This window comes from Trachurus trachurus, assembly GCF_905171665.1.
Source record: "Trachurus trachurus genome assembly, chromosome: 17".
NCBI classification, from domain to species: Eukaryota; Metazoa; Chordata; class Actinopteri; order Carangiformes; family Carangidae; genus Trachurus; species Trachurus trachurus.
The window spans coordinates 16,933,278-17,065,786 of NC_139900.1; the positions used below are offsets into that span (position 1 = coordinate 16,933,278).

The following is a 132,509-nucleotide window of genomic DNA, read 5'->3' on the forward strand; positions in this document are numbered from 1 at the left end:
GTGTGTGTGTGTGTGTGTGTGTGTGTGTGTGTGTGTGTGTGTGTGTGTGTGTGTGTGTTGCGGGAATGAGAGTGGATGCAGGGTGTGTGCACTGTGTCTTGAGGAAAGGCTACAGTGGGGCTGTTCTTGACAGGAGCTGTTCTTCCACTGTGGTGCTGAAACACAAAGCAAAACATACAAGATAGTTACTTACTTTCAAATTGACAGTGAGACCTCATGCTTACAGTTTTATTCTGATGACTGTGCAGACAAAAATGTTGTACTTTCTGCTGAATAAACTTAAGATTCTCACTAGATCTGTCCTGCTTTTCTATTCAAAGTTTCCTCAACTTTAAAAGTATTTAGTAGGTGTTAAAAATTTGTGGCAGAAGTCATTTGTTGTGTTAATCAAACACATATATAGAGAAGAGGCAAGGCAAGGCAAGGCAATTCTTCGTCTTGTATTTATCGTTGATCTTCTTTTATTCTGTGTTCAAATAAAGTTCCATTCATTCATCTTCTGCCCTTAGACCCTCACATCGATTGAGGAAAAACTCCCAAAAAAACCTTTTTAACAGGGAAATATTTGGGAGAAACCGCAGGATGAGCAACAAAGAGGGATCCCTCACCCAGGACGGGCAGACGTGCATGTGCCTGTGATGCAGGCGGCGGTTGGTGCACAGGGATGGAGCTCTGGAGAGATCTGTGGAAACACAGAGAGAGTGTGAGACACCAAGGCCAAGGTGCAACAGATAATGATAATGACTGTTCAAAATGTGCAGGAGGAGAGTGCTTCATATACCCTCATGTGTCCCCCAGCAGTCAAACAGCGTATAAAATGGTTCAGCCCTAACTAAAAGCTTTGTCATAGTGGAAGGTTTTCAGCCTGGACTTCAATGTAGATAGAGTGTCTGCCTCTCTCTCTCCCATGGAGAGAGCTGGTTACAAAGTAAAGGAGCCCGGTAACTGAAGGCTCTACCTCCCAGTCTGTTTTTAGAGATACTGGGAGTCACTAACAGACCTGCATTCTGGGAGCGGAGTGCTCTGGTGGGACAGTATGGAATGATGAGGCCGGTGGAGCTTTGTCATTAAGAGCCTTATAAGTCAGAAGGATTTTGAAGTCTATTCTATCCTACAGGAAGCCAATGGAGAGAAGCTAAAGTGGGAGAGATGTGCTCTCTCTTACTAACTCCTCTCAAAACCCTAGCTGCAGCGTTCTGGACTAGCTGGAGACTCTTTAGAGAGTTTTTTGGACATCCTGACAAGAGAGAGTTACATTAGTCCAGCCTAGAAGTGATAAATGCATGGACCGCAGCATCACTTTGAGAGAGGATATTCCTAATCTTAGCTATACTGCGCAGGTGAAAGAAGGCAGTCCGAGTCACATGCTTTATGTGGGAGCTGAATGAAAGGTCCTGGTCAAAAATGACTCCAAGGTTCCTTGCAGTTTGTTCAGGGTGATGCCATCCAGAGTAGCAATCTGATTAGAAAAAGTATAACTGAGACGTTTAGGTCCAAACAAAATGACCTCTGTTTTTTCTGGATTCAGTAGCAAGAAGTTAGAGGACATCCAGGATTTGATCAAGAAAAAGCCTATTGCGCACGTAGATGCACTCTGAATGAATGAAGCTATTATTTTTGCCACCATGCATACTTTACTAATTTCCACTTTTAGGCTCACGTGCCTGCTGATCACATGCTGTACCAAGTTACATTACGGGTAGCAAAAGGCAGATGATATTTTGCAGAGAGGCATCAATATTTAATGAGTGACCCACAGATCAATAGTTGTGTCCTGAGCATCTGACTTGTTATTGTGCCTGTTATTTGATTATACTGCAGTAGGATTCTGACAGACTTTGTGTACAGTAGAAAGACAGTGCATTCAGAATGAGCTGGCTGTTTCCGTGCAAAAAAAAAAAGAAAAAGAAAAGCTCTTGAGGAACTCGCTTGTGTTGTGTAACCAAATTGTGTCAATGTGAACTGCCAGGGCAAATATGCACGCAGAGGTACAGTGCGTGGAAAAGAATGTGTCACTCTAACATTTATTCAAGTGCCCCTCTTATTCTGTAATTATTTATTTATTTTACCCCAAATGAAACAACAAGTAAAACAATTAAACAAAACACCTTTTTCATAACAGACCCACTGGTATTCATTTAGGAGTGAGAGGTTGGTGTTGTCATACTGTGCACTATCCTCTGGTATTTCGGGTAAAATAAACATCAGGCCTTTGCAAAGATCCAAAATCCCACTCAGTGTCAACTTTATATAGCATGATTGAGTAAATCAGCTTCTGACTGCTGAATACCACAATCACAGCCCAGCCAGAGTCTCAAAATCTATGTGAGGAGGAAAAAAAAAACAGAAAACAAGTGACAGTGTGATATTATCTAACTGCTCCATTGATCAGTGTCTTAGAAAACTCTCTGTCAGCACTATGATGGGACGCTATGTTAACAGCTAGAGTTTCCTCTGCTGGTATAAAAAGACTGTACTGCTGGTATAAGATGTTTCTAGCCTTTGGGTTGAAATAGAAGCCTCAAGGCCAAACGGTGTTCAGCTTCATGCATTCGCCTGTGGATCCAAATCACATAACAAATATACATTTAAACAGAACAGAGATGCTTTATTGTTCTTTTTGCCTGTACATATTTGTTGGAGTTCGAATAGTGGCCCTAAATGGATGACAAGTAAGTTGTTCTGATTTCAGGTGTCACACTTCCTGTCACATGACCCCAGGCCCTGCGTGCCCTGTTGCCGACACAGGCGAATCCTGGCTGGCGTCGTTTCGCAGCAAATCGATTAGAGGACCTGAAAGAGGACACCTCTGCTGGGAGAAAATGCACTGCATTGATCAGAAAGCAACCCAAAGTCCTCTACAGATTCACAGAGAGATAAATGTGTGTGCTGCACAGTACAGTTGCAGCACAGTAACTCAGCTATTTAGCCAGAATCAGAATCCAAATCACAAATAGCTTTTTACCTGAGTTAACTCTGGCTGCCACTCATTTATTTATGATTCTCACCCTCTTTTTTATCTACTCTCCTCCCTCCCTCCCCTCTTCTCTTGCCCTCCCCACCCTGCCTCTGTCCCATGCTTACTCCTATCACTGTCATCCCTCCCTTCCATCCTATCCTCTCTTCCTCTATCCTCCATCCTCCTCCTCTCCCACACCTCCCTGTCCTCCTCTGCCCCAGACCTGCACCCATAGGATATCATCTAACCTGGCAGTATGTCCTTGGATCTGTACAGTGACAAAGGCATATTGGTCTCCTTCCTTTGTACATTGCATCTTTGCCCTGAAACATCAACACCCCCACTTGTCTGTATGACTATATAATTTTTTTTCTGCAGAAATTAGATTGTGTTATAATGCCCCCATGGGATGCAGTAGATCCTGCTCCTTTCATTTTGTCCCAGCTCCATAACAGCATTTCTGTGTGCAATATTGTCCACAGCTAAAGTAGCCCAGGGAGTCAAGTGCAGATATTGCATTGGAGGAGAGCCCTAGTTACTCTGCAGACACTGCAGTGCAGCCTGCTCATGGTAGATTCTTCCTTCTTCGCCTATTTCTGGAGTCACTGGCAGGGCTGTGAGAAGTTTGTGGAACTTGTCCAGATGCCAATAGCAATACCAAGTGCCATTAATATTGTTTAGCTATTGTATATAGTCTGAGACCTCCAAGTTTATCTTTTGTTTTCATGAAATCAAACTTCAGTGTGCTCACAAACAAAATAAGAGTCACTCGTGGCATTTAATAGTTTTGCTATTCTGAGAAATTTTGTTCCACAGTGTGCTACCTCGTATTTTCTATAGCATTTGCATCAATTTCTCTCTTTTTTTTTGATTTGGGAAATTGGAAGGTGGATGCAAAATAAATAATTCAACAATGGAAAAAAACAATGGTTTTATTTTTTTTAAAGTGTTATAACGCGTTTCAAGTATCAAAAGGTAAATGTATTATTGATGCACTAATTTGTAATTAAAAGAGCTTTATGCAGTTTGGTGATTTTTTAGCAATAGGTCTTTTCACGGTATGGTATGTTCGGCTTGTCAGTGAAGGAAAAACACAGCTATTACTAATAATATGAACAATGTCTCTAATCTATTTAAATGTCCTAGTGGAGAAATAATGAAAGAGCCAAGTAAATTAAAACTGCAACTAAGTTTAGTACTGTAGGCTACTCTCCACCACTGTCTTGTCTGAAAACATGTAATTCTGTAGGTTACTTTAATTCACCACTAGAGGGGAGCAAAATGCTATTGGAAAAATAAAACGTAGGCTAGTTGTTTCACAAAGGCCTACACTCTCAGGTGCGTTCAAGTACTCTAATCTATTCTGTCAGAATTTGAACCCATTGTACGAATTTGAATCATTTTTTGTAATGTGGTAGCCTTTAGAGACCTACACACATTAATTGAACAACAACATATGAACAGAGGTTATTTACAGATAAATGTTCTCAAAATAAACTGTGTAGGCCTACAGGGTTAGAAAAAGAAAAAGCTTGTGCGGTAGCGCAGTGAATGCTGACATAAAAAGTTGTAATCATTTTAAGTTAGCCTCAATCATTTTGTAGTCAGTTACTTTAAATAAACATACCGTATGTATAGCCTACATTAAATCATATAGCCTACAGTTTGCTTAGGCGACAATCAATCGTTTAAGTTCTTGTGTTGCTTAAACTAGCCTACTAGACGAAACTAATAATTTTTTTAATGCAAATATTCTGGCTGTATACTATTGTTGTTGTTGGTGAGTTCAGTATGTTATATGGACATTATTCCTGAGTCTGAGTCTCTTTCTTACACAATTGTACCTACATAGGCCTACACTGGACCCTAAAATGTTGCCATTCAGGGGTTGTATTTCATTTGTCGGAGCTTTTAGACGAGCCCTTGAACGCAACATTAGCCCCAGTCTGGGAGGGGCTTAAACGGGAGGTCATCACAAACATGGCGTGGAGAGGATGTGTGGGGAAATGGGCCAAAACAGAGTTTATCAGCTCTCCACACACAGCTCCACGAAGCTGCAGGTGAGCAAATATGACACGGTTCAGGTCTGAGGGTCGGTCCGGACAGGTTAACACTGACAGGAAGTGTGTGTGTGTCTAGACTAGCTGTGTGGTTACCTAACCGTTCCCACTGTCATTGTAATGAGATCCACGGGGCTGAGGACAGCTCTGTGTTTCTTGTGTGTAAAAAATATTACAACACTGTAACCGTGTTCATTATGATGTGTCGTTTAAAATTGTATCGGTATATCACACTCTGCCCACTGCTTATTGTGTACCCCTATCGATATAGCTTCATGAATGAGTAGCTGGTGCTTCAAGTGAATTATCAGGGGAAACAAAAGCGTTTGGTCATAGTAACAAGCACTACTGTATCATTTAATGTAACACTATTTCTACATACCTTTATCTATGTATGTAAATGCATAGAGCACTAATTAACCACGTACAGACTGATTAATGGATGGAAAAATTGACTGGTTTCACGTACTCAGCTGTGTTCTGTTGTTTTCATTGTAATAAATAATGAAGACATCATTAGGAAAACTGAAATGCATGTTTCACTATTTCTTACCAGCAGCTGTAAAAACTGCATGGTTGTTAATTCTGCATGGCTTCATATCATATCATGTTTTTTTCTGTGTGTTAAAGCTCTCTGTCTGTCACCAGTTTTAACACTTCTCCATCTGTCTTCAAATTATTTGCAGACTCAACTTCTACAACCAACAGAGGTGTAGTTTCCGTCGGGAAGCCAAAAGGCCGGACACAAAGAAGGGCAATGTCAGCGGAGAAACAAACCCCTCACCCCATGAAGCTGGCACACCAGGACCCCCGCCACCTCCCAGGGCCCCCAGACCTAGACTCTTCAAACCGCTAATGTTCACAGTAGGGGTAAGGTGGTCTCATTTTTCTCCCAGAATGCTTTACCTTGTTATTGCCATGGTGAGAGGTGTGCGACAGTGCGATGGTGCTGGATGTTGTCTGACTCCTTGGCAGTTTACAGGCTGCTCCTTTGGTGCGGCTGCCATTCTGCAATATGAGACCCTGAAGTTAAGAGTTCAGACTGCAAAAAGTGAAGAGGAGGCAGACAAATTCTCACAGGTAAGGTTTTAATAATACAAACTGCTCTCTCTCTCTCTCTTCACTGCTGCACATTAATATTGCCACTAAAATTGACTGCTTTTCACTCACATATTACCAGGGGTCCCAGGACATGGCACACTGGCACGAATGGTGGAACCAGCTGTCAGGCTTCCAGCGGCAGCTCATCCTCTTGATGTCCATGGCGGACGACTTCTGGAGCAGCCTCACAGAGGGGCAGAGGACTGTCACGGGTAGCTCATTTTATTCCTGTGTAGGATCAACATATTTGCATGTGCTTAATATAATCCTACATGTCTAATGAGGAGCTTTTGTTGTTGTTGTTGATGTTTTCCAGGTATAATTGCAGTAAACGCTGTGGTGCTGTGTTTGTGGCGAGTTCCTTCAATGCAGAGACGCATGATTAAGTACTTCACATCCAACCCAGCCTCCAGTGAGTATCCCTGTTGGACCAAGTGCATTAGTCTTTTTGCAAATGTCTCAGGCTTGATCTAAGCATGCATTTATTGTTTGTGTCCGTTTCTCTCACCTCCACCAGAAACACGCTGCGTTCCCATGATCCTGTCTTCCTTCAGCCACTACTCCATCATCCACATGGTGGCCAACATGTATGTCCTGTGGACATTCTCCTCAGGAATCGTCTCTCTCTTAGGGAGGGAGCAGTTTCTTGCGGTTTACCTGTCTGCTGGTGAGTTAAGGCATGAACTGACAAAATTCAATCAAGTTATCGAATCATAACTGAGTCTCCTGAATCTAAATAGTTTAATTTATTGCAGGTGCTTTTTAGTGCAAAAAAAGATTTGTTGTACTTAGAATAAATATGGGTATTTTACCAAAGTAGAAGCAGATGGTAGACTGCATTAGGACTGAGAAGAGGAAAATAACGTGATTCAATGCTTTTTGTGACGGGAGGAAATGTGCAAATCATTGTGTGTGTATTTCCAGGTGTCATTTCCACTATGGTTAGCTACATGTGTAAAACAGCCTCTGGACGTCTCTATCCATCCTTAGGAGCGGTAAGAGGTTTACTGAAACCTTGATTCAGCTTTACAAAGAATTTCAATAATTCTAGTGTTCTTGATTTGCCTTTTTTTTTTCTTTCTCGTCTCTAGTCAGGTGCTGTCATGGCAGTCCTGGCCGCAGTCTGTGCGAAGGTTCCTGAGGCCAAACTAGGCATAATCTTCCTCCCCATGGTGACTTTCACTGCAGGAAACGTAAGTGAGGCAGAGAATGTGCACATATCTAATAAGTGTGTGAGTGTGAGTGTGTATGTGTGTTTGTGTGCACTCATAGCTATGGGTGTGCACTATGTTAGATTTTGGAGAAATAAAAACAATCTTTCATGTAAGATGCAACACTCCTCTTCAGTCTAACCTAAAATATGTGATGTGTTGAACAGGTTGTTGATGTTCCCGTGTTGTGTTTCCACTGCAGGCAAGAGATGTAAATCTGTGCATGAACAAAACGGACAAAGTCCCATGTATGAATGAGTGAATGTGTAAGTATGCATGTCTGAATGCATGATAGAGAATAGCTGTTTAGTATAATAGATAGCTGTACTCTACTTGTTTTTTTTTTTACATTGTATTTAACTTTAGGTTCCTTTTCATGGTCTCTTTAGGCTCTGAAAGCGCTTGTTGCCATAGATACAGCAGGACTCATACTGGGATGGCGGATCTTTGACCATGCAGCTCACCTTGGTGGAGCCCTTTTTGGAGTGTGAGTGGCACAGTATTCATTATTATACAGTGTTTATCTCTTGCCTTTTTGTTTTTTCGGCAGAGACAACAAATTCAATTCCATTTTTATAGGGATATTAAAATGTTCTTAGGTCTATTTTTATCCTCTACCCAAAATGTCATGGTCACATAATAAGACGTATAGTGAAAGAGTAGGCTGACAAAGTTACTTACATTCAAACACATCATCATCGACCATGCTCTATTCTTAAGCCCAAATTATCCATTAAAAAATACATTTCAGGTTTTATGTTATGGTGTTATTGGACTTTAAGTATGATTTGGCAGAATAACTTGCTGTCATTAACTGTTTTGAATGTCTTATCTTACAGATGGTATGTGGCATACGGTCACAAACTCATTTGGAGGAAGAGGGAGCCCCTTGTGAAGCTGTGGCATGACATGCGCTCTCGAGGGGCCGGTGGATCCAGGCCTGGAGGCGGCCCCGGGGTCGATGGTGGCACTGGACGTCCTTGACCACATTAAAACTTCTCTTTTCCATAGTTACCTCAGAATATGCAAGGACACTTTTATTCACTGAGAGGGAACGGGATGTTATTGACCATGCATAAATATAGTTTAGTAATGAACATAAGCTGATTTAATGGGACGGACAGGTCAGACCTCACATTTGGTGTCTGGATGTTTACTACGTGGACTGATAAGATCTGCTGCCCCACAAGAATATTATCTCTCTCATACCTCTTAATAATCTGAAGATGTTTAACCCTCAGCCTTCATGTCAGTATTTTCCTGGCCATGTAACTGAGGGAAACTGTATCAGCTTGGACAGAAGCGTTGATCCAATCCAAGGATAAAATCAGTTAAATGTAATATACAGTCCTGTGGGCTGGTTCTATGTTGCTATTAAAACTGGAATTTCAAAGATCAGACTTTATTATGCATTTATATTTTACATAAAAAGAAGTTGGGGATTAATTAAAGCAGAAGTGAGTGATATATTTGTGTTAATATAAGTCTTAAATAGTTATATCTTCCGACAGCAATCACTTACATAGAGTGTTTGGTCTGAATCACGGGTCTGTCAGTCACTCTGCTCTGCTCTGAGTCGAGGAGAAAACATTTATCGTATCCTACAGTTTTTATCCAATGAGGAGAGAGAACGGCATGCAGGGCTGTGTGTGCAGCCAAGGAACGCCGTGAATGTGGCGACGTAGGGACGAGGACTGTTATGGTGCGTTCAAGGAAACTCGTTTTTTTCCGACCTGTGACGTCGTACCAGTTCGATCTGGTACATAGACTGTACAAAAAGACGTACTGGTACGATTTCACGGGTCGGAAGTTACGAGTGGCCGTTATAGTGACTTTCACCGGTAAAACAGGTCGGAAAAACACGAGTGGGTTGCCTGGAACGCTACAAAGTCGTAAGTTGTGACTTGAAGCTGTAATTTATGATTTCAAAAGCCTGCCTGGAACGCAGCATTAGCGAAAACGACCGGACCACTCACTTCTGCTTTAAGAATGTCATACTTTTTGACAAGTGGAAACTAATTTTACACTGGGTTGAGTGTTTGTGTATTTACTGAGTAAATATCCACCTTGTTGCTTTAAGTTAGCCTGAAGTCCTAAAGCTGGGTTGCCTGTAGAGGCTTGGGAATATTTAAGGACAAAGGACAGATTTAGAGACCACTGGACTTATGTTTACATACCAAAAGCCAATTTTAGGGCTGGAACAAATAATATATTAATATTTATCCTTTATCCAAACAATCTTCTTAATAAATCAGCTGCTTTGCCCCAGGATTTGTTTACTATAGTGTGCAGGGTAACCTCTACACACGCATGCTTAATTAACTATAAAGCTGTTGAATATTTGTTTGGAAGCTTTGAAGCCTCAGTTGGCTTCCGCAAAACTTTAAAACAACTCTTGAATTTGACTTTATGACTTGACTTTTTGATCTCTTAGTTCATTGCAGGATCTTCACCTGTTGACAGACTTAAAGCAGAAGTAAGTGATATATTTGTGTTAATATAAGTCTTAAATAGTTATATCTTCTGACAGCAATCACTTACATAGAGTGTTTGGTCTGAATCACGGGTCTGTCAGTCACTCTGCTCTGAGTCGAGGAGAAAACATTTATCGTATCCTACAGTTTTTATCCAATGAGGAGAGAGAACGGCATGCAGGGCTGTGTGTGCAGCCAAGGGACGCCGTGAATGTGGCGACGTAGGGACGAGGACTGTTATGGTGCGTTCAAGGAAACTCGTTTTTTTCCGACCTGTGAAGTCGTACCAGTTCGATCTGGTACATAGACTGTACAAAAAGACGTACTGGTACGATTTCACGGGTCGGAAGTTACGAGTGGCCGTTATAGTGACTTTCACCGGTAAAACAGGTCGGAAAAACACGAGTGGGTTGCCTGGAACGCTACAAAGTCGTAAGTTGTGACTTGAAGCTGTAATTTATGATTTCAAAAGCCTACCTGGAACGCAGCATTAGCGAAAACGACCGGATCACTCACTTCTGCTTTAACTCCTATTAACTGATATCATCAATGTACATTCATCCCCAAATTCTGTTCAAAGGAATAGTGTTGGATTTTTATTTAACTGAATGACATGACACAGTTCTTCAAATGTTGACATTGTGCACTAATTAAAAAAAATGACTGCCCATTGCACACACAGTACTGTTCATACTGATTATGTTTAAATGTACATACTGTAGGACTACTAGAATAAGTCTATTTTCATCTTTCTTTGGTGAAGCGTTTTGGCAAAAACAAAAAAAACATTTGAGTGTATGTAAGTAACTGTATACAAGCAAGTGTAGGTAAGAGCACTGAGAGAGCTGCACATGATTAAAGGAAGGCAGCTTTCGCGTCAGTATAGATTACGATGACATCAACAGACTAAGTTGGGTGTAAAATATTCTTTAACAAACCTTCCACTGAATAAAGGAGTCTATCATTGTCCTGCTGAGAGCCATAGAGAAAGAGTCCATGACATACAGCAAAAAGCAAAACACTAAGCAGACAAGTCAAATATTCTTATCAAAACTCTATCCAAAGTGCAAACCATGAATATAAAACATTTGTAGGTAGATTTGGTAACTGAATATCAGCATGACACCAGGTGACTAACCTGACCCTGAGCTCAGACAAGTGATGTATTATCAACTAAACACTGACTTCCCAGTCTTCTACTACTACTAGTGTCTCATATGTCAATGCAAAACAGTCAGCAATCTGGCATGTCCTCAGCCTCTACTCTTGTGGTTGGCATAGCTAGGGAAGCCAAACTGGGAGATCATCAGGTTGGAGAAACAGAGTGGCATGAAGCCATAGATCTGTGTCAGTCTGTTCAGACAGTAGGACCTCTGAAGAAGGTGTTCAGGACGATGCCACATACCCTGGTATCCGCTGCTGGCATCCTTCTCCAGGTTGCGAAGGTCCACGGGTTTGACAAAGACCCCAGAGGGTTTGTTAATACTTCCTACAGACTTGAAGTGTTTCCTCAGATACTGCGCCACGGCAAAGTTCATGGCAATATCATCGCAGTTCTGTGTCTCGTCAACTAGTGCATGTACCGCTTGTGGTTGGTCCTGGAAGAGCTGCAGGTAGCGGTGGTGAAAAAAAGCAGCTCCAACTAACACCATGGAATACCTACAGTGAGAGGATGGAGATAAAATAATATAAAGATGAGTAGTGAAAAAGGTATTATATGATGATGGAGAAGAATAAAAGGCACAACTTACTTGTCACCACCTGCTGTTTCTGGATCTTGGAGTTCAAAGCTGCCATAACTGTACACTCCTCCCGGTGTTGAGACATGTTTTCGGGGTACAAAGCCAACAATCTGGTCTGGAAATTGCTGTGGAGCCAAACATCAAAGTATCATATTGCAGGTGCATTTTTATTATAAGACATAATCAGTTGAAAATCAGTTAAACCAAAATGAAGTTAATCCTCTTTATCTATATTGACCTTTACCTTCCAGACTGAGAACGCAAAGCTGATGTCAGGAACGCTGACCAGAGTGTCATCATCCAGCATCAACACAGCTAAAGATCAGACAAGAAAAGACAAAAACAGAACAATCAATCTGCACTGAAAAAATGGTTGAAACACACAAAACACGTAAAACTATAGATAAACTGACCATCAGTGTCAATCTCAGGGAATGGTTGTAGTCTGTTGCGCATTAGATTCCTGGTCTGCTCCTTGAAGACCACAGGGACCGGATGAGGCCCCAAGGAGTTCCATAACTTTAGGGGTGTCTGCTCCCCAATGTTATTCCAGACTATGATAATCCGCTGAAGATGAGGCACTCCCTGGTAATGGTTGAGCAGTTTGAGCAGAATGTCTGTGCGATTGTACGTTTGAATGATGATAGTAAACTTATCCTCCCCCTCTGTGCTGCCGACACGTCGACCCTGTGCAGCACTTTGTGAAGTTGCCCGGCGTAGCACTTCCAGGACATCAAGGCCTCCATCATGGTCTTCTGCAGGGGGTAACAGAGCTGTCAAAGCTGCACCAACCAGGAGGATCAGCAAGATTGGCCACACCAAATAGCTTCGCCGCAGCCCCATGCAGCAGCGGAGGACCCTGCACAAAAAGATGCATGCACTTCAGAGTTATTTTCTCTTTCTCCCATTACTCCCACACCACCAGCATTTGATCTGGTCATGCAGGTCACATGCTGAGAGGCCTGTCTATACTGGACTGTGGTGCAACTGAAACTAATTTTGGTGGAAACACTTGGATTTAACTTTACCTCCATGTCAGACTTTGGGCCTGTCAGAAATAATCACATGACAACATTCTGCTTAGTGTTTACACTAACATTGCAAAATGCTGGTTAAGACAGCTAGAAAAGGCTCAAAATTCAGTAGCTTTACGAGGTCTCTGCAAGCACTGAGTCTGCCCTGCAAACAAAAAACCTCTCACATGATTGTATGAAAACAATATTTTGTGCACAACACAAACCAAGCTAGTGCCCACATTGTTTCTTTATATAAACGCCACACCTCACTCCTGATAGAGCAGCTTCTGAACTATTGACCACTCATTTAAAATTGTACTACATTTGTTTCTTTACTCAGAACTCACCTCATTTTGTTGGCACTGCAAACAACCCGTTCACTTTACATGGTCGCCATGTTGGCTGACTTCAACCAAAGAGCCTGAAAGGAGGAAGATGTGCCAGGCTAACGTTAGCCTCATTGCGATGCGATGTGGATGGAGGTGACAGCTGGAGTATTGTTAAACAAAAAATGGAAATTGACACAACACTTTAAACTATGCTTCAGTTGTGTCCATGTATTTAATTTCCTTCACTACAGTGCCGCATATTCAGTTTATTTATTCACTTGAGCATTTTCCCGTAAACTTTAGAAACCGACGCCATCTTTGTTGGACCAAACCAAATCATCACACCCTTTGATTTTCCGACAGAGATTTATCTCCGCCGTCCTCAGAGATGCTAACCCCGTGCGATAGGAAAGAAAACAAACCACACAACTTTAATGTCCACACTTCTCTCAACAAAGCTCAGGTATGTGTTAGTGTAGCCAGCTTCAGTCGCTTTAATGTAGTGTAACATTAAGATATGTGGAAATAACGTTTTATTTTAGTTGCAAAGTAACGTTACCTAGCGCATTCTTAACATGTAAAACACATGTTCTTTATTAACTTGACCGTAAAGTGATACAAACTAAGGATAAAACGTCTTTGTAATTCAGGTGTGTAATTCACCACTGCTTGATAAGAGGAACAAAAAGGAACATGTCCTTTGAAACGGTGCTGACTTGTCCCACAGTCCCACTTTCCAATGGTTTACAGATACCGATTCTTGGATTAGGTGCGTTTTACTTCCTAATTCTTGGCTCTATGATTGCAGATACTAAGCACATTACACAAAAATATTATTGCATGATGTTCTACAGATTTGTAATTTTTTTGTATAGATTTTTTTTTTCAAAGGCCATTTTGGGGGAGGAGATCCTCCAGAGATTAGGCTATATAACTTTCAGCAAGGGGTGTCATTCACATGAGCAATGCTGATCAACATTAGGCCTAAGATTAACAATTGATAATAAAAATGATTGATGTCCATTGATAACTCACAAATATTGTCCTCTCTTGACTGCAAAAATTAAGTTTAATCTAGATTGCAAACTCATTCCTCACTTTCTTGTCTAAACTACTCAATATCACATGACATTATTTTGTCTCTCTCAACAATTTTCTGAATTAACCCTAAAGTTATGTCGATGTCTTCAGTGAAAAAGGAATCACACTCAGTTGATATTGCTTTTGAATGCCTACATGTTTTCTCTATGCCAGGCACATCACATGATGGTGGATTCTCCCATGATGCCATTATATACGCACTCACTGAGTGTGGTGTGCGGCACATTGACACAGCAAGGCGCTATGGCTGTGAGGAGAAACTGGGTAAAGCTATTCAAGAAAGTGGAGTTCAACGCAGTGATCTATGGCTCACTAATAAACTGTGGCCAGCAGACTACTCACACACAGCCGCAAAGAAGGCCTGCCTGGACTCCTGCTCACGGATGGGGGTGGAATACTTTGGTATGCACTGCTATGGATTAAACATCATGTGTGGGCAGTTTTTTTATCTTAAAATCTCTAATTCAATCACATGTGTTTACTGTTTACAGATCTGTACCTCATGCACTGGCCAGAGCCATTTCAATCCAATTGTTCAAACAGGGAGATGAGAGCTGAGACCTGGAGAGCATTGGAGGAACTTTATAAAGAAGGTGCAGAAAAGGGACAGAAGAACATGACAGAGAGGATTTGGACATTAAATAAATAGAAAAAAAGCAACCACAGCACATGTTGTTTTGATTGAGTAGTGACAGAGGGAAGTATATGATTTATCTAAACTATGTCTGCCACTGTAGGGGTGTGCCGTGCTATTGGGGTGAGCAACTTTATGATCCACCACCTGGAGCAGTTGAAAGAAGACTGTAGTGTGATACCACATGTTAACCAGGTAGGGTTTTTAGTCTTCAATTAGATTAAATGTGTCGATTTAAAAAACAATGTCATAAAAGTGTATTTTTCTTGTTGAAAGAGCAGTGGAAGGTCTTTCAACACAACTACAGTGACTTGCCTATGACTCACCAGGTGGAGTACCATCCTTTCCAGCAGCCCAATCCCCTCATGGAGTACTGTCGACAGGAGGGGATCATGTTCGAGGGGTACAGCCCACTGGCCAAGGGTCAAGTCCTCAGCAATCCCACTGTTCTCCAGATGGCAGAAAAGTACGGACGCACACCAGCTCAGATCGCCGTCCGCTGGAGTATTCAGGTAGTCCCACTGGTTGGATGTTTCTTCCACTAAGCTGAATCGGTCCAATGCACTCACTGTTCCTCTGTGGATGCCTCTCAACTGACATTTATTCCTGAATTCCCCTCAGAATGGAGTTGTCACGATACCAAAATCCACCAAAAAGAAGAGGATACAAGAAAACTGTCAAGTGAGTTAAAGGTCATTGTGTTGTGTCCAAGTGTTCCAAATTAAGAAATGTTAACATTTTCATAAAAAGCCTAAATAACAGAAAAAACATGGAATAAGTATGTTTTTACGATTGAGAAGGGGTTTAACCCTGTGTTGACTGGGCACATGGTCTCTATATTCTTTTGTTGTGTTTTGTAGAAATGATGCCACTAGAGGTCATTGTACCAAACTCAGTTTAATGAGTTTCATTGTAAGGTTTTAGTTATTTTCTTATGGTTAAATGTTGTTTTATGATACAATTTGTAACAAAGTATTAATGAACAATATTTTTGTGAATATTTGTGGAAACTCTTGATCACTTTCAGAAGACTATTTCTGCCCTCTGTCTCTGCATATGTAGGTGTTTGGGTTCCAGCTGGAGGCGGCTGACATGGCTCCATTAGGAAGACTGCATGATGGAAGACATGTTACTTGGGATCCAACAAATGTGGAGTAAAAATATGTGGGAAAACACACGGTTTGCTTGCTCTGGAGAAGCCATCTGAAGAACTAATCGTGAGATTGTAGGAAGGTTTTAATTTGTTGCCTGAGGATTAGACTTGATGGTTCTCAAATGCTGAATAGAATTCCTACTTTCAATATTAAGGAACAAGAACAAAGGTAAAATAGTGATGTCTTTATGATAACTTTTGTAAAAAATAAATAAATATTTGCCTTTGCAGAAAAATGGTTTGTGTTTTTACTTTATACTATGAGCTTATGGCTGTGTTACATGATTGGTGTCAGTGAATATGTACACGTATGCACATGTGTGTCGTCAATAAGAACAAAAGATGGAGTCTAGTATCTGTACAGTATGTTACACTTGTCCTCAAGAATGCACATTTGAAAACTATGTTAAAGAGTATCTGCCATTACTCAGCTTAGCCTACTTTATAGCTAATCAAAAACTACTTAGCTCTCTAGGTATTAGAGAGACTGTGTGATGGTCCATACTGTTGGTGGTCCACCAAACTCTGAGGAAAAAGGAAAACAACAGGACAGTACAAGCATGCCACACATACCCAAATAGTGAAAAGGTTGACAGTGTTGACGTGGCTATAAAAATGTTCATAAATGTTTCTTTGATCTAAGATGGTGGTTTAGTATTGGTGAAAGAAATTTGGTGTTTGTGTACATTGTATCCAAGTACTAACACAAAAGTTCTGATGATATGACAAAGCCAACAGCTCAAGGTCTTTATAAGACTTTTTAAGTTGAGCCAACATTGACAAGAGGTGAGAATCTTGTTTGAACACCTACAGTTCCTTAATAAACTTGGAGTATGAAGTATACTCCATCTGCTGGTGAAGACAGTGAAATACAGTCAAAAGAAGGTTAAATGATTCAAAAAAAGGTGCTGATTCAATCGTGTAGAAATTGCTAGAAAGTGTGCACAAGACAGAAAAGGATCGTTTCTCTGACCTCTTTGGCTGCACATGCAACCACCCTCCACATTATGTCGAAACGTACTGACCACATCTTGCTCTGGAAGAGGTCAGAAAAAAACGATGTCCTGCTTCTGTTCAAAATAAAACCATGAAACAATTCAGAGTTAGCAATATCATTTAATCTTTCCCCCTCAGCTTAGAATCACTGTTGTACATAAGTTACATTTTGTTTTTCTCAATTTCACAGGTTCATTTCATTTTTTTTTCCTCTTCAAACTTCCAGTTTGACCTCCCTCTCGTATCAAACAAAAAAAACAAAAGAAAAAAAAAAGCAGATTGTATTATACAAAAATGCAAACCAATTTTCACACAGTGAATTCTCTTACAAAGTCATAAAATGGCGTAATAATGGCTACATCCACATTGGAGGAAGATAATTCTAGACATTCCTTAATGGAGTATAATATACATATAAAAACTTCTTTTTTCTTGCTGAAATCAAACCTGTACCTTAATTTAAGAGATATTTTACAAGGGAGTAATTATATAAAAAAGCCATTTGCGAATTTCCCCAGAAAGTCAGGGAATAAAATGTGAGCCTCAAACAGCAGTAACAGAGTTCAGTGGTCAAGGGTGGGAGTCGAGGGGTTAACTGGTTATGTAAACGAGGGCTAGAGGCAGCAGTTCCACTCAGAAACAAAAAACACACAGGAGATTGAAATTAACATTTTTGCTACTTAATATATAGTAAACCACCCCATAAGTCATCGTGTGTAAGTTCTGCTAAGCTAAAGGCATTTTAGGGCTCATCCAGACTTGCACAGACGCATCAGGTAGAATCAGCTTTGTGATAAGATTTGGTTGACTTGCACTGAAGAGAGAATGATAAACACCATATTGAATTAACACCATTAAACGTTGCCAATTTGTAGCCGAAACTGCTTTTCCTCTTTTCTTTAAAGTCAATCTTCTTCTTATGGTTTACAACAGTCGATTAAAGCTTGGTTGCTAAATTTGTGTGAATAGATGTCAAAGAGGAGCAAAAACTAGTGCGTGACTGTCCCTCGAATACTCTTGTATCTCACTCGCTGTTGACTACACATCAGGTCCGATGATGCGTTCAAGACAGTAAGACTTGCGGGTCAGTGTGAATTACTCGACTATTGCAGAAACAAACAAAAAGAGAAAGAAAAAGAAAAAACTACAAACCCAGCTAGATCGACAACATTTCCATAGAAAAAAAACATAAAATTACACATTTTGTTTCAAACCATAAGAGATTTGGGTTATTGCATTGCTGCCTATTTTGTATACATTTTCCAAAAGGGGGTGGAGGGTGGGGGGCCGGGGGCTCCTAGAGTCTATCAATGTGACTCTAAATCATGCCAATTCAGTGTTAGTAATTTCTGAGGTCATCTCATGCTCCTAAAGCAGACAAGGTAAAGGAGCACTGCAAGAGGATTTAAGGCCAACCTTTCATTGGAGACTTCCTGAACATCCTTGGGGGGTGGGGGGGTGGGGAAAAACCCCAACACTTTTCTAATACCTCAACACTATCACCCAGTACAGCACACTTTGAGGGGAGGAAGAAAAAAAAAACTTAGTCAGGGTACATTTTCTACAATACAATCTAGCACACACAAAACTTCTCCATAAATTTTCCAAAGTTACAGAATTTTTGTCTTCTTTGGAAGCATAGTCTATAAAGAACATCTTTGTTTGAACACAAACGATTAAGTGAACACACATCAATGCGCACAGAAGTCCTTCGTCTGGGAAAGGATAAAGTCTGTGTTGGCAACCAGTGGACAGAAAACAAATCAAACAACAAAAGAAAAAAAAAAAAAAACATTTTGCTGATTCTAAGTAGAGATCATTTAATATAAATGCTGAGCGAGTAGAATAAGAGGTGGCACGTTAATAGTGCTTTAGTATATTAATGTATGTATACATACTTATATGTATAAGTGAGCTGTGTACCTAAACAATAAATGTAGCAAGAAAAACCAGAGGCTTTGAAGTGTGGTAGGAAAAACTGAAAAAAAAGAAAGAAAATCCCAAACATCCGCTATCAAGGCGCTAACAAATTGGAAGAGATGCCCGTCAAGCAACCCAGATGACGATGACAGACACAAAATCATTTGTGTCTCCATTTTAATTGGCTCGTCAGTTATCAGGGATTTGTCAAACTCTGTCAGTTTCTCAGTACCCCTCGTCCGACAACAACAGAGGCTCAACTTTCAACTGAAACGACTTGACCCCAGGCGTCTCCTCTATCCTTCAACCGTTCAAGCACAAGGGCTCACTGGCTCTCGGCAGAGCTGTAAACCTGTTGTCAATCATGCTAATTGTTTACAGAAGGCAAAGAGCTCCGTGTCGAGCGTCGGCAGTAAACAATTCACATGATGGAGAAAGAGCAACGATAGCGGTTTAATGGTGGTGGTGATGACAGCGAGTCAGCGAGAGAATGTGACAAGTTGAACAGACGATTGTGCTACTCACCGGTTAGGTGCTTAAATGGACTTAACATAGCTGAAAAGGAGACTTTGTTTACACTACAATAAACAAGAACTATTATCCGTTATTCTCAGCTGTAAACATGATTTCAAATGTACTAAAAACACTACGACTGTCAGTTACATTTGTGAGTGCAAATGATAAAGTCTGGGTTTTTTTTTTTTAGCTCTGGGTGTCTTCACTAGGTAAGCGTCACTCCCCCCAAAATCGTAACAACGTAAAGCATGAAAAAATTAAACAAAATTCAACAAAAAGACACAAGGGAAGGCAACTTCATAGAAGTTAGGAGAACAAATGACAAGATAATCCCAATGGGGAGGCCTTTTGTGTGGCCAGACGAGAGGCTCTGAGGAGGGAAATCATTTATCCATTTACCCTGACGTAAGAAAGTCAAGTTGACACTAGTTCACCTGACTCCTGAAGCAGAAAGATGTACTCTCAAAAAGTCAGATTGTGTGTGTTCACCACAGAATTCCCCTCTACACCCCCCCCAAAAAACAAACAAAATAAAAAACGAATTTTGCGCATACCGTGAAAAATGCCACAACATAAATCTACAAAAGGCTGATTGCAGCCCTTTGGGAGCACAGGCGAAAGGCATCGTAACCAAACCACGTCAGGTCACATCATAACCAAGAGAAGCACTAGTAGATTCCCTTATAGAAAACTTGTGGAAAGCTCCTTATCAAAAAGACTTGTTGCAATCTTTAAAACAGAATGCCTCAGTTTAAGTATAGAATACACTGCTTTCAAGTATGAAACAGACATTTGATGAGTTCATAACATGCACAAAAAAAAAAAAAAAATCATACTTCACGTGGCAGGTGAGAAAGTGCATGCGGTGCAAAAGTGGAGTCTAAAACACCTTGCATCTCCATTTTGGCTGAATACTGGTGGAACATTGTGCTGCGTTTCCCTCCTCAGACCATCTAGATCTGGGCAACCACTTTTTTTTTTTTTTTTTTACGATTCTGGGGGCGAGTACCCAGTGACACACCTCTGCTGTTTCCTACAATACTGTTACACATTATGCGATTATAACGAAGAGGTTCCCCAGAGCGGATGTGATGTGATCCTCTGTATCTAACCGTTCATTTACGTGTATGCTAGGACAACTAACGCAAATCTTATATGGGGAGGATAAATGAAATATGTGACCATGTTTTTGTGTTCATTAAGGGTGGAATATGCCTATCCTCTCTGAAAGAAGCTAGAATTACACTGTCAACATCACCACCATGTTCTCTTCCTGGTATATCTATTGTGAGCCTTGTTAATCTATTATCCCAGTACAAAACAAAAAAAGAAAAAAGAAAACACACACAAGAAATGTTATCATATGCCCTGGTTTCCAGGCAAGGAAAGTCATTAAAAAAAGCTCATTCACAGAACAAAAAGAAAGAAAATTCATATCACGGCAGATACTGCTCATCTTCTAAATAGAATGGGTGTATGTGTGCCTGTGCATGCTTTTCAATCGAGCATCTTGGGTGTGTGTGTGTGTTTATGTGTGTGTGTGTATGTATGTGTCTGTGTGTGTAAGTGTGTGCACTGCCTAAGAGCATGAATGGACAACGCCATTCTTCTGCATCTCTGAACCAGTGGCACCTGGATCAGAGCACAGGCTCATCGCAGACGTCTTATTGGTCAGTGACAGCATGGACCCGCCCACTGCACTTTCTTGCAGGCTGCTGGAGCCGTTTGACACCTCTCTGAAAGGAGACAAAGGGACCCATGTGAGAAGTGGGAGGAGGACAGGCTAATAATTGGGATGCATGCACATTCAGGAGATGTGTATTCAGTGTGTGTTGTGCACTCACCCACGAGCCACGAGGGAGATCTCTTCCAGCTGAGTCTTGTGCTCCTGTCCATTCTCTGCAGGTTTCATCTTGTACTGCTGAACATCATGAGCTACTTGGTTTTCCTGTTTTGGAAATGGGAAAAATGGGTCCAGCTAGTGTTACTATAGTGGCTGAATCGACTTCTTTCTCCATTCATGGATAGAGCGCTGCACCCAGCCCACCACTTACCATAGCCATCTCCCGGGTCCTCTTGCCGATCTCTCTCTCCACCTGATGGAGCTCCAGGCTTAGCTGTTCGCTGGAGACAGCTGCTGCACTTGCTCCCCCTGCTGGCCACTTGGGCTGTTGTTGCTGTTGGGCAGCTGCTGCTGTTTGGCCCTGGCTGGACTGCACAGACTGACCTGCCATTGCACTGGCCTCCCTCTGCAACAGTAAAGAGTTACTGGCAGCCTGTAATAGTGAAACAGGAAGTGAAGGGCATGAGTTTGCAATTTAAAAAATTATGGCAATAACCAGATGAAATGCAGCATAAAAAAGAGAAAACACGTTTTTTGGGGGGCAATGGATGCTTTCGTTATCAATGGTATTCCGGCATGACTGCCAACTGTTGAAAGGATAGCAACACTATAATTGCATAAAATATAAAGTCATTTTCTCTGGACTTTTTAAAACTTTTGAAAATGCAGACTTTATCCAGTCATTTTCTGTACTTTCTTCATAGCTCTTGCTGTTTCTTGTGAGAAAATACACACCTCCATGCTGTGCATCTGGGTCTGCTGGTTGATCTGCTGGTTGACCTGCTGCAGCTCGATTTTTAACTGTTCTCTATCTGGGGCTGCCATAGGTAGGCTGTGAGGATGACATAGGATAAGACATGTTTTTAAGTTTAAATTTCATACATGTATCTGTGTTATATTCCTGTGAGCATGTAAGCAAAATAAAAATACCACAGAAAAAACAATAGCGGGCCTCACCGCTCACTGAAGTGTCCCTGAGAGGAGGTGGCAGTCTGGTGGGAGGGGTATGAACTTCCACCCCATCCTCCACGGCTTCCATATGTGTATTCTGCTGGAGGCAAGGGGGTAAAAAATGGCTGTCAGAAATGTTTTCATGACAAACTGACACATACAGAGTTGGACAGGTAGGTGTGATCAGTGTGGACGGAACTGAAACGGAATTTGTCAATATCAACAGTTTACAAGTTTTATCACAAAAATCACATGGTACAACGGTATAGTTATGAATTGAACTCAGAAAAAAGACGTATGAAACTTTTAGAGAGTTCATGGGGAATACAATGAATTATCGCCCATCCCCAGTAAGCAGTATCCTACTCTACCTGAGTATATAGTTAGGAATGCAGCAAGACAAATGCCTCCGAGTCAGCTGAATTCCAGAAATTATATGGGGATTAGAGTACTGCACAGGCCGCATATTTCTGTCCAAACTAGACCCAAGCCAGAGAGTAGTAACCGATCAACGACCCAAGCCTGACACCGAAGCACTGAGTTAATGTTTCCCTCTCACACTATTGGAATCCTTAAACGACCATCAAAGGGATTGTTTCATAAAGGCTAAAGGTTACACAAGCACCTCGTGCCTCAATGTTGTGTCATAAAGAGTTTGAATGTTTGTTACAACTTTTGTGAGTATGATGCAGAACTATCCCAGCCACAAAAGGAGAACAAAACAACAGTGAATTGCTGGAACAGCAATAAGGTATAAACTTGTATTCTCTACTCTCCAAATTTCATATCAACAAATTATGACTTAGCTCTTGCTATGTTTGCCAACAGGCATCAGTGTTTATAAACTGCAGCTTTGAAAAAAAAAATCACCACATTGCATGTGAACAAACATTGATTGTTTTCCTACCTGGCATGGCCATATGTTTAGAGTTTGGGTTCTGGGGAGTGGAGGCCATGGCCTGCACAGGGCCGGTGGTCTGGTAGCCAGTCTTTGAGGTGCGGGAGATGGCACCAAAACGTGATACAGTGGGCTGGGGGCCAAATGGGATAATAGGGTCATCGTCCTTGACTTCTGCACCCCTCCGAGGAGCCTCCAGCGATGGTTCCCTCAGACCCTTAGCCTCCACGTTCTGACAGGAAGGGGTAAAGAGAGAAGAAGTTATGGTGTGAAGATGAACAAAAACACATTTGTCGGGTCTGGTTGAATAATCATGGAAAAAAGGAAGATAAAATAGCGCAATAGCTTCCACATTACCAGCTACTACCTTGATCACTAAATGTATGCCTCAATGCTCTGTCCCCCCCCCACCCCCCCACCCCACCCCCATAGAATCACAGTACATACAAGAATCTTACATTTTCCCACCCCTTCTACCAACTAACATCACTAAGTTATCCATCTGAACTCACCATCATCTCCATGGCACCAGGAGCCATAACATCTTTGGGTTTGGCGTCCTTTGAGCCAATGTAGGAGCCAATAGTTTCACAAGACCAGGGGGAGTATTGCCCTGTGTAGTCGGGCTCTCTGCATTTCCCCATGTTTTTGGGGTTCTCCTCAACGTACTGCAGACACAACATATTCAGAGAGGAAGTGCTGTCATTAATACTTAGTTCCATTCACAGTTGATACTTATTTTTAAAGGTGCCATATGTAAGAATGTGGCCAAAAACGGTTACAGTCAAATTCAAAACACAGCGATCTTGTTTTTTCTCCCAGCCGTAGCGGCAGCTCAGTGAAAGCAGACCGGAGGCTGAAATGCCACTGACGCCGCCGTGACTGGGAGAGAGGGCTAGGTGGCGCAACATGCCAACACGTAAATTCAAAACATAAACATGATTTGCAGTCTGCAAAAAAAGATTTTTAATGCGAATACTCTGGCTGTACTATTGTTGTTGGTGAGTTCATCATGTTATATGAACATTATTCCTGAGTCTCTGTGACATATTAGAAGGATTTTACGGCCAGTTGCTTTAGATTTCTTACATACTGTACCTTTAACCATTATACCACACCATGTTACATGTACATCTGTCAGATCTGAATTAGTCTCAAAGATAATGTGAAATCCACTCTGTACTGACCTCAGGAGAGTAGTCGCTGGGGAAGGGATGGGAAAGAGTCGGGGAAACAGCGAACGGTGGAGGGGAGATGACCTTCCTTTCCTCCAACTGGGATAACAGCTCCAGACGACGTTGGTGCAGATAGTCCAGGCTGGGCTGTGGACCACTGTAAGGCCCCTATGACACAAACAGACACAAACACACAGAAATATTGATGCTGCTGCTGAACTACTGATCGTTATCTTCGTGTTTTGAAACCAGCTACGACAAAACTAGTCAAAACGAAAGTGATCTAGATGAAATTCTCAAATCTCAACTCTCACTCACCCTGATGTAAGCCCTCATGGGTGGAGCCTGGGCACCTTGCTGATAGTAGCCATCTGGTGGGTATCTATCCCGGGCACTGGGCTCCTGGTGGTACAGCGAGTTGCCCTGTCCTGCTGATGGTGGAGGGACGTCCAGAGGCGCGGGACTCATCCTGACCAGGTTGTCTCTCTGAGATGGATAAGGCTGTGGGGGAGGGGGTGGACCGCTGTAGTTTCCGTGGCGACCCCGGTCATAGTGTGGAGGGTGGGGGTAAGAGAAGGTGGGTGCGGAGTGAGGGGCCTGGTAAGAGCGCTCTGGAGGGCCATAGCCAGGGTAGGGGTCCTGGTAAGGAGGTCCTGACTCACTGGGGGGAGGGGCATTACGGATGTAATCCCGAGGAACATACTGCGGTGGCTGCTGGTAGGGGTACCCTGAGAAATAAAAGGCGGTCTATTTGCATCACTTTCGTAATTTGATTTACAAGTATTTCCAACGGTCTCACAAATATAAACTTGACTTTTACCTGTGGCATACTGAGGGGAGTCATACTGAGAAGCAGAAGGTGGCGGACGTGTGTCGTAGCACATCTCAGGGAGCTGTGGCTGGGGGTACACTGGAGAACTTCTAGGTACCACAGGCATGTGCTTCACCCCAGAGAGGTGGTCACCTTGCATCCGTGGGTGGGTCATGGTATGAGGTGGCAGAGGCATACCAGGTTTGGGCATAGTGTCCATGCTACAGGAATGGATATTTAGGATTCATGACTATAATGTTCCAAAATTTCTAAGACAAAAAAAATCTTCCAGGCCATTTTATTCAGAAATTTGAACTAAGACAAAATACACAGCAATAAGTTGATGAATGGTCTTTAGTTGCTAACAAAATTAACATAGTAGAGTCCGAATACTCACACATCAGGTGGTGAACCTGGGGCGCTGGGACTCCCTCCGTCCATCTTGACAGGTTTACGCAATAGCTCATATGGGACTGCGTCTGTGCCACGAGCAATAAGCTGGGGCAAAGATGGTGCGACACTGCCGTTGGGGAGGGGAGAAGGCTTCCGGGTCACTGCTACATCAAGAGGAAGGCCCTCATCTGGCATCAGCCCTCCGGGGCCGGGGAGGCGAGCCGCCAGACGCTTGTTCATTTTACGATACCTGACGAGCATTAAACACAGTATGAAGTGAATAAGAAATGCTGTGGTGCCTCGGGATAAAGCAGAGAAGGAAGTGGCTTCAAACTATGCAATGTAATATTTGATTAAAAAAATATATATAGTTATAGATACTTCATTTTAAATTTTGTAGCACTCACTTCTCCAGTTCTTCCTGAGAGTGCGCAAAGGTGCAACTGGCGCCACGAGGACATCCCCCTTTCTGCTTCATGTCACGACACATGTATGTCTTGTACTTGCTGTGCTGAGGAGGCTATGAAGAGACATGACATGTTAATAAAAAGACACAGCACTCAACTTTTTTTCTGTCATGGTAAAATCCCCTCATTAATGGAAAGTTTACAACTACGGCTGATACTGACAAAATGAATTTTCACTGCATTGTTCACCAAACACCTAAAAATTGATTGATGCGTTACAAAAAGAAAAACATCACATGTTTAACTAGCACCCATGTAAGGGGGGGGGGGGGCACTGTCAATCTAATTCTGTCTCATACTGGACAGATGAACACTGTTCCTATTCTGAGCTTTTTAAAAGTTCAAACAGGAAAAACTAACTTGTTGGGGGTCAGCTCCTTTCTTGCTGTGGTTCTGGATGAAGTCTACCAGGCCATGCACCACTGTCTTCACTGCTACCAGCCCCTTCTCAAGTTGCTCCCATGTAGGAGGGGGGGCATCTGGGAAAACAAACAGAGATAAGGTGAAAATCAATTTCATCAATTGAACTGCAAACAATCAAGCAAACTGGTAGGTAATCTACTCATCTACAAAAAGAGTTTACCGCTAAGAATATTTCCAATTTTTCCTATTATGCAATCCTATGAAGATTAATATGTTGACGGACTATTGATGTTTGCAGGCAGGGTGTGATTTGTGGGGGAAAAAAATCTTGTTTCTTACCAGGACTGGGATCAATGTTGGCCAGTAGTTCCAAGTGGGGCCGCAGCCTGTTGAGGTTGGCTGGGTCACCGGTCCTCTGCAGCGCAATTGTCAGTTCCTGAACGCTCTGAGCAAAAGATGCCGGGGTCTGCAGCTAAACCACGGACACAAAGATTGACATTAATGTTAATGGCTGCCAGGCTCCATATACATCTCATGCCACAGCATGCTTTGATACATATAGTAGCAGAATTCATAAAGCATTCTTTGTGGATGAGAAAACAAATGAGAGTGAGAATACCAAAACAAACATTTGCTTTTGTTACCTTATCAATGATCGACTGCATGTGTGACTTGTGAGACTGATCTCCATATAACAGAGAAGACCACTGGTCAGGTGCGATGCGCAGCCCTCCCTCCATGGCAATCTGAACAATCTGAGAGTCGTGCTCGCGCCGCAGAGCCTCGTAAGTACGAAACTCCTCTTTCAGCTGCATCAGGGATGAATCTTCATCACGTTTGGTCACCTGGTTAGACACAGGAGAAGTTGTTAGTTGATTTTATTCCCTCTGTTAGCATCCACTACAGGCATTTATTTTTCATTTTTAATGTTTTATACTGATAACAGTGTTGAATTAATAATGATTTTAGCAAAACAACATTTCTCACAGAACTTTAATGAAATTTCTGTTGGTTCCCAGCCAGAGACATACCTTGAAGCAGGAGGCCCTGTAGAGGAGCTGCACCACATGACCTATACTAGTCTTAGAGGCCTGCGGGAAGCGTGGTTCAAGCCTCTGGACTACAAAGAGTACTAACACCTTCCTGGAAAGAGCAGAACCATCCTCTAGAGCAAGAAGAACCAATTTTAGAGCTTCCTCCTGCATGGCTGGGGGAGAAGAAAAAAAAACACAAACATAAAAATCACAAGGAACAGTTGGCATTTCCTGAGGACATATGGACTGTTTCCATGCTGGTTTCATTTTGCAGGTCATGGAAACCATTTTTTACCTGGGCCGAGAAACTGACATCCTCGTGCACGGACAGCAGCCCACAGATTGGAGGAGAGCTGCTGTGGATTCTGGTGCTGCAAGATGAGCTCGGTGACGGTTCGCTCGCCCAGAGAGCGGGCGGCTCTCATGGCTCGAACGCGGCCCTCCTCCTCCACCAGCTGACAGTGGACCAGAGTTACCAGTTTCCTCTGCATAGGTCGGCTCAGAATGCTCTGGGCCGTGCTGCTCAGACCCACACCTGGTGTGAAATTAGACAGGGCCATGTGTGAACCAAGGGTATAAACACAAAAACATATCCTTAAATTCTTACACACCAGTATACCACACTCATCAATGTGGAAAGGTTAATCATCAGAGGCATCCTCCCAGTATAAAGCAGTACTACAATTAAACCACAAAGTAAAGTCTTGATAAAACTGAATGAATACCTCACAGCGTTTGGATCAGGCAACAATATGTTTTTGTAGTTAAAGTTATGCTTTAAAACTATCATTATTTAAATGCTTACAATATAAATTGTTGTTACTAACTTTCAATGCTTCATCAACCGTTCAATTCTTCACAATCTACACCACAGAATCAATCAAGCAATAATATTTAATTGTTAATCATTAATCTGATCACTGATAAAGAGGATGGTTTACAACGTGAACATCTAATGTCCATACTACATTTTACATACTGTCTGGTACCACCACAAACAATTACAAACGCATGTCTTTACTGCTGTATATAAAAGGGTGTGGTAATATCACACTAGTCAAATGCATTTCCCCTAAGAATAAAGGGTTCCTTATTGTTATTTTGTTGATTTACTTCTGGGTTGACCCCATGTGTCACTCTCTAAACATCCATAAATCAAAACTTGCCTTGAAATATCACACTTCTGCTTTTCTATTTTTAAACTAGGTTACATGATAAATAGATACAGTAAATGATTTGAACATTAGCCACAGGATTCTTAACTTTAGAAGTCCTCTTTTGGTTTGCAGAGCTATCCTCTGTTAATCCTACATATTACAATGTCACAAATAACATCAGTAATTACATTAGTAGTATTATACAATTCTAATACTAGTTCATTCAGGTTCTGGTTAAAGGCAGCATCAAATACTGACACACCTGACGTATCCTTAAGTGTAATTTACAAGGTCCTTAGGATGTGTTGAATTGAACAAAGATTACAAGAAAAGTCAATTTAACAATATGTGACATGACATTCATAACTATGTAAAGTGGAAATTTCCAGGCAGCTCAAAGTTCATGAGGTGTAACATGTACTGTTCTTAAAAAATCTAGGTCCAATTGTAACTCTGATTACTTTAACTGTTTCTTGGTCTTTCATTTTCCCTGCATGACATTAACATGCAGAAAACAAATTCTCATATGGTAAAACAAAAAAGGAACAAGTCATGTCATTACCAGTCACCTATCAACGGTGCTTTAACCCCTTAAACCACTTGACCATTAAGATTATTGTTTACTTGCAGACTTCCCATACTGAAAACAATCTCCAGAACTGAATTCGAAAGGTTGCAAGAGTGTCAATAGGTCATGTAAAAGTAAGAACAGACAATTAGGGTAATGTGCATGCATTTGTTTGATAAGTACCTCGGGTGTTGCTGAGGGGCTTGAGGTAGAGGGCCAGCTCCTCCACACACTGCCTGGCCTCCTCATAATGTTGCGAGTCTTCTGGACTGGTAATCAAGGCAACTGGCTGAGCCTTAGGAACCTGCAGCAGAACACAATGGAGAAAACAATTAGGACAATCCACACCTTTAGTATAATTACGCCTCAGCAATGTTTTATAGCATGTATTAGAACACACCTCACTCTCGATTTTTTTATACTCCTCTTTAACATGCCATGTAGCTAACCCATGTTGGCATAAGGTATTTATATAGAAATCAATTATCTTAAGAGAGCTATTTGGTGACGTTACAGAGATGCATTCTAGAGTATGCTCCACTAATTACTTTGTTTTCCCTGGGCCATACTTACACTTCTCTCAGAGCCAGAAAAAAATGACAAAAAATGAAAATGACTTATGGCTTGTTCAACTGCACCAATCCTTGTTGGCAATCTTAATAAATACCATTTTAAATATCTAAACTATAACAAAAGGCATCCACACTTTTGATTCAGTTTGCAGTGATCAAAACATGGTACAGAACTATAACAAAAACTTCCCTTTCTGTCAGGGAGTATTAATCTGAATGGACATTGCTAACCTGTATAAGCATAAATATGCAAAGCAGCCTGCTGAGAGATGAGTCTTCAGGATCCAGACTACATCAGATACAAAACTGAGTCATAGTTGTGTGACTCCACTGTGTTTTCTATCATAGTACAGGATATACCTGGAAACTTCGCCATCACAGCCAAAAGACCATTAACTGTGCCTCACCCTCTTGGTCAAACACTGACTCAGAGAGATATGGTTTTACTGACTGCTCTCAGTAAACCAATAGAATTAAAGTTATTGCTCAATGACTGGAGCGTGACTCATAAAAGGAATCTCCAAGCTATGTGCAAATCATGTAATGGCCCGTGTACAACGCTGTAATACAGCTCATGGACGGTTATTACAGAAAACATTATACCGTCAAGGTCGGAAGTGTATCTTGAAAGTTCCACTGCGCAAAACACAAAACACATCCCTACACTATTATCTGTAACGATTAGCTGGCATCAACAATAGCTCTGCATTAGTGTTGCTGTCAACTTAGATCTCTGTTATAAACTGGCAAGCATAATTCAAAATACACAGACACACACGGTCTTACCTGGCCTCCCACCAGCTGCAACAGGGCCGTGTTGACAGGTAGCTGCTCGATGTCTGTGCTGATGGCTGTCTGGTCAAAGGGACAGGCCTTACGGTGCAACTTGTTCAGGCACATCTTGCAGACCGTGTGTCCACAGCCCAAACTGATGGGCCTGCGAACAGTCTCCTCAAATGTCTGTGTGCAGATTGGGCACAGCAGGAACTCTGTCCATTGTGGTGCTTGCACTGGCATGGTTATATATTGATGGGATGAGTGTGTGTAAATATATGTAACTTTTACACAGAGAAAAAATATATAATAATAATAATAATAATATATATATATGGAAGATTCCACTGGAATCAAGATTTTTTTCTTCCGAACTCAATCGTTCTTAAATGTCCTCACACATTGTGGATTTTGGATCACATCGCGTGATGAATACTGTAAAAGAGAGGAAAAAAAGAAAGAAAAAAGACAACGTTAGTTCAATTTGTGCAATCCACATTCTCCAATTTGCATGTAAGTCAACTTGCACCTTTATATTCCTATTTATCTTATATCGCTCTCTGTGCATTAACAAAACATGGGAATGTTTGGTACAAAAGCATCTGTAGTTACGGAATATATTACAAGCAGTAAGGTTGCAAAGTAGGTTTCTCGAGGAACTGCTAATACCGGGGGGAAAAAATTAACATTTCTAATTTTAAGCCTATTTGGCTTCGACTATCTACCGGTATGCGTTCGTCAACCGTGACACTTAAACAAATTAAAAACAAATCAGATGTGACACAGCACATAATTCGACAATACAGATGAAATAAGCGACGGAAAAGAATCAAAACAATTGCTGTATGGCCTACTTACAAGACCTGGTTAACACTATGACTATGGACAAAGGGTCTTGAAGAGGCTAACAACCAAGTCTCTGCGCTAACTTGTTGTGAAGCTAACGTTTGCTAATAGGGTTTGCTATCATTATTTTTTTTTACTACAACGCTTAACAAGTAAAATACGACGTTCATTTACGTGAACGTGTTTTCTAATGTGCATGTACTCTCCCGTCGATTAGTTATAAACCCATAATCGATTTAACTACTATGGTCTATGGCTAATTGTAGATAACGTTAGCTTGCCTTTAGCCGAGCTAGGCTAAGGGTGGCTAGTTAGCTATGCTGGCTGGCGAGCAGACGTCATTTGATACAAAAAAAAAAGAAAAGGAAACCGCTAAACAGTCTGAAACCTATCATTTGTGGAGGAAGACGCCATCGTTATTCTGAATAAAAAGCTGTGATAGTGAACTAATTACACCGCCAAAGACAATTTGTTTCCATCTCGCGTATTTTGCTCAAGGAAGCGATAGCCTGAGACGATTCACAGTGACACTGGAAAGTGTAGCCATTTGACTTGCAACAGCAGCGAGATTATGTAACGGCAGCATCCGAAACTACCAAACAACCCAACTGCCTTTATATATTTATCTCCACCGGGGCATAATCAATTCAACGCTGTGTTTATAAGATGCTCATTCTCGTGTTAAAATTGCGTTTTAGTCCTAACTGTGACAGGCAGCTCAGACAAATACTCTTCGTTGGACTGAGCACAGAAGGCTAACAGGCTAAGTAATGAAGACACCGTACTCCTCCCTGTGGCACTGGTTAGCCTGTTAGCCTATCGTGTTAGCAACTACTAACCATAGCTATGCGTCATTAATGTAACTAAAACAAAAAATATGCAACTTCTACCGTCGGTTTCCATCGGGATAAAATACATCATACTACTCACTCATTCCAAAAGACTTGGAAGATTTTCATCCATTTTCAGAAAATTGTTGCGATATTTTCTTGCCATGTCGACTGTGCAGCTTAGCTGCTGCCGAGGTTTGGGGAGGGTGTCAACTCGACAACAGAACAGCCTCGCTAGCCGGTTACAGCTAGCTGGGCAAGTGTGTGTGTGTGTGTGTGTGCGCGTGCCTGTGTGTGTGTCTGTGTGGCGCCATCTACTGACGTTGAACCGCACACACAGCAACAGCACAAAACTGAGCAGCATCTGCCAGAGTCTGATCACATCTGGGGATTGTGACAACTGGTTTGCAGAACATTGTCCCAATTAAGATGTGCACGAGCGTGCGCGCGCGTGTACACCCCCACGTCTATGAAAACAGAAAGAGAGACAGCAGGAGAGAGAGAGAGAGAGAGAGAGAGAGAGAGAGAGAGAGAGAGAGAGAGAGAGAGAGAGAGAGAGAGAGAGAGAGAGAGAGAGAGAGAGAGAGAGAGAGTGATGGGATGAAATGGGATAGAGGGAGGGATCAGCTGTAGCCTACTGACAAATAAGAAACAGTCGCCAGTTGTTTATACGTTGCATTATTTGGCCTATATTCTCTTAAACACATAATCGCCTATTACCTTTATACTGGGAACATCGAAATATTACAGGGATGCCAGCATCCCGGGGATGCCTCCATTCAGGCTGAATATCATTGAGACATTAGAGTGAGTTTTATTTATTTTTCTCTCCTTCTCATTGGCTCGTTACAGTGCGCAGGGAGTCAGTGTGTGGGCTCTGTACTTACGCAACAGGGAGCTTCACTCGAGGCAAGGACGAAATTAAAGCAGGCATTTTTGTATTCCATTTTTGTCTAATCCCACTGATTTCTGAAGGGATTACCGGACCAATCATGATTGAGAGACCGCTGGCTCGGCTGGCAGTGGCTCTGAGGGAGCCGTGCAGACAGTGAGAGGAGGCTGGTCATCAGGTTCTGGAGAAATCTCTGGAGATCTGCGAGATCTTCAGCTACTTGGGGTTTCTTTTCTTTTTTTTCAGCCGGAGGGGAAAGTTGCTCCGTCTTTTTTCGCTTACGCTGCCAGCCGACCTGAGAATGCACGCTGCAATACCAGCACGTTTGCTGCATGTTTTAGTGAGGATGGTAACTTAAATTGAGCCTATAACGCTGTGGCACTAGAATTTATGGCAACTTTTTCACGATGGGCAGCGCTGGAATCCCGTTTTAAAGGACACCGTCTCCTCCAAATAGCCTGTCCTGTCCAGGTAGGATACTTCATTGTCAAACTGAATAACTAAGTCTTGAGTGTAATGTTATGTGAAGTAGGACTTTGTGTTGATTTTATTTGTTCAATTGTCTTTTATTTGTGAAATACTGTGCATATTTACAATTACAATATGCTATAGGATAGGAGTCTGAATTGAATCTCATTCCTCAGGTTGAAGAGTTAATGAGCCATCTTTTTTGTGCATATTTATTGAAGTGGTGACTTATTCATAGAAAAAGTTTCTGGATATTGTTGATTTTTCATGACTAAAAACATAATTGTTTATTCAAGCAGGGGCTCAGTTGCAGGCAGCAGTTGCTTATTCTCATTCTGAAGGATTATCCTGTGCAGTGCAAAGTAATCAGTGGATAAGGCAACGTGACTGAATCCACATTACATATCTCTTCACTTGGCAGATCAGATAGATAGTAGCCGGTAACAAAGATGTAGAACAGATGTGAGAGACATGGTTTTATCTGCATGTACAGGCCTATATAAATAAAACCTGTGTTCTTGTATCTGTAGGATCTGTCTGGATTTCTCTGCGAATGACCAGCCAATGGAGGAAGAGAAGGCGGTTGATAGTGTCCAAGCAAAATCCAGTTCCCCCGTCCCCACTGGGCTTCCCATTAACTGGGGGCTCATCACTGGCCCTGTCCCGGAGCCGGTTTTCCCTGCACCGTCTTTTAGCACCCAACTCCCCCCTCCTCAGAGTTCAGCTGTGCACGCACTGCAGACCAAAGTGAAGACAATCACACAGAGAAGAACAAGAGGGAGAGACAGAGAGAGGGAAAGAGAAAGGTTCGACACGGACGTCCTTGTGAGCAGTCCCACAGGGCAGCTGTCATCTGAGGTCTGTCTCAGACAGAGACCCAGAGCAAAGGGCCCGGTACCTCTGCCTGCTCTCTCTTGGCGGTCAGGCGCTGCAAAGAACTTGAGCAGTAGTGATGAAGAGGAGGAGGTAGAGGTTCAGGTCAGGTTGCAGATCCACAGCCCTCCAGCTGGAGCACGAAGGGAGCGGATCTTCCACGTGGGAGATGAGCCTGAAGAAGAGAAGCCAGAGGAAACTGAAGGCCAGGTCAGTTTTGTGACAGGTCAGTCTTGTGGGCTCAGGGAGGGCACCAGCCTCGAGAGTCTTCTGTCTGATAACTCTAGCAGTAGTAAGGATGACCCATCTCCTCTTCCTCCTCTACCTGTGCTCTCCTGTTCTGCCACCACTTCTGCTCCAACAACAGCACCCTCTTCTTCCTCCACATCTACCACCTCAACCAGACACTGGGCGCCACCCAAAGGCTTCTGGAGAGTGGCACGCCCCGAAACGTTGCTTCTAAATGGCGTTGGCCCTCACAACATCCCCTCAACATTACCTCTGAAGGACTATACTCAGATGGAAGCGGTGGCAGAGCCTCAGAGTAAATCCAAAACAGCCGAGCGGGACGTTGAAGGAGGTGTGGGGGACGATAGCGATGTAACATCAGGATTCAAACACTCTGACAGCGTGCAGCGCTACCTGGACAGGTGTGAGCAGAAAGAGACAGATGCCGATGACCCTGCCAAAGGACTGTGCAGTTCAGACAGCTGGGAGAGCATGTCTTCACAAAGCGGGGTGCCCTCAGCTGATGAGAAGCTGAAGGTGAAGCAGAGGGCTTACGCAAAGTTGAGGGAAAGACAACAAAACAACAGGGACGAGACAGAGCAGAGCGGAGGAGAAAGTGAGATAGAGACAACATCCCAAATGGATAGTAAAGGTAGGTGTCAAGGGAAACAGTGATTGTTTCATAACAAATGTAATATAAAAAGTAGAACATTTGTCTAAATGTTGTAATATATCAGCTTGGAACTAACTAACAGACATGGTCTTGATCTTGATTTTTATTACCTTCGCTGAAGAGGTTATGTTTTCACCTGCGCCTGGATTATGTAAAAAGTGCTGAACTGATTTGCACCTTACTTGGTGGAGGGATGGGGCATGGGTCAGGGAACAGCCCATTACGTTTTTTGTTGAATCTGTGTCATTTACTATGAATTTGAAAATGTTTTCTCTGAATTGTGTTGTTCGGCAGAGGTCTGCACTTTCACTGAATGTCCCTTTAGTTTTCACAATGTTGATGAATGATGATCAGTGCATCCCTACAGGATGAATGAAAACATAACATGTTCTTTTCAGTGACCCAGTCATACTGTCGCAGTTTTTACAACTTGTGCAGTGTATGCCTCTGCAGTGCATCCTGTAAGATGGACACTATTTCAACGTATTGTAAACAGTCTAAAAGCTCAGGTGGTGAGCGGAGGCCAAAGTCATCCTAGTACATTGGCAGTTTTTTTTCCCACAAAAAACTTTTTAAACCTCTTTTAAACATGAACATTTTGTCCACATTGAGATGCTCTCCAGCTGTTGCAGCCCCAGAGTGCTGTACAAGCCCTCGTCATTCATGATGGTCTATAGAAATGTTGTATGTAACCTGGCTGATTCCCAGTGTTGAACAGATGTCAGATGTGCAGATGTGCATGAGGGTGTTTCTATTATTAGCAGACAGAGCGGTGGGGGGGAGTGTCCCTGCTTTTGTATCTCTGTGCGCTAACAGACATCTTTGTGTGCATTTAGGGTGACAGATTGCATAGTTTCCCATGTTTTGTAACTGTAATATCATGTAGGTCGGCTGGGCCTGGGTGTGTCAATACTGCACATAGCACACATAATAATGGTAAATCCATGATAATCAGGTGATTTTCTCCCCCTGTCCCTGGGAAATATGATGTTATCTGCCCCTCAGCGGTTGCATAACCTGTTATGTTGTTTTTATTGACATTAAGAATCAGTCAGGCATAACCTATGAGATTGTCACTGACACTAATGGTATGAGGGTTTATGAAAATCCTTATGATCAAACAAAGAGCCAGTTATTCTAACCCCCCCCCCCCTCCACACGAGGTCACATCACGGCCAAAGGCTCTTTTGGATTTGCACCAGTCAAACATTAAGACACTGTATAAGAACTGGACTGAGGACTATAAGAGACACTGTGATTTTATCTTAAAAAATGAATGAAAACACAGACTGGAGCCACTTCATGTTGGACATCAAACCTTGCAGCAATCTCTAGGGCTTTTTCATCTGAACACTGAATCGTAAAAATTTAACATCCACACTGTCACAGTCGCACCATCTGACATTTTAATTCCAGTCCACCGCATCGGCACATCTGCTAAGATTTGTTCTTTTCCTCTCTGTTTTGTGCCAGTCGCAGGTGCCCATGGGCTTTTGGACAGCTCAGACTCAGTCATTCTTGCTCAGGAACTTGAACCCTATTTGAGGTGAGCAGTGCTATGTTTCCTTCACGTGCTTGGCAGGGGTGGTGACATTCAACTCCTATACACTATTTATATCCTCACCTCATAAATTCCACTCTACAGCTCCACTTATGGGGATTTAGATCCTTTTTTTTCTTCAGTTGAAGGAGCTATAGTGTGGAAACAAGCTGCCTTATGCATGAACAAAACAAACACTGTGGCAGCGGGGTTTATTCATTTTCAAGACAAAAACTACACAAGGCCACCATACTTTAAATAGCTGAAACAAAATAAAGTAATGGATTTTTTTTTTTGCAACCAATCTTCTTCTTCTTATATTTTCTGCATTGAATTTGCCTCAGTTCTTGAATTATTCAGTTGACCCACTCTGCTCAGTTTATCTATAATGGTAACAATACTCTAGAGGCCGTTATTATAACAGAGAACATTATCATCGTCATTAAAAACTGCAGAGTGAAACAGTCGCATAAGATATACCAAAACTGTCTGCTAATTATATCATGTTTGTCAGTGCCAGAATAAAACATTGACACGACAAACCGTAATCTATTGAAACACACTATGTTCTCCTCTCGACACACAGGAGAGAATGAATCACACTCAGTCCATTACAAGGATAATCCACATGGCTGGTGTATCATGCTATCTTTATCACTGGGCCAGGGGATAAAGACAAGTACAGACGATGAAGCACAATGCAGAGCAGCTTAGCAGCTGGGCATAAGGATAGATGGATGGATGACGTTTCTCTCTGCTGCTCACCGCCAGTGCCACGCCCCAGTCTATCTATCTGATATTACATAAGACGGCTTAGGAAGATGCAGCTTGATTCACTCTATGTTAAATCAATCTCTGGGGAATATGATGTTGCTGGATATGTCACAACACGCAATAAGCTTTTGCACTTTTGAAGACTTCCTGAAATATTCAGTTTCATTCAGACAGATGGCAATGTAACCTAGTCTTGTCGTTCATTCAGCTCTATCCATCCCCTTTGCTGCTTTCACCAATCTGAATGATTCATTTCTGTTCTTTCTCTCTTTCTCTTCATCATCAGGTCACTTCTTGTAATCAGTGACGAGCTTCCTCTGAGTCCAAGACATGAGCAAGCCAAACGTCTCCTGGAGCGAGCACGACTCAAGGCTCGCTCCAGTCACATTAAAGGCGATCGCCCCTGCAGACGCTCCCATTCTGATCAGAGAGCCACTGTGTGAGTTGGCTGCAAATGCCTTGCGAGGGCGATGACTCCGTTGGCATGTTCCGCAAGTTAGATGAGCCCGCTTTGTCTATCCTTCCCTTGCACTTGGCTTGCTTTGGCAGAGCTAAGGTTGCGTAACTGAAAATAGGTTAAAGCTTTGGAGTCTGACGGTGCTCTGTAATGGTCGTGAAGTTGTTTGCTCTCATTGTGTTTGTGTAATAGTGTGTGCGTCATGTTCCTGAAATCCCCTTTTATCAACAGGAAGCCTTCACTTAATTTACAAGTGGGAGTATTTGCAATGGCTCCTACATTTGTGACTAAACAACACATCTAGACCGTGTCTTATTTCAATATTGTGTAATCCCTTTCTATTTTATTTATTGTTTTCATTTGTCAAATCTTATCACCTGTTGTTTTGAAAATGGGTCTGTTTCTGAGAAATTACTGATTTAATCTCATATTCTCATCTGACTTTGTTTTGCCCCATTTTCACAACTCCGGAGAGAGCTGAACTCTCTTATTTCTTTCTTTTAAAAATTTGTAATTCACACTCTTCTATATTTTATGCAGGAAGAAGCAGCAAATTGAATCTTCCAGACCAACACCAGAGCAGAAAGCCCCTCAAACCAAAGAAGATCTAACACCTCAAACTGGACCTGGTCCTCTCCTCGTCCCAACTCAAAGAGACACTGTTACAGACGCTCCTGGCGAACAAGGAAGTCGATCGAGACGCTATGGTTGTTCGCCTACGCGGGTACGCTTTGAGGATGAATCAGAGAAAGAAGCAGAGTCTCGGTATTTGGATAGAGTCAGACAGCGTGGCAGGCCTGGAGCCCCCAAATCCAAGAGCAAAGAAAGCAATACAGATTCGAGCAGTAGTGGCTCAGAGCGGAGCAAAAGCCACAGAAGTGTCTCTATGCCTCCCTCACAGAAGCAAGAAGATGCAGTTGTCAGCGGTAAAACAGTGATTAAAGAGATAATAGTGCTGGTGAAGAAATGTGAATCATGTGGCTCAGTAGTCAGGGAACCTCAGCCGGTCTCAGCACCATCAGATTCACAGAACGCTGAGCCACAGCAGCCTGGCAACCCGGAGGACCCACGGGGAAAACTGGTTCCACGCTGGGTGCCTCCGAACAAGCCGGAGGTGAGTACTCGACCGAAAGCTCCTCTAACCGTCACCTTTGCCGGAGCTTATGTGCTTGGAGAAAATAAAGAGAGTAGCACCGGGTGGAAATCATCAGGGTTTGGAAAACTTCGGAGAAGGAGCAGGAAAGGAGAAAGTCGTCTAGAGTCTGGACATGGTCCATACGGTCCATCGTGGGCTCAGCGGCGTAACTCCAATCCCAGGAACAGGGTCAATTTGAGCAGAGCTGTTTCATTCGCCCCCGACAGCCCCGTTGCTCTTGAACCATGTTTGCTGGAGGCGTCTGGTGGACTCAGGGAATCACCACCCCCATCCCTTCCTATAAAATCAGCCCTAAAGTCAAGCTCAAGGAATCGCTCCGCTGCTGGTCAGTCCACAGTCCAGTTCCAGATTACCTCAAATCAGGGAGGAGAAGGTGGGTCTGCAACCCTAATGGACTCTCCAGACACCAGAAGGGAGTCCCCAGTGTCTTTAACCCAAGGGATACCCACTACAAGCAGCCAGGTGCCCTGTATCAGGCCCTCCACTTTGAGGTACTCTCCAGCCCGACTCACCCCAGACCTGCCAGCTGCTGAACTCTGGGATACCACGCCAGATGGGACGGGTGAGTGGTTACTTTGGATGAGAAAAGCTATAGATTAGAGTTTCTGTGTACAGAGATGAGGATATATGTATGTATATTGTTTGGTGGGTGCAATCACGGATTGATAATGTATGTAAGATTTAATATTCTAGAATCAATGGTGGAAAAAGCACTTAGATCCTTTGCTTATGTCGTACTTCTATAGCGTCAAAATATCTTTTTAACAAACACGTCAGACTTGACTTGACACCAATGCAATAAAATATAAGTAAAAATTGTTACATCATGGAACAGTAGAGGTAGTTTTGACAAAAATCTTGACTATACAAAAGTGAGGATATCATAGCTGAAATCTGTTCTGTGAAATTTAAATCATGTTTAAAACCCTGCAGAAAACAACAGAATATCTCTTTGACATGAACTCAGATCATCCCTTTCTACCAGCAGGATTAAGCGGAGACCCTGGTTCTGGTCCTGACTGCCGTCCCGCTCTACGAGGCCTTGGTATGTCTCGGGCCGAGGACCTCAGAGCTGAGCTGCTGAGAGCAGAACATCTGAAAGCCGAGGCCATATGGGAGGAAAACTCTGACGGGTCCAGGTAAGCCAAGATAACAACGCTCTTGTCATAGCTTAGACAATAAATCCCCTGCCCCCACCAGCGCTGTTCCCATAATGACTTGAGCGTGCCAGTGGTAGCAGTTAGGAGATTAAAACCCTGACCCACAGCCCCCAGGATATTACAGTTGAAAATATTATGTCAATATCAAGACAATCCTGCCCTCTTCTGGAAATTACTAGCATTAGCAGTGTGGTAAGACCATTAGTACAATAATCGTCATATCAGTTCTTAAAAAATCCCCATCCAAGTGCTCTTTTGGTTTACTTTGTTATATAATTGTATTTTTATTTGAATCCACCTTACCATCTGCTAAAAAAAAAAATACTACCACTAATGTTTACTTTACAGAAAGATCGATGGACGTCCAAAGCTCTTCCTGCGTCGCTTCTTTTCCTCCATTGGTCTGAACAGTGTGGGTAGACTTGTTAAAGGAGGCCGCTCCAGCAGCATGGAACAGCTCAGCATCCCCACTCCCCCTCGGGCCAGCTCTGCTTCCCCAAGTCCCACACGCAGGCCGCAGCCCACCATCCGCATACAGAGGACCCCCTCACTGCAGACCCTGAACACAGTGAGCAACAGTACAGTTATCATGCATTGTTATGTGCTACTTTCTAAATGTCCTTGTATTCTTGTCCTTGTTTTATTATACCACATCAAATAGACGTGATTTTGTTTACCTAAAGAACTTAAGCCACAGGGAGAACACATCTTATTTACATCTCTTTAAAGTTGCAGTTCTGCTTTGAAGTGCTTTTCACTACTTATTTGCCACGGTGGACCAACCAGGGCTTTGAAGTACTGCTGCCCGACACTGGCAGCACAAATAATGCATTTGGGCTTCCTTCCACTTTCTGTGGGAGCCATCCTAGTTGTCCTCTTGGCAGTGGCAAGAGAACACTAAACAGATGTAAACAACTTTCTGCTCCAGCCAGTCACAGCCTCTGTTAGTGTGTTATGTGTGTAAGTGCAGCCAAACTCTGCCCCTGTTAGTTTTAGAGCAATGTCAGAGCCAAAAAGTTTCAAAAAATGATCTGATGGATTTTGCCAATATGAAACACAGAATTTGTTACAGTTCCTTTTATTCGCCACTAGGTGCTGCCACTGGCCCAACTGCGCAAAGCCTCCTCAGTGCAGAGTTTAGAGAGAAGAACAGAGCGTTCGACAATACTGGGAGAGGTGCAGATACCATATGGCCTGGCACCCAGGTAGGTGTCAAAGAAAAATAGAGAGCAAGAGAGAGAGCGAGAGAGAGAGGAAGGGAAAAAACATGTGTTATCAATAAGCATTCAACATTATTCTGGTTTATTAATTTAGCTGAATTTCTGTTTCTGCAGCCCTGATAGCCCTCAGCTTGAGCTCCACAGGGCCCTGAGTGTTGAGGATGTACTTTCCTCCAGAATAGTGCGTCCAGTGGGCCGGATCACCCAGGCCTTCCCTGATGGGACCCTCCTCCTGGAGCTCATCAGACCCCCAAATGGTCCGTTTGGTTTTGTCATCTCGAGAGGCAAAGGACGACCTGACACAGGTAATTTAAGATGGTTAAATAATTTTTTTACTATTACCTGTAGTTTGAGTTTGCAGTTTTTTGTTAATTGTGTAAGTATATTTGTATCTTATATCTTCGCTCACAGTATTTTATTCTATGCTATACTATACTATTCTATTCACCAATAATATATTATACAGTATAAACTGAAAATACGCTAGAATAGAAATGTTGATTCTGATAAGATTTATAATGATTGTTGTGAAATAAATGTGTCTGTGCTTATGTTAAAAGCAAGCTAAGTCAAATTGATAATCAGAGATAATCAGACACATCATCAAATAAATCAAAACGTGGTGTCAGTTTAGCAGAAATGTAATAATAATGTATGTTTTACTTCTCATTGTTGTAAAAACTGTTTTATGAATTGGAGTGATTGCAGTTTTGTGTACATGAGTTTAATATGGTTCACAAAACACAAAGGCATCCTATGTCTCCTGTTTGTGCTTTCACTTGTTTTCCCACTCACACTCCTTTCTTTAAATTTGTTTTCTGTCTTCCTTTTCCCCTTTCACCACCTTCCTCCTCCAGGTGTATACGTGGAGAAAGTGGGTGATGGCGGCGAGGGCCCCTTTGCAGGTCTGCTGGGTGTCGGTGATGAGATCCTGCAGGTGAATGGAGAACCGGTGGCTGGACTAAGCATGGACCAGGTGACACGGCTCATGACCCGGGAAAGCACCACATCTCTTCGGATCATGCCGGCACGACGCAACCAGCGCTGACTGGGAACACAGACATGGCACAGAGCCATTTCTCCTGGAGCCATGGTTTCTAATTCAACACTGCAAACACTGCTGATGGACTGTAACACATACGTAGATGTAAGATAGTCTGTGTGTATCTCAGTGCAGTTTCACATAACAGAATGGCTACACTGGATAACAGGGTTAGAGGTTCATTTTATTAGTGCAAACCCATGTTCGACAACAACACACCGCTGCAAGGGATTTGGATTACCATGGCAAATCAATAAAATAACCAGACGACAAACATGAAACCAAACAAAATCCAGTAGCAGGGAGGACTGTGCTTGTTAGAAGCTGATTTCAGGATATATATTGTGCACTAGAAATACTGATTCAAACCCAGCACAACTTGTCTCTGTGTGCAGACTTGATTTTTATGGTCAGATATTACTGTTTTGTTTTCTTGTGATAGTTTACAGAGTATGACACCCCAATCTTGTTGATAATTTCATTTGATTGACACGTGTGAGGATGTGCCACAGATGTTGTCTTGGCCTATGAGACCCTTGAGCTAAAGAGGTATTTCATACATTGGTGCCGTACACTGTAATGAAACTGCCTCACAGATTATGTTTAAACAAAGTAGCTGATCATTTCCATAGATCATATTTTTGTGAAGGAATGCATGGTCATTTCATGTTACTTGTGCACCTACTGCTTCATGACATTATGGTTTGCTTCTAAATAAAATGTTTTATTTTGTCAAACGTTTTGGTCTCGAATTCAATCATTAATCTCTCACACAAAACTACAAAAAACTCTGTCACGTGGTGGTCAGATTAACATATATGAAATTTGGTGATTTTATAAGGTCACCTCCTTGTTTGACAATGAAGCAATTAAACATTAAATGTGCAAAAATTGAATTTATGCATTCCCAGAGCTTCCCACTGACAGAAATCTTAGTCACTGGAAATAAAAAGAAGAATTAAGAAGGTCAGTCATGATGCTGTGTAAAGCACATGATGTAGGATGATGGTCGTGACTGCTGCTCTGAGGTCGTGACTAATTGTTGGAATCGATACTTTTGAGCATCAGCTTTAAAATGTGCGTGACTTTTCCATATCTATCTATCTATCTATCTATCTATCTATCTATCTATCTATCTATCTATCTATCTATCTATCTATCTATCTATCTATCTATCTATCTATCCTATTGTCATGTCAGGGGTTTACTTGACTGACTGCGAGTCAATTTACCTGTTTAAACGCCTGTATTATTGTGATCATTATTCGTTTTTATTCCGTTTTTTCATGAGGCTATTTAAATGTATGAATTAAGAGGAAAAAAGCAGTCTGGGAAATCCGTTGTTAGGATGTACCTGCTACCATTTAGGCTGTCCTGGATGTGCTCTGATAGCGTGTCACCGTTGATGTTCCTGCTGTTTTATCTGATGGACCAGAAGCCGATGCGCTTTTATCTCCTCCAGCCATGACTCTCCATGGACCCCGGGGGAACCGCCGACCAAAAGCCCCTGACACAAATAATGACAAGCCAAAAAGCACATTTATTTTCATTCGCTTATTTATTTATTTGTCTATCTAAGAAGAATTGTGTCCCATCCAATTAGGACAACCTTATCATAATTAGAGCCCGTCTCTCTCTTTTTTAGTCATCTATTGTATCAGTGGCGCATCTAGCCTCGAGGCGCAGAAACCTATATGGATTAATGGATATATATTCCTCTTTAAGGATGAATTAATAACAAATAAATATATATTTTTAATGTGGGCTCTCTGCTATCATGTGTTATCTTGTTTAAAATGGGCTTAGCGAAAAGTCCTTTGTTGAAAAATAGAAATAGGTCAAAAGCTTAACTTTAGCTTTTGTTTCTTTCATCAAAAAAGAAAAAAAAATTAAAACACCTCAACTATAGCTCAGGCTACAGTATACTACCTCGCGTTGTTACAGGCCGTTGCGCTGTGCCTGTTTGCTTTTTTTAATGCTTTGCCCTCCACAAGCCTGTATAGCCCACGACAGCCAAATAATAATGAATCATTTCATAAATAATGGGTTTAGGGGCTTATCGGGAATGAAGAGGCCGCTGCCGTGCGCTTATCTCCCTCGGCCACATTGCGGCCTGTGTTCCGCTCCCCACACTGAGGGAGCGCACTGGATGCGGCGAGAAATAACTCAGCTACACACACACACACACACACACACACACACACACACACACACACACACACACACACACACACACACACACACACACACACACACACACACACACTGCTCCACAACTGGCAGGGTAAAAAAAAGGAAAACCTCAGACATGGATGACCCACTCACAAAATGGCTCCACTTACACAGTAACATCAACAACACGGCTGGAGCGGTAAGTGCAAAAAAAAGAAAAACATCTTTATTTAGAGCGCCACATTCGTTGTTCCAAATGCCAGTAATTGCGTCGCTATCGTCTGAATTTTATCGGTGTTACGTGCGGAATATTTAGCCTATATTTTCTGCTATTGTCCGATCGGGTGGTGGTGGAGACTGTACGGGATGTAGGCTAATAACGGATGCGAGGCCTATTGGAGAATTCCCAGAAATAAAAGTGCGCTTTATAAAAAATGGCGGACTCATGTGGATTTATATAATATTTTGATTAGGCTATTTTTTTTTTTTACTGAATTAATTACCGACTAAAACACTTTCCCGGTGCTATGTGATGTGTTCAATAGCCTATGACAAGGCTTTGATGTTCGGCTCTGACAACAACAGCATTACGGCCTTCACCACGATAAAAAAGAAAAAGAAAAATGAGGCTCGGACATGTGAAACGATCAAGTTCAAGTGTTTCTGAGGGTTCACGAGTTTATTTGTGGATTTTCTGTAGTTAGGAAAAAGGAGGGATTGCATATCGACGTAAAATTGATATGACCAAGCTGGCTTCGTGGTCCTGGAACAATCTCTGCTCAAGACGACAATATTCAGCTTTAAATAACCTACATCCGAAATCAACCTTTGAATATAAATTATATAAAACTGTGAACGTGGGTTAACAGACCTTAGGATATTAGCTTAACGGTGTAAATTGTGCTGAAGGCCGAGTGTGGCTAGATAAGAGACTCAGAAAAAAATACACTCGTACATGCAGAAACCACAAGATAAAACTCTGTGGAAAAGACCTGTTAGTGTTTGGATAATATCCATTAAGTTCTTACTGTAGCCTATGATTAAAAAATGTTCAACATGAGGCAACTTCAGCTCTGATGGTTTAAGTTTAAGAACAAACCTCCATCGGCTCACAAAAAAATAGGAATTCTCCTAAATTAATCATTGATTTACATTTAAAGACTAAATACATATAAATGTGGTCAATATTGTCTTTAGTGGATAATCTTATAATCTTTTAAAAAAAAAATTATATCGCACAAAATGCATAAATTAGGATAAAAAACAAACAATTTACCAAGCCATTTAATAACCTTTCAGGTGTATTTTTAAACTCGCTGTTTCGTTGGTAGGCTATTTACTGTAATGTCTGCAATTTCTAGCAATAATTCTGGTCATGGTTATGACAATTACAAAAAGTATGAATAATAGCAACAATAAAAGATCTAAATTAGAGTGATATAATACGTGTTAATTCCCTGTAGTCTTGCATGAAACGCGTGATTATGTGGTGTAGTAAGACATAATATAATGTTGGGCTGAATTAACGGGAGGAAATCTTATTCAGGAGTAGTGGACTCGACGGTATAAAAATGATGGAAAAACGGCAGCCGGAGCTGTGTCCTGGAAGTCCCGATGCAGAGTCCGGTCCTGGAAAGCAAGAGGACTCCTCCATCTCCATCTCCAGACATAACGGATGCAAGGAGGACGAGGAGCCGAGGAGAGAGGAGGAGGGGGAGGTGAGGGGAGGGAGCTTTAAGGGGGTTGAAGAGAGGGATGACGTTCCTCTGCAGAACTCGAGCAACGGGACCAGCATCAGCATCATCATCAACGGCGTTGCCAAGGAAACTGCCTCTCACAACGCCCTTGACCTGAAAAGGGAAGTGCCGGTGATCGAGCTCTCCAGGAGGGACGCTATAAAAGCGGTGGAGCAGAGGACTGAAAGCCATTTGGTGCCGATCACGGAACTTCGCAGACCTCCACCGCTGCCGCTGCCGCCGCCGCACCGAGACGACGCTCGAATGGTCCAACTGAGCCCAAACGCGTTTCCTGTCCCGGCCCGGGCGATGCTCTACAACCTGGCGCAGCCTCTCGCCGCCATCAACAGGTAAAGGGGGAGACAAGGAAAATAGAAAACAGCGAGTCTCATGAATGCACGTTTCATTTGATCAGAGTGGGTGTTCACTGTAAAAGTTATAAGTTTGATGGCTTTAAGATGCTGGCCTATGGTGGCCCTGCAGGGACAGACTGCAGTAGTGTGAGAAGATGCCTGTAATGCAATTGAGTCGACATTATGTTGACAACCATGTATATTCATTAGCCTATATCTATAAAAATGTGTGTGTGTGATTGTGTGTGTATTCATGAGCCTGTGTGCAGTGTGCTCCTGTGTGTGAGGAGTGGATGGTGTTGAACACATGCATTAAATGAAATGATGGATGCTGGACCTGATGTTTTCTCATTCACCTGTGCACTTTTTGTCTGCTTTCTGTTGCTGTAGTCTCGGAGGGGAGTCGGAGCAGTACAGCATGTACCCCAGCAACAGGGTAAAGCGCCGCCCGGCGCCTTATGAGGTTGAACTCGACGAGGGTAGGCGCATTTTAGATCTTTATAAGTATGGTAAGACGCACTTCTGCTGTGTCCTCCTTCTGCCAGTGTAGTTCCCCAAACGTCCCCTCCTCATCTCCATTGTCATTCATCCACTGACATGGATCTATACTGTGCCTAATCTGGCTGTTGCAGAGGATGCAACACTTACCATAAGTGTCAACCCCAAGAGGAATAAATGAATCATAACTCACGGCATAAATGTATGCTGATAATCTTAATGTCAAATACATCTACCCGCATACCATTAAAGTAAACTCTTTTCAGACAGACAGGGGGTTTATTTCATTTGAAACATCCTTTCCACCGCTGCCCACTCACTGCCATATGCAGGGGTGGAGGATGGGGGTGCTGCTGCCTCCATGCCAAGGTTTTACTGCAGAGTGGGCTGAAGGATTAAGATAGACTGGGTGTGTTCCAAGGGCGACAATAGCCTGGAAGACACCATTGTTGGGGGTGGGAGGATGTTACTACCTGCAGTGGGGCATCTTTAAAAAAAAAAAAAAAAGTAAATAGAATACAGAAAGGGGAGCAAACAGTCACCCCCAACACTGTTTCCTGCGGTTTGGCATGCTAAACGAAACATTTCTTGTGTATTGCATCTGCACCCTACTTGGCACACAACGTGTTGTATTTATTTTTTCATGCCTCTGTAGCAGCGGTGCCATCATCTGAAAACCCGTGTTCGTACAGAGGACAATTTAATTTTAGGTTACCGTATTACACTTTTCTTATTTGTCTTTCTTACAAGATCATTTTCCTCAAAATCTATGTGCATCTGTTCTTGTGTCGCTACGTCTTACATTCTTATGTTTGAATTTCTTTACTCTTTTGCCGACTGCATTATCTGTTTCAGTTAAGCATTGTACGTTGTTTGTGTTATATCTTCTATCTATGCCTCCTGTCCTCACTCTCTCGATGTCTGTGTCCTTCCCTCCCTGTTTGTCTGCTAGCTGGCCAGCCAAAGATAGTTCGCCGTATCTTCACCAATAGTCGTGAACGTTGGCGGCAACAGAACGTAAACGGGGCGTTTTCAGAGCTTCGCAAACTCATCCCCACTCACCCTCCAGACAAGAAGCTAAGCAAGAACGAGATCCTTCGGCTTGCTATGAAGTACATCAGCTTCCTCTCCAACCTCCTGGAGGACCAGGACGGAGGGAGAAATGTTGGCAGCACAACTGACGGGGAAACAGGGCTGCTGGTTGGGGTTGGGGCCCATGATGGGGGCCCTCAGGGTGGACCACATCAGGACACGGTGGTGGGCTTGGCCAGGGACGACCTTCTGGAGACAATGTCACCGGGCTCCAGCTGTGGAAGCCTGCCTGACGGCGATGCCGAGGGAAGTCCTGAGAGCTTTATGGAGGACCAGGACTCACCTCCGGCTCCAAGGACTCTAACGGCTTCTCGTGGGACCACGCTGCATCTAGCTACTAGGGATCTGAGGCGCAATGGACGCCCGTTGGATGGCTCCAATCGGCGATGATGCTGATGCCAAACCGACCACGGACACACCATACCTGAGACTGAAAGAGAGACAAAATAAAAGATGGATATGCTCAGGACCTGTTAGCTTTGATATGTCAGTGTAGGAAGGAGAATCAAGCACCATGAAAGGAGACCATGATCCAGAAGGGATCATGACAACATTCCTGTCTCCACACTACACCCGATGAATAGCGTGGTTCGATTGGTGATCGATTGAATTAGATTCAACAAAAGACTTGTAAATTCTGCATGTCTCATGTCTTCGACTGACCTGCAGCTTATAACTCTCCATGTTTTTAAAGTCCAAAGACTGGATATTCTAGAGAAAAAAAAACACACACATATACACAAAAGAACAAGCAAACATAAGACAAAACCAAACAAAAGAATCAAAGAGACACTCGGCAAAGACTTTTAATGTGTAATAATGAAGTCCGCTAATGATACTATTGATTACATTATGGTGCAGCCAGAATAGATCTAACATGCCTGCAGAGTACGGCAAGTAATTGGTTCTAAACTGTCACTGGATAAACCTGTAGATTAATGGCCAAGAAATTGAATGTGTTAGAAAAATGACACAAAAGTAAGTTTGCCTCAGTTGGAGGCTGTAAATGAATGGACTGGACTCTTAATTGTGCCCATGCAGTTACGTATGTATTGTAAATAGCATTATATTTCCACTGCGCAATGTAATAACAGTGACTCGAGTTCAAGTCATGTGATTTAAGATGTACCGTAGTGTGTTTGTGGATGGGTTTACTAGCAAAACGATCTTTTAGTAGACAGAAAATGAGGATAAAATGAGAGGGAATGAGATAAACTCACAATGTAAAGCAAGCAACTGAACCTAGTACATCAAATGTGGTACCATTTAATTCTTTTACAATTTGGTGATGAGAAAATGACACCAAATACGGCACCAGACAGTTTGACAATTGCACTGCCTGGAATGAATATATCTATTTGAAATTGCTGTGGAGGTACAAGACATGCAGCGTGTTTCTTTAAGTGTACAAAATATGGGTCATATGAAATCATGGGGTGGCCCATGCAGTCCTTTTGACATGAATGTCTTTTTGGTGTTTTTTTTTTTTTTTTTTTAACTGTAATGCAGTTGTAGTTTAGTAAGGTACACAAATAAATCCCTTCATTGCCGCATTTCATACAGACACATAGAGGCGTACATGCCAACAGATTCACATGAACAGTGTTAATATCATAAGAACACCAGCAGTTTTCTGAAAAAGACAGTTAAGTATTGCTCACTGTTGTTGGTTATTCTGCTTTTTCAGCAGGACTTAGTAGCTTCTATTGGTACCTTTGGTAATGGTATTTTATGAATTGCAGTAAAAGGGGCATTGTACGTTTGGTAATGACATATTTGTTGTAAAATAGTTGTATCTATAAATATATCCAATGTTAAATCGATGAATTTTATACAAAACCCCTGAATAAAACACGCAGAGGAAAAGCCTTGTATTTGATCTCATGCAAGCATGTTGCTGGTCTTATTGATTCACTTCAATTCATTTGAGTTTAGTCCAATTAAAATGAATTCAGATCGGTGTGGTATGGTGTGATTCAATCCAGTCCAATTCAATTCAATTCAATTCAATTCAATTCAATTCAATTCAATTCAATTCAATTCAATTCAATTCAATTCAATTCAATTCTTACCAGAAACTGTAATGTATTTTTTTTTTACTACATTGCATCACTGACAGATCTTCTCTCTGTCACATGTTTATTCTTAATTTCAAATTCAATTGACCAATCCCTGAGGCAGATAATGGCATACCATGTGACTGTTTCCCACCTTATCTGTACAGAGTGTATAGTTGAAACCACAACCTCCTCATGAAACTCCCCCAGTAGAGCCTGGAATCCTCACTTCCTAGTTCCTACCAACAAGTGACAACTTCCTTTAGAGGTTAACGTGGCTCTGTGACCTGCAGGATATCCTGCCATTGTGAAAGTAGTTTTGACAGCCTCCACCGCACTCGTTTGCACAATGTTGTGTCTGTACACAATGTGAAACCGCCGTGCTGATCGAGACTCCCACCGCCCCGAAACTTAGGCGCTTATGCAATCGAAAAGTTATGCTCGCCATCCTGTGATCATTACAGTAATGTGGAAATTTCCGCCACATATAAATGCTGCTTTCTCTGAAGACCTACTTCCTCATGTTCCATAAGTTTACACACGCAGACTTTGCAACCAGTGCCACTACTACAACAGCCTCAGCTACTTGGACGTTTTCTAAAAAAGTATAATTGCTTCCAGAGAGCATCAGAGACATCCAGGTGTTTGGAGACCTCTCCTGTGCTGTGCTCTGGCTGAGCCGGGACTCCTCTGAGGGCCTCTCTAGGTTAATGCCTGCCAAACATTTACCTGCTCCAGTGTTCCTGACTCTCAAACAGACACAGACTCACAAAAAAGTGAGGGATACAGGGAGTGTATATGAGGGATTGAAAGGGAGAGAATGAGAGGAGGCTTGTGCCTGTGTGTGTGCTCCAGTGTGTGTGAGAGAGAAAGTGTACATGTTTGTGTGTGTCTGAAGACAGGCTTGTGTGTGTGTGTGTGTGCGCTCTGCATAGATCTGTTTGTGTGTGTGCTGGTGTGTATATGTGTGTGTGTTTATCAGCTCAGTGCAGATGGGTGGCAGAGTGGCTCTTGCAGCCAAATGATTCAGTATGCTAATGAGTTGTTATCTGTGGTGCTGCAGGAACAATATACTGTCTTTCTCACAGTGGGAATCCAGCCTGCTGGGAGCAGATTACACTGCACACACCGCCAAGGTAGTTATTTATATTTTCACACAGAGTAGTAGAAAACACATAAACGCACACACACATATCCACACATATCCACAGATAGGCCTATAAACAAACAAGCAAAACAACATTTTAACATACACACACACAACCAGCCATCACCACCGACTGCAGCACAAATAAAGTGGAAATCTGAGGTAAATTTATGTTCCTCACCAGTAGATGGAGATGTCATTCTGGGCTTCCCTGTTTTAGAGGTTTCAGTATTGTCTTTCAATTTTATTCATAAAAACACAGACATGCCCTTATTTAAAGTTAACTTTAAATTCACCCACACTGCGACTGAAAGATTTATCTTTAGCTCAATGTACTTTGCTCCAAAATCCTTCCAGTCTTTCTACATATCATAAAAAATCATAAAAGAGACAACATCCTAAAATGATATGTATTTCTTTCCAAAATGGCACTTTAATGTGTTTTTGAAAATCATAAAATATATAATCACGTTTCTAATTTATTCTGAGCCCAGACATTAAATTTGGATGGAAAAAGTAGGCTACCACCTGTTCTCTGTTTTTATGTTGAAATGAATGAAGAAAAACACAGACCGTCTTTGATGATGCTCATTTGGTCGAAAACATCCTTCTTTAATGTTTATTATGTCACAATATTCCATGTTATAATAATTGTTTTGCTTCCCGTGCGCCAGCGGCCACACTCTTGGTTGAGTGTATACTCTAAACAATTTTGCTCCCTCAGGAACAAAGAGGAAATATACGCACTTTCTGTACCTCGCATGAAAAACTGCAAGTCTCAAATTACTCATGGACACAATATAATAACTCTTTAGTATGATGTATTGGTAAATGAATGTAAAATTGTCATTTATTTACTTTCAAATAAATAAAGTCAATGTGCGAGACCTGGAAATAATTTAATATTATATATCATATAATAGCCTATAATATTATAAATCTATTATGATATGCGGTAAATGCATGTTTTTTGTTACAATGATAGATACATAACTGATTGAACAGCAGGCATCATAACAAAAAGATGCCTAAATATGAAAAAAAAAAATTTGATTCTGGTCATGAATGTAGAGATCAACAGGCAGTGAAGATTTAATCACTCTGATTTTCTGATTCAATCATCAGTCACAGGATTTTCTTGAAGCTCAACATTGTATCAGGATTTTCTGTGATGAAACTGTTTTCTGGTTACTGAAGATTTCTGACAAAGTCAAAGATGTGCTTTTGTGTTTTTTAGTAACAAATTGTTCCTGAATGAAAAAAAAAAAAAAATATGGCAACATAGAATGAAGAATAGGGCAATCTCCCTATATAGACCCAATATTAAGAAGAAGATCCTCTTATTAAGAAATATCATAATATCAGAAGATCTTTGTATCATATCTTGGTGGGGAAAAAAAGTATCAAAAGCTGTTAATCTTTTAGACTTAAATTCATATAGGAAAAAGGGGACGTTATTTTTTAACCTGGTCAGAGGTCTTGATAGTTTCATATCTAATATAGAATTTGTAGAAAAAACAACAACAAAAACACACAACAATTTTGGCAGTGTGGGTACATGGGAGCCTTATTTATGGTGCATTCATCTCTGTCTCTGCTGCTGAGGGTTATCCTCCTTGTTTAATGCAGAGGCAACTAATCTGTTATTCTGGGTGGTGTCAATGAGGCATTATGTTTACTTGTATCAGCTTCCTCTAACCCACATTAGTCAGTCACCGAACCGCATGCAGGAATTTCAACAGAAACGGAGCTGAGGTGGATGAGACCCGGGGGTGAAAAATGATGTATTAGTCCACTGCATTTATCCTTACCATGCTGCTGTGTGAATGATACCAGCAGTGAAAGATCAGGTTGAGTCATGCTCTGGATTTTCATGCAAGTGTTGTCTCTCAGTGTCCATTTGTGAACATCTGATGGTGGAAGTTGTAATTCATTGTTTGCACCCGTTTCAATACCAATACTCAGTCTGGTGCCTGCACTGAAGAGTGTCTCCAGTGCTTCTTTACAAACCTTGAGCTCCTTACACCCTCTAGTGGAAAACAAGTGTAATTATATATAATTAACTTCAATTATTTCTAAATTTGTATTGGCCTTACTGATACAGAGCTTATCTACTCTCACTGCAGTGACTAATGGCTTGTGAATTAGCTTCTAGTTCTGTTTCTAAGTAAATAAAACTCAACAGTCATTCATTTGAAGCAGAGTCATTTTAATGCATTGTTAAAAAGCAATGAAGTGTGGCACACAGCAGTAAAATCAAGCCTCATCCATCTACAAATACAGCAAGGCAAGCAAATCATTTGGTTTGATTAGCAGCAGAGAGAAGACACTGAAACAGTAGTGTTCAGCTGAATCAAGTTAATTTGACAGAGCAGTGCAATATAGGCCGAAGGTTGTGCAGAGTCTACAAGAAGTTAAACTCAGAGCTTGGTCAAGGTCAAAGGTTGAAGTCACAGGTTCTCTCCAGCTGTGGGTTTGGTTTTCGGGTTTGGGTAAAGCAAGAAGCCGGAGAAAGTGCTGTCGTCCTCGCTGCTGGAGTAAATACCGTTCCAGTCTCTCAGTGTCTCCAGCCACACCTGGTCACCTTCAGTCAGCTGCAGCAGCGCGAGGTTGGACGCCTGATCTATGTCTTGGCCATACAGAGAATCCCGAGTCCGCAGCTTCCGTGTCCCGCTAACCACCAGTGCGGCGCGCACAGGCCGGTTGCGTACAGTGATGTGGTAAGTGAATAAGTAAACCCCAGGGTAGGTGACGTTGTACTTGCTGAGTGCTGGGTCCCAGTGACCCTCCCCATTGTAAAACACCTTGTCAAACTTGACAGGTACACCGGGTGGAGGGAAGGACCTGCTGGGGAACAAGCCCACGCTGAAGGCAGAGCGGACCTGTTCCACGCTCTCACCTGGTGAACCTTTAGGGCCCCGAGGCCCGCGCCCACCTTTAAGCCCCCTCTCCCCTCTCAGCCCTGCCATACCCCTCCCACCTGGAGTTCCTGGGGGCCCTCGGGCCCCAGTATCTCCCTTCCCTCCCGAAGGCCCTGGCTCTCCTCTCTCTCCCTTCCTACCATCAGTTCCATTCACCCCCGGGGGGCCAATCTCGCCTCTGAAGCCAGGGGGCCCACGTTCACCCACATTTCCTTTCTCGCCTTTCTCACCTGGTAAACACTCGCCTGGAAGTCCTTGTTCACCTTTCTGACCCTTTATCCCGTCTATCCCAGCGGGACCCATAGGCCCCTCTCGCCCAGCGATGCCCTTAGTCCCATTCAGGCCATGCTCGCCTCTTTCTCCCGGGTCCCCTTTCAGACCACTGAAGCCACGTTCACCTTTCTCTCCTTTGGGGCCTGGATCACCTACAATACATGGAAAAGTTACATTCAAATAAAGAGACATGTCTTTGTTTAAATCTTTAGATCCTCTCTCTTTCAATTATTAGAGTACATTTGCAAAGCATTAATCTAACTGATTATATTAAGTAGCCTATACAATTTCTTCTGACATTCTCATTAAAGATACATACCTTTTTCACCTGGTTTTCCTGGGACCCCAGGGATACCAGGAAGACCCACAGATCCTTGAACGCCCTTTTCACCTATGGTAGTTTTAATGAATAAGGTGTAGAAAATGATGTCCATAAAGTACTTGTACAAAAAAGTGTTTTGCAAAAAATGAGAGAAAACTAAAGAGAGGGAAACAGAGAGACATTCAAGAACTCTCTTGCTCTTAAGCCCCGTTGTACCTATGTTGCCATTGAGCCCGTTGGCCCCAGGTATTCCTGCTGGTCCTGGAGGTCCTCTTACCCCTGATTCTCCCTTCTCTCCTGGCAACCCTGTGAATCAGAGCATACTAAGGAGAACGGCAAATTTTGACGTCTTAAAAGTAACTTTCATGAAAATAAAAACATTTCTCACCTGAAGGGCCCCTTTCTCCTGGAGGTGCTGGTGGCCCTCTCTCTCCCTTGGGCCCTACGGGGCCTTTTTCTGGCGGACAGCACTCACAAAAGTTGAAGAAGCATTCATTGTAGTCGAGGGTATAGTTTCCAAGGGTGTTCCCAGGGGGTGTTATGGCATCTGGGAGTAACTCAGTAGGGTAAGTGTCGCTGGAAAAGTTGGTGCTGTCCGTTGGGGATGAGGTGTAAGGATCCATCGTTACATCGGTTGTCTCATCTGTGTGCGGGCTGCTGGGAGGAGATGTGGTCGTGGTGGTGGTTCGTCCAAATCCTCCACCTCCGCCACTGCTCCCAGCTCGAGGGGGCTTCTTGGTGCTCTGAGGTCTGGGCCACCGTGTGGTTCTGGCACTGGAAGTTAGTGCGGCCATCAGGACCACAAGGAGGGTGGTGAGGAGAATAAAGCGAACGGATGGCATACTGAAGGCTTGGCACAATGATCTGTGAACAAACCAGGAGGGAAGGCTGAAGACAAAGCAGGTGCATCACTTTGGAAAATATATTTTCTATTGCAACACTGTGTTTAAAATGTATAAAGCAACAAGTGCATCTTACCTGCTGTTGTCAATGGTGTTGACTTTTCACTCCATCCCCTCAAACTAGCGATTGATGCAGTTTACCTCCTTCCTTATATTGCCCTCAAGCCAGTGAGAGAACAAAGGACAGAAACAGCAGGGGTTATTAGGAGGTAGGTAGGCAGGGAAGAACAGATTACATGACTCCTGAGGGATATGAAATAAAGTAGGTTGTATACAAGGCAAGACTTTACTCTGTGATATCGGATATAAGTCCAGGGCCCAGTGGTGCATACGCTACTATGGTGGTTTTCACACACATGCCTGCTTTGTACACAAACACAAGATAATCTAAAGTTACAAACTTAGACACACTTTCACAGAACATGTGTACACACACACTGTGTTTGTACCCCCAAAAATTCACGCCTTATTGGTAATGGATAACATTGCGTATGAGTCTTACCCAGGGAAACACTTTGTACTGATCACACCATTTGGCAGAACCTCAAAGCAGAAAATGGATCACCGCGGACCAAGTGGGAGAGGGATCAATGTCCCAAAACAGGTGGTGTGGCAACATTGATCCAACCACTGACCACACTGATCTAACAAACCTAAAAAGTCCAGTAAACCCAGTAAGCCTCATGGAAACCTGGCTCCACTGAACCCAGCTTCACACACTCAGACTGTGTGTTGGGTGCAGTCAACCTCTGACATTTTACCCCTGAATAACTCACGGTTGGTAGATTCCAAACAAAATATGATAATGAGCTATGTGATATGCAGGAAAATACATACCTAGTTGGACAGTAAAAAGGCAGACACATGTAGAGAGGCAGATAAAGTTACTATGGATACATAAAGTTGTCTGACTGAAGATCCTGGATGTATCTTGAATAGATCAAGTTGGGTGAAAACCCTGATTAGAAACAAGTTTTCTTCAACCTGTGCAGAAAACAAAAAAAACATTAAACTATTACAAGAAAAAATTTATTTGTATAGCACCAAATGATATCATACATTATTTTAAGGTATTTTATGTGATAAGCTATTATGATTTCGAGTTCCAATCTATACTCCTAAGAAATATAATAAATACATGAGAGGGCAATATACGTAAAAACACATTGTCAACAACAGTACTAAAAACTACAGCTTCAAGCCAGCTGAGCATTCAACAAACTAATGGCAGAAGGCACAAAAGATCTTGAATAGCGATTGGTCTTCCTAAGAGGCTGCATGTAGCGTCGCCCTGACGGCATCAAGACATCTAATCAATACAGTTCAGCATTACACAGAAGAAACACCTTCCTCCAAAGCTAAAAGTCCAAACTTGATTTGAATAGCCAACACTATTTGAATGTGAATTTGAATATAGGGGACGTTATATTATTATTTTAGTTTTTATTAGATTTGTGTATGAGAAATGGAGCAATGATAAATGTTGGCTCAACTGGCCTACTATGAGTGTGTGTTCGTGTTGACCGCTTTGTGTAGGATATGTATAAACAGAACTCAACACCATCAGACAGAGGTGTAGCTATTATTCCACAGAGCCACCAGGGGACAGTGTTTGTTCAGTGACTTTTCTTACCACCAAATAAACAAAGGCCCAGTCGTAACATTATATTGGGTAATAATAGTCCATAATATAATCAATATTTATTTATTCATTCACCCTAACCCTTTTGTAGGCTACTTTTTATTCAAAGCTTGTTGCGTCTGTATTATATCTTAGATAGATAGATAGATAGATAGATAGATAGATAGATAGATAGATAGATAGATAGATAGATAGATAGATAGATAGATAGATAGATAGATAGTAGTTTAGTTTGTGAAATTGTGACACATAGGTGAGCTGTATAGGTAAAACGTATGTGGCCATAATGTGTAATATTATAGGCTACTAGATTACATCATGACTTGATTCCGCAGCCACCGCCATTGGTTCCAATGTTTTGCTTGTGCGTCTTATGAGTTTGCAGCTGCGCAGTGCGCACTCATGTCAGCGCGGACGTTTAGGGGTGAAGTCGGCGGCTGTCAAAATAATGCACCTCCGCTAAAGACTTTTCAAAATAAAACGCTGCGCTAAGCACCACCATTGTGCACCCGAGCACAGCCCTGCCCTCTGTCTTGCTTTATTGCAATAACTACAGGTGTTTTCCGGTCTTGGACCGACTCCAGCTCGGTGAATTGACACAGCTAAAGAATGGAGGTGTGTGAGCGAAAAATGTTATGTTGATGCGGGGACAGAGCAGGCACATATCCCAGAGAAGAAACGGGGTCAGCGGTAGAAAGAAAAAAAGGAGGACACCTCCAAGTCACATCGTCGGCTATCGCCCCCCCGGTGACTCCCATGTCTCTCTCCGGGGTGGGTCTAACCCAAAATATCCGTCATCTAACAATGGGTTGTGGGAGATCGGCTCGACTCGGAGAATCCTCTTGCAGCTGTTCAGAGAGCCGAGGATAGGACCGAGACTGCCGAGTCAATGAGGGTTTCTTGTCTGCTTTTGTCCGCTTCCCGGCCCCGGTGTCTGGCAGCACAGTGCGTGAATAAAGGCGCCCGGAGCAGAGACGACAGGCCTCCGAGGAGCACCGTGTAAATGTTGAGATCCAGACGTTGTCGGACATCGAAAGTAGTGAATCGATTTCTTCGGAGTTGCGCTGAGCGGATGGAGTGAATTGTGCAAGGAGGAAAAAAGAGAGAGAGAGAGAGAGAGAGAGAGGTAGAGCACAGCTTGGTTGCGTGTGATGATAGGAGACACAATGACGCTCTTGTCTCTTCTGGGTCGGATCATGCGCTATTTTCTCCTCAGGCCTGAGACATTGTTTCTGTTGTGCATCAGTCTGGCGCTGTGGAGCTACTTCTTCCACACCGACGAGGTGAAAACCATCGTCAAATCCAGTCGGGATGCCGTGAAGATGGTTAAGGGGAAAGTGGCGGAGATGATGCAGAATGACCGACTGGGAGGCCTCAGTATCCTGGACGCGGAGTTCTCCAAAACCTGGGACTTCAAGAACAACAACGTCGCCGTGTACTCCATACAGGGGAGGAGGGATCACATGGAGGACCGCTTCGAGGTGCTCACCGACCTCACCAACAAGACTCACCCGTCCATTTTCGGGATATTTGACGGTCACGGTGGAGAGGTAGGGGGCTCGGGGGCTCGGGGGCTGAGGGGGACGGGGAGGTATGAGGGTATTACAGCAGGGGCCGGTGTTATAGCACACCGCAGTTGTTTTAGACTCATCAGACTCAGAACCTGCCGCTGCTGCACTGTTCTCAGCATCACTTTGATGCACACTGACAGAGAGGGAGTTCACTGGGGGATGCACATGATTATACAGTAGCAGTTACTGCAGGATCCCCCCTCCTAGACTTACCCCAATGTCAACAACTATGCTGCATTATGACACTTTTACATTTACCGTTCAATTACTGTTATAGAGCAAGCATCAACAATAAATAGCACTTTCTACTGAGCACCACAGTAATGCAGGTTTCCTGTAGGAATGCAGCTATTTGAGTTTAGGCAGAGGCACACAGTGCTGGTGTTTCTCACTTCATCCTCCTCACCCCATTTTCAAATACAGCAGTCCCCCTCCCCACTTCCTTTGTGTAAACACCTCCTCTGCCCCACTGCTGCCAGCCAGGGAGTTGACTTGGGATTCATCACAAAGAGCTTGTGTATGTGTGCGTGTTGGTGTGTGTGTGTGCGTACCAGGGTCAAGCGATGTGTGTATAGTTTTTGTCTGTGTCTCTCCATTCCCTGCTTGTCAAGGGTCAGTGGTTTCTCATGGCTGTCTTCAGACCACGTGTCCTGTGTGGACGCCATCTGTCGCAGCTGCCCCCCCCACCCCCACCCCCAGAGGTTTCCCGGAGAGGACACATTTGACTGAATGATACCAAGTTTCACGTTCTGTCCCTGGCCTTCTTGCATGACAACTTATTTTTTTGACTAACATTTAACTGCATGCAAAACTTAAGAGTTTTGCATTCTTTATTGACTGTGCCAGATTTACTTATTTGTCTCAAGTAAGGAGATTCACTGCAGTTGTACAGTGAGCTGTTTGATAAAACAATGGAAAGCTCTGTGGACAGAGTGTTATATTTAAATACAACATTAGGCGGACTTCCAAAATACAATAACTTGATTTGGTCTTCTGATTTGTCTGCAACTTAAAGGATAAAATGTGTGTGAGCTGCTGTAATGCAATCCAACTGACTCACAGCTGGGAGCTCTGCACCAGATCATCCTCAGATGATCTAATACCACGTCACACCAGACCATCGATCCCTGTGTGTATCAGACTCGATATACATTCACATATCTTGACTTGCCATTATTACGCAGAATATAAAATTGGAACTGCTGCCAAATCTCACAGTCGCAGGAGTTGCTGTAGTGTTGTGTTCGCAGAAGGAGTGAGGGTGCCAACAGTCAAACAGAGGGGACTGCTGTATAAACAAATATCTATTCTTCCTGTCTGTCATCACATCTATCACCCAACTGCCTTTTCTTGTTTTTTGGTCAACATTGACTTCACCCATTATACAGTCATTAATATATAGAAACGCAATCCCCAGTCTAAAAACTGTAAATGCCTTTTAACAGTAAATTGGAGATGAGTCTAATGTTGAGGCTCATTTAAGAGAGTTGTGTTTGCCTTCTGGGACTCTCAGTGCTGATGGTGTTGTCGGGAAAGTTGCGGCATGTGAATGTGTTCAAATGTTTATTTGCTTGTGTTTTTCAAATGCAACTTGGCACTACCGTAAAAGCACAGAGACACAAACACACGCACAGAGATACACACACATTGACTATATTAAATGAAGCGATGATGCCAAGCCAAATATGGGCAGATAAAAAAGGCTGTGTCTGGCAGTGCAGTTTGTTCTGGCTCTGAAAATATGCAGGAAATTTCTCAAACACGTCTCTGTGTTGGTTTTTTTTTTCTTGTAGCTTTTATCGAGGCACTGACTTATGGCCCAGAATCATAAAAGTCAGCACAAACTCCTTCTCCTCTTTCAACTTGATTCCCTGACACTATTTGCTGCTGAAGCAGGAACTGTGAGTAGTTTACGACTTTAACAGGCTGTCACACTCCACTGCTTCTCTGTATAAAATTTTATAGTTCAGTTTTTTCAAAATTAAAGTTACACAGTCACTGACTCGAGGTGCAAATAGGATTTAATAAAGCGGTAAAATCAATAAGAGATCCCGAATACTAATTGGGAAACCTCACATTCACTCATTAAATCCTCAGACTGAATATTATTAATGTGTGAAGTCTGCTGCATGAGCCCAGGCGTTTTCAGCTGTTTACTGCAAATGGAAATTTATACTTGAAGCTCTCTCCCAGATTACACCTCTTTGTGTGCCTCTCTCCCCAATTAAGTAAATGAATGAGCACACTTGTCCAGCAGGGAGTGAGATGGGAGTGGGGGCAGCAGCATGAGATGCTTTTATTTTAGTGAGCATAAGCATTAGGAATTTTGAATCACTTCCAAGTCTATTTACATCTTGATAAACATTTTGATTGGAACCATAGCGGTTGTGGCATTAACACAGGCACAGACTAAAACATACGTTGCACCACGTGTTCGGAGACATCGATCATTTATCTTCGCTCGGGTATTAACTGAAACCAAAATGCTTGATCATATCCATAAAAAAGTGAAACACAGGATGAAACTTTCAAAGTGAATTTATATCCCAACATGCGTGTGCTGTAGAGCTGCTAAATCCCACCACTACAGGGGCCCCAAGTGTCCCAATTTCCATAGAAACTGTGAATATGAAATATGTATCTACCGGGACATGGCGCTGGTGTAAAAAAAAGAAAAAGAGAAAAAAAATCCAATTTTACATTTCACTCGACAGCATTAGCATAATGGAAATCTTGGCAGAAAAAAGTGAGAGAAGGAGCAGATAAGTCAGAGCATGGGGAGGAGGAGGACGAGTTGGCTGGAGGATGAGGAGGTTGTTCAATAATTCAGCACAGAGCACCTGCTTTATGTAATGAAAAGAAGCACTCCTCTAAATTAGAGTAGTATTGGACCATATTACCTGGCAGCCACAATGAGAGAAAGATCTAATAAGTAACTAATTCACAATATTATGGTGACCTGTCAAACTGAATATAATTATTACAAAATGTGCTGAAATGTATGTGTGTAATATAGCACATATATATACAATATAGCACGGCCAGCTATTGGAAAAAAAAAAGAAAGCACAAAAAATAACTTTCTTTCAGTAAAGTAGCATTTTCTTGTTTTCACTGCGGCCTTATCTCTTAAATGATGAACATGTTGGTAAAGAGCCGCATATTTACACGACAAACTAAGGTCATGTTTCTGGAAGTTTCTAAAGTGAATGGCAGTCCAATATATCAACTTCCCTTTTAGAGAGTAACTGCACTCTCATATTCACCAGCTAGTCACTAGGCATGTCCCACAGAAAACAGCTACCTAGTGAGGTAAATGCTTTTGGGAGTCTGAAAAGACTGCAGAGCGGACTGATGTTTCTCTAATACCAGACTACTTCATATAATATATAGTCATGTAACCCATGTTTAATATGAAATGAAAACATTAATCAGTGTAGCGTTAAATTTACAACTTGTCATAATCAGCCCTCATGTACTAGTCTATATATTTCAGACAGAAAGCAGAGCTGAGCTTGATTCTCTGTCCTCCCTCTGTCTAATCCCCCCACGTTTTCCCTCACCCCCTGACTCCCTCCATCTCCCAGGCTGCGGCGGACTACGTGAAGGCGCACCTCCCTGAGTCTCTGAGGCAGCAGCTGCAGTCTTTTGAGAGAGAGAAGAGAGAGAGCGCCTCCTCTTACACCAGCATCCTCGAGCAGCGCATCCTGGCTGTGGATCGTGAGATGCTGGACAAGCTCTCTGCCAATCATGATGAAGCAGGTCAGGCAGGGGGGAGTAAAGTGGTTGGAGGTGAATATATGCTATGCGTGTGTGTATGTGTGTGTGTGGTAGGGGGTTGCAAAAGTTGGTTTTGGGAAATGATAATTACGCATGTCCTTTTGTTGCACTTGCTTATGTGATTCATTTAATTCTGAGACTTTTACTTGAAATGTTCTTCTCCAAATCTCCTTGGTGATGGGAGAGATGTTAGAGTGACGCCTTCAAGTGCTCGTCATTCACGCTGCCTGCCTCTTAAAGGGCATAGTGTGTCATAACATCTCCGCTATTGAATGCAATCTCAGTTTCCTGTATAACACCCTCTCAGTACAATGACATTTTCCTCGTTCGTGGTTTCCCTTTGTACCTCTTTGTTTATTTGAAATGCTGACTACGAGAAGAGTGAGTGTAACATTAGACGGCAGTTGTAGTGTATTTGGTACTCTAGTTTGCACAGATGGAAATCTCAGAATTTGAGTACAGACCTCGCCTGCATTTGCATGGCCTTTGAAAGAGCATTCCTATATGTTATTCCTGCAGTGATACTCTGAGCCCTGAGAATATGTTAAAGACTAATTCTCATAAATCACTGTATTGTAGTGTGGAACATCTGTAAAAATATAATTGTAAAATGTAATGAATGAGCCAAGGTGATTGCAAAAAAAAAAAAAAACCCTAACCACAACCAGGTCCAAGTCAAAATTGTAAACACATTTCTGGTAAATCATCTGTAATTTCAAAACTACAAGCTGTGTCATTTTGTTTTTTGTTTTTCTCTTTCTGTATCCCTCCTGTGCAGGAACGACATGTCTGGTGGCGCTGCTGTCGGACAGAGAACTCACAGTAGCCAACGTTGGAGACTCTCGTGGTGTGTTGTGTGACAAAGATGGGAACGCTGTTGCGCTGTCACATGACCACAAGCCGTATCAGCTCAAAGAGCGTAAGAGGATCAAGAGGGCAGGTACATAAGAGAATAAGAGAATATAAAGCACACATCTAACTGCACTCCATGCCCCTGTCTTTGAATGTAGGTTGTCCTCGGTTGCCATCTCATGGCCTAATTAGGAACAGCATTGTGTTAAACTTGCTAACAATGTCATGAATAGAGACCTAAGCTGTGTGATTAAAGGATTTTCTCAACTTAGCATTCATCACATTATCTTAAATCAATTGAGAGCAGTTGTCTCCCTCGGTGCTTGTGCTTGTGCTTTGTCACTCTCACACAGCAGATGATCATAAGTACGTCTGTGGATCAAACACAGACTTTAAGTAACCCACCAGTAGCCGTCAAGCACGCTTTTCATTATCAGATCCTGGCTCAGACTCTTAAGCTCTAATTAATTAAAACCCATATTCACCTTCTCTTCCAGGAGGTTTCATCAGTTTTAATGGCTCCTGGAGAGTGCAGGGGATCCTGGCGATGTCCCGCTCTCTGGGGGACTACCCGCTGAAAAACCTCAACGTGGTGATCCCCGACCCAGACATCATGACCTTTGACCTGGACAAACTGCAGCCAGAGTTCATGATCCTGGCTTCCGATGGCCTGTGGGACGCCTTCAGTAACGAAGAGGCCGTTCGCTTCGTCCGCGAGCGCCTGGATGAGCCTCACTTCGGCGCCAAGAGCATTGTCCTCCAGTCCTTCTACCGCGGCTGCCCAGACAACATCACTGTAATGGTGGTGAAGTTCAAAAGTGGAGCTGGGGGGAGCAGCAAGGCAGGATAGTAGGTCAAGTTTAGAGCTCACATTGTGATCAATGTTTTCTATGATCTATGATTTTCCCCATCTTCTGGATGGAGCAACAAGTGTACGATATTAACGGAGAACTGAGAGAATATGAAGTATAGACACTGAGAACTGTACCTTGGAGAAATGTACACACACACACACACAAACACAGACAAATACATACATGCAAACACATGTAACATTGGAGTTTTACTTTTATTCCTACATTTCTGACTGAGATAAGGGCATGTAAACATAATATAAACCCATTATCCATCTGCCAACTTCATGATGAATACAATAAACTTACAGAGATTCTCCAATAGTGGAGAGAGACACACCAAACAAGGGATTTCTCTTAACCAGCACACTTTAGACTGTGATTGATTTACTACTGTTTACTGTACATGCACATGAATGGTACAGCATCCACTGGAGGCTTCTTCAGAGGAGGCTTCAACTAGTGCCTACTCAAGAACTTACTGTGCAACTACAGGAAGCTATAAAGAAAATGTATTTGCAAAGATCACCCTGCTTGCTGCATTTTGATAATGCGCTTACATAATGTATGTAATGTATCTGACCTGGGATTTTGTCACAATCCCCAAAAGAAAAAAGAAAACAGAAAAAAAAGTCTCCAGTGGATCCATACCTTTAACTAACTTGAAGTGACTGTAACATTCAAAATCTAACTTTTAAGTATCATATCATCCCCTTTAGACCTGAGAGGTGGCTGTTAATCATTGGAGGTGTTGTCCTCTAGCTACATTGACTACAGTGGAGGGAGAAAAAAAAGTATGGCAGGAGGCTGACCACAGTTCCTACCAATGGTCTGTGGGATGGAATTTAGTTCAATTTCAAGGCGCCACACTGCTCACAAGTCTTAAAATTAAAGGTATCTATTAGGTTAAGGTGATCACGAACAAGAAATGACCTTAAACAGCCTTTCATGTAATTTTGCTATGCTGTTTTATAATATAACTGATAAATAACAGAATAAGGAAATCAAATTTGTAACTGGAAATGATTTTGCAACTTGTTTAAAGTAATATCGTCTGCTTCTTTGAAAACAGTCAGATAGTTGACTGTCTTAAATATGGACGCAACTGTTTACGTTCCCGGAGCCAACCAGTAAACTGTATATGGAGTGAGGTCATGTTCTCCAAAGGCTGAAGCAGCACATCTTTACAGCCACCGATCAAGTCTGCAAGACATGAGTGTTACTCGAAGGCAACATTTTGGGTAGACCATCACTCGAACATGCAACACACACATATGCACACAAAAACCACACACAATTCTGAAAAAAATTGCACTTTTCAGATGTTTATTTTTTGGAATGGCGAATTCTTATTACATATCAATGTAAACACTGTATATCCTCAGTAATACAGGAGGATTTTAAATGTATGTAGAACCTGATGTAGTTCCTGACCTTCACCTCATTTTATGGAGCTGATGTTGCATCCAAATGATTTTACACCATCTGTATCAGGGCATGTGCTTTGGCTTGTCCATATTCATGAACAAAGTTCATAGGGTTTGTATCCATGAACTCTGGCTGCCTTCGACCTGCAAGCACACAAAACAGGAGGTACAACAGACGTCAATGCATCTTCTGCCATGAGGAACTGACTCAGAGATGACACATCATGAACTGTACAGCTGCAGCCAGAACACAACTAGAAATATGATAGGCCCTTGAAGCAATACGACCGGTGTCATCGACAGCTACGACCTGTCAAAGAAAGTTACAGTAAACCATTGCTACTTGATTTACTATTGTGTTTTTTGGGGGGGGGGTTTTAAGTTAAGCTACTTTTTTTTTTTTACCATTGTGTATCATGACCTTTACATCAGTCAGAAGAAGCCTTTTTTTTATTTAACAGTTTACCTAATGCCTTATTTATTGTTTTTGGATACGTCCGGCAGATTGCCAAATCAGTCTTCTGTATATTAAGTTTTTGGTCCTTCTGTACATGAGCAGACGTTTACAATAAAAGAAGATACCCATCACTTTAATTTGAGATGCAGTGCGTGATTCAAACATGTTGAGCTGATGCTCAGTGTAAAAAGAATAAATTGTAAAGACTCTGTATGTAAATTATCAGTATTAAACAAGCTCTTTCATCTGAAATGTATCTTCCCCTTCAGTCTTTATTATTGCAAACAAAGCCATTGTGTTTCATTCCGGTCTTTAGTAACCTGACAGCATGTTCAAGTTCAATCACTGCAAAACACATATTTAGTTGGCAGACAGCTCAATACAGTTAATTTAATCTGATTTAATTAGTTACCACTACATTATAGACTTATCTTTGCACACTAGAGGTTGACCATAGTGGCAAGTGTTCCTGGAATGGTGGAGACTTAAGTGCCTTGTCTAAGGGCACAACAGGAATAAGCCATATGTGGAGGAACAGAGTGAGCAATGATTCATTTCTAAGCCTTTCCCGGCACTTGACTCCACTGTTTTTGCTTCCAACTACGTCCCAGTGACCTGTTTGTTGTAGTTATAATCTCAACCATCAGAAAAATTAGGTGGTGAGGTCAGAGAGCCCGGTTGTGGAAAGGCACGTGACGTCTTCTGCGTGTTTCTGGGATGCCTCTGGTGGAGTAAAAATAGCAGCTCCGTGCTCTGCCACTGCAAAGCAACTCAACCCCGGCTGCAGCCTTCAGGAGAAGGGCGAAGACAGCTCAGAGGCTCTCATCTCGCTGATGCCAAGTATAGAGACGGCCTCTGCCAGGTGGAGATACTCAGAATAGCTCGGACATGAAGTGATCCAAATGCACAAGACCCCTGTTGCAGTTGGTGTCTAATAACCACAAAGACAAGTGCGTCACAGCAGTTTTACGGGAACTCTTGAACCTTTTATGTGGATTTGGCGCTTTATAAGTGAGACAAGTGCGCGAAGGCAGCAGTGGAAGAAAGTTGTCATTAAGCCAACTCAGAAAAAAGCAAGAACACAACAATTCTGCTTTGTTTTTATACATATCTATTCCCTTGGATTAGTTTCAATCTAAATAACACCATGGGACAACAAGGCTCAAAATCCTCCATAGAGGCGAGGGTGATTTTCCAGCGTTTTGGTGCAATGGACATGTACCAGAGAATGGGAACATGTTCCACTCCGGCCTCCGTTGTCCACATCCAGAGGAAGGTGACCAGTCAGTCCCCAGGTCGTCACTCTCCCCGGGCACTGGGGAAGTCAACGCACCATTCATGGCCCCAGAGCAGCTGTGACGCCGGGGGACTGGTGTACGTGATGGATAACCCAACCGGCGGCGTGTGGGTGAAGCCGGAGGACAAGTGGATCAGATGATAGAAAATTAAGATCTTGAAGTGAAATACTAACAAATTCAACGATGGAATTGCGTCACGCACGCGGTGTTTGGATGCACTTTGTGTGTGTTCAGCGTCGGCGTCTTCCCGAGCATCAGGATGACTGCACCGGTGGTTTTTGGGTTCCTGCGCCGAGCTGCGCCTCGACCACACCGGGGTAGATTTGAAGGTCTTCGGGCGACGTGGGAGAGTTGGATGGACTGATTTATTGATTTAGTCTGTACGAGACGCCATCGAATTTAGAGGGGTTAAGAATTGCGCATGCAATTCTTGCTTCCAACTTGACTGTGAGCTGTTATTACAGAGAGTTAATGAGAGTGAAAACATCAGATTTTAGATGTTTTCATAATAATATGAAGTAGATCAAATGAAAGACAGGAGCTGGGGATAAGTCAGTAAACCGTTGACATCTACCACTAAATTGTGTTTTGTAAACACAGTGCCCAGTGGTCAGAGTGAGAGCTGCATCCTACCAATGGCTGACCAACCTTCATTTATTTTCCCTTCCTTTTTTATTTAACTTAACTTATTATGTTGTTAATGTGATATGTAATAGACTTTTGCACTACAATTTTATGTGTTTTTTCCTCCTTTTTTATTTTTAATTTTTAAAGTTAAATCATTTTTAAACAATGATGTTTGAATGTGAAAGGAGGTGACCTTAAAAGTTAAGACTTTTCAGTATTGAAGCGTGTCATAGCAGCATAATGCCTGTAGGTGTTCACGGTTGCTTTTGTTTATGAGAAGAAGCTCGTAGAAGGTCTGGAGCAAGTGATTGTGCATCTGAAGATTTACACATTTTATGGGGATGCCACAGCAGTAGTATGATGACTGTTGGTATGTTAGAACATTTAAAACGTTTAAATCTCACATTTTCTTATATCAAGGAGACCAGCGCTGGTTCACTGAGAAACTGCATTGATTTATTTTTGGCTGGTTCACTATTTCACTGCATGATAACACTGAGGAGACAAATGTTATGTGATGTTTTCAATGTTCTTTTGTCACAATTACTGTTGCACAGTATTTTGACAGTAAAAGTAAAATGCTCCATGGTTTGAATTCATGCATCACTTGTAAAATACATTTATTTGCTTTTTTTTTATTACAAGATTGCTTTCTTTAGTTAAAGCAGAAGTAAGCGGAATGTTTGTGTCAATCAATCAATCAATCAGTCAATCAATCAATCAATCAATCAATCAATCAATCTCCTTTATTTAACCAGGTAAAAAAATTCATTGAGATTTAAACCTGGCCAAGACGGCAGCACACAAACAGCTCAGTTGCACATCACACAAGACTCAAATAAAATACAATCACACATTTCAGGAAAACATGATTAAACAATGCAATCACACGATCCGATTGTAATAATAATATACGTTTTAAATAGTTAGATCTTCCGGCAGCAATCACTTATATAGAGTGTTTGGTCCGAAACACGGGTCTGTCAGTCACTCTGCTCTGCTGTAAACCAAGGAGAAAACTTTTCTTGTATCCTACAACCTTTATCCAATGAGGAGAGAGAACGGCATAAAGGGGCGGTCCTCTCTGTGTGTGCAGCCAAGGGATGCGCGTGAATGTGGTGACGTAGGGACGAGGGCGGGGACTGCTAACTCCATCGGCTGACAGGAAGTTAGCCAAAACGACCGGATCGCTTACTTCTGCTTTAATCCATGAGCTTTTGTACCCTTTGATTTAGTAGTTGAACTTGAGCTGTTTTCAAGAAGCATTATTCCACTAAAGTTGAAAAGTACATGTTGTAGCTTTTGAAAACATGGAATTTGAATAGTCTTTAAGCCATCCTAAATTTAATGAGCAATCAAAATGACAATGTTAAAGTTATTCACTGTTTAATTCCCACTGTAAATTATGTGAAAACTAGTGTTACTCAAACTCAACAAAAGGACCTGTTAAACTTCAAGTCCTTCTTGCAATAAAGCAGTCAGATTGTCAGTTGACAGTCCCATAACTAACTGAGCACACTTCACTTAAGATGAGATCAGTTAATACACTTTAGCAGTAAAAGTTCCAAAATTTGCTGGAGGGAGCAGTGCAGCTGCACATAAACATCCATGAACACACTGATAATAACGGCAGTGGAAGTGAATTTAAGCAGAACTGCAGAAGATGACAGTTAAAAAAAAGCCACTGAATACATTCCCTACCAAAACAAAACAAATGAAAATGTGCATTGTGGGACTTTTAAACAGTATAAGAGTGGTGCTTCAAATCTCGAAACATTTTATAAAAAAGTAATTGCATTGTTAGAGACTCTGGAAAGAAACTGAGGTTTTAAGTGTTTTATACAATTTCTAAAGTGCCAAGGAAAATCTGTTAAAAATATTAATCTTTATTATCAGTCTATTAATTTCCATCCAGCAAATTACTCTAATTTTACCCAACATGTTTAAGTTTTCTTTTTAATCCACAATCTTCAAGACTTGACTGTAACTCCCTCCTCCTCTGCAGCCGAAATTCACTCTCCAGCCACAATGCCAGGCCAGGCATCTCATCGCCCCTGTAGCATTCTTCATTGACTCCATGTCCATTTTGATATTGATTTCAAGATTTTCCCTGCACTTTGAAAGCATGCCAGCTCCTAGCTCCAAGCTACAGAATAACAGAAACGTTAACCCCATAGGAGCCAGCTCACAGCCTTAGATCCTATAGGTGGGGCCCTCCTGGCTGTTCCAAAGAAGACCCTCCTTTTACCATCAGGGCGTCTCTGCTTTGGAGCGATACCTGCCAGAGGAGATAAGGCTATAGCTGAATTAGTAACTTATGACTCTCTTCTTAAAACCTGGCTAATACGTTTGCTTTTATATGATGTCATTAAAAAAACAAACATCTTATTCTCTTAAATTATTTAATATCATTTTATAACATCTTCTGTCTACTAGGCCTATCGTCACATTGTTTGGCATTGCTTTGTTTGGCCTTACTGACCAACATTTAGTCACTTCTCGAGAGTCTGGCCCATTACTGTTTTTGCATTGTTGTCAAAACACTGTGAACTCTGGTTGCTATCAATAAAGTTCTTATTTGAGCCACAACTTTATCCAGAAAAAATGTGTCAGGATATCCTTTTATAATTAGTGTAGGACAAAAATGAGCATGTTGCAAAACTATGGATGAATTTAGTGTTCATTTCAGAGCACATTGAGGAGGGATAACTACCCTACAAACTTTGCCCCCTGGTGTGGCACCTTATCGTTGTGCTCTGTTATAGTCATCATGGAGCTAATGGCTGATGTATTAAACTCAGGGCACCGCACTAAGCAAACATTGCGTCAAAAGTGGACTGTAAAGGGAAGATGTGAGCGTCCCTCTTGAGTTGACAGTCTTTATCTCTTCACCTCGCCATGGGTCTTCGAGGATCTAAGCAACCCGAAGTCCGAGTTCTCCTCCTGGGCCTGGACAACGCTGGAAAATCAACTCTCCTCTACAAACTGAAGCACAACGCGTGTGTGAGCACGGTTCCTACCATCGGCTTCAACGTGGAAATGCTGGAGGCGAAAAAGAACCGGAAACACATCGCCATAACAGTGTGGGATGTAGGGGGCCAGGGGAAGATGCGGGAGCACTGGCAGAGTTTCCACCAGGACACAGCTGCCGTCGTCTACGTGGTGGACAGCTCCGACGAAGCGCGTCTGGAGGAAGCGAGAAAGGAGCTGGAGAACACGCTGAGGAGCGATCAGCTGTCGGGCCGTCCGATTGTGATAATCGCCAACAAACAGGACATGAACGGCTCTCTGAACGCCACTGAAATCAAGGACAAGTTTAACCTTAAAAAGATCTGTTCTGGTCGGGACTGGTTCGTTCAGCCTTGTTCCGCGTCGACGGGATTTGGAGTTGAGGAGGCTTTCAGACACGTGATCCAGATGGTCAAACTCCCATCAGAACCTGGGGCCATGAAAGACAACATCAAGGAGACAGTGCACTACTTAAGGACGAACAGCAGACATTAAGTTTTATTCAGATTAAATGTGATATTATTTATACCATCCACAATGAAACAAGTTGTTGTAACTCCCTTAAACCGACAATAATCATTATGTAGTGATAATGCTTTAACCCAGTTGTATGGTTAATAGCTTCTGGTTTTCACAAGCTACAAAACAGTTAGGCTACTAAAAATATGATCATGCTATTATGATGGACACAACAGGAAGCACCGGATGCCTATTGGTGCATTAAAAATACTGCTGAGTAGCCTATACCTGGACTGACACACAGAGAGATGTTTTCATTGCTGTATGCATATCTTCTTTCAATTATTAAACAGAAATCGATGATCTCACAGCCAAAGTACATTAATGGACAAGTTCATGGAGGTATAGAATCAGTATCAGCAAGATAAGAAACAAACAGTTATGCAGTTTGGTGGTAGCATAGGCTGCAGCATTACTTGTTTGAAAGAAATCTGTGACGGATTCATTCATAAATGTTTGTAATCTAAAACGCAATTTTTCTTTAAATATAACAAACCATTAAGTCTGCAGTTATAAACAACAACAACAACAATCATGATACATGTTTTGTTCCCCCAAGAGCATTCCTGATGAATTCAAGACCCCCCCCCCCCCCCCCCCCCCCCCCAAAAAAAAAAAAAAAATACACAGCAAGTGTCATATGATATCTCAGTATAATGGACCCCAAAAATCATGTTTTGTCAACAACAAAAGCATCCATAAAGGCTGCCTGCTAGAAGATGGAAGAAAAAGTGGTGGAAGTGTAAGAAAACATGTTAGGTGGAAAGCATTCAAAGGAGCAGAAAGTTTGTTTATGGTGTTGCTTAATTATCCACTTCGATCATATAAAATACAGTCTCAAATGTGGATCCCATAGCGCGGTACAGTGAAGAGCCACTTGGTCCTCGTCATGTAGCCTGTCAAATAGAAGACTCCAACTGTTGTCCACTGCTTCCTTCCCGCACCGTCTCCTCATATGTCGGCAAGCGTTTGCACTCCTCGTATGTAGGCAGCTGGGCAGCTGCGGCTGGATCTGTGAAGTTTTTTGGCGTGCAGCAGCTCTCCACAAGCGGTTCTTGTGATGTGGTCACAGTTGGCTGTCCGTTGGGTGGCGGGGTCAGCTGTCTGGATTTAGAGCACAACGCTCTGTGGATAAAGTATCCCACAGCGAAGAGAAGCAGCAAGATGAGCACCCCAGAAAGTTTCCGGGTGACCATGGCGATGTTGTAGTAAGTCTTGTCCAACAATTTTTTGCAACAGGTTAGTGTTGTGTCGTTTCCCTGCGGGCAGCAGATCTCGTCGTCTCGACAAAGGTCCCGTCCACATCTTTGAATAGAATGAATTGTGCCAACAAAAAAGCAGGCGATGAGCATCACTGGTATTAGGCATCTGTGGAAAAACATCCCCGCTCTGTTCAAACGAGAGAAATGATCCATTGAACCTGGATAAAAAATGCTCTGGACGCAGGCGAGACGAATCACTTGTGGGTAATACGCTGAAAGACGCGTTGGTTGGAGGGCTGACGCAGAGCCATCACCAGCGCACCGCATGCCCAGAAGACAGAAAACCACGCGGAATTAAATAGCCCGGACTCAGTCTTCACCAAAGTAAGATATCTCACATTTAGGACTGTTCAGACTATTAATGTGCAAGAATTGTCTCTGCAACATATGAATATGCTGATTATTAATATCAGACATAACTTCACTGTGCAGGATTTATTATGCACTTAACAAGTATATGATGTCGTCAGGAGAATATTAGGCACAACATCATAAAGACAAATGGTTTATTTATTTAATATGAAAGTAAACAGGCGCCCAGGAAATCGACCAGTCCTGTAGGAAGCACCGAGAAATGACCTGATAAAATATGAAGATGGAGAGAAGGAATATATTGAAACAAAACAGGGGGACCCAGTGCCGTATGAGCACCACGGACAGCGCTCAGCCCCCGCCCTCTAATGAAAACAATGAAGGGGGCTGTCCGAGGTGCTGACACAACAAAATGCAAATAATTTAAGTGTTACAGCAGGGAAGAGCATAGAGTCTATTTTCAATATTAACAGGCCTTCAAGTACATGCAGGAACCAAATCATGTCATCTTATTTTGAAAGCAGTGCTGCTGCTGATCATAGCCTATGTGATGCTACAAGTTCAAAGTGCTGTCATCAATGACTTTTGGTAAAGTTCTCAATGAAAGGTTAGATTGCAGTAAACTGAGCAGAAATTATGAAAAAGATGATTCCGATTCAGTTTCTAAAGTAGTATACAATATATAACAATGACTAATCATTTTACTGGACGCTGCCGCAAAGCAAACATTTTATATTCCATTATATACCCCCACAATGATTGATCAATTACGTGACTGCATGATGAGTAGGCTGTGGGTAGTAATGGAAGGAAATGCTCCCTAATAGCACGACTGCTTTTCTCCTTGGTTCAAAATGGCCAGTTTGATGAATATGTGCAGTGAATGTCAACGGCATACACAGTGTCTTGTGTACAGTGTGTCTGTGTGTTAAAATACACAAACACAATACATCCTTTGACATCCACTTCTGTTTCTTGGGCCTAATGATGCTAAGTGCTTAAAACCCAATACTAATTACATTTGCTAAAACCATATTGAGTTCTTGGTCAAGAAATACAGGATGTTGGATTTTGTAAAGATCAGATATCACGTAACTGAAAATTTATGTTATTGCATCAGGCAGATGCAACAAAAAGCCCAAAGTTAATGTGGTAAAATATTTATTGGAAAAAAAAGGTTTGACTTTTCTTTTTTTACAGAAAAGAGTAGAGTTGTGACAGGATACCCTTTAAAGTACATGGAAAATGGTAAATATTGTTCCTATGGCAATAGAATTCACAGGAAACACTTAACATAAGAAAAGCAAATGACGAGATCTCTGCATTCGCACGGTTTGCCATTTGGGCCAAAGATGTTTGTCCTGTTCATGGCAGTTGTGAAATCATTGTCTTTTTTTTTTTGCAATCAATGGTCTTCAGAATACCATCCCAAGTCTCAGGTGGTCTCGTTCTTGGGCAAAAGCACCACTTTAGCATCTGTTGGCCTTGTTACAAATTTGTTGGATGGGAGCACAATAAGGGGTCCCAGCTGCACAGTTTTCTCTGGAAAACAAATCACATGGGTTCCCATTACATGTTGGAAAAGAGTTTCTTTTGGCTGCAATGTAAATATAAGTAAGCAATTTAAACTTCAAAGTAAAAAAGAAAAAAGTGTTTTTTATGCCAGAATGATATGTAAAAAAAAAAAAATTATATATATATATATATATATATATATATATATATATATATATATATATATATATATATATATATATATATATATATATATATATATATATAATTTTTTTTTTATATATAGTAGTCTCATATATAAAAAAAATATATATATATATAGCATGATTAAAGTTTGGATGGTCATTTTTGTGTTTTGACTGGGGGATCTCTATCTATAGCACCACAATGCTACATTTATGGTGTGTTGTCAAACATTTTACATTTATCAAGTAGGCCAAGTGCAAATCCTGCAATTGGCAATACTGCATTCTTGGTTATATGATGATTTCAATGATATTTCCATTAATTGTTCAGCCCTATCAAACAAATTTGAACTTAGATTCTACTACTCAGCCTGCATCAAATTGACCCACTGGTAAATCTGAAAACAGATTGCACCTTTAAAATCTTAAAATGTAAGGTAAGTCTAAACGGAACATAAAAGGGGCACAAGAATAACAGACAATGTTTTATCTGTGGTTACTCACCTGCTTCTTCTGTTCCTCTTTTCATTAATCCTGCAGAGGATTGATGAGGTTTGTTGTGTTGCTTCTGCTGCATTCCTGGACGGAAACGGATAAATCTGGCTGGATGTTGCTCCTCTCTGTTCTGGACTAAACTTTCCTGTGAAGTAGTAGTGGATAAGGCTTTGGTGCTGGTGGTAGTTGCAGGGGGTTCAGTGGATGGAGACTCCTCATAATGATGGGAGATATCACAGCTTCTGCATGCCTGGTCATTCCCATCAACTGACTGCCATCTGGACAAGGTGCAAAGTCTTTTTAAATACATGGAACTCACTTCTAGCACATGAGATCAGCAAAAATGTTATACTACATTTCATGTTTGAATGGCATGGCATTCAAAAGAAACAACTTCACCATTATGTGATATTACTGTACCACTATGCAGACAATACAGACTATAAAACAGCTGTGTAACCAGTAATAATACAATATAATACCTGTTCTCAATTAATGAGCAGGCCCTGTTATGTGTGCTAACAGCTAAAATGACTGGAACAGCCCTCACATAGCAGGTTATGTAGACCTATGGAAGAGATGTTAGTGTGAAATACAACCAAACAAGTATTTCTGATCTCATGTATACAGAGCAGAACAATGTGACAAATGCACATCATAAACATGCATGTCCAACACACAGAAAGGGCAACTGACCTGGTTGCTGTGCTCTTGATAAAACCTGAATGCATCAAGTTTAAATCGCAGCTTGTTCTCTGCATCCCTTGGTAGGAAACGGGAGCTGGAGTTTGTCTGGTAAGCATCGGTAAGACATCTGTTATCGCAGCAAAGGAAGACAAGATGTTAGGAATGCATTCCAATAACATGACAAAAACTATGTTGCATTTTCATTAAGGGAATCATTACATATTTGGTTGTGGCACTTACCCATAATGTTCTATAAAGTCATATCTTAATGTGGCCTCTGCATCAGGAGTTGCTGTGGCAACACAGTGGTCAACATACACACGCAGGGGTATGTGGTTACCAGTGATGGCAGAGACTTCAACATGAATGGGATCGCCCAGGAAGTATAAATGAGAACTCCTCTCGAACTGCCAGTCATCTAAAAGATAAATGGAAAAGAAAAGAAAAATCCTTCAAAGTTAAGCTTCACGAGACTTCTTGCAGACTGGAAAAAGGTGCTTCATTACCAACATGCTTTTAATACCAGTCATAAGTCGCAGATTGAAATCTATTCGGTCCTCAGCTGACATACTGAAGACAAAAGGAACCCAGGTGGGGCGCAGAACGATGCTGTCAACAGCATACTTCCTGGGAACAGAGAACCATATAAGAAATTTCAAGATTAACTCTTCGTGTTGTTAACTGTAGGTACATGGGTGCAAATGCAAAATAAAAATCCTAGAGGATGCATCCAAAAGTACACACACTGCATAAAATTATACATGACTTACTTTTCATAATGACACTCAACTGGAATTGTTGCACCATCCAGTCTAAGCAAACCATCAGATGAAGCTTCAGGTGAGTAGACCAGCACATTAGAATAGACAATCCTCTCTTTTGTTGACTGGAGGAAGATATTGTCAGATTTTCATTATGTTCTAGGCTATGTAACAACACTTATTACTGGAGTTTAATGATCAATTTCTCTTTAACACACAAGCTGCCAATAAAAACATACAAAGTCTTACTGAGAGTTTAGTGCCACAGTCCATCAGGTGGGCCCGGATAGTGAATTCAGCCTCTCCTGACGGGAACGCCCTGCATGCACTCTCCTCAGCTATTGAACCTGAGCCCAGGTGAAGATGTGAGCCCTCCACTTGAAGCCCTGTGTCAAACATGTCGGCCTGTACCACCACCTCCATCGAGTCCGGGTGGCATGTGACCCCGACAGTACGAGGCCTCACACTGAGCTCCACGCCTTGCTGCTGTTTTACCGCGTAAGCTCTGGCCTGGATGTTACCGTGAGTCCTGGTTGGGTTGAGGGAATTTGCCGTCATACCAGTGACACCGGAGCCTCGGTTGTAAACAAATCGGCTTTCTGCGAGTGTAGAAACCAAGATAAGGACAATAATCCAGCTATAAGAGGTTCTTTGATGGTTTCGGTCCATCCTTGGCCTCGAACATTCAGGTTTGGAAGGAGGGACGGCTTCCTGCAACCGCTGAAAATATCACCACAGGTGTAAGTCATTATCGTTGATTTGACTCAGACACACCTGCTGGGGCCAGTTTGCTGAGTGTTGCAAAGTTACTTCCGGATGACCTGTAGTCAAGGCTGGCCCTGCCTTACCTCATATTGCTGAACGGTTTATTTTGCATCTTATGTGTCCATTTTAATTTTGGCTCAATTTACCTAAAATGTATTGTAGCTACCACGTGTCAAATAAACACAAGATAGTCAAGTACTAAGCTGCTGTGTGCAACAGATGAATTTATATCTAAGTCTATTTGTGATATCAAAGACATCCTAGGGCCTACAATGTAGGCCCATAGGCTTCATAGGCCATATGCTTGTTAGTCCAGTCATTTTATGAAAAAAGGTTGAACAAATTGCAACGGACGCAAACTCAACTGATTTTGTATCCTCAACATGTCTTGAGTGAGGGGAAAAAAAGCCCAGAAGAATCCCATAGGGGAAAGTTTTGAAAATGACTAAAATATAGCCCATTCATATGCCTATTAATTATTTTTTCTCACATGAATAGGGCCTACATTTTTTAACCTTTAGATATCTCCATGAAAATTACTGAGTCGATTACTTACATTAAGACAAACAAAAAATGTATTGCAAGTTTTTTGAAATTCTTTGTCAACATGAGCAAACAGGGCATAATCTAATTACGTATGGCTAATTTGCATACTATGTGTTACTTGGCAGTTAGGTTCTATAGTTAAAGCAGAAGTAAGCAATATTTTTGTGTTAATATAAGTCTTAAATAGTTATATCTTCCGACAGCAATCACTTACATAGAGTGTTTGGACCGAAACACGGGTCTCTCAGTCACTCTGCTCTGCTCTGAGCCGAGGAGAAAACTTTTCTCGTATCCTACAAGTTTTATCCAATGAGGAGTGAGAACGGCATGAAGGGCTGTGTGTGCAGCCAAGGGACGCGCCTGAATGTGGTGACGTAGGGACGACGACCAATAGATCCATGACGAGGGCAGGGGCTGCTAACTCCATCGGCTGACAAGACGTTATGGTGCGTTCAAGGCAACCCGTAACTCGTGTTTTTCCGACCTGTGAAGTCGTACCAGTTCGATCTGGTACGAGTTCACGGGTCGTAAGTTACGAGTGGCCGTTATAGTGCACTTTCACAGGTAAAACAGGTCGGAAAAACACGAGTGGGTTGTCTGGAACGCTACAAAGTCGTAAGTCGTGACTTGAAGCTGTAATTTACGGTTTCAAAAGCCTGCCTGGAACGCAGCATTAGCCAAAACGACCGGATCGCTTACTTCTGCTTTAACTGATAGCTATTCAATGATATACACATTTGCTAATAAGCTGCATATTTTTACATTGGTAGTGGTCTACAGGCGAAGTTACATGTTACAAGCCAACTTTTCCACTAGATGGCATTACAACTGCATTTCAAGTTTAGTCTATTAGCTGCAAAATGACTATCGACATGGATGTGATCTGAGTTCTGTTGTAGCGGCCTAGCAGACAGTTTTCAAGTCGACTGTATAATTCTGTGGCAACTGTCATTATTATGCAATACTATTAAGGTGACAAGGAGTTCTTCAGAAACAGTCTCTAAAGGTTGTTGGAGTTACACTAAACATGTTTTTTGTGGCGTCTCCCTCAACCTCAGTGGCCACAAATCTCAGTTGTGACATTTCCCATGCAGTGAGGGTGAAGAATAAAGCAAAATGCTCTAGTATTTCACTTTCAGTGAGGTTTGTGAATAACCAACACAGCTTACCTGCCCTTTCAAAATGTTATTTCCAGTCGATTATTTCCGTTATTGCAAATGGTAGGACTGTTTGGCACTGAGCTGAACAAGTTAATAGAAGGTTTCGTTTAGTAATGAAATTATGAAAATGTCATATGTTTTGACCAACACATTAGTCAACATTGTCTGGACCAGTATGCATAGAGCACCTGGCTAGTGTGTTACAATTGACTCTAAGGATAAATCTGAACTGTTTAGCAGTGGAAACCCTGCTGCTTTTTGATTAGCCTAATACAAACACCACACTGCACACCAAATTCCTTTTAACTGAATTTCACATCGTTTTGGATCTCAAAAGACTTTTCGGTGACTTTATTATGGTCACCTGATAATAAATGAATAGCTTTGGACTTTCCAAATAAAGTTTGAACAAAACCCTCCTGCATCTAGTAAATAATGACTTTCACAATGCTCGGCTGGTCAGGCTTCATTGGATACAGGAAAATACAGTCAGGTGTAAAAGTAGGCCGTTGGCATAAAAAGTGACTGAAATGTGACGGTATATTCCTTTGATCAAGAACAGTATCACTTATATCATCTCACAGTAATACATTTTCTGGACTAAACAACAGTGAATAAATGAATGTTTCTTCAACAAGATTCATGCAGTAAAATATTTATTTAAAACCAAGTGAATAAAAACAATAAATAGTTAAATATAAATAATCCAGAGTTAAATAGAAAGGTCAATAAATAGTATGTTTAGTGTAAATACACTAATAGTTATTGTAACACATCATTTTGATGTTCAATATTAATCAAATTATTAAATAAAAAATAATAAATACTGTTCAAATGTCAAAGTAAAATGAAATAGACTGTGTATACAGTGTTTTCTGTCAGATTCATCATTTGACTCTAACACAAATTGTTACTGTAGTTAATGTAACTTATATGTAATGTATTGTGTCAGAGCACAAACAAGAATGTATAAAGTTTGTTAGACAGACTTTATGTATCCTAAGGCTCTGTTGATAGTGATGGTGCGGACCTGGAATCCCTTCAGCACTTTGCAGAGCCTCAGCCTTTCTTCATAGGTGTTACTAGGTTTGGCAGCCTTGAAGATAAGAAACAGTCATTAGGAAGGGTTTATTATACAATAACTAGTATGTAGCTATGTTTGAAAAAACAAACAGACAAACATATAGGGACACCTATCACTTACTTGCTGAGAGGCCAAGTCAGTGTACCGAGACTGCGGGAAGCAGCTCTGTTGAGAGAAAGGAAGTGATGTTTCACATTTTATTGTATATCTTGAACAATTTGATAGTACAATTAAAAGAGTTTTGGGATTTAACATGAGACTTTTCCCTTGAAGTGTTTCTCACAAAGTCCCCTTTCGGCCTTTCATAAGTATTTAACTTTTATAAAAACTGTGAAAGTGACACGGTCTGCTATCTGACTAGAAATTGCCTGGTAATGTCATTTTTTTCGTGTGTTAAATACTCTTCATTATGTAAAATGAGTTACCTCCATGACTTCTTTGAGGCTGGATAGAGTTTGCTCAAGTCCTTTGGCAGGGTCAGGCTGAGCTGCAAGAAATTTGTAGTAGTGATGCAGATCCTCCCTGATGCTTGTCCTACATGAGTCCTAGAAAGAAAGACAGCAAAGTTAGTTATATTTAATGTGTATACCTTCACTTAAATAATTTGATTTGACATTTCTTTCCAAAATATAAATTTGCATGTATAAAATGAAAACTAAAAGAGACATAACTTAACCAACCTCATCAAATTCAGATTTAGCAATCCCAGAGCATGCTGATTCCTATTGGGAAAACACAATTATTATTGTGATACAGTGGCTCAGTTAGACAGTAATACAGAGGTAAATATTCAGTTTGTTAGCATGACATGAAGTTGCATGATTAAATTACTCTATTGCTATTAGTTTTAATAGTATGATTTTAATTTCAGAATATACTGCCATGTTTTATACACGTGAATGAAAATTGTGAGCTCTCAGGACGTACCTTTGGTGCACACACAGATGGTGTGTTTGTCTCTGTGTTCAGCTCCACACTCTGCACTGTGCAGTTGATGCCATGGAACAGGTCATTCTATGGGATGTGAAGGAATTTAGCGATTTTTTTCTTAATTTGAAAACTGCAAATTAAAGTCACATTTAAGAGTAATCAATCCACATTTAGTTTTGGAAACCTACCCTTGAGAGAGTCTCAGTGATGTTCTGGAGAAGTACTCGTCCGCATGAGACACAATAGTCCGTCACTGAATCCTTCATAGGCATGGACTGGGCGGGCTGCCACAGAGGACAGATGAGCACCAGCAGCAGGAGTGCAGGAGTGAAGTCTGTCAAAAAGAGAAAAATAGTAGTCCATTAGTAAATCTTGAATTTCAGCTATTTTCTTGCAGGGAGAAGATATTGCTCAGTTAGTGCGTATCATACTCACAGAGCTTGATGAGTGACATCTTGGACTGTTGATTCTGGTTGATTCTGACTTGAACTCAGACATTCTTGGGTGTTTTATACTCAAGAGTGACGCAGGGATTTTCCTCCTCTCACAGCAGCGTGTTGACACCTAACTGTAAATTGAAAGGTTATGTAATTTCCTTTTCCCCTCACTATATCACTGCATGCCTTGGTGAAACTGGAATTAACACAGACACTAGGTAAAAGACATGTTTATGAAGGTTACCATGGAGCTGATGATGACTGTTCATTGTCGACATTTTCACAGGGGAGAGCAAAGTGAAATTATGTTATTTTGAACTGTAACCCTGAACAGTCATTGGTACAGTATTGTCCAGTGAATTCACAAATCATCACAAACAGAGACTTAACATTAATTCACTCTGTGAAAAAAAAAAAAACTTTTATCAACAATCTGCTAAATCTTACAAGAGCTGCTTTTTTAGATGATAGATATTTTCATTTATTATATATAATTAGGATGAAAAATCAGTTTCCATTTGTTTCATTGTTTAATTTTTGTTTATATTTTACAGAAGGTGAGAAAGGCAGTTCTCACAAATATTTTTTAATTTGTGATCTTGAGAAAACAAAGCTCTGTTATCTCAAGATAATGGGATAATTATAACTTTATCTCGCAATAATGGGATAGTTTCTCACATTATCATGCTATCATTATAGCATGATAATGTGAGAATTGTCCTATAATCTCAACATAATCTGATATTTATTCCATGGTCACAATGCTCTGTTATGTTTTTTTAATACATTCATATCCCAAATTGCAAATATTCCCTATCACATTATCTCTGTATAACCCTAAATAACAGCTTTAAAAAACCATCTGTGAGTATGGTCTCTGTCTTCATACGAGATTATAGCTTTTTAGGGGAATGATACACCTAAAGATTCATCTCTTAAAATATAAAAAGGTATGTTTTTTTGACATAAGTATCACAAATGGTCAAAGAATAAATAAATAAATAAAAACTCTGCAGCCATATGGAAATAATGATAACTTTAAATGTTTTTTTAACAGTTAATTTAAGTCATATGATGAGTGTATCATAGTTTTGCCCCAACAGTCAGAGCTGTTCCCCCTGTAGTAATCCTTCAGAAAACTCACTTACGTAAGTGTTAAGGAGAAATTTCAGAGTGTGACTGAACAGAGGAACTCAGTTGCACTCATCATTAATGCAGCTCAAAACTTGAGAATGCAAAAACAGAGAACTCTCACTTTCCAGTTTTACACTTGATGACACAATTTTTACGTGTTTTTTCATCATCATCATTTGGTTTTACAGTTGAAACCATTACAAACAGATTTCTTTGCAACATGAGATGCAAATGAAGTCTCATGAAAACTATCCAAACATAGACAAAAAAAATTTCACCATTGAAACATTTAATATTGGATTCTTTTTCTTTACAATCATTATACAGTACATTAATCAATAGAGCAAACAATAGAAAAAGGAAGTTTAACATTGTGTTAAATGACATTCTTAAAAAGCTGAGTGAAAACACTTAAACACAGCCAGATAACAAGGCATGTTCCTCATCCTGTTAATAAAGTATCTTGTCACATTTACATAGAATATGTCCATAAACCTTTTAAACAGATAAAATAGATATAGCCTATTTGTAGTTTGTAATTCATTAATATATGTTTTTTGTATGTTACGTTATAACTTTTTTTTAAGCATTGGTAAATCAAGCTTAACAAAAATCACATTGCATATTATATTAATAGGCTCTCCATGTCGATATGCCCCTCCTTTTGCCTCCTCTGTCTATTTGTTTTAACACAAAATAATTTTGTCTGATCTATAAGTATGGCCACATTTGAAAAATACAAATTTCTTTCAACAAAGTTCAAAATGTGTTCCAGATTAGCTCTTAATAACTTTTTAGGTGGTGAAAACTGTATTGTGTCTAAGTGATCAACTTCTCTGTGAAGCTAGCAGCACAGACGCCAGTGTTTATTATTTTCTGTTGCAACAGCTGTTATTATCGTGAATTCAAGTGAGTGAGTTTACAGTGGTGACACAGTGCTCGAAGTGAAGGAAAATAATTAAATAGCTAAATAGGGCATATCTAAAGAAGAACTGATACATCTTCTTGATCTTTATAGAGACAAACAAAAGATAGTGTTAATTGATCTTCTTTTAAGTGTGGCCTCTGAACGTCATCAGCCTCTTTGAGCTAAGTGAGGAACAAGATGTTTAGGGGCTCCCTCCGACTCCGCATCAACATACATGAGTGTACTGTGCAAAATCACAAAGAGGTAAATTAGTGTCAAGAGGATTCCCCTAATACTGTGAAATATGCTAGAATGAATCATGCTAGTAGAAGTGGAAATCCTGCACAAACTGAAAATCACCACTGTCCTTTGTCAACATCCTGTGATACAACACATTACATGTGTGTTAATACTACATCCTATTCACCTCCCCAGAAACAGTGAGCACAGATGGAGTTTCGTTAGTTAACACTTGTGACACTTAATGAAGCGGTGGTGTTGGATGGTGTGCAGGCGGACACACGTGAAGACAAGGGGGTTTTATTTAGACATAGCTTTCTCTGCCTGATGTCGCTGATGGCTGTGGGCGTGCCTGTTGCAGTAAAGAGGAGAGTACAGTCAGCACATGACGTATGACAAGACTCACTCATAATATGTACAGTAATGCGGGAAATTTGTGAGATATTAAAAAGGACAGGGAATTGACAGTGAGGTGAGAGCTTCACCTGGTGAGGTCCTCTATGTCCACCAACATAGCATCCTGCTCCACATGCAGCTCATCCCTCATCAGCAGCAACTGCACCAGCTCCTCATTTAAACCTGTGTGGGATTATAGATAGTAGTCATGAAAGGAGTCAGTATAAAATACAATATTTTGAACTGCAACATGAATGTGCCTCCGTGTTGGTTTTTTAAGGCTCACTGATTGAGTCTTCTAACTAGCATGTTGATATTTCAAAAGAATGCCCAAATATCAGGAAATCTGAATTCAGGTCAATATTATTTCTCAGTGATATTATTTATTAAACACAATGTAGAGTGTCTGTCGTTAGAGTCACCTGCCAACACTAATATTCCACAAACATAATTATAATTGTAATGGGGGAATTTGTACTTCCAGATGATGACAATGTGTCTTTTCTGTGTCCCTCTCTGTTTGTTCTGTGGGTGTTTGTTCTACTCACTCTGGATCTGCGAGTGCAAGTCATTTGTGATGACTTGCAGCTGTCCAAGACTCATGTCCCTCATGTCCCCTCTCCTCAAATTCCTCTTCATCAAACCCTCACTGATGTGAGGCAGATGGGGCAGCTGCATATATAAACACACACACACACACACAGAAAAGAAAAGAAAAAAAACAATATCAAAATGTGCAAAATGGCCCAGAATTGTCAGTAAAGGCCAACTCAGCTGAATCTGCATGTGTGGGTATTTATCAGGGATTGCAATTGAACTTTAGCTATCAACAGTTGGACAGATTTTCTGGACTTTTGTTCACCAGCATCTGGGGCTTTCTCCTGTTCACACACAAAATCCACTTTGAACACTGACTGACCTTCTGGTTAGACCATGCAAGTCATGTGATATTAATTGTTTTTTGTTTACTGAAACAGCATATTACTTTTGATTACTTTTGGATGTTTTATTGCCTTGAAACATATTTTTTATTGAGGTAATGAAACACCCACACATGCGCACTCTCACACACAAATCCTTGATCTGTGTTTCTCTCTCTCACTGACTAACCAAGTCAGCCACAGGCGAACGTCTGTGCAGTTGGATCTGCCTCTCCACCTCCACCTGCATTCGAGCCATAGGTCGAGCTAGTGCCAGCGCCACCCGGGCCTCCTCCTGCAGTCTCCTCTGCACCCGCCAGAAGCCACTGCAGTCATCTAGCGGGTCCGAGTCCTCTTCCGCCGTGTCCCGGTCTGATAACGAAGAGCTCTGCTTGCTCTGGAGAGGAAGTAGGTGAAATAATGATGTAACACCTAATGTGGTTCTTCTAGTTATTACAAACGCAATGAGAGTAGTGCAAGGGGACAGAATCACACACGCAGATACTACACTGACATTTAAGCTGTGCATACCACAGGGGACAGCGGTGTGTCCAAACTGGTCTCTGTCCTGCTGTCCTCAGCATCACTGTCTTTGTCACTGCTGCTGTCATTGACGTAACACACCTGCAGATTCACCCCACCCTGCAGCCTGGGAGAAAAAACACAAAGGGTGAAGAACATGAGAGAGAAAATGTGGCTGTTCAGTTGGACGCTCAAAATGTCTTCTAGTCATAATGAAACCTATAGGGAGACGAGGGAATTTACAGATTGAGTTACAACATCAAAACAAACAACATCAAATGAAATGCCAGCAGCATATAGCGCCCACATTAAATTCATCCTCAACAAGATGATCTGGGATGATCCTGACAGGTGTTTCAAAGAAATTAACATTTTCAGAGAAAGGAGTAGAAAGTGGAAAGGCCAGGAAATGTTTGGGAAAAAGGTTCAACCATTTGTACAATTGTAAAATGAATGATAACAAACAAATAACAGTTAGGTGATACCTGTACAATTCCCACAAAAAAACACATCTGTTAGCGCTCCGTACTAAACTGTATATAGGATGCTGGAGTCAGTGGAGAGTTGGCTGGGTTTTTTTGTACAGTGTGAGACAGCATCAGCCTTGCTGATTTGTCAGTCATTTCATTTTCTTTTTGGCAATGGCAAATACCAAATACTCCTGAAACAAATAACCTCTTTTTTGAAGAAGCTCATGAGAATAATGGTGGAGATTGTTGACCGACTTATTGTTGCTTTTTGGCCCCAGGCTGTTTTTCATGGTTTGTGTTTGGAAATGATACTGCATTTCAAAATAAGTCACATCCTTAAAGAACTTGACTGCCTTGCACAGGGTTCTGAGTGTGCCCTCATCCAGCAGAAACAACAACCGTGAACAGCAACTGTAACCTGGCCTGGACCTCATCATCTAATGCAAGAGGCCACCATGACGTCACGGAGTGACGCCCTGCAACCAGTTTCTTAAATCCCGTGCAGTGGTGAGGAACGTGCTTTCGGCCATGGAATGCACTGATGTCAGAGCAAGGTATGACAAGGTATGACATAATCAGTGTCAGCGAAACTAAATTAAGTCACAAACACAACATGAGGTCCTGCACTGCAGTTACACGGAAGTCATTTCAACCTCAACATTTCCAAGCCCTCAAAACATAATTCACCTATTTCCAGATCATGATGGTCTGAGTGAAAGAACCTAACAACCCAAAGTAAGCCCCGTCAACACCGGGATGAGAACAATAACATGTACAAAATATCACAAACTGGACAGGGTGGTGTTGGAATTTCCACCCCCAAACCAAATCCCAGAGGGTGCACTTTTTTTTTCTTTCTTTTTTTTATTAACCGCCACTGGAAGTCACATGTCTTCATAACCGCCAATCAGAACCATGGATTTATTTAAGGCATCACTTCCTCTTTCAAAAGCAGGCAGACTTCCCCATACAGTAGACAGCGCCACGGGGGAGGGGAGGGGACCATTGTTTATCAACGCCCCCTCCAATGAAAGAGTCTAAGTGGCAGAAAGTTACTGGAGGTCAAAGTCGTCATCAAGAAAGCAGAATAAAATTGTAGGTGTAGTGGCTTTGGTTAACCATGTTTTGTCTGATGTAATGCAACTCTTCCCACTACATCTGTCATCTGCATGCGTTTTGAATAACCTAACCTCAAGTACAGACACGAAAAATCAACTTCGTGGGAAAATGATTCACTGTAGTCTGGTTTCACGTGTCAAATTTACCATATAGCTTAATCCATTTATAGCTATTTATAGGTTTTGGAATGAAAACAAAAAAAAAATCTCAATATTCCTTAAAAAATTATTAGAAAAACTTTATTGGTATTAGAATTTTTATATAGACAAGAACATCTCAAATAATGCAATTATTTGAAGAAATAATATTTTTAAAAAAACTATAATTTGCTCACATTTGATGCATTTTGTAACAGTTTAGTGGGAGATAAGCCATTTTTGCATTAGATTATTAATATCAAATCTATAGCCCCCTGTGAAGATTGATTTAATTTATTATTTGACTCATGAAGCTAGGGGGCATCGCTAAGTTTCTATTTCAGCAAATCAGTACCTAACAGATGTTAACCACTGTGCCACCTCATACTCTTTCCATACAGGGGTATCTTTGTTCTGGTGCTGTAATAAATTATTGTTCAATCCATGGATGGTTCCCTCTGACTGACTGTAAACAATACTGTGACTTTCTGGGAAACCTTTCACTTTCCTTTTGCATTAACAGTTGACAGTGATTCGCTCATTCTCTTCCTCTGTTTGATGACAAGTCTGAGACAAGCAGCGTAATTCAACGGACTTGTGTAACCCCTCCTATTCCTCTGCACTCACCACTGTATGATTCACAGATTTCCCCAAAGCACCTTACTGTTTTTAGCCTAAATGTCTTCACAATGAGCCATCAAGTTATTCCAGTTAGTTTTATAGTAAAGCACATGTACAAATATCATATGGTATAGCTTAGTGCATCTATTAACTAAGAGCTATAGCCTAAAGTAGCCATAGCTCTTAGTTAATAGATGCACTTTGCTTCAGAGTTACTGAACAGCTCCCTCACCTGGTTGTCAAATAACTTGTATTTGCCATGTAGACTGAGCTCAAGCTATTAAAAACATTACTAAAAAAAAAGGCCACTGAGGTTAATGGTGAAAGTTGCAACACAGTGTCATGTTTTCTGTTTTGTGATGATCTATTTTTCAGATATCCCAATTTCTTTTTGTATTTACTTTTTAAGACAGAAAAAAAATCCTTTACCCACAGATTATCTTTCACATTGTCTGAAAAATAAAAAATCACCAAATTAGGGGATACATGCTTTTCACTGGACCTGAAAGTTGCTACACAGGCTGTCTGATATTTATGTCCTGGTTTGTCATCATGATGGGCAATTTGATAGCATGTGGTGTAATATTTAGGCTTAGAAATAAATTAATGAGTGGTAATGTTTTTTTCCCCTTAATCAGCAATTGAATCTTCCCAGAATAGAATACAGCAACGATCTGCCAAAGTGTCAGCTATCAGCAGCTAAAGCACAAAAATGTACCAACTTCAAAAAGCTACACTGATCAAACCATAGCACACTTGTACACACACACACACACACTCGATTCAAACCTACCGGGAGGATGGGCCATTCTTGCTGCAGCTGGTGTAGATGACTGGCTCGTCGTCATAGAAACTGCCAAGGGCAAGTTTCTGCCTGATGGACTCTCTCTCATTCCTCTGGGCCTGCCAGAAACCCAGAAAAATAGACAAATACAAAGAATATTAATAAAAGTGCTGTGGCTGTGCTGCTGTCTCTGCTTGATTGATCAAATAGGACACACACTCGTAGGAAGAAAGAATTATTGAGATGCCTGATGTCTGATTTGATTTAAATGCTATTTAAATCTGAGCTAAAAATACTTGTATGGTACCAAAGCATTTTCTAGTTGGAAGGAGGATAAAAAGAGAAATTAGAAAAAGAATGTAGGGGAGGTGAAGATGGAAAGAATGGAGCAAAGTCATCTAATCCATTTTCTTACATATTAGGATAAACCTGCCGTAAAACCACATATTACACTGCCATTAAAACTGTATGCTATTCTATCAAAGCATATTTTAAAACAATCTTCAGTTTCCTCTCCTCTACTGCCAAGATTGATCAATAGCCTGGCTCTCATTGTCATACAACCATTACAAAAATGTTGAACTGCAATTCCTGCAGATTTAAAAGGGAATTTTAAAGTCTCTCACATCAGTGTGCTGTCTCATCCCACAGTCAACAGACATGCAGGTCAGGTGAAGTGGATATTTACTTGCAGGTATAAGTGCATACAATGTTTATTCTTTTATTTTATAGACAGCCCTCTGATCACCCGGTTGTGTCTATAGTGTATGGTAGCTGTAGCCACTGTGGCGTCACCCATAGGTTTCTGAAGAGTGACTTTGAAGCCCAGATTGTGTTGCCATCTTGGCAGCAACTGGCTCCACCTGAATTCTGGCTAATCCAAAACTGGGCAGTGGGGTGGAGCATGTGTTGAACCAAGACCTTGGCGCATGCCAGCTGAATAACTGTGGAGACTGGAGAGCATACCCTCCTGACAATATGATAATCTGACCAGGCTGGGGCTAGCTGTGTAGCATGTGAAATTAATTATAAGAAAAGAAGCAATAGAAATGAAAGCAAAATTAATGGAATAAAGTTTCATGCTGAATACGCAATATTCCTTAAACTGTTAGCTATGTAGCTATAGCAAAACTAACAAGTAGTAGCCTACTGTGAACAGTGTCCTGATCATATTTCAACATGTTATTCTAACATGGATGGAAAGTATACAGTTAGGGTTTTTTTGTCTTTATCAAAACACCAAACTTTAGCTCTGTAAGGTTTTGGTAATCATCATTATGAAAGCAGAAGCTACAGTACAGTAAGTAAGTCAGCTTACAGTAAAGTGGTCAGAGACATCATTCTGCACTGCTGTTTCATAACTTCCCTTAGATGACAAGTCTCTTTGTACTGATATTTATCTCCAGACATGAAGTCTCATGTCATTTCTCAACTTCCTGAAGTTTCAGGGTCCCTAATTCAATCTTGACACCTTTTCACTTCTTCCTCTTCCAGATCATTTTCTCTTACTTCCTCATTTTACATCCTTCCCAAAATAGTTGATCATTTTCTCTTCATCTCAGCTTCCACTTTGTAGCTGGCTTCATTTCTTTCTGTTAACTTTTTTAACAGAAATATTTTGCTGCATAGGATTCAAAGATTCACAGTTTTCGTACAAACAAAATGCTTCAGCAGAACATGGTTATATGCTATACTGGTATCATGGGAGACATTAGTTTAATATAATAATAGGCTAAAAATAAAAATAATATTTCAAGAACAATGTGCTGAAAGCATTCACAGTAATTATTGGACTGTGCCAAACGCCCTGGCTGCCTATTTGTCTGTGTGCCTGACACACACTCTTATCAGCAGCCTTTGAATAACACTGCTAAAATTAGAGATGTGTCTCTTGTGCGTCAAGGTACTCTCTCTAAATAACCTGCCAAAAAACAGCGCAACACACAAACACACACATAAACACACAATCTTTTTGTGACGCATCATTAGATGAGACTGTGATGTAAGAGCATAAATCACAGTTGATCGCTTTCACTCCCCCAGCCAATGCTTGCCTCCCGATCATCCACTTCAGACAACTGGATGACCTCCTTACCTGCAGACCGTCTACACACAGATACAGTACACACAAATACACATGGATTCTCACACAACATATTTTACCATCCCTGAAGAAAATATAGTATGGCAAATGCTCCTTATGGTACAGAATAATTACATGTATGAATAACTGATAAAGCCTGTTGTATGATTTATAGAGAACATCAATCATATAGAGATGTAAAAGATATAGCGATGTAAAAGATAAAGATAAACACAGATAAGCAGGTAAATTGTCACGTATGAACACACCCACTCCCTTTACAGTCACACATCCATTCAGCCAATATGGCTGATTCATCTACAGCAGCATGTCCATGTTGGATACCTATCATGTATACCTGTAAATATGATGTTACATAGCTACACCTCTAAAATAACACACTACCACACACAAACAGAGCCACACACCTGGTAAACGCGTTTCTCCTGGTGAACCATCCTTCATCGCATCGTATTAAAACAGCTGCCGTGCCCTTTTCTACACTGCAGTGAAGCTAGACCCAGGAGACCCTCTCATATACTGCAGCTCTGTGCAGGAGAGGGAGGGAGGAGAGGGGCAGGGGAGAGAGGAGGGAGGGGGGGGTAATGTGCGAGCAGGAGAGGAAAGAGTGGGAAGAGACGGAAGCGGAGGAGGAGAGAGAAATGGAGGAGACTGCTCAGTGCTGCCACAGCTCTCATCTGTTATCTGTTCCTCCATCTTCCTTACACACTTTCTCTCTCTATGTTGCTCCTTTATGGAGTGAAACGAACAAATAGCTGCTAGAAATCTGTCCTGATAAGAGGAGATAGACGTTATAGATTTACAGAAATGAGGGCAGGGTGATGTTGTGAGCTAAAAGGCCAGGCTAAACATAGTCTGATAAATGAGACTTCAACACTGGAAAACAAAAGCATTAAAAAAAGGCTGCAGTTGATCAATGAAAGCTCCTTTAATAGATGCCGGTGCATTTGTAGCAACACTGCACATGGTGTCTGCATCTTGGCCCCAAGCTGGGCGGTGAATTTCTTTTAATTACATGCTGTATTTGTTTGTTTTGTCTCCTAAAGGAATCTCCTCCAGCCCCGTTCCACATCACATACTCAAGTGTGATGAGCTGAGAGAGAAACAAGGAGGAACAGGATGCACATGCCCACACGTGCATACAGAAACACAAATACACACATGTATAAATACGCACACTCATACTCAGTTAGTTCCCACACTGCTGTGTCACAATGCAGCAGTGGGATGATTAAACAACACAACACTCTGAATCATTTTTCATCCGTCATCAGCATCGGAGGCTAAATATCCTCAGACTCTCCATGACATGCATTTGTCTCGGGCCATTATATCCATTTATTATATGAGTATATAACTAATATACCAATACAGAACCAGATATAGCAAAGCCTAGGAGTACAAACGCTGCTGTGTACATATTGTTCTATATGGTATATCCTCAGCTTTTGCTTTTATTTATTTTTAATTCTGGATCTTGACTTGAGGTAGTTTTTTGTTTTTCTAATACCTTGAGAAGTCTATTATTTGGAGAAACCGGGACTTATGTTAAACCGTTTTCTCTCTCTCTCTCTCTCTCTCTGTTTGGTTCAGAGCTGTGGTGGACTTTGTCAAAATAAATTAACTGAAGAGGGAGTAATTCAGCGTTTGTGTGGCTCACACAGGAAAAGGGAGAGTCAATCACTCACAGAGATGCTGGAAAGTCTGGTTCGCCCTCCACCGTAACAGTCCTCTGCCTGTGGTGCAAAGATATCCTGGAGCTCCTCGGCCCAGCTGCGGCTGTTTACCATGCAGCCTCTTCCTCCATGCTGGAGCTGCATGTCACAGTTGCCATCTCCGTAGTCCTCCCACCAGTGGCCTGTTTTGGCCTGTCTCCTGAATACTTCTCCCTCCTCTTCGTCCATGTCCACATCATAGTCCTCCATGAAGACTAGCTGTGGGGAATGGGTGAAGCAAATGTCATGTTTGGGGGAGGGGTAGGGGAAAAGACTAAAGACAGATGGAGTATGTAGGGGACAGATTCATGACAAAAACCTGGAGTAAATGTCAATTTTTAGTTTCCATGTTAAAACATGTTTCTCATTTTTGTGTATGTAAATAGAGTTCCTCCAATTTTCCTAAACAGGAATATAATAAAATGGTATAGTCAGCCATCCTAATTTTATCACCTTTAAAATTCTATATAAAAGCACATGCAGTCCATTGCACTCACCTATGTTGATGAAATGCAACCTCTCCTTAGGATGCTTGAAGCACAAAAGCAGCAGTTAGAAGAGATAAACTCAGTAGTGAATAAAAGGACAACTGTTTCTCCCATGCTGGACAGAGACGATAACCACTCAGAGATGAATCTTAAGATTTCTTCCTCCTCTGCAGAATAGTTTGCGTCCCTGTCCTCAATTCTGTGTGTGATTCAAGCCAAGACTTGAGAGCTGTAGTAAATGAAAAAAAAACACCCACACAGACGAGCATCCATGGTTCCAAAGAGATGAGTGCTGCACGTCTCTGTTGTCACGTGTGGTTTAGTTTCAGTGATGTGGTCACGCGATGACCAGAGGAGATATCACCATGTGGAAATATATAGGAAAAGACAGAACTGGGTTTGCACGCTATAGTGCACAGGAACAATGGACTTGGGAAAATTAGAGAATGTTCCAGAAGAAAGGTTGACTGGATGATCTACAACACTCATGGAATTGCTCCCCATCACCAGCATGTCAGACACAACCAGTCCTCATTGCAGCAGTTTTGCTAAAGCAACAGGATTAAGGGTACTCAAGGAGTTTCTCGTGTCTGAATGACCTTTTTCACTCGAGCAGAAGAAATATTTTTTTTTTTTTTTTTTTTTTACACTTTTGGAAACTTACTGAATGGAGTAACAGAAAACCACTGAAAAGCCAGTGCATTAGTGCACAGATACAACCATTGAGTCCCACATGTTACCTTTGGGGTTAGGTCAGGAGATTCAGTTTTAGGGCAGTCCTAGTATAAAAATTGAAGGCCCATGCACGTTGCAAGCCTCTGCTTCACTTTCTCCAAGAGCGTAGAGATCGATATTTAGCCCTTTGCCAAAATATGTAGGACAATAGTGAAGACGCCAAACCAGAGTTTACTTGGAAACTAAATCTCAGAAGTCACTGGTAGTTTCAAGAGCAAATGGTTACTTGCTTGAAAATTGAAATTAAAAGTAGATTATGGATACCTGAGGGAAGGGAATGCCAGAAGTGCATTTACAGATGACACATGAATCACCAGATTCTAAGTAAAAATATTTTATTGAATGCTCAGTATTACAGGACACAGCACCTGAAAGACAGAGGGTTATGGTTAAGAAACTAAACTTCATAATGTGAAGGCATAACAGTAACAAAAGTTTGGCTTACCTTTTGTTGTTCAGTTTTAAGGTTGTAGATTATTCCAGTCAAATGGGGGAATAGGTTGTAGATTATTCCAGTCAAATGGGGGAATGTCTTGTCCTGCCGAGTGGGGAAACCATGGCTGCCAGTGGTCAAAGCCTGGTTGTGGGTACGATCGAACCTGGGGTCCAGATTTGTAATCAGCTTGAGGCATGTATTTTTGGTAAGATAGTAGTTTACCAGCCTTTTGTTCATCCATTGACACATATGGAGCAAAAGGGAGATCTTGATAAGGGACATATGGCTTCATTGTGCCTGGATAGACACCACTGGTGGTTGTGGTCGTACGGGCACATGGTTTAGTCGTTTGTGGAGCAGTTGTGGGAGTAGAGGCAGTGGGCTGAGTGGGCTGAGTGGGCTGGGTGGGCTGAGTGGGCTGAGTGGGCTGGGTGGGCTGAGTGGGCTGAGTGGGCTGAGTGGGATTTGCAGGCCGAGTTGTAGGACTTGGATTTGCGTATGGAGGCTTTCCATAGTAATGCTGGATGATCGGGTAGTAATAAATTTCAGAGCCATTTCCTTGGCCCTGCTGCCCCATTGGATAGTAGTAAGGATAGTAATAATATGGAGGATAAGAGGGAAATGATTCTGTGTTGGTGGCAGGTCCAGTGGTAGTGGTTGGTGCCACAGTCGTGGCGAGAGGGTAATGGGAAGGGTAGTAGTAATAGTAGGGGTAATATAGGAGGTATGGATTGTACGGATAAGCAGGAGGCTTGGTGGTTGTGCCAGGTTTAGCAGTAGTTGAAGGAGCAGCAGTCGTGGTTGGTCTCATATTCTGCATGTAGTAAGCCCAATAGGGATAATATGGACTTCCTGGATCATAGTAGGGCAGATTTGCATGTCGTCTATGACGATGCTGGCTCCAGGGCCCATGGGAGAAAGGTAGGTTCCAGGGATGCTGAGCAGACTTCGGGGGTGTTGAATCAGGACTTGGCAACATGTGGCAGATTAATTTCACTGGAGTCTCCTGCCAACTCATTAGAATCACATGGTTTCCATTCTGGAACAGGGAAAAAAGCAACTTATATAATTCATCTCTAGTTAAAAAAATATAAGAGTTACATTTACTTCGCCAATAAAATGATCTGATACAATAGTAATTAGGAGGATACTGAATGCATAACATGTAGAATGACACCAAATATCTTAAAACAATTTCCCACTACATAAAAACAGATACTCCATTTGGAATAAAAAAAAAAAAAGTACCTCTTGTTTCACATTGCAGCCATTGTAGGGAACCACCAAAACAAGACCTAGAGCGTTCTGCTTCAGCGAGTATCCACAAATTTCAGGAACCTGGATCAGAGGAAGGTGACGTGCATTGCCTAAGAGGGAGAACAGAGCCGCTATTAAATTTACATTCACATGTCAAATGTTTCCAACGTCAACATGGGTTCAGATTTTTTTAGCTAATCTTGGTTGAGTTACAATACCCATGTCAAGCTGCAAATCAGCAGCTCCAGGTCCCATGGCTTTCAGCTTCATCTTGGTTTGACCACAATGCAGAGTAACATTCAGACGCCTCCATGCTGCCTCATTGGCCATCTGCTCAAGTGTCCCTTTAAAAATTCAGACATAAAATCAATATTGGCCATCTCCTTTGGTTTTTAAATAGTCAATTTTTCCCATGGACATTTGCACATACAACCGTATATCAAGTTAAATAACTAGGCAGTAAAACTTTACCTGCGTCTCCTGTTTGGTCCAAATCAACATGCAGCCATCCATCGTTACCAGGGACAGATCCTGACTCAGAGCTCAGCTCTCTGCCATTGAAGAGAATGTTTCCAGTCCTTACTTCCATCACTGCAGCCTCACCATCTACCTTGTCTTGTGGAGCTTTCTTGCTAAACCATCGCAAGCTAAAACAAGTTAAACTCGGGACCAAAGAGCACAGGATCAGTATGACTGCTATAGTTTGACACGATCTACGTTTCCCTCCAGTTTCACCTGCCATACTGAAGCTGCATACCGGAAGCAGCATGGCTGGAGCAGATGGAAAGCACTTTCCTGAGAAATAGGGTTAACACAATGATAGCTTTTTATACTGAGTAGACAGTGGTTCCTGTTCACCAACCAATCAGATTAGAGTACAGCTTGCACCTGTGTCAATTAAGGGACAACAGGTGTGCTTGTTTAGAGGCTGCCATGTCTAATTTCACTGTCACCATAGGTCATTAAGGGCAGATCTGTATTTTTTAAGATTGGCATGACATAGGAGATATGCCATTCATATTACAGATTGTTTTCGATGTGAAGATATGTGACCTATTATCTCTAGTAGTGTATTTTATCAGCATATACGCTGCATACTTTATGATGCCAGAAATCCATCCAAATATATATAAATCCAAATATAGTATATTGAATGTATGATGTAATAATATTGTTTCTCCAGTGCCAGCTATTGATGATTTATTGATGCTACTGGTGCAATTTCATAGACACCCCCAACTAGTGAAAGTAGCTACTGACAGAAAATACAAACATGAACTTTGTCTTGTAAAACATGAAATAACTAAATGATAACCGACTGAGAAAGGCACAACAGTTCCAATTTAAAACCAGTAGATTTGATAATATGTTTCATTATTTATATTATGAGCTTTGGCCTCCTCTCCTCATGTTCTACAAAATAAAGTAAACCACATTGCCACATAAGGAATATTTGCAATCAGACCTGCAAAATATAGACAAGGAGCAGAATATTACACTGAAAGAGGCAATGGACATTTCTGACAATTCAGTGCCATATAAATTATGATGTAAAATAAGAGGATAGATAAAACTTGAAAGCCTTGTGCAAATATTTTACATATTAAATAATTGATTTGTTTGCCCTGAGCATGTATTATTGCACAATTTAGAAGTAGCCTATGTGCCCACCAAGCAGCAGGCAGAGTTCAGAGCAAAAAAAAAAGTTTTTGGTAACTCTGGAGATCTATTGGACTATAATACATTGCTAATGGAGAGGCTTGGCAGTAGAGCTTAGACTTCCTCTCTGATAACTTATCAATGTGCTATACTGTCTTAAAAATAATTTCACAATGTCTGTCCTTGACTTCCCTTTAGTAAATTATGTCAGTTCATCTTTTGAGGTAGTTAGGATGCAAGTCATTTAATTCACAACGGTTAAAAAAAACACAAACACTTCCTACCAACTCTTAAAATATACTGCCACTTATGCAGCACATTTGATAGTATGTTATAGGATGATAAGAGTTTTCAGGATGCTGCATAAAGCAAAAAGGATGCATCTTGCTCGACTCAATCATGAGCCTAAAACTGGTAAACGCCAGAGTTTCGCCTGTGGAGAGTCCCTAAACACCCCATTACAGGCCCACTGACAAAGCTAGCAACTTGAAACTACACTTTAACCTTTCAGCTGCCCCAGGGAACTTCAAAGACTGACACATCCACTTATGTTATTCAAACCATTTATTGCACAGTCACACTCTAGCCACGAAAGGGTTGAGGGAGAGGTTGGGGGGGATAATGAGGGGGGTAATGAGGGTGATGAAATGGATATGGAAGGTGGACATGTGGATGGTGGTGATCAGGTTTTGCTGTTGTTGGTGGTGTCGTCGTCGTCGTCGTCTGTGGCTTGGGGGTTGGATAATATGGAGGGAACATATAGGGAGGAAACTGAAAGGGAGGAAACTGTGGGCTTTGTGGTTTTGTAGCTGCTGTTGTCGTAGTTGTAGGTGCTGGAGTTGTTGGTGGGGGTCCAGGCAGGGGCCAAGGGAATGGAGGATAGAAAGGAAAAGGAGGAAATACTGGGGGAGGAGCCTTGGTAGTTGCAGCTGTTGTGACTGGAAGAGGGTGTGGAAAGTAGGGATGAAGCGGGAAATAGTATGGTGGAATCTTAGGCACGTCTGGTTTCTTTGTCGTTGTAGTGGTTGTTGGAGGGTACTGAGGGTATGGCATGTAATAGAAATAAGGATTTTGTGGATTTGCCCCAGGGTGCTTGATCAGGGGCATCTGGGGGTATGTCGGATACCCAGGTGTCTGTGGTACAGCAGATGTGGGAGCGGATGCTACAGGTTTGGGGCACCAGAGTGAGACTGGGACTCCTTGCCAACGCATTGGCAGCATATAATTTCCACCCTTGAGGGAAAAAAAACAAAAACACTGTAAACATTACAGGGCTTCAACATTCAGATACATTAAATTTTCCCCCCAAGTTACCATCGAGTTAAAAACTTTAGCAGTTACTCTGCAGGAATTACAATTTGCACAATTGTTTAGCATCAACATCCTTGTTTGAGGAAATACAGTTACCTCTTGAACAATATTGCAGCCATCAAATGGAACCAACATAACAAGGGCAAGGGAGTTCCTCTGCATGCTATAGCCACATGTAGAAGGGACTTGGGACAGAGGCATTGGAGATGCATTTCCTGTGGGGATTAAAGACAGAATCTCAATGGTACCAGGCAAGCACTGGTCCAAATACCTACAACATAAAATACCCTAGGTAGCCTACTTAGATGAACCTTGTCACGTTACCTTGTTCCACTGCAAACTGTGAAGCTCCAGGTCCCACTGCTCTGAACTTCATCTGGTCTCCACCGCACTGCAGGGTAGGCGCCATGCGCTTCCATGATGCCTCTTTGGAGCTGGCATCATGTGCTTGTCCTTTTGACCAGCCTGACAGGGGGTGTAGAGACCATTCAGATCATTTGTGATGCAGTGAACAATTTAGTCAGTCTGTCAGAAATTCAACTACATAGTACAAGTTTTACACACACACAAACACACCACAATCAGATTTACAGCTACCTGTAGAGTCCGCTTGATAGGCCGCTTCATCCTCGGCAGAAGCATTTGAAGAGATTTTCCCGGTTCCGTCTACGACTTGGGACGCAAGGCTTGACCCTCTACCGAACACGATGTTCCCCTCCTGATATCCTATCGTTTTGCCTGCGTCGGCTTCCTTTCGCCCTCTTCTTTCAACTTTCTGCAGTCCGAAACAGTCCACTGTTTGCGCCAAATAACATGCCAGAATAAAACCTGCGGCCAAGCAAGCTGTTGCGCTTTTCCTTTTTCCTTCATGCATCATCGTTTTGGGCGTTATGCATGGACATGTGGAGGAGCCTGGCTATTTGAACTGCGGCTTTTACTGCTAGTGGTTACGACAGGTGCTGCTACAGCCAATCACACGCTGCGGCGTTATTGACAATCATCTGAGATTGGTTACACCTGGGTAAAACGTCAATGCCACCATAGGCGAGGAGGCAACGGGCCGGGGTAGGAAGAATCATAGATATAGAAACGTTTCTATATCTATGGGAAGAATGAGCTTCGCGTGGACCTCTGTGTCATATAGGCCTATTGCAATTTATTGAAAAATATAATATACCGTATTGTAGATTTTATAGGTGTGGTTCCCACTGTTGGTTCCCTTACTACAATACCCACCATATTTATCTTTACCATGTGTAAATATTGCAAAAAAATAATAATAATATTATTATTAATAATACTAATAATAATAATAAAAATAGCAGGCTACAATTAGTTAGGATGTTGGTGTATCATGCCCTATGACTGTGATGTTTCCCTCAGATAGATAGATAGATAGATAGATAGATAGATAGATAGATAGATAGATAGATAGATAGATAGATAGATAGATAGATAGATAGCCTACTTGATTTCATTATTCATTAAGCACAACCACTCTGCCATCTGTTGGAGAAATGCTGAAAATGTGTTGACAGGGTGGGAAAATGTGTGCAAAGGGGAAGTTTGAAAAATGGATCAAGAGCCATTTATCATAACAAAATAATGGAGCTTCAAAGTTTACTTTTCTAACCTGTGATGAAGTTCTTTCTCATAGAAAAAAAGCTCAGCTTCATAACTGACCGTGAGGTTATATAAGAGCAAAAACAAACTAATTTGAACATTTACAGCTCCATGGCAACTGGTTATGCTCCAGAAAAGCCAGTAAAGTTAAGGGCCATGAGGTGAGATTTTAGCATAGTGTGTTAGTGTGCAAAATAGACTCAATCTGACAAGATTTGACATTTTTATGTGTATTTCTATTTTTTCCCACAGGTGTGTGTATGATTGACATTATATTTCAAGATCCAGTTCCTCAATGGAGGTCAAGTTAACACTCACAGTGTTATGTACTTAATAATTGTTTCATGGTGGTTCTTTGTATTAAAACCAGTCAGTCGGCTGCTATGTTTACACATTGCAGTAGGCAACTATTTCATCTCCAAGGTTACTGACAACACCAGCAAGTGTGAAACATTGATGAATATTTGACTACTGCTGAGGTGAGTGTACTACCTTGTGTTTACTTAGGTGTCCTATTTCAATAATGCATCCCCGTCAAGTTTAACATTTAACAGGCCTTCTGCCTATTTGTTTTTTGTCATCTTTTGTGTCTCATTATATGATAACTTATTTTACATAATACAGTATTGCTACCTGTAATGTCTACTCTGTGTCTATTGTTCTCCAGGAGAGCAACAGAAGCAGTGAATGTTAATTCATCCTAGGACAAAGAAATCAATAACTTCAGTACAGTCAGAAGGACGGACACAAAGATGAGGTCCAGCCTTTCCTGTGAGTCTTAGTACAGTGAAATCATCAAAGTACAATGGGATCATCTTGAGAGAATCATAAAATAGTGACAGTATTTAGGTCAATGTTTAATTCTCCTGGACTCAATGCCACGGTAACTTGTTTTGCCACAGATGCCAGTGCTGCTACATTAGGCCATGAGCTGCTGTGCGTCTTGAAGGATCATGTGAGACAATTCCTAGTCTCATTTCACATATGTTTTAATCAAGAACCATCTGGCATATTGTTTACTTTTATTCATTTGTTTTTCTCTGGGTTTGATAAGAGGAAACTAGAGGGCTGTCCACAGTCTCTTAGTGACCCACCTCCCTATTGTATCAGAGCTGCAGGGGTTCTGAGGTACAACAGAGAGTCTGACAACCACAGGATGAATTTGACAGCAATTCTTCCACCGGTACTCAGATCAAATTTCTACATACTGTTGTTAATTCATATTTAAAGCTTTATTCTACTTACCCAACATTAAACATTTTTCTAGCCTCCACCTCTGACTGAATGCACACTGAAATGTGAATACTGTGGGGAAAAGGCCAGACCTTCCCTCGATCTGACATGGCTGCACGAGCCTGAGGTGAGGAAGACAGTACACGTACAGAACCACATTTCCCAAACCTATGATGCACTGTTGATCCACTTTGCATCCACCCTAGACAGCTCCGGTCTTCTGTTGTGCCCAGCGGCAGCAGCTCTGTGAGATGCTACTGAAGCAGAGATGTTTGTTAGAGCGGAGATGCGACCTGAAAGTTGGTGCTTCAACATCAGTGGAAGAGCAGCCAGTCACAGAGGAGGAGAAGCTGCTCTTCCGAGGCAGGGAGATGGAGGATCACAGCGAGTTTGCCATGAGTTTACCTGGTGGAAATGAGTACGGATTTTCATTTTAAAATGACAAATATAATCGCTTGTAATTGTAAATACTAATAATACAAGTACTATGGACTGATGTGAGAAATAATGAATTTGGACCTTTTCATAGAACACAACCAGAGCTGGGAATCCAGGAGGATTATTCAATCCAGCTACCTGTGGCGGAACCCTGTGAGTAACTACTCCGTGATGCAACATACACCCTGCCAACTTTAAATCTGTTTAAGTTTACCTAAATATAATACACAAAGATTGCTTTTTGAGACAAACACTTTTGTTCTGTGCTTTTGTTTAGTTCCCCAGATATCAAAGTTCAGGTTCCGGCTCTCGTGTCCTCCAGCAAAAGGGGGCTGGATCATATATCCCAGTGGCATAGCTGAGAAGTGCCTGAAAAATGAAGGGGAAGACGTGCAGGCATTGGTGCCATTCTGTGACGAGAAGCCAATTCACTTTGGCTTATGTCATCATCAGGTACCCTGGTTTCTCTAATGAGGGGAGATGAATCGGCATAAAACTGTGTAATAATTTGCATTCATGATGATACATCTATATTTGTATAGTCTAGTCTTTACCCACCATATCAGTCTGGTCAAAAATAAGAATGTTCTAAATTAAAGAAAGACATCCTGACTTTGACCCTCTAGTAGGGCCCACGCTCCAAAAATAGTACGCTAGTAGTTTCCCACAATGCACTTTGATCTTCATTGTTTGTGAGACCCCCTGTGTCTGGTAAATGCCTGCATTTTCTTTTCTGTTTCTTTGTTTTTGTTCTTCTGGTATGAAGCTGACTTTGGAGAGTCCTTTTAATAACAAAAGATTTTTAGTGTTTAATATTTTAACATTTAATCTCACCCTTTGTGTTTTTGCAGGATGGGGCACAATTTCTTCGCAAATATTATTGCGATGGAATGAAATTTCTTACCCTGTTTCATGACGGCTCTGCTCAGGTCTTGTATCCTCTCAGGTTTCATGTGTGAGACTTTCAGCTGCTTTTGAGAAGAGACCAGTAAACACTAGGAAACGAATAAAAAAAGAGCAATGTGGAAGTTAATGTAGATTGCATTATGAAACATGCAGTGGCTGTTCCCATCCTTATCGTCATGGTCACAGTTATCCCTCAGGCCTCCTGGCTGTTGTTGTTGTGGTCACTAGGGACAAAGGAAGGGTCTGCATCGTATATGATGACAGCAACGCCCCCAGTCAATTGATTAGAGGTGTGTTCCAGTCTGACGGCAGGGCGACATGTTATCACAGCAATGGAAACATATGGTACGAAGTGTTGATAATCATTGTATTGGAAATAAATGAAAAATGCAAATTTTATAATTACGTAAATGAGGCTAATTAATATATTGTTTATATATGAAAGGGTGATTTTAGGATTATAAATGATTGAGGAATAACAGAATTAGTTTTGTCCATATTCATGTGCCCGTGACATTAACAGTGTGTATGTGTGTGTGAGCAGGCTGTCCTTAAACAGATCAGGGGGTCAGTGTTTGGATGAAGCAGGTGCCAGAGTTCGACGGTGGAGCTGGAGCAGTCTGAGCCTCACTTCCACCCCCCTGCACCCTGTCTTCCTGTCCTTTAACAAGGCTGTGGGGGTCCGAGTCCTTGGGAGGGAACAAGTGTTTGTGTCATTCTTAGCACGAGGCCAACAAGCAAAATTCAGCGTGGGGTCCTGCTGTGCTCAGGTAAAAGTTAATCAGTTTTCTGATGTTCAAGGACAACCACCACTGCAAACACTTGCAGTGTTTTCTTGTTTTTTGTCTTTATTAATCTTGAAGGTCCTGGAGCCTTCTTTGACACAAAGCTTTTTTTCTCTTCTCTCTTTCAATTATTTCTGCACCTTAGGTTTAAGACATTTTAAGCTTACAGTATATAAATTGCCATTTAAAATTATTTGATGTTTTATTTATGCTTGAATATGCATCGCTTTTTATATTTAACATCAAGTGTGTTGTGCTTAATATGAAATTCACATTAAATTGGTTGGTTTTTCGAAGACCGCATCTGAAAATAAACTTTTTTTTAGGGTGAGTCTACAACTGATGGGCCTCCTCCAGGACCACCAGTAACAAAGGAGGAGCTGTTTGTGTTGGCAGCCAGAGTTAAGATCCACCTGGTCATTCAGCAGCTTCACCAGTACCTGATCGTGCCCTCTCATCCCCTGCTGCCCAAGATCACACAGGCCCCTCACCTCCACATTGTTGCCCAGAGGCTTCTGGAGGCTAGTGCTCATGTGGCAATGAATGACAGAGAAAGAGCTTTTATCCACAAATGTCTTCAGGATTGTCTTTGATGTCTCCCTAATAAAAGTGCACCGTTACAACTCGACAGTCACAGAAGAATAACAGCATTCAAGGTAGCTCCTACGATAGCAAATAAATATTTTTCCAGAGTCCATCTAGACAACTTCATTGATCCGAGTGGTATTTCATAATATAACGCAGAATAGATTTCACATAGTATGTTGTGTCCTCTGGGTCAAAGACCTTATCGGTTCATAGCTAGGTGTGAAAGTACAAAAGGTGCAAGGTCACATTTTTCCCACCAATTCTCTCAACTTGGCCTGGGTCACTGTTTGCTCGCACACATCATGAAAAAGTGGTGTCCATTTAACTTAAATGCTTGCAAAGTGTTTTTTTCCCCCCTTTGGTGCATAATAAACATAGAAACTCACTGCAACTGCTGTATTTTATCTGGCAGCTAAAGCTCACAATAGGATTTCACCATATTCAATGTCATGAATATGCTTTATAGTCTGTTCTGTTTCATCTAACCAAATCAGAGTAGGGCCCCAGGTCTTCCTAATAACATTAGGTTGAACAGATGGCTAAAGATGTGCCCTCATGACCTGACTTGAACAAGCAGGTTGTTTGGTTTTTACCTCCAAAGCCATTCAGCAGATTGTGTATTCTTCTTCTCTGGGTTAGGGTTAGACTGAAGACTTAAACCTTGATGACACAACTGAGGAGAGTCATCATCTCATGCCCCCCCAATGCTTTGTCACTTCTCTCAGTAAACTTACACACCACTTAAATAGTTACAATATGTTTTATTAATCTTCTTAGCTTCCTCCAAGTTATGCAAATATAAAAATTATTCAGAAATCATACCAAGACACAATTCCCCAATGTTATTTTCACAATAGTGATGACAGATTTTAAGTGTTGCTTTTTCTACACAGCTAAGCTACTTTTAGAACAATAAACTTAAAATTCTACATATGGCTCAGTGGTACAAATGACATGTTTTTTTTATTCACATAGATCTTTTCTATGGAACAAGTTAAAGACTATAAGAATCAATGTTAAATCTGTCCGTATGGGACCACTGTCGTCACCTGGATCAAATCTGCAGTTGTTTGAATAGTACAAGAAATGACAGAAGGGCCGGCACCCACTCTGGCGTCAGGGGCGGGATGTCTCGAAGGGACACAGTGAGGAGTGATGGGGGCATCCAGTCTGTGCTAGCAGTCCTCCTGCCTTCAGCGCAGACGTTCATAAACATCACTTCACAGCCCAGTGAGAAACCCACCTCAAACCTAGAGAGAGACAGAGGAAGGGGACAGTCAAATACCAGAGACACATCTCCACTGATTGGTATGTTTCACAGGTTAAAGGATAAAAAGATCATTGGATGGATAATTAATATTGGTGATAACAGTGCTATGATTACAGTTGTACGTACATGGAGGGGCTTTTAGCTCCAGCCAGGAATTGTCGAGTAGGGTTAGGAGTGGTGATGTGGCTTTGTGTTCATGTGAACGTTCATCTTCATCTCGTTGTCCAGGATTTGCACAAGCTGCTGCATGGAGGGCAGGTGACCTGACTCTAGTTTTGACCACACTGGCACATCTATGGAAACACAGTATTTGCTTCACTGTCATTTTTTGTTCCAGGCACACAACTTTATTAAACTTATGGTATCATAAACTTGTGGTTTGCCCATGCCGGGACTTCTACTCACCATTTAACGTTATTTCAAATGCTCCTGTAGACATTAACTGGTTTTCAATCATATTGCTGAAGAAGAACACCATCATGCAGGCATAAATCTGAGAAAAGTACAAGAGAAATGCGAGTCAGAAACATCATTCCCACGATCTTTATTGGCCGTTGAGTTTCCAGTTCATCTTGAACTGTGCTCACTAAATGTAGCACAGGAGCAGTGCACTGAAAAGGGACAGTTCAATTAATGAAACTATGAGGACAGAGACCCCAAAGGAGGACGGTGGTGCTCTACAGACAGATCAACATGATGGTGTTATAGGAAACTCCAACAGTCGCTAAACAACAAACACTTTTCAGTATGATAGCACTGGGCAAACTTCATCATTCATCAGCGTTATACCAAGTTTATCTAAACATATACTGTTTGTTATAGGTGAATCCTCATGTCTTCCGCATTTGATTCTTGCTGGCTTGTAAGATGGTCAGAAATGGAGTTGTGTTATATATTCTCACATAAACCTCTAATTATTGGATGACAGGATTTAAGTGGAGTGAGATTATGGAGAAGCGAATTACTCACACTACAACAGTTAATGAAACTTGATTTCTTTCCAACACTGTTTGATTTACTGATAGCTTTCAGGATATATAGAAATTATGAAACAAATATTATCAAGAATAATTCTGAAACTTTATCTACAATGGCTCTAAATACACACAAAGCCAGAGATGCTCAAAACATTTTATCAGACCAGTTGTGGCTTAGATTAAGAACAGAAAGCTAATTTAATGGTAAAACAAATCCAAGCCAAATGCTTACCAAAGCCTTCTACGCTCTGGATACAATTACAAGGTTTTCTGTTAGTTATCGGTTTAAAAACCAAAACCACTAGATTATATCAGCCTCAGCTCTCCGTTAAAGGAAAGAAAATGTGATAGTTGCAAGATTGTGTTATTAGGAAATATCTGATTTTCACAGTCACTGGCCAATCTCCCTCTGAGCCTTTGGGATGTCTGCAGCCCTGGGGATACACAGATCCAAGCCAAACAATACTTAACAACACAAGCTGAAACCCCTGAATGAACAGCTAATGAAATCCCATGGGCTGCATTGTACTTGACACACACTTGTGTGTACACAACTGTCTCAGAAATGTAGCCAACCTAAACCTCCCTTTTCTTCACATCCAAATCCAGTGTTCTTGTATAATATCTGTCAAAGTAACCTGCAAAACAATGCTCTGCTGCATCATTCTAACTGTAGCCCTGTACCACGCTGTTATGCCTGAAAATTAACACACTATGTGCTTCCATAGGTTCAGAGCTTTATTTTATTAAATCTAATCCTAAATCTTACCTTATTTCCCTGTCCCCACTCCCAGATGCCTGGGGCTTGCATACCAAGGAGGGCAAATGGATCTCTGCCGATAATAATCAGCCCAATCACCAGCAGTTTGAACACAGACAGGAAGGAAGCAAAGTGTCTGAGGAAATAAAAAAAGAAAATGCTTTTAATACAATTTCTAGACACGACTACATAAAACAGACGAGGTCTAAGATCTACAGATTTAATTTCCTCAAAAATATTACAATAATGACCTCACTACTGACACAATTCTAACTACGTTTATTGAACTCTGTGGAAGGAAGTTGGGTGTGGCCTTTGATTGGTATAATTTGAGCTTCACTGAATAGAATAAACGCAACGACATTGAACATGCAATAATAGATTCTTCCCAATCAAACAATTACTGCTGTAAATATTGTACATTCCCGTTGCAGAACATTCACTGCATCCTGTGTACTGCCATTTAACTTTAACATGTGTTCAACCATTTAACTTTAACATGTGTAAATCATTGAACTACAACCCACCAGTGAACACATCACTTGTGCTCACAACTGAGATTGAGACAGACACAGCATTTCACACAGCAATTGAAGACAAACCAATGACTGGAGAATTAAATGCTCGGGGTCAGATAGTACTGTCAGTGTTATTTTACGGTGCAAATTCTCTGGAGTGTTTATTAAGAATTAAACTGATGAAAATCTCAGCGGTACCATACCTTTAACTAAAACACCTGGGAATTCTGCAGAGACCAATCGTCTCTAAATCTAAATATAGTCCATTTACCACCCACATCGCCTCTTACAGGCCCTGTGACTTAATCACATAAAAACTGGATGAATAAAGTTTCATCAGAATCAAATTTCTAGTCTGTGTTTGTGACAGTGCACAAAAATAGCTCATGACAAATTCTAAAATTTGGCAATATTGTGTTGGAGAAAATTATTCAATAGGAATGTTAGCCTGGGGGCTTCTTCTGATTTATCACATTGTCAATTCATTTTAGAATCATAAAAAAATGGTCATATAGTTTGGAAACTTAAAGGAAACCCACAGTGATGTCTACTATTAGCTTGTTTTGTCACATAAATTGTCCACAAGCAAAAGAGATAAGTGAAACAGAGACAGTTTCTTAGAGGTAAGCTTTATAATTACAATAAAACTACTTCAGACTAATTAAACAGCTCTATGATACATCCTTCACACCTTATTGTAGGGTTGTTCGGTAAAGTCACTTGGACTATCTCAATATTGTTGTAGTAGAAATTTGTTGGTTTTGGTAAGGTGTTCCTAATAAATTGGCAGCTGCTAATGAATCAAAATATTAATTCACTGGACCACAAATACAGAATGTGTTCAATAATAATTACCCACACTAAGTAGCACAATGCACCTTTGACAATTTTAGATACTTTTGTCTTGGACTATAAAACCACAAAGACAAATTCACAGCCAGATAAGCCTGACTGCAAGAGAATTCCTTTTCCTAAGTCAAATCACAGCTAATCCCCGGCGGCTTTCAGCCCGCTTAATAAAGCTGGATATAATCCACTTGTAACAAGACAGACAATCTCTCTCTCTTACCGATAGATGGGGATAGGAAGATAGTTCTCCCCCTCAATGCGGATGTCTGGGTACCGCTGGTACAAGGCCTGCGTGTACTCTTCAAACACCCGCTTGTACCCTCAGGAAATGCTGTGTGAAGACAAACACACTGTCAAGCAGACATATACACAGTGTGTGGTTGCAAGAACAAACGAGGACAAAGGCAACAGCAACAATACAGTGATCTGAAGGCCAGACTGTGAACTTATAGTCTTGAGCTGTGTGGATTCCTTTGTTATCTGTGGGACATTTGTTTGGATTTTACCACTAGATGTTCAGTTGTACAGACATTTGTTTTGCAGCCGGTTAGCATTCTTCAAATTCAACACAGTGCCTCACTGTCACATGCTCCTGTTTGAAGCATATTTGCTTTGGAGAGAAGCACCAATTTGCAATGCAAATGTCTGTCTGACTTGTGTAATCTATCTTTGTCATAACTTGCACCCTTTGACATAAGCGCCCTAAAATCACGTGACATCGTCTTCAACCAAATAAACTCCTTGTTTCCGTTTACAATTAACGAATGTTATTCCAAATGTGCTTAAATATATTTAAGTTCAGCTTGCACGACATTTAAATAAATGACATCTTATTAGCTATTAAGACAATTTTGACATCAGGTGATTGTCGGAGGCTGCAACATCCAAGCATTCCCTTGAAAACCAAAATGAAAATGTTTTCATTTGTTGTATTAAGCAACAAAAATAGAAACAGAAAGACCATTAGCGAGATTTAACGTTAACCAAAATGTGTGAACATGAGACCACTGGTAATAAATGTACCACTATTAGCACGTTACACAGCGGCAGTGGGGCGATGTTTTTCGACGAGGTAATACACGAGAACGAGCTAAAACGTTGAACTTCCCGAGAATATATTTTCCTCGTGTGTTTAAACAATGGTTGAGTAATTTTCGCTAATAAATAACTGGGAGAGGCTCCTTCTCCTGTGGCTAACGTGTTAGCAGTGGAAGCTACCCTGTAATTAGCTATAGCTTCTACCGATGCTAGGCCTGCGGTGTTGTTAGCCCAGCTAGCTAGCAATGACTCGCCAGATTTTCCGCACGTTTTGCCTCACCAAATCTGAAACTTGAGGAGGGGTCCCGTGGCGAACTGCATCTTCATCTTTTTCACGCCGCTGCTGTCACCAGACGTGGCGCAGCACAGCGAGAAAACCCCCAACGCGAGGAGCGAAAAACGCAACCACTTCATTGCTATCCGTTCCGGGGTTTGTTTCCTCCTCCTCAGTCGGTCAGACGGAGACGAGAGGCAGGTTAAGCCTGAATTTGTTCATGTCGTTGCTGGTTGGGTCCTCCTCTTCCTCGAGATCTGATCTCAGACATGAGGCACAGCAGACCTTCACTTTAGCGCCATCTACTGCACTGGCTGCTCCACTGACCTGCAGTACAACTATTGAATATATTACATATGACTTTAGTTAAATTAATACACATACTCAGGGCTCCAGACTGTCCTTAAACGGACACAATCTAAGACAGTGCAAGCAAATGTTTTTTTTTTTTTATCTACTTGTGCAACCAGTAAATTTGCCTTTTCACACTAGTTAAACATGGATGGGGTGATACAAAGAATCTGAAATCTGTCGTTACAGGTGTCAGACCAATGTGTGTGAGAATCATGAATGAAAAGGAAATGTGAATATGCTTAGCAAGTCGATTTATGGTGTGCACCCCTAAATATTCTGCTTGCACTCCTAAAAATTTAAGTTATAGGGACCGGTGTGCTTCTTGTGAAAAAAGGTTAGTCTAGAATTTTTTTTATATACAGTCTATGGTCTAGATCCCTGATATTATAATACTACAATTTGGTAGTATGTTATAAGGCTAGTATAGTTTTTCAGCTGTTTTTACCCAAAGCCAAATACCCTATGAAATATCCTAATTAATGAGAAAAAAAAACACACACTATTCAAATACAAATGATTTTTGCAGCGACCACATTCCATACGGAGCACATCAGTTGGTTCTCTACTACATATAAATCTTCTTTTAAGAACAATCTGGATTTAATTTACTTCCTCTAATGTTTAAATTAGATCAACAAGTAGGTGACTTTATCCCATCTCTCTCATGTTGCATGCTGAGTGTGATTTCTGTTGTGGCACAGGGGCACGTCAGTAAAATCTAGTAACGGAGCATTTCACCTACCCAACTACTCACATGCCACACTTTCATGTGGAATGGCAGGTGCACACCCCTAGTCTGTTGCCAAAAATATCCACTTGGATCCTTGTGTTATTCAAAACTGCCATCACTGTAATGTCAGATTTTGCTTGTGATCTAGCGTACTTTGATAAATTCAAATCTAATATGTGCCTGTAAATTGTCATGGCAAAAGATTAAGCATCTACAGTGAAATGTGCCGTTTCCAACAATATAAACCAGTAGTTTCCAGAGAGACTTAAAATTTAATGAATTAGTGTTTTAATACATTTTTATTTAATTCTCATTAAAAACAATAAAAAATAAAACTACTTTTTCAATAAAACATGTCTGTTTGCTTGTCCGACAGAGCTTTGGAGTTCAGTTTTTCAGCCTGGCCATTCTCTCCTCATTCACTGCAGACTGCAGAGCCAGAACTGTGTCTGTGGATGACAGATAAGACAGGGTAAATACATACAAAGCATACACATCCAACTCAGATTTTAGTCCTTCCTGTAATGCAGTTTTGTCCTGGCACTTCCATTTAATGTCTGACCAGAGCAAGTTGGCAAGTCAGAGATTTGCTAATTTACCATTTGAAAATATCTTTCACTAATCTCACACTACCATGTTTGAATGTCAAGAAAGAATGCGGTTTGTTTTAGCATAACATTTTATGGAAACTTTTTCTCACGCAAAACTAAAACTCCAGAATTAAACAAAATAATCAAGCAGTATGAGCTGAACGAACCCAGTAGCTTCCGCGAATGTTCCACCAGGTCAGGAAGTCCTTCCTCAATGTTATATGAGGTTTGTTCCATCGCCTTGAAAAGTCCATTTCCCCTCTGAGAAACAACAGTGATAAAACAGGATAAGGCTTTGCAAAGTCATTTTTAGATAAGGGTCTGTGGCGGATCAAATAACTACCTGGAACTGTGCATAAACCTTCTCCTCCAGATCTTCCACCTGGGATATAGCATCATAGACACTGGTATCCACAACAGATTCCTACAGGAAACAGTAAACGGCATTAATTTGAGCAAATTGTGCATACAATAATCAATATTCATAGTTTTGGACTCATCTTGTACAAAGCTAACCTCATCTGATGAGCTACTCAATGGCTCTTGTGCCTTGGCTGCTCCGCCAGTTTTGGAGTTGCCATTGAGTTCTTTCACTCTGCAAGAAGGAAAAATGCTTCAAGGTTTACCTTCCATCATCTTTATATTTTTATTAACAAAAGAGAAAAGGAAATTGACTTGTGCTAAACTTCATTAGCCGAATATATACCTGTCAGCATAACGTAGTGTGTTCATTGTATATTCACATGAAGCCATGCCTGGTGACACCATTGAAATCTATGGGGTAAAAACAAGAGGAAAATGTATTATCAAAGAACACATTATCCTTCATGTCATCAGCTCATTATACACTGTATAACAAATTAAGTAAACAAAGGTGGGTGTTTTGACATACCATGCAGGTCTTAGACTTTTCTCCAATGAAGGAGTCCCTCAGGACCTTCGTCAAAGTGCTCATCCGGAAAGGAATGTGGTCGCTGTTTTTTCCCAGCGAACGAATGCATTCCTAAAGGACACACAAGTGGTATACATGAACTTCCTTTTAGGGGCTTGCATATTTAATATTTGGACAGCCATTATTTGGTGCATTTGTGCCTCCACAGTAGCCATGGTCTTACCTTGAGAGCCAGGAGGCTGCGGTTGATTTCCGCCGTCTCAACCAAAGTGGCGCGGTCGTTGCTGCTGACGTCTGTGCCACGCTCGTTGCCAGCCAAATCCACCAATGAGAATTTACCATGGAGCGTGGTGGCGCGGTCATTGCGCCGTAGCACAATCTGGAGGATCGCATGAGAGCGAGATGAGTTGGCGTTGGCCGAGGTCTGCCCTGATGTTCTGGAAAGGCAGCAGAACAGAGGGAAACTCTACATTAACTGCTCTTTCAGTCAGTTTGTCAAGCAAATTTGAAGAAGCAGGTACAATGAGATTCTCAGATACATGTTGTTATATAAATACCTGCATGCACTGCCTGCCTGTATCATCTTGATGACTTCTTCTGCCGTGGTCACGTAGACCTCCTCGAGGCCGACCACCTGAACCTGCTGTCGATCATCCTCAAGAACACGTAGCTTAGCCTTCTTGTTGAGCAGGTCATACACCTAAGTGAAAAAGGATATTTCACTTTAAGAATAACGTTAACAAGCAGAGTGTTCAGTTAAGTACTCTCAGTTAAGGTTATTCTTACTTTGCCATTGTAAATCTCAAAGAAGCTGACGTAGGCAGAGAGATCCAGGTTAGAATACCTCCTGTGGTTCAGATAGGCGAAGACATCCTGGGCTAAAGCAGGGGGAGTCGAGCAATTATTCATAAACTTCTCATGTAAGCGGAACTTTAAGAAACTCCTGAATATTCTACAGTTTAATGAATACGACAGCAGATAAGCAATGGGACATGGACAAATACAAGTAATGTGGAAAAAAACAAGGTTGAAAGTTACTCGTAAAACTTTTTTTAAGTGACCAAATGTGAAAACTAAATTACCATACTTTTTAAACACATTTGTTAATAGTTCTGTGGAAATCTGGGCATCCTACCTGCCAAGGCGTAAATCCCTTTGGCACTGTTCTGCTGCTTCCCCATGAAATCACCTCCCATTGTCTAGAGATACCAAATCAGGAAAAATAAATAGCAGAATTTCGGTACAAAAAAAAGGGGCTAATGATTCCAGACAGACGGAGGACTTACATGAGTCTTTCCACTTCCTGTCTGGCCATAGGCGAAACATGTTGCCATGCAACCTTCGAACACAGACTGTACCAAAGGTTTGGCAGTGAACCTGAGGAGAGAAATGTCAAAATAAGTCTTGAAGTTAAAAAAAAACACAATAATAGTAATAATTATTGCATTACAATGTGCATCCCAATGGCCTAATGGTTGGTAAGAGTATTGTAATTAACTGAGCAACAAGCCTCTGATTTGACAAAACACATTTCCTGTCTGTGCCAATTTAAGCTACTAAATCAAGGTTTAAAATGCAAGAAGACATAAAGAGGTCATTACTTGTAGACCATATCGTTGGTTGCGGTCTCGTCAAATGAGTAGTCAAAGTGAAAGACTTGGTTTTCCAAGTACTTGGTGAGGTCCACCTTCTGTTTTGGCTCATGGACCAGTAGTTTACCTTTCCCAGGTACAGACACCACATCGATCTCCTTCCTAGTAATCTCTGTCATACACAAGAATGTCAAAGTCAGTCAGAATGTGGGGATAAAAAACATGGCTAACAAATATGTACCATTAACTAATCCTTTATCTCCAGATGATACTGTATACAGGAGGTTAGTGTCTACACAGAGAGCCCAGTATTACCAGCAGCCTCACTGCTGCATGTGTAGGCCAGTGTGTAGCCAGCTGGATTGATTAAACAGAAGCATATCTTTTTCATTCAGGGACAAGTGAAAACATGGTTGACATGCTCTCTATGTAGACACACAGTTACATGTCACTCTCAATGTACCTTGCTTATTAAGAGGCCGCTTGCGAACACACACACAAATCCTGTGGGCTTCAATCTGTAAAAACACAAGTTGGGTAAGGACAGGCTTTGAATAGCACACCAACATACAGCTGCATGTATGGCCCAAGTCCAGACTCACCAGGTCAGTGGTTGATATGGGGATTATTTCCAAGGTCTCTCTGAAGTTTTGAATCATTTCGTAGAACTTTTGGTTTGGTCGAGTCTCTCCAAACTTAAATTAAGAGGAAAAAAAAAAACGGACATTTTTCACTATATAAATACAAGCCAGATGAAAAATAAACAACAAAATTACTAAGAAAATCTCACCCTTCCCTTCTTGGTTTGCAACTCAGGGGGCTTGATGACACAGGACAGCCTTTTGCTGCCTTTGTTCAACTCTTGGGGAGCCACAGATTTCCTCCTGCCTAGAATGCATAAAGATGATGACCATCTAGTTTTATTTTCTTTTAATGACCTCACTGAAATATCAAACAAATTTAAATCACATGAACATTTATGTGCCTCATGTCTTAAGAACAGAGGAGGGAGGTTAGTGTGTATAGCGCTATGAAATTGTTCTAAGTAATCACATGAGTCGGTGTAAAACCTGTTACTGACCTTTGGCTGCAGGAGGAGGCATCCTCTCAGGTTCATCGTTTTCCTTTTTGGCCTCACGGGCATACTGCAGTGACTGAGCTGGTTCGGTCTCCTTCTTTCTACGCTGGTGATTAGGGATAGCTAAACAAGGCAGGAGAATGTGCTTGACTTTAACAAATGGACATTTATATAACTTAAAATTGCTTGAGTTGCACTTTACCTAAAAATGTATTCTAACAAAAGAAACATAGGCTATTCCATCTTGTGGCACCACTACCAATGTGTGATGAGCTCTACAATGCAGATATGCAAGATATACAGTATGGACTAGACTTGAATTTAACCCTCACTGACAACAGCAAGTCCCCTTTTATTTTTAGGAAACTGATTTGGAGAATTCCTTCTAAAAGACCATTACTAACCAGAATTTGAAAGGACAGATGACGGGACATCAGAGTCAGCCGTCTCCTGGCTCTGTTCCGAGGGCTCAGAGGTTGGGACTGATGCTGCAACAGGTGCCGGGGGTTGGAACATACATGTCTGCCTGTGCTGAGACCGACTGACTGCAACTGAAAGCCAGACAAATCCAAGTCAGGCAGCTGCAATACAGTACAGCAATGCAGTACAAATACAATACCATTGTCTAAAAAGCAAATATTATATTGCTATCATTATTACAGGTAAAACTCGAAACCCAGTACAACAGAAAGATCAACTGCACACAGTTGTAGGCTGACAAATCAAAAGTGAACAACAGTGAGCAACAAGCTGGTTAGGGTTCCATAAGCATTTGTCAGAGACCCAGAGTGACAGAAGCAAGCGTGAAGTGAAACACAGAGACAGAAAAGTGAAAACTAATTGAGTTATTAAATCATGGGCCCCTTCTAAGTCATTCAATTTGCATATGAAAATATTAGCAACTGACTGATAGTTAGTGTGACCATTGGTGAATTAAAAACAACAAAAAATGTGTTATCACAGGCCACTCTGTCCTGATGGATAAACATTTTGGTAAAAATGCAGTATCATCAGTCAGCTAAGACATACTATTTTTTTAAAACTCTATTCAGTGTACTGTACAATCACTACACAGTGATTTTTCTTCCAAACCAGAATTTAAAGCAAAATGTGTTGTGTGCCCAGAATTACAGTAGTTGATGATTTGCATCCCTTCAACACCAGTCATTAAAAAGAGATCATTCATAACCAGTGGTCTGATTAGTTCTCCCAGGATTGTGTGTTTTTTTTTTTTACACATACATCCCAATCCCTTCAACAAAGGAGTAATTAAGTGCAATTTATTTCAGTCAGAGAGGAGCATGCATGCCTTGTCGACCTGACTCTTCAGCATTGATGACGGCGGGAGCGGAGGCTTATGGAAGAAAAGAAGCCGTTAAATGACAGAATAAAGAAGTTGGTAGTCTGACAGAAAGGAATACTCTGCTTTTACATACAGGAGGGAGGGGCAGGGATCCTGGATGACCGCAGTCTACCCTCGTACTTCTGTGGGAGAGACACAAACGGACGATGTTGCTCAGCACACATCTTATTGTCAGCTTCACTCTGTGTCTATCTATCATTCAAAACAAACTAATGTGCAGCTTTAGCCTTTTTCCATTCAAAAATAATGTTTAGCCCATATTCCCCCAACCCACATTATGGGTTAAAAAAAAAACATTTTTCATTCTAGCCAGTTAAATTACAGTTCATAAATACGGTAGCATACATTATGTGCTGAATGCTAATGGCAGTGAAGTCATTAGTATTCACATCTACAACTAATTACTTTGTTATTAACCTGTTCGACTTAACAGCTCAATTTCCCTTCATGTGTAAGGTAACGTTACCTTGTCTAAAGCAGGAGGTGGGGGGTCAGCAGCTCTGCTGTTGACAGCGTTTATGTGGTCTAGCAGCTCCGGGTTGAGAGTGCACAACTCACTCACTTCAACCTACAACACAAGCATTCATGTCAGTAAATTTTATTAAAGGTTAACCACCTTAAAATCCTGAGTACTGTAATTACAGTGGACGTGCTATGAGGATTACCGTTACACGTTTTAAAAGACGACGGGTTCATATCGTCACCAAACCCACAAAAGTGTTTTCTGTGTTTAAGCACATACTGACCTCCTTCCCTCGAGAGATGTTCCTCTCGTTCCACTCAACCATAACTGTGGACTTCACCGTGTCAACGGACTTCACCGTTGCCAGATGTACTCGACCTTATTTGCACAGAAACAAACGGTAAATCGCACGTTGTCAGCGACAGCGGCATTAATACGCACTTCATATGTTACTGCGAATAAATACAACTCACCATCACTGCGGCTAATTTGTACAGAGAGACCAACGAGAAGTCTGGACAGGCTGGCCTCCATGTTTGCAGCTGTAACCGATAAAATATCCAGGTAACGTTGCTGTTTTTGTTAACGAGTCAACTCAACTCACGTTACAGCTGCCGTGCTGTAGCCCACACTACATGCCTTTATTTCGACGACAACCTAATAACTAACACAGAGACGAATTTCTATCTTTGCCGTGTTTGATTATCTCTGGCAGAATAACGACAGAATCAAACTTACCTTTCAAAGTCAAGATTTAAACTTATTATTTCCGGCTGTTTAAGTAGCTGATTGGTCAGCGTCATAGAGCGTCATATCCTCTTCTTCTACGCTTCAAAATTCCTAAATGGCGTTATACCGCCACTTCCCGGATTAGTTAGGAATTACCTCTGCATTAGAAATCACTTGTTTTTCATTGCCGCCTCGTCACTGTTTAGTTTCTTACGCTTACTAAAGTAACGTGGCACAAAGGACTGTAAACATGCCCACATTTGAATAAAGCTTAAAGGTGTACAGAAAAGAAAATTGAATTTGAGCCCACTCTGGATCATAAAATTAAAGCAGAAGTGAGTGATATATTTGTGTTAAAGGTGTACAGAAAAGAAAATTGAATTTGAGCCCACTTTGGGTCATAAAATTAATGTGATAACTCATCTTTCAGACGTTGTAGGCCAAACTTTGTGCAAAATTCTATTTTTGAGTAAATCCGGGATGAAAGTGTGTATTTTTTTTTCTCGCATTGGATAATGCAGGCGCACGGATTATACGTCAGCCTGTACACGATTCACCAGCCACTGATATTGGATCCGTCATCCGTCATTCAAACGTCTGAGACACGCACACACACACGGAGCTCGGGCTCGCCCCAAGCTTTGAATATCCCGCCCGCTCGATAACGACCAATCAAATTCGTTTTCCTTACTCGGGTAAACTCGTGTTGCAGCTCGTGACAACTCGGCGCGACAAACAGGACAAACGGCCATTTCTGTACACCTTTAAAGTTATATTTCAGTCCGTTTGGCCGTAGGCTATAGGCTATATGAGATGGGCAGAGCTACACATGGTGAGATGTGAGTCCCAATCACCTCATTATTACCAACACAGGTTCTTTTCATTTGCAGTCGATTAGGCTACATCTGTCAGTTACATTTAACATTTAATATGCTACAGTTTGTTTTCTGTGTAATCTTGATGTGCGTTACCCTATTTTATGGAGAGTGCACTGCAGATGTAATAATTTCCTGTAGGCCTAATCATTTTTGTCTTTATGTTGTGTTACCGTGGTTTAGGGGTGGGTCCTGCCCAGTAGAGGCTGAGGACTCTGGTACTTGAGACACAAGGACCACAACATGTATAGCCTAACTCATGCACCAACCCCCTGAACCAATTCTGATAAACTACAAGCACAATTTCTGCTTTGCACTCAAATTGCAGTTCTTAAAACACACTTTTTTCAAAACACTACTCACAATTCTCTGCATTTGCACAATTTTCATGAAGAAAACCTTTTGTTTTCACAAGGAACACACTGTCAATTGCCCTGATGCAGACTGACTAATCACATATGGGAAAACACAGGTGTCACACACAGTTTTACAATTAGCAATCAGAGCTTAGCATAAAAGGGCAACAGGCCAGGGAAAACATGCTTGTGATATGGATGAGGTGCTATGGCTAGACCGAAACAGAAGTAGGGACCCAACATAGTTTTTATTTTTTATTTTTTACTGTAGCCTACAGTTATTTTTTTTTCTGTTGTTCTACACTGTAGGCCATGTGCAACTTTGTGTTGGTTGGGGTATGTCTACACTTCAAGTAGTGTAATGGCATTGTTTTGATGGACCATCTCAACTACAATGGCCTCCTGCTGGGGTGTGAACATACAGTAGGTGTCCTGGCTCCCAGTATGGCAGTCTGACAATTCTACAAAAAGTGAATGTGCTAGGCCTATAGTCCAGGCAAAATAGCGTTTTATGACAGACTAATTGTCACAGAAGGTTTTTCACCATACATAATTTCTATGAGGTGTCTAGAACAACATACTAAAAGTCCTAAGAAATCCTAGTTGGGGAAATATATTTAATTCGCCTACTGTATGGTGCCGACAACAATACACCCCAATGGGGCTATTTTTTCCATTTACTCCTATCACAATGAAACTTTACACAATGAAAGTATCCATGAAATGTAACATTTTTTGTATTACAAGTTTCTTTGAAAATGAATTTGAATATGCAATCGAGCCTTACACTAATCAAATATGCCCAAAATACACCCGAATAGGCTTCTTTTTTTCCTTTACTCCTACCACAATGAAACTTTACACAATGAAAATAGACATTAAAAGTAAAAATTTTTGTATTACAAGTTTTTTGGAAAATGAATTTGAATATGCAAATGAGCAATACACTAATGGAATATGCCCAAAATACACCCGAATAGGCTTATTTTCTTCCTTTACTCCTACCACAATCACACTTCACACAATAAAAGTATACATGAAAAGTAACATTTCTGTATTTCAAGTTTCTTGGAAAATTCATTTTAAATATGTAAATGAGCTCAACACTAATTGACTTATGGTCAAGAAGCCATAAAGCCACAAGCAGCAACAGGGGCCAAATAACTAACACATTCATGTCCATTCAATAAGTTAACCTATGCACTGAGTGCTGTCACTTGCCACACACACATGTCACTTGCCACACTTAAAAGACCTATATTAACCTTAAGAATTAATTGCACGGTCTTGTCTCCAGTTGCTTTCTAAATTCTTTTTTTTATTATTAGCGAACAAGCCTTACCTAACGACTTTCCTCCCAGTTTGCAGAGAACATCAGAAAAAAGTCAGAATACATCAAAGTCGTTTCAACGACTGTGTGTGATGTTATATTAAATATGCTGTTATGTTCAACAACATATGAGCCGGACTAAGAACTAAGTTATTTGGCCCCTGTTTTTGCTGCTTGCGGCTTTATGGCTTCTTGACCATAAGTCAATTAGTGTTGAGCTCATTTACATATTTAAAATTAATTTTCCAAGAAACTTGAAATTCAGAAATGTTACTTTTCATGTATACTTTTATTGTGTGAAATGTGATTGTGGTAGGAGTAAAGGAAGAAAATAAGCCTATTCGGGTGTATTTTGGGCATATTCCATTAGTGTATTGCTCATTTGCATATTCAAATTTATTTTCCAAGAAACTTGTACAAAAAATGTTACTTTTAATGTCTACTTTCATTGTGTAAAGTTTCATTGTGGTAGGAGTAAAGGAAAAAAAGAAGCCTATTCGGGTGTATTTTGGGCATATTTGATTAGTGTAAGGCTCATTTCATTTGCATATTCAAATTCATTTTCAAAGAAACTTGTAATACAAAAAATTTTACATTTCATGGATACTTTCATCATGTAAAGTCTCATTGTGATAGGAGTAAAGGAAAAAAATAGCCCCATTGGGGTATATTGTTGTCGGCACCTAGACTTTATACAGTAAATAATGATGCAAATTAAACATATTTCCCCAACTAGGATTTCTTAGGACTTTTAGTATGTTGTTCTAGACACCTCATAGAAATGATGTATGGTGAAAAACCTTCTGTGACAATTAGTTCTATTTTTGGGTCCAAAATGAGCTAAATTGCCTGGACATCTGTAATGTAATGTTCTGAAATATATCTACAGTAGTACTGTACATTTACAATGATAAAACAGTAGGCCTACAGATTGTACCTGTTGTCTAAATCTCTGGATTATGATGGGCACAGAGAATCGACTGATGTTTGGTTGGACCCTTTGGCCTCTCTCATTGTCATGCCATGCACAAGGACATGGTCTATTACAGTAGCCTGAACGTCATCAGAAATGACCACTCTTCTACGTGTATTCTAAAGTGGCTTATTGGTTTTCACATCAAGAGAAACAACAAGTGTGATCAATTTTGAGTCGTTGTGTTTGACGGATGACAAATGTGTTTTATTAGGTTGCGGGCTGCTGCGAAGCAGCCAAGGAACCTACTGTATTCCTAGCTTTTCTTCTTTCTTTCTTCTTTCTTCTTCCGAGGAAGTCATACTTCCCATGGGTGAAAACTCACCAAACTTTGCAGAAATGTCCGACCCCATGCCAGATTTACTCAACTCCAAGGACATGTGCCCCCCCCCCCCCCCCCCCCACAATAAGCGTTTGAATTTAAAAACTTTAAAACTTCCTACAAAGTCAACAGTACGTGCTTCAGTGCTGAAACTTCACCAACCTGTAGCCCCAATACTGCTGAAACTTTTGTCAACTTAAACTCATTACAAATTATGAAGTCCATCACTCTGTTTTTTTCAAAAGCTGTAAAACTTATAAAATGAATCTCCTCCTACAATTTTTGCTCAATTGTCACCAAACTTGCTACAGAGCATCTTCAGACTGTCCTTCACAAAACTTGTTTCTCGGATTTTTGATTGATCAAAAATTGAGCCTACAATCCATCAAAACGTTTGACGTACTGTAAACATAGACTATCCAATTCCAGCTAAATACATTTTCAATCTTCCTGAAAAAAATTGAGAATATTTTGGAGTCATGGTTGGTGAAGTTTAGCAAATATCAGAATTTTATCTCAAAAACTGAATTTTTGAGAACATTTTGAATTCTGCTCTCATTGGAACAACTGCAGTGCGACAGCTTCACAACTTCCATTTAACTGTAGCCCCAACATTGGAGAAAGTTTTGTACATTTTTTTTCCTTCACTCTGTTTTTTCAAAGACCAATTATGCTTTTCCAGCTTTTCAGACTCATAATGATCATTACTATCCTGTCTTCCTATTCCCGTTTGTTGCTCAATTGCCAAAATTTGCCAAAAATAGCCCGGAACCGACCCATCGCTGCTGCAGCAGCTATAATTTGTGTTTATATTTTGCCACTTGTTACCATTATGAGTCACAAGTCCATCACAATGACAACTGTGTTTTATTGCATGAGAATGTGTTAAGAGTTTTGCAAAAGGAATGACTGAGATCGGTGAAGATAGTTTATGGTTTTGTCAAAAGGAAATTCGATTCAGTAAATTAGTTTAGACAACTGAGCAACTGATTCACACAACAGGAATTAGTGTTTTAGCAATTCAGAAAAACTGTACTTTGTAGCTATTTAATGTGTTTTTTATACCCCTTTTAATGTGTGAAGTCTCATAGTGTGGGATTCATTTGATTAGGTCATTTAGTGGTTATCTTGAGTATTTAAGGTTTGTTGGCCGGTTTAGGCCAAATTATGTTATTATATTATGTATGAAATATGGGAGAATAACAATTCCGTCCCAGGTCCCATGTGCCTTACTGCCTGGGCTCTAATGCAAAAATAATCACATGGATGCTGTTTTCCCAGTGTCACATATGATTCAAGATATTCAAGATACCGTGGGGACCCAATCCCCACGGTATCAGAACAGCCTATCAAAAGCCTCGGAAAGTGCTACGACGCAAGCCTGAAAGACAAAGACCAGGTGAAACAACTGCGCAAGGACATCAATGCTGGCCTACAGTCTATCGACAACATCCATCTACCTGGGAAGTTAAAGTCCCACTCCCGCGACCCTTTTTGTTCATTTTAAAACCAGCTCATTAGCAATGCACCTCTGGAGGGTGGGCGGAGACTGCGCTGCTTTGCACCCGCCCAGCCACCTCCTCGCACCCCACCCCCCCGCTTGCTGACAGCTGGACATTGTACAATTACAGATTCAGCGCGTTTAGCGTAAAACTCCACACTGGGATTCGATCCCAGACTGGAACATAGTCCTTACTCACAGTGCAAGCTGCTCTACCAGGTGAGATATACCTGTTATACCTTGACAGCTACACCGAGCTGTGAAGCCTTTCACCTCTGAGCCAGATGCAGAGCGGGGCGGGAGCTTGTAGCATTAGTGCCCTCCCCTGGAGCTGTGACACGTCAGCTCCAGTCTCCCTGAAACTGCCAGTTTGCGTCTGCCATTGGTTCAGAGCAGTTTGAAGGCAGAAAAACTCAGAAATGCAATTTTGCACTTCCTTTCCTGCTGATATGTGCTCTAACACAAGAAAAATGCCACAGGAACATGTGAAAAGCTCAAAAAACACGATTTTCACGGGAGTGGGTCTTTAAAGACCTGGTGTTTCCAGTTTGGTCTTCTACCCCGGGTGCTGTGGCCCCTTGCAATCTATGAGGTCCCGATCTCAACAGTAGAGAAGCTGGAGAGAGGAGTCACAGCCTACATCAAAAAGTGGCTCGGAGTTCCACGCTGCCTCACAACCATAGGCCTCTACGGAGATGGTGTCCTCAAGCTGCCCCTCACCAGTCTCACGGAGGAGTTCAAGTGCGTCAAAACACGACTGCAGATGACACTGAACAAGTCCAAAGACGTTGTGATGAGGGGAGAATGCACCAACCTTGGCCACTGGGCGCAAGTGGAAACCAGCAAGGGCAGTGGAGGAGGCAACATCAGCTCTCAGACATGCTGACATCGTGGGGAATGTTCAGCAAGGAAGAGGAGGCCTTGGGCTAGCAGCGAGCCGCCCAGTCTGGAGGAAGGCCACTGCTCCGGCACGGAGGAAGATGGTGGTGGAAGAAGTGCGCCGTCAGGAGGAGGCAGCAAGATGGGCCAAGGCAGTCTCCCTTGGCAAACAGGGGCAGTGGACACGGTGGGAGAGTGTCGAAAGGAGGAGGTTGAGCTGGAGGGATGTGTGGGCCATGGAAGCGAGGAATCTGAGCTTCGTCATCAGAGCCACCTACGACGTCCTTCCAACACCAACAAATCTCCACCAGTGGTTTGGTGAAGGACCCGGGTGTGCTCTGTGCTCCAGACCAGCCTCCCTCCGTCACATTCTCACAGGGTGTAGGACAAGTCTCACCCAGGGGCGATATACTTGGCGCCACAACCAAGTACTTAAGTGCCTTGTGTCCACACTGGAAGGAAAACGATCTAGCACCAACTCCCTACCACTGCCAACATCTAACCCCTCACGAACAATTAACTTTGTCCGTGAAGGGGCTACAGCTGCTAGGAGCAACCCTACAGCATCAGAGAGACACCAGCTGTGCCTAGCACGAGACTGGAAACTCCTGGCGGACATTGGCAGGCAGCTGATGTTTCCTCCAGAGATAGCCACGACCACCCTGAGACCTGATGTGGTGCTCTGGTCCCCTTCTCTGAAGAAGGTTTACATCATTGAGCTCACCGTACCCTGGGAGGACTCCATGGACGAGGCATATGAGCGAAAACATCTGCGCTATGCAGAGCTAGCTGCTGAAGCACAACATCGCGGCTGGAACACAGAAGTCCGCCCAGTGGAGGTCGGATGCAGGGGGTTTGTGGCAACATCTACCACCAAGCTGCTAGGGGACTTGGGAGTCAGGGGCCAGAGCCAACGTGCAGCTATCAAAACTGCATCAGAAGCAGCAGCAGAGAGGAGCAGCCAGTGGCTTTTGCTGAAGAGGAACGACCCCTCTTGGGCCCCCAGCTAGCAAGCCATATATCCCCCGAGATGTTTGCTACATGACAACAAAGCAAGTTAACTGACTGATTGGGCATGGGACGCAAGCTCGGGCCTGATCAGCCTGTAGCTGGCCGCCTCTGTTGAGGGTGTATAGTGATAAAGGCCGAAACACCCAATGAGCCAGAGGAACACTACTGACGATACGTCCCAAAATTTGACTTACCTACTTACTATCCACTATTCACCGGCAAGTCCACCAGTTCTTTTGTATGTGCTCGCACAGAAATTTACATCTCATCCTGTGTTTTTTGAATCAAGATAGGATTGAGTGACCAGACCATGGATTTAGAAGTCAAATGTATAATTATTTTAGCTGGCAGAAGGATATAGTTAAAGGGATATTTCAACATTTTGGCCAATTAGCCTATTGCCATAATCCCATCCCCTATTAAGGAGTAGGTTGATTACCTTTAATTGTCGGTGCAAGCTGTTTTTAGATCGGCAGAGCAGAGACGCAAGCTGCTCCACAATGCAGGCACACAGTATTTCCACGTTTCCCTCATCAATCTAAATACACAATCCAACAACTCCAAAACACTCTTGTGGACAAGTTGTGACCTGCACATTCATCTGGCTAAATAATAACATATACGACAAGCAAATACTTGGAACCACTTGGTTTTGAAGTCACTCTGAGCAGCCGTGTCTGCCTCGAAAACAACTCCGTCTCGTAACGTTCCATTATTATGTCATAGCGTGGTGAATGTGCGGCTCACAACTTGTCCACGAGAGCCTTTTGGAGTTGTTAGATTATGTATTTGATGAGTTTGATGAGGAAAAGGCGGAAATACGGCACGCCATGCAGAGCTCATGGCTCCCCCACCAATCAGCTTGCACCGACAATTAAAGATAATGAACCTACTCCTAAAACTATAGGGATTATGGCAATAAGCGAATTTGCCAAAATGTTGAAATATCCCTTTAAATATTAACCCTCTTTACCATTTTTTTGATGTTTTAGGTGGGGAACCTGTGTGATACAAAATTTGAATGAACAAAGCTTGGTAGAAATTGGGGACTGGATCTGTCGTCGGTCCAGCATGAAAAGCTTGTATACAGTCTGAGAGTGAAAGTTAAAGAAGTAAGCAAAAAGGGCCTAAAGTTATACAGTAATCAGTTTTCAATTATAATGAATTAGAACGTGAGGTATAGCAGTATCAATCACTGCATATCTCAATATCGATATAAACACACCTTCTGCTGGACAAAGGAGAGACAACAAATGACACAACACACAAGTTACAACTAAAAATGAGTTTATATCATTCATCACACAACTTAAAAGAATCTAAAGAGGAACAAAACCAAACAGGATGAAAGCCAGGAGAGAGAGAGAGTGGCTAATACAGCTGAATCCTCCTGACGTCCTGTCTTCCACTCAGTCTAGGGTTGTGCCCAAACTCTGCTAAATGCTGATCCATTTAGGCGACTGCATTTCATCTGTGTGACCGCACGGAATCCTGTGTTTGTCCACATGCTCCCTCTCTCCCCACACCCACTGCAAACCAGGCACAACAGCTCAGTCCCCTGTGACATCAACAATCAGGGACAGCTGGAGAATGACCCATAATGCAAGTCAGACTTGCCTTCAGTGTGGGAGGCTTCCCATTTCTCCTCTTGTCTTTTTTTTTTTTTTTTTTTGCCCCCCCCCCCCCCCCCCCCCCCCCCTCCAGGCTTCCTCACTGCTCCATGCCCACACCCTCTCAGTCTCCAAACCTCCTATAACTACACACAAGCTGGACTTAAGTATACACATTCCCCGCAGGCGAACGCTGACACATGACAAATCAAAGGTTCTAATAAACAGCTTGTGCTGAACAATTTCCCCACCACCACCACCACCAAAGGATGAAAAATAAACAAATCCTCATCGGTTGGCCCAGCCAGGCCATTTGGTAGGTCTGTCTGTCGATGACTGGGTGGCCCAGGGCTGCTCGGTGTGAGGCCTGGGATGGAGCCACAACTGTTTCCTGTGAGCAGCCCAACCCCCAGAACCTCTCCACAACTGGCTTAGTGGGTGGTATTCCCCTCCTCCTTCTTTTCTTCTCATCCCCCAAACTCCTACTCTATCGTCTCTCCCTCAACCCCCCCTCCCCTTCCCTTCAGTGCTCTCTACGTCAAGCCTCCGCCTCCCCTTTTCCTCCCCTCCTGTCCCATCCATTCTCCCTGCCTCAGTCCTTTGCCAGCAGCCTTGAGTGGATGGATGTAGGCTAAACATTTTTTTAAATCTCTGTCAGCTGCATTTTAAAAAAGAAATATTTCTTGTCCGGGTGTTTACTCTATGCTGACTACAAATTCTTGTGAAACATGTGTCGACTCTATGATCAGCTGCCACCACGTTGTTCAAATTGTTCAGTATACCTTCATTATTTACGTCAATTGTTACACACTGTGTCGAAGGAATGTTTTTTTGCCTGACAACATTCACAGAAAACACTTGATCTTTACAAACAACATGTAATAGTCACAGATATTCACTTTGAAATCACATTCACAGAGTTAAATTAAACTTCCTGTTTCAAATTAGAGACAACAAAGTGAACGATGATATAGCTTTGGATGAGTGTTCATCCTTAAATGTTGTTTAGACACTTTGAACCTTGATGGTATTTGAATTGATATAATTAATCATGATGGCTTTATTGGTTTCAATAAAATCATAAGTGCTTCCATGTGCATGTCTGTCTCAAATCTGACTATTCTTGTGGTGTTTACGTTATCACATTCTCTAATGTGTGGGGTGGGTCTTATTTTTTTATTTCATCATGATAATGAATGTTTAATTAATGAATAAGTTAATCTCCTCTGTTTGTACAAGTCTGCTACATTTGTGTTTCTTATATGTTTTTGATCATTATTCAACAATGTGAATTATCTGTTTTATGTTAGTTAAAGAATAAAAATGACTTGCATGTCGCTGAACCTCCTGGATGAATCTTCCCGTGCACAAACTCTGTGCAAAACGCACACTGTTAATCATTTGTTTTCTCAGGCTGATAAGGGTTTAATATGTCACAGAAAAACACTCAGTTCACAAATTGGTGTTTGCTGTTTGAGTCCAGGCGTTCCCTTTGAAAGCATCCAGCAGTGTTATCAGATGCACTGGTTTGGTCAGTGTCGTAAGTTGGTAAACTGGGTGGTTGTGATGTCTTGTATCTGTTGGCCTTGAGTCTGTTTAACTGCCTGTCTTTTTCCCCCCATTGGTCCAAAAGCATATTTTCTCAGTGTATAGAAAACTGGCTGAGGCCATGGCTCTGTTCCCCCTATACAGACTAAATAAACACACATGCATACAGTATGTGAGCTGAGCATGCTCACAAGCCACCCAGGAAGGTTGACAGGCCAGGAACAGTGAGAAGAAATGTAGAAGAATTGAACTAGTGATGGATTTATTCAAAATGAACACTTTTAATTATCTTTCACAAATATTACAACAAAAATTCATACTTTAAATCTAAACAGTGGCTTTAATATTTGGGGTCTCAAAAGGGAATTCCTGGGTAAGCAGACATCATTTTGATACTAGGGGAAACTCTTGAATGCACTTTTGAATTTTTATGGCCACTGCTCACTATGATGCTGGATTATAGACCAAAAATGATCAGTTACCAGTGTTATCAGTATGACTTCTTGGACTTACCTTGTTGTTTTTGTTGCAATATACAATATGGCCAGCAGAGAGCAATGTAGCTACAAACAGGAAGCACTACATACAGTCAGCTACAGCAAAACCTGCACTCTGGAAATAAAAGCACTAACAAGACCACTTGACATGTGAGCCAGTATTAGAATAGATCTGTCCTCCTTTTTTCTATAGCGTCAACCAGCCGATGGTCTGGTTTGATTTATTGTTTCATAACTGTACTTAGTGTGTGTCCAGCATAGCTGCAGCAGGGTTTTCAACCTCCCTCAAGCCAAGAAGCCAAACTGAGCAAATACTGAGTGAGTCTGGAACATTCACTCATTAATGCATGTTAGTATTCTTGGCATGTGGGGTTCCACTGAAACATGCCAGTGATCCAGTTTGGTTCCCGGCCCATCATCTGAGAAAGGCTGCCATATGCTTACTCTTCAAACACATCATTTGAAGCAGTGAAATAGTTCAGTAAGCAGTTTATCCACCTTTGAGCTCTGCCACACTGACACGGCTTCATGCCAATGGCCACCTAAGTTTGCCCAGCTGGCAAATTTTATTTGTTTCTTCAACAGTAATTTTGTTTATTTATTTGGCCTCTGCAGTAAAGAGTGGTCAGAGGAGTACACACAGCTGCTGTTACACTACGGGAATGACTCGTCTGTCCTCAGGCCGGTTACAGCTACACGACCACAACATAACTCCAATGATAGCAATTAACTGAAACAGTTTCGGTAATGCAATAGATTATTAATTTCGTTTTTCTTTTATAGATTTTTTTCTCTCTCCCATTTTAGCTGACACAGAGAGCAAGAGGGTTTTGTTAATGGTTCACTGGCAATCCATGTTACATATCAGGCCAACATTACAGTATCAGGCAGAAACTAGACTGCACATTTACTGAATTAAGAGTGAGGCTTGATGCTGAATAAATAGGTCATAGGCACAGTTGTTTTTAATATGGCAACATACATATATTCCATAAACCAGTTAACCTGAATGTAATTAGTTTATACAAAACTCATTTTCATGTTAAATATCACCTTGTCTTCATCAGAGTGAAGATGAGGTTGAGCTCAGTAGTGTTTCAGCGACCTGTGTTTGCACACACACAGATAAGACCTTGCACTTTATTCTTGTTGCTGCTTAAACATACTTACATGGGCAGCTGCGAACACTCACATGCCTGTGTGTGGTCTTGTGAACAAATATATGCATGTAAACATGTAAAACAAAACAACACAGAGTCTAAGAATATCATGCCGAATAAGTGAAAACACATGAATGTCAGCATGGTCACATAGTTACAGTGACTGTTCCTTGACTCTGTGCAGAGTAGATCACGCTCAGGGCAGCCAGTTAACAGGAGCACTGAATTATTGTTTGGCTTCACATCCAGACCCAGCCTCTGTAACTGATTCTGATTGGATGAATACAAGTTTGATAAAAGTTTTAATAAACATACCTACATTTTTCTTCTTTTCTGCTCTTTAATAACGATAATCATGTTGGTCTGAGTATGATGCTGGCGGTGGAGGACACACGGTTTAGTATTGTGCATGCCCAATGCTTTTATATTGTCATTTAAAGAAAAAGCAGGAATAGTAGGTTTTAGTCCATAACTAGACTTCCAGCATATTGCATTATAGACATGTGTGCCACAGTGTACGAATACCATTAGTGTCATTGCTTTACACCCACAGTCACACACATGTGTTCAGTAACAGAGCTCTTGGTTTCTCCATTTGGTCAGTAACTAGTCCACAGGGCCACTCTGTCACTCATAATTTCCCTGTTGGTCTTCATTAGTTTTCCACTTCACACTACAGAGAGCAGAGAAGGCAAAAATTAAGAAAGCAAAACAAAGCTTTCTGCATGAACTTTAATTCAAACCTTTCCGTCTAAAGCTTAGCGACAAATTAAAAATGCATCTGAAACAAAGTTAAGTCCACGACCATGAAATTATCCCATAAAGTCTATTCTTGAATTCAATCAGTTTCTTTATATGAACCATAAAGATTGAGATACACCAGGCCCGCACACAGCCTCCTTAAGGGAACACCAGTCGAAACCACAAACCATTAATAGCACAGAAATGTGTCAGTGTGCTTTTGAAATTAATCCTTTAAACCCACCAGGTTTTTTTTGTTTTTTTTAACGGGACTCACCAGAGAAGTCATATGTTTGCTTACATAGCACAGGGTACAACATGTGGACCCAAAGATCTCAAAGAAAAACTACACCTACACCCACGGTTTTACAGCCTCTCCTGAAACCACAGCAAGGGGACGCACAGCGACAGTTTACAGTTTATCAAGTAATTTTTTGTTTAGGATTGAGTCTCAATAGTTACTCATTTATTTTCTCATGTCAGTAGATAAAAATCTCCCATAGTGGTGATGAGATCCCAAAGGCTTTCCATTACAAATCAGCTAGTTTCAAGAACATGTCCCTTATTATAGAGGACAAATTTTCCTGTTTGGCGTTCTCTCTTACTTTGAGATACTGAAACAAATTTCTATAAACGTCTTCAAACAAGCCAAGAAATTCAGTTACACACCAGGATAATAGTTTTATATAATGGAATTAAAACTTGGACCCTCAGACTCACTTAACTTGGATTAATTTTCCTTGCATTGATGATTAACAGAACAGCTAATTTAAGGCAACCAGGCAACATTGCTCTGGTTCGTGATAAGTAAGTGTGTTATTTGTGAAGAAAGGCACCGACAGCCTCTATTTGTGACCAATAGAAGATTAGTAGTTAGCCTGACCAAGATAGCTGAACTGGCAGAGATGAAAAAAAAAAGACTTATAAATTCAAATTTTATAAACAAAAATGACAGAAATAAAGAAACCACAGCACTGGCCACACTGCGAGTTCTGAAGTGTGGTAAAGAAACACCACAGCATACTTTGGTTTATCATCAAAGATGTCACCACCATTAAAAACAAAGGACTGGAAGTAGTAATCTTGCACATTACCACTTTAACCTCATAGGGACACAGTAATTTTAGTCTAGACATGCATTGATATACATTTTTACATATATTTATTCTCTTATGCATGGTTAATTTCTCACTTAATTCCAAATTTGCAATTCATCCAAACATTTACATCATTACTGTCAAATACTTTTGTTCGTGAAGCCTGATTTTCAGTGTGAAATGGACCAGCTCTTGTACTGAACTCTTGGAGTACTGTAATAAGCTGCCTACACTGTAGTGTTAGTTTTATTGCTGGTGCTCTCCAAATGTGTTAATGCCATTGTTTGCATTTTCCATTGCATAGACAATGATTTGGCAGACCCTGAGACAAACAATATTGAAAAACCACATTCATGGATGGTGTCAATTATAGTTTATCCTCTGGTTTGCCTAACTTGCTTTAGAGTAAGGCTCTGGCTTATTGCTCCCCAGCCTGCCCCAGTCCTCCTCCTCCTCCTCCTCCTCCTCCTCCTCCTCCTCCTCCTCCTCCTCCTCCTCCTCCTCCTCCTCCTCCTCCTCCTCCTCCTCCTCCTCCTCCTCCTCCTCCTCCTCCTCCTCCTCCTCTCCTCTTCACCACAT

At 41.4% G+C, this 132,509-nt stretch overlaps 13 protein-coding genes across 19 annotated transcripts; 5 read left to right on the top strand and 8 right to left on the bottom strand.

Annotated features, from left to right (window-relative positions):
• The first annotated feature begins 4,913 nt into the window (after positions 1 to 4,913).
• parla (presenilin associated, rhomboid-like a) lies at positions 4,914 to 8,820 on the top strand. 2 transcript variants are annotated; one of them, XR_014596147.1, is made up of 11 exons: positions 4,914 to 5,019; positions 5,706 to 5,889; positions 5,995 to 6,099; positions 6,200 to 6,332; positions 6,437 to 6,532; positions 6,638 to 6,787; positions 7,045 to 7,115; positions 7,212 to 7,313; positions 7,534 to 7,597; positions 7,721 to 7,818; positions 8,171 to 8,210. XR_014596147.1 is itself a non-coding variant. In XM_083992262.1 (10 exons), exons 1-10 carry the CDS (start codon positions 4,940 to 4,942, stop codon positions 8,313 to 8,315), a joined length of 1,164 nt encoding a protein of 387 aa, XP_083848388.1. In that variant the 5' UTR covers positions 4,914 to 4,939; the 3' UTR covers positions 8,316 to 8,820. The 2 variants fall into 2 exon arrangements, 1 of the variants encoding a protein (XP_083848388.1); XM_083992262.1 differs by lacking the exon at positions 7,534 to 7,597 and having other exon boundaries at positions 8,171 to 8,820.
• Positions 8,821 to 10,042: 1,222 nt separating this feature from the next.
• Positions 10,043 to 12,978, bottom strand: extl2 (exostosin-like glycosyltransferase 2). The gene is made up of 5 exons (XM_083990893.1): positions 12,911 to 12,978; positions 11,961 to 12,406; positions 11,792 to 11,862; positions 11,557 to 11,672; positions 10,043 to 11,464 (listed from the first exon to the last, which is right to left on the bottom strand). The coding sequence occupies exons 1-5, from the start codon at positions 12,913 to 12,915 to the stop codon at positions 11,059 to 11,061; spliced, it is 1,044 nt and encodes a 347-aa protein (XP_083847019.1). The 5' UTR covers positions 12,916 to 12,978; the 3' UTR covers positions 10,043 to 11,058.
• Positions 12,979 to 13,265: 287 nt separating this feature from the next.
• On the top strand, positions 13,266 to 16,013 carry LOC310999993 (glyoxal reductase). Its single transcript, XM_083990628.1, has 8 exons — positions 13,266 to 13,355; positions 13,543 to 13,661; positions 14,147 to 14,395; positions 14,485 to 14,586; positions 14,731 to 14,822; positions 14,957 to 15,139; positions 15,249 to 15,308; positions 15,690 to 16,013. The coding sequence occupies exons 1-8, from the start codon at positions 13,327 to 13,329 to the stop codon at positions 15,783 to 15,785; spliced, it is 930 nt and encodes a 309-aa protein (XP_083846754.1). The 5' UTR covers positions 13,266 to 13,326; the 3' UTR covers positions 15,786 to 16,013.
• An 870-nt stretch (positions 16,014 to 16,883) lies between these two features.
• rc3h1b (ring finger and CCCH-type domains 1b) lies at positions 16,884 to 32,137 on the bottom strand. 2 transcript variants are annotated; one of them, XM_083991788.1, is made up of 20 exons: positions 31,995 to 32,137; positions 30,231 to 30,653; positions 29,056 to 29,176; positions 27,443 to 27,682; positions 27,145 to 27,320; positions 26,758 to 26,958; positions 26,453 to 26,585; positions 26,111 to 26,229; positions 25,691 to 25,803; positions 25,288 to 25,533; positions 24,900 to 25,111; positions 24,398 to 24,807; positions 24,092 to 24,247; positions 23,417 to 23,572; positions 22,914 to 23,136; positions 22,013 to 22,103; positions 21,791 to 21,887; positions 21,267 to 21,488; positions 21,057 to 21,160; positions 16,884 to 20,948 (listed from the first exon to the last, which is right to left on the bottom strand). In XM_083991788.1, the coding sequence occupies exons 2-20, from the start codon at positions 30,459 to 30,461 to the stop codon at positions 20,792 to 20,794; spliced, it is 3,408 nt and encodes a 1,135-aa protein (XP_083847914.1). In that variant the 5' UTR covers positions 30,462 to 30,653; positions 31,995 to 32,137; the 3' UTR covers positions 16,884 to 20,791. The 2 variants fall into 2 exon arrangements, with proteins under 2 accessions (XP_083847914.1, XP_083847913.1); XM_083991787.1 differs by having other exon boundaries at positions 22,013 to 22,106.
• A 12,479-nt stretch (positions 32,138 to 44,616) lies between these two features.
• tal1 (T-cell acute lymphocytic leukemia 1) lies at positions 44,617 to 50,100 on the top strand. Its single transcript, XM_083990785.1, has 4 exons — positions 44,617 to 44,748; positions 46,096 to 46,635; positions 47,029 to 47,117; positions 48,089 to 50,100. Exons 1-4 carry the CDS (start codon positions 44,690 to 44,692, stop codon positions 48,616 to 48,618), a joined length of 1,218 nt encoding a protein of 405 aa, XP_083846911.1. The 5' UTR covers positions 44,617 to 44,689; the 3' UTR covers positions 48,619 to 50,100.
• A 3,590-nt stretch (positions 50,101 to 53,690) lies between these two features.
• Positions 53,691 to 56,538, bottom strand: otol1a (otolin 1a). 3 transcript variants are annotated; one of them, XM_083991572.1, is made up of 6 exons: positions 56,353 to 56,538; positions 56,141 to 56,210; positions 55,927 to 55,998; positions 55,337 to 55,812; positions 54,946 to 55,254; positions 53,691 to 54,778 (listed from the first exon to the last, which is right to left on the bottom strand). In XM_083991572.1, exons 4-6 carry the CDS (start codon positions 55,788 to 55,790, stop codon positions 53,883 to 53,885), a joined length of 1,659 nt encoding a protein of 552 aa, XP_083847698.1. In that variant the 5' UTR covers positions 55,791 to 55,812; positions 55,927 to 55,998; positions 56,141 to 56,210; positions 56,353 to 56,538; the 3' UTR covers positions 53,691 to 53,882. The 3 variants fall into 3 exon arrangements, with proteins under 3 accessions (XP_083847698.1, XP_083847697.1, XP_083847699.1); XM_083991571.1 differs by having other exon boundaries at positions 55,927 to 56,213; XM_083991573.1 differs by having other exon boundaries at positions 54,946 to 55,017; positions 55,165 to 55,254; positions 55,927 to 56,538.
• A 1,304-nt stretch (positions 56,539 to 57,842) lies between these two features.
• On the top strand, positions 57,843 to 66,574 carry ppm1la (protein phosphatase, Mg2+/Mn2+ dependent, 1La). 2 transcript variants are annotated; one of them, XM_083990845.1, is made up of 4 exons: positions 57,843 to 59,042; positions 62,651 to 62,855; positions 63,622 to 63,783; positions 64,193 to 66,574. In XM_083990845.1, the coding sequence occupies exons 1-4, from the start codon at positions 58,644 to 58,646 to the stop codon at positions 64,543 to 64,545; spliced, it is 1,119 nt and encodes a 372-aa protein (XP_083846971.1). In that variant the 5' UTR covers positions 57,843 to 58,643; the 3' UTR covers positions 64,546 to 66,574. The 2 variants fall into 2 exon arrangements, with proteins under 2 accessions (XP_083846971.1, XP_083846972.1); XM_083990846.1 differs by having other exon boundaries at positions 62,651 to 62,825.
• A 2,572-nt stretch (positions 66,575 to 69,146) lies between these two features.
• On the top strand, positions 69,147 to 72,778 carry arl14 (ADP-ribosylation factor-like 14). Its single transcript, XM_083991884.1, has one exon. The coding sequence runs from the start codon at positions 71,257 to 71,259 to the stop codon at positions 71,860 to 71,862; it is 606 nt and encodes a 201-aa protein (XP_083848010.1). The 5' UTR covers positions 69,147 to 71,256; the 3' UTR covers positions 71,863 to 72,778.
• A 2,117-nt stretch (positions 72,779 to 74,895) lies between these two features.
• On the bottom strand, positions 74,896 to 77,661 carry LOC311000569 (zona pellucida sperm-binding protein 3-like; the record flags this gene model as incomplete). The annotated part of the gene is made up of 8 exons (XM_083991307.1): positions 74,896 to 75,002; positions 75,665 to 75,933; positions 76,138 to 76,223; positions 76,352 to 76,469; positions 76,583 to 76,760; positions 76,866 to 76,969; positions 77,113 to 77,228; positions 77,353 to 77,661. 8 exons carry the CDS (start codon positions 77,659 to 77,661, stop codon positions 74,896 to 74,898), a joined length of 1,287 nt encoding a protein of 428 aa, XP_083847433.1.
• Positions 77,662 to 84,787: 7,126 nt separating this feature from the next.
• LOC311000245 (schwannomin-interacting protein 1-like) lies at positions 84,788 to 93,297 on the bottom strand (the record flags this gene model as incomplete). Its single annotated transcript, XM_083990903.1, has 6 exons — positions 93,068 to 93,297; positions 89,285 to 89,394; positions 86,154 to 86,271; positions 85,813 to 86,019; positions 85,251 to 85,374; positions 84,788 to 84,885 (listed from the first exon to the last, which is right to left on the bottom strand). Exons 1-6 carry the CDS (start codon positions 93,281 to 93,283, stop codon positions 84,788 to 84,790), a joined length of 873 nt encoding a protein of 290 aa, XP_083847029.1. The 5' UTR covers positions 93,284 to 93,297.
• A 4,954-nt stretch (positions 93,298 to 98,251) lies between these two features.
• LOC311000570 (uncharacterized protein) lies at positions 98,252 to 100,095 on the bottom strand (the record flags this gene model as incomplete). Its single annotated transcript, XM_083991308.1, has 4 exons — positions 99,578 to 100,095; positions 99,305 to 99,445; positions 99,077 to 99,195; positions 98,252 to 98,902 (listed from the first exon to the last, which is right to left on the bottom strand). The coding sequence occupies exons 1-4, from the start codon at positions 99,855 to 99,857 to the stop codon at positions 98,252 to 98,254; spliced, it is 1,191 nt and encodes a 396-aa protein (XP_083847434.1). The 5' UTR covers positions 99,858 to 100,095.
• Positions 100,096 to 105,294: 5,199 nt separating this feature from the next.
• On the bottom strand, positions 105,295 to 110,475 carry selenot1a (selenoprotein T, 1a). Its single transcript, XM_083991452.1, has 6 exons — positions 110,246 to 110,475; positions 109,148 to 109,258; positions 107,570 to 107,696; positions 106,229 to 106,316; positions 105,950 to 106,116; positions 105,295 to 105,803 (listed from the first exon to the last, which is right to left on the bottom strand). The coding sequence occupies exons 1-5, from the start codon at positions 110,377 to 110,379 to the stop codon at positions 105,992 to 105,994; spliced, it is 585 nt and encodes a 194-aa protein (XP_083847578.1). The 5' UTR covers positions 110,380 to 110,475; the 3' UTR covers positions 105,295 to 105,803; positions 105,950 to 105,991.
• A 1,128-nt stretch (positions 110,476 to 111,603) lies between these two features.
• kif2c (kinesin family member 2C) lies at positions 111,604 to 117,835 on the bottom strand (the record flags this gene model as incomplete). Of its 2 annotated transcripts, XM_083990997.1 has the most annotated exons (22): positions 111,604 to 111,772; positions 112,081 to 112,174; positions 112,257 to 112,337; positions 112,430 to 112,508; positions 112,620 to 112,687; positions 112,806 to 112,916; positions 113,029 to 113,242; positions 113,363 to 113,505; positions 113,592 to 113,683; positions 113,941 to 114,004; positions 114,092 to 114,182; positions 114,407 to 114,569; positions 114,861 to 114,915; positions 115,000 to 115,092; positions 115,188 to 115,285; positions 115,479 to 115,598; positions 115,880 to 116,026; positions 116,794 to 116,829; positions 116,912 to 116,960; positions 117,305 to 117,406; positions 117,585 to 117,679; positions 117,775 to 117,835. In XM_083990997.1, 22 exons carry the CDS (start codon positions 117,833 to 117,835, stop codon positions 111,711 to 111,713), a joined length of 2,118 nt encoding a protein of 705 aa, XP_083847123.1. In that variant the 3' UTR covers positions 111,604 to 111,710. The 2 variants fall into 2 exon arrangements, with proteins under 2 accessions (XP_083847123.1, XP_083847124.1); XM_083990998.1 differs by lacking the exon at positions 116,794 to 116,829.
• Between the last annotated feature and the right edge of the window lie 14,674 nt (positions 117,836 to 132,509).

Bases quoted from the DNA above. Each gene is read 5' to 3' on its own strand.
- parla (XM_083992262.1), top strand. From the start codon at position 4,940: ATGGCGTGGAGAGGATGTGTGGGGAAATGGGCCAAAACAGAGTTTATC. The intron at 5,890-5,994 runs GTAAGGTGGTCT...ACTCCTTGGCAG, and splicing joins CGCTAATGTTCACAGTAGGG to TTTACAGGCTGCTCCTTTGG. The intron at 6,788-7,044 runs GTGAGTTAAGGC...GTGTATTTCCAG, and splicing joins TGCGGTTTACCTGTCTGCTG to GTGTCATTTCCACTATGGTT.
- extl2 (XM_083990893.1), bottom strand. The intron at 11,863-11,960 runs GTCAGTTTATCT...TCTGATCTTTAG, and splicing joins CCCTGAGATTGACACTGATG to CTGTGTTGATGCTGGATGAT. The intron at 11,465-11,556 runs GTAAGTTGTGCC...CTCTCACTGTAG, and splicing joins GAAACAGCAGGTGGTGACAA to GTATTCCATGGTGTTAGTTG.
- LOC310999993 (XM_083990628.1), top strand. From the start codon at position 13,327: ATGTCCACACTTCTCTCAACAAAGCTCAG. The intron at 14,396-14,484 runs GTATGCACTGCT...TACTGTTTACAG, and splicing joins GATGGGGGTGGAATACTTTG to ATCTGTACCTCATGCACTGG. The intron at 14,587-14,730 runs GTGCAGAAAAGG...CTGCCACTGTAG, and splicing joins GGAGGAACTTTATAAAGAAG to GGGTGTGCCGTGCTATTGGG.
- rc3h1b (XM_083991787.1), bottom strand. From the start codon at position 30,461: ATGCCAGTGCAAGCACCACAATGGACAGAGTTCCTGCTGTGCCCAATC. The intron at 24,248-24,397 runs GTGAGTGAGAGT...TTTGTGTCATAG, and splicing joins CCATGAGGGCTTACATCAGG to GGGCCTTACAGTGGTCCACA. The intron at 22,107-22,913 runs GTAGGAAAACAA...CCTTGCCTCCAG, and splicing joins TAAACATATGGCCATGCCAG to CAGAATACACATATGGAAGC.
- tal1 (XM_083990785.1), top strand. From the start codon at position 44,690: ATGACCCACTCACAAAATGGCTCCACTTACACAGTAACATCAACAACA. The intron at 44,749-46,095 runs GTAAGTGCAAAA...AATCTTATTCAG, and splicing joins TCAACAACACGGCTGGAGCG to GAGTAGTGGACTCGACGGTA. The intron at 47,118-48,088 runs GTAGGCGCATTT...TTTGTCTGCTAG, and splicing joins TGAGGTTGAACTCGACGAGG to CTGGCCAGCCAAAGATAGTT.
- otol1a (XM_083991572.1), bottom strand. From the start codon at position 55,790: ATGCCATCCGTTCGCTTTATTCTCCTCACCACCCTCCTTGTGGTCCTG. The intron at 55,255-55,336 runs GTGAGAAATGTT...TCTGATTCACAG, and splicing joins AGGAGAAAGGGGCCCTTCAG to GGTTGCCAGGAGAGAAGGGA. The intron at 54,779-54,945 runs GTATGTATCTTT...CATGTATTGTAG, and splicing joins AGGAAAACCAGGTGAAAAAG to GTGATCCAGGCCCCAAAGGA.
- ppm1la (XM_083990845.1), top strand. From the start codon at position 58,644: ATGATAGGAGACACAATGACGCTCTTGTCTCTTCTGGGTCGGATCATG. The intron at 59,043-62,650 runs GTAGGGGGCTCG...TCCATCTCCCAG, and splicing joins TTGACGGTCACGGTGGAGAG to GCTGCGGCGGACTACGTGAA. The intron at 63,784-64,192 runs GTACATAAGAGA...CTTCTCTTCCAG, and splicing joins TAAGAGGATCAAGAGGGCAG to GAGGTTTCATCAGTTTTAAT.
- arl14 (XM_083991884.1), top strand. From the start codon at position 71,257: ATGGGTCTTCGAGGATCTAAGCAACCCGAAGTCCGAGTTCTCCTCCTG.